The sequence below is a fragment of the Lampetra fluviatilis genome, chromosome 74 (genome assembly GCF_964198595.1).
Source record: "Lampetra fluviatilis chromosome 74, kcLamFluv1.1, whole genome shotgun sequence".
Lineage (NCBI taxonomy): Eukaryota > Metazoa > Chordata > Hyperoartia > Petromyzontiformes > Petromyzontidae > Lampetra > Lampetra fluviatilis.
In genome coordinates this window covers 155580-299758 of record NC_136348.1, presented here as the reverse complement: position 1 = coordinate 299758, position 144179 = coordinate 155580, and the positions used below count along the sequence as shown (strand labels likewise).

General features: G+C 46.5%; 1 protein-coding gene and 1 long non-coding RNA gene across 4 annotated transcripts; one reads left to right on the top strand and one right to left on the bottom strand.

Moving 5' to 3' along the window:
- Positions 1-82838: 82838 nt before the first annotated feature.
- On the bottom strand, positions 82839-129285 carry LOC144953316 (uncharacterized). 3 transcript variants are annotated; one of them, XM_078883881.1, is made up of 19 exons: positions 129172-129285; positions 126623-126804; positions 124702-124732; positions 115121-116770; positions 114408-114611; positions 113231-113449; positions 111716-111853; positions 110750-110931; positions 108922-109125; positions 107879-108053; positions 96940-97144; positions 94862-95075; positions 93362-94282; positions 92792-92833; positions 92387-92428; positions 91054-91072; positions 89696-89776; positions 88729-88866; positions 82839-87221 (listed from the first exon to the last, which is right to left on the bottom strand). In XM_078883881.1, the coding sequence occupies exons 2-19, from the start codon at positions 126689-126691 to the stop codon at positions 87061-87063; spliced, it is 4695 nt and encodes a 1564-aa protein (XP_078740007.1). In that variant the 5' UTR covers positions 126692-126804; positions 129172-129285; the 3' UTR covers positions 82839-87060. The 3 variants fall into 3 exon arrangements, with proteins under 3 accessions (XP_078740007.1, XP_078740008.1, XP_078740009.1); XM_078883882.1 differs by lacking the exon at positions 129172-129285 and having other exon boundaries at positions 107888-108053; positions 126623-126892; XM_078883883.1 differs by lacking the exon at positions 129172-129285 and having other exon boundaries at positions 109051-109125; positions 126623-126892.
- LOC144953354 (uncharacterized) lies at positions 101584-102847 on the top strand. The gene is made up of 2 exons (XR_013640799.1): positions 101584-101856; positions 102049-102847. It is a non-coding gene; the product is annotated as an uncharacterized LOC144953354 (long non-coding RNA).
- Positions 129286-144179: the final 14894 nt, after the last annotated feature.

Genomic DNA, 144179 nt, shown 5'->3' with positions numbered 1-144179 from the left:
CTTCAGGGGTTATTCTTTGGTTCTTTCGGTTAAGTCACGTCTAAAGATAAAATAATAAATTAAATAATAGCATATTACGACGTTTCTATTGCAACACAAGCAATCATCATCAGGCATAAAAGAAATAGCAACAAAAATCTAACTAGAAAACTATAGACAGACATACAAGCAGACAGACATCACAAGGACACACAGAGAGAGGACACATATCGGCACAAAGAGAGAGGTCGTTTCTGTGACTGTGCCTTAAATATAGAGAGGGGGGCGGGGGCGGAGAGAGGGAGGGGGCAGATAAAAAATTAGCATATCAATGAGTGGACGGCAACGTGATGCTGCTGCAAGTAAGATGACGACGCGGCACGGCACGCAAGCTTGAAAATCAGGAGAAAGACACACTAAAATTAAATAACCTAGTAAAATATCGAAATGTAATGTAATGCAACACAGAGAGTCGGTCAACACACAATTAACGCATAGCCCGGTTGATTACGTATTTCAAAGATTGCTAAGTTAGAATTTAAGTGTGAAAATTCCAAAGAGAGGACCCAGGCAGAGAGAACAGACAGCGGTAAGCAAGATGACGACGTGATACGGTACGCAAGCTTGAAAATTAGGAGAAAGGCACACTAAAATTAAATAACCTACTAGGTTATTTAATTTTAGTGTGCCTTTTAAATAACCTACTAGGTTATTTAATTATAGTGTGCCTTTCTCCTAATTTTCAAGCTTGCGTACCGTATCACGTCGTCATCTTGCTTATCGCTGTCTGTTCTCTCTGCCTGGGTCCTCTCTTTGGAATTTTCACACTTAAATTCTAACTTAGCAATCTTTGAAATACGTAATCAACCGGGCTATGCGTTAATTGTGTGTTGACCGACTCTCTGTGTTGCATTACATTACATTTCGATATTTTACTAGGTTATTTAATTTTAGTGTGTCTTTCTCCTGATTTTCAAGCTTGCGTGCCGTGCCGCGTCGTCATCTTACTTGCAGCAGCATCACGTTGCCGTCCACTCATTGATATGCTATTTTTTCCTCTTCCCCCTCCCTCTCTCCGCCCCCGCCCCCCTCTCTATATTTAATGCACCGTCACAGAAACGACCTCTCTCTTTGTGCCGATATGTGTCCTCTCTCTGTGTGTCCTTGTGATGTCTGTCTGCTTGTATGTCTGTCTATAGTTTTCTAGTTAGATTTTTGTTGCTATTTCTTTTATGCCTGATGATGATTGCTTGTGTTGCAATCGAAACGTCGTAATATGCTATTATTTAATTTATTATTTCATCTTTAGACGTGACTTAACCGAAAGAACCAAAGAATAATTCCTGCAGTCACGAAAGCTCAAAAATTAAGATTGGCTTCAGGGGCTTTCATCGTTTCGCCTTGTGCCTCTGTGGTGGTCAGGATCATCCTGATCGTTTCTTCTTGTCTTTCTACTCTCCCACAAATCTCGTCCAGCCTCTCCTCCAACGCACGCAGAATACCTGTTATCTCTTCTACTCTATCCAGCAGGGTCTGTAGCATCTCTTTCACGTTACCTACGATGGTGTCTGGCCTGCTCTTGACGGGAGACTCAGGAGGAGACGACGCCTTGGCTTTTATCTCAGGAGCCCTCGCCGCCATTAAGTGCTGCATCAGTGCTCCTCCTGACCTAACACGAGGTGGGGTATTGTGGCTTAGAGTCTAGGCCCGAGTTTGTAGGGGTGGTCTAAGCCATCCCTCTTCTTATGTCTGGATACTCGGTCTTCAGAGAGTTATTTTAATGTTCTCGAGAAAAAAAATAACTACCCAATTCCAACAACTCTGACTTTGGATTGATTATAGGGTGTAGGGTGTCAGTCGGGTTCAGAGTGATCCGTCTTGTGCTGCTCACTCATCCATGACGCCAACGGAGGTCTCATTCTACCACTTTTTGACTTTCTGTGACATGGCTTAGAGATTGACTACTGATGAAACACGAAACAGACTAAACCCACTTCATAAATCTGTTCTTTGATTTGCGATTGATGTAGCATGCAGGACCCACCATTGTGACCTCTACTTAAAACTTTATCACATCACTTAATGCAAGAAGAAATATGCATTGGGTCCTGTTCATCCGTATAATACTTATTGACAAATGTGCTCTAATCATCTTATTCATTAACCCTATTGACAAACCTAAGAAACCCAAGAAGTCCTTCTAATTACCTTTTTAAATGTCCCTAGACAAGTAGAATAGACAACACAGTCTTCGCAGCACCAACATTTTGGAACAACCTTATTTCTTGCCCTAACATCGTAAATCTTCCTTCAAAAATAGCCCGAAGCAAAAGATCAGTGCTGGCTTGAACTACATCTGCAGATGTGATTTGTAACTTTAATCCTTACCCATGAATCAAAGTTACATTTTAATGTGCAATTTCATTGAGGGGCCGGGTATTGTCTTGGTGTGGACTGGGACTGTTACAGGTATGAACAACAGTTCAACACTGCCCACCAGGGATTATTTGTCTGTCTGTCGTTTTGTATTTCATAAAGCGCTTCAGGCGGGCTCAGCACCACGTGACGCGCCGCCCCACGCAGCTTGCGCCGCGTAACACGGATCACAGGAATGGGCTGTCCAACCAAGTTCCTACCTGCCCACTCCGAAGGAACGTGTTTTTCTGCCTTGCCCAAGCTGGCAAGGGCCACGGGTGAAGACGCGTTGCGGACAGGTGCCCGAGATGCCCGAGATGCCCCAGCGTTAAGACGACTACGTGGCTGTGGCTCCGGTGTCGTGGAGGGGCAGGAGTACACGGGGGTTGACGACTCACACCCGCGGAGACTCCTGTGGAGCCAATTAACAGGGCCAACCCCTCAAGTTTCTTAACTCTGCACATTTTTATATAATAATGCATATTCTCAAAATGGAGATTATAGGACATACATGCGTGCAGGGTGAGTGGATCATTGGTGTTACGCTGCTTGCAAATACCTACCCGGCCATAATTGGCTTGATGGAATTCATTCCACCGTGATATGGGTTTTATTTGGGAGAGGGGGGTATTCTCTCAGATGCCTACCCGACATCCTGCACCCTATGCCACGTGTGCACCCCGCACCTCCCTGCTCAACATCCTTTTCTTGGTTCTGAGGAAGGCTGGGCTATTTGGGGATGAGGTGCAGTGGTTGGCAAGGAGGGGGGCGACCCTTTGGTCTGTGGCTCTGCAGCATAACGGCCACAATTGCCAAGTGAATGCAGTCACGGGTTGGCACCCATAACCGCCGAGAATATAAAAAAAAATTACGGCGTTTAGCAATGGAGAGTGGCCCTGTTATGTCTCCACATTACAACCCATCAGCCATGTGTCTACAATGCCTTTTCAGCCATTCCTGTGCGTCCTTTCTTGTCAATGTTCTGAGCTCATTGCATAGCTTTTTGTACTTAGTAACCATTTCACCCGATCCCTTAATCTTTTCGCCTAATTTCTCTTTTCCTATGCTGGGATCCAAGGTTCAGTTATTAATTTTATTTTGGGTTTTACTACTAAGGTTATTGTCGCTTCTACTGCTTGCTCCACTATCCTCTTCAGTGCTAATGCCTTGCTGTCTATGCTAAAGTGTTCTATTTTCCCCATACCCCATTCCCCCGGATTCAACTCGACATTTCCTCTTGAATTAGTTCAAAGTAATTCAAGATCAATGCTGTCAAAACAGAATTCCTTTTGCAAAAAGTCAACCGTCATTAAAAACTCCAGTTTGAGTATTTCCTAAACTCAGACAATCCACTCTAACAGCTCCAATTATTCACACAATATTTGAAACATTCCAACATTCCTATCACTCCTCATCTTCCTTTACTCCCCTATAACTCCTCATCTTCCTTTACTCCCCTCCACACACTCCTACCTCTCCCTGATCATCTCACTCTACCTCACTCTCAAAGTTCCCAATCAAACTTAGCTGGAAATGCCTTTCCCCAACCACCCGTGCTTTCGACTGCTTCTTCCTCTTGAAGTCCAGGCTTCCTCTATTAATTCTCTAACTGTCTATTTCTCTCTAGAGAATAAATAATTATGCATCTTCTCTTCAGGATACACATGTTTCACTGCTTCTGACTTGTATTTGGAAACTATATTAATCCAATTACTTTCTATGCAGATCATAATTTAAGCGTTTAACATGAGACGTAAGAGAGGCATTATATGACCCTTAAATATCCAACCAATCAACCTCTGGGTTCTCATTTAGATGTCCAAATTAGAACATAAATTTTTGGGGGATTTTTCTAGTTGTAAGCATACCACCAGTTTCATAGAAATTATAGAAATGTATTAAAGTTATATTGATAATTTGATTATGTATTTGGTAAACCTGGCTCACGAGACAGCTGTGGAAAAACTACAGTAGGTGGAGCATGTTCACCTACATGTGCTGGATTGAACCAGTGTACGTCGTGTTGATGCAAACGAGTGCCCATGAGAACAACCAAATCCCCATGAGAAACAACAGATGCTGTCATCATCTTTCAAAAGCATATGAGGTTCCACACTCCGTGTATACACGCAGTCTATGCCTTTGTATCAAAAACCTTTCAATGCTGCTCACAACATTTTCGAAGTGTGAAAAAAGTTCACACGTACATAAATGGGACTGTTAGTAATTATAATCTCTCAAATGTAAAATAGTATTGAGAAAGGCCTTAGTGAATGCTTGAAAGCCTCAGTACGATTTATATTATTAGTACCAAAGTGAATTGATTATTCTTGTTATTGAAGTGATTTTTATTTTATCATATGCACCTCGTTATATGCAGCCTTGTGTGTGAATGATACCCTGCTAATAACCAGCGTGGCTGTAGGGGCACATTTTATTATGTTTGAATTATGCTTCCAAACAGTGATTACATTATCACAACCCAACATATTCCGATTGGACGTGCTGACAAATATTCATAAGCGAATATTGAACAAAACGGTACCTCTGTGTAACGTTTTAATTTTGCATTTAATAAAGAACTCCACAAATTACACATTCATGGTAATGACTATTGATGCTCCCATTTGTTTTTTCAACGTCCAGTTCTAATTGTCACTAAACCTATGCCAGTGAATACGTTGATAGTGCACCTTCCAGGTCCATAATTGGTTAGTTATAACGAGATGATACGAAAGTTTTATTAAGTTATGCTTTCTTGTTATTTGAATCTTGGCATCAATATAATGTATTGTCTAATTCTATATTTTTTATTATTGAATTCACAAATCTTTGGGAATTGTATTTACTACATAATGATAACATGCAAAATATTTACACGAGGGAAAAAAAGTGGTGTGGTGTAATTGCAATCATGTTACAAGGCAGTTGTGCACTGTAAGTAAGTGAACTGGGTAGTGACCTAGCCGAGCGGTGGTACGTTTGGTTGCTTGTTGCAGAGGTTCGCCGTTAAATCCCAGGAACTGCCCTGGTTAAATCTGTGGAAGTGTGAGTGAAAAATATTGGCACCGTCCGTCTAACATTGGAGTTTATTCGACCAGTATGCCACGTGTCCCCGCGGTATGGTCAGAACAGGGAAGTTATATAGGTTAACTGCAAGTAACTTTAAATTGGGAAAAGCCACCGAGGGTCAACTCCAAGAGCACAGGGCTGATTGAAAACAGCCAGGAGCCTAGAACCAAGATTTCTTCTGAGTAACTGGAGAGTGCATAGAACCCAGCCCGGCAGCAAATCACATACTGCTAGCCCAGGCAATATGAGTTTTCATTTGAACAAACTTTTTATTTATTACAAACAATCTTCCTATAGCTTAATACTTTTCACAAAATGTACATGTACGTCTGATCTGCGTATATATAATAAGTATTTTTGCTAAGCAACAAGATGGTTCGAGGCCTTCTGTTAGCAATTAGCTCCGCTGATCATATCTGGGTTCAAATTAATGACGTTCATGTCGCCTAGATGATGGTATTAGTTGTGGAAACTAACATGAAAACAGATCACAAATGGGCCATGAAAGTTGAACATGTATGCGTTCGCAACCAATATTTTCCATCGAAGGGTTAGATTGCGTAAAAATGTCATTCAACCGGCCACCACCTAGCATAGTCAGTAAGGGGTGTCACAAACAAAACATCTCAATTTGTTACTAGTTCAGCAAACTGGTGTGTTGCATAATAAACCCACAACATTTATCATAATTAATGGCGAAACGTCGTACTCAGATTGAATATGCTGTGGTTTGGCTCTCCAATACACCGGTGTGCTGTAAAAGTGACGAATTGGCATGTTCTATTTATGTGACAACCCTTACTAGTTGGCTGTGTCGGGTGGTGGCGGGTTTTAACTACACATTTATATGGCGGGTTTTAACGACACATTTATATGGTGGGTATTAACGACACATTTATACATTTATATGCGATCTAACCCAAAACACCTCCTATGGAGGATATTGGTCGCGAAAGCCTACGTGTTCAACTTACAGAGACCCATATACAGTAGTAATTACTATATTATAATCATCAGAGTAGAACACAATGAGTGTGGCGCCACCTGGCTGAAAAATGTTGCTACACTACAATATTGTGTTAAGGCTGTCAGTGCAGCAGCAGCCTTAATTTGTAACTCAAGACGTTCATGGGTGTCGTTATTCGGCGTTTTATATTATCGCGTTTTACATATAACTAGGTTTCCTATCTTAAAAAGAGGGCCCTTGCCTATAAACATATGGCAGTTGATTAGCATTGGTTCAATCGAGCCTGACTGCTCACGAGACACGGAATGTTGAAACCGGTTGTTGCTTATCACATCTGGCAGTTCAACAGCACCTTCAATCTATTATAAAAGCCCGGCGTTCCGTGTGTCTGTTTGTTCATCAGCCCCCATGTACTCCTGCCCCTCCACGACGCTGGAGCCACAGTCACGTAGTCGTCCTTACGCTGGGGGCATCTCGGGCACTCGTCTGCTACATGTATTCACCCGTGGCCCCGCCAGCTTGGGCAAGGTAGCTAAACAACAAAAACAATCCCAGTCCACACCAAAGCAACACAGGGCCCCTCAATTAAATTACACATTAATATTTAACTATTGAAGGCTTTGTTGCTGCTTTCGTCAGTGCCCCCATAAGGCGCGAGTATGCTTCATCTATTGAGTTGATTGCTCGGGATGCTGAAAATGATTCGCTGAAATGCTGCAGTGTAGTCTGTCCATTGTGCCTTGTGGAAGTTCCAGCGTGGTTTTAAGGCGCTCGTGATAATGATGGGCAGTGCCGACTCCTGGGGAATATGTTCAGAACGGTGCATGACACTGGCATTTGATGGCCGAAACTGCACTGACCCAGCAGAGGTCCGATTAATATTCCAGTTTCCACCAGGCTGAGCGAAATGTGCCTTGCTGTTTGGGGTCGTGTACCAGGTGCATATCGCACTGTGATGCCCACTTCACAAGCGCCTCGCCGTTTTCATTAGACACTAAATATGGTGGCGTATATTGCTGGAAGTTGAAACTTGGGTATACTAACTGATACACCCCATGAGTCATGTGGTGGTTTATATACATTGTAGAGAGTATGAGCGCCAATGTGTACTGCATCGCAGACAAGAAAGTGGCATCGGCTCGACGTTAACCATTTCACAGTTCACACAGTGCATGTCCATATTTTTGGGTAAAGTGAGCAGCAGAAAAGGTTAGGTCCAGCTATCTGGAAACACCCTGCCTGGTAATCTGAAAAAAATGAGTTCTCCTGTAAAACGGACGACGTCGATATTGTGTGAAGTGGCTAAATCGTGATAGAAATCACGTTTAGCCACATATAGTCCTTCCACATTGAGCTGGAAGAACACGGAGTGCGGGCTCCACAGCCTTGGGAGCCTAAGGCTTAGACAGGAGGTGTAGCTGGTCTCACTGTAGTCACGTATTGGCCGGGATCATGACGATGCGGTCAATGAGCTGGTGCACGTGGCACCCGAGTTGCTCGACATGTGCTGAAGGAGGAGGCTGTGACACGACTCTGTGGCTACGTGGACCAACGTCCACTCACATTACATTGACATTAATTGATATTCATTTGTTTATTACATTTATTTTTACGTGTATCTGGTGCTCTGTGTAAAAGTCACTTGTCAAAGCATTCGCTGAAGATTATAAATATATTTTCACCGGCTGCGTATTGCTGTGTAGAAGCTATTTGGCCTGTTACTCTTTGTCAACCGTCAGATTTTCTGGGCCACAGTTATGCCTTCCCTTATCTCTGCTTATGAAATGTACACCCCTTTAAAGGAACTGCACCAGTATCAAACATTCAGGTTGTCGTGCTTATTCTTCCTCTGTGCAACTCGGCTGGATTGTTGGATGAGGTTTTATCAGGAACAAATTTTGCCCGTAAGTCGATGACTTCCCGTACATTATTGTGTTCTGCCTTACGAGTCGATCGGGGTTTGGGAACAGATACTGTTCCAAAGTCGGTTCAACAAAAAAGGAAAGCATTGTTGAACTGATGAATAACAAGAATGTACATTTACATATAATAGTGTAAAAATATTGCATAGTAATTAAAACATAAAATAAAGTAACATATAATCCCGATGCTGGCTTGCTTGTCAGAAGGGATTGTAATGAGTCCCCACATTTGCACGGACATACACACCTATGTAACCTTCACAGGCTGTTGTTGGCAAGTGCTGTTAGCAAGCAGTGCCTATGAAGGCCAGCACAGCTTTCATTGGCGCCAGGCCGCCCTGAACTCCCTAGTGGGGATGTTTACACACCATACCAGCTACTCATTTGAGGCTGAGTCGACCTAGGGGAGGCCCAGAACCCATTCGGATAATCGTCACTGGTGTTGGTCGTGAGCGGGAATTGAACTAGGGAAACTAGGTGAGTAGTACAGCCCACTAGGAGGCGGTAGTGTAGTGGTTATCGTGGTACTGTGCTACGAACCCGGCAGAGAACCGAGTTCAATTCCCGCTCACGGCCAACACCAATGGCGATGATCTGAAACCGCTCCTGGCGCTCCCCTAGGTAGACTCAGACTCAAATGAGGAATCTCGTACAGTTTGTTGTAAACATCACCACGAGGGAGGGAAACGCAGTCGGGCATGGTGCTGTTTGGCCTTCATTGGTGCTCACGAACAGTACTTGCTCCTACAGTATGTTACGGCTATATGGGTGATCTTTGCAGTTAGCACACTGCATTACAAACCCAGTGAACCGAGTTCGATTACGAGTTCTAATTACTGAACAAAACTAAGGCTTACTGGGCTGTATAGGGTTTTTTTTCAGAAGTGACATAACCACAAATGATTGCTCCAAGAAGTTGCTTATCGTGTGGAAATTAATTGCAGCCAAATACTCTAAATGCATGTTTCTAAATGTCAAGGTAAAAACCGGAGGACCCGGAGAAAAATCAGTACGACCATGGGGATACATGCAGACTCCAAATATATAGCAGGCGTCAGGGTTGGGATCGAACCCATGACCTCCTGTATACCAGGTGAGGGGTTAACTAGTGGCGGCTCCTGCAAAATCTCTCAGGGGGGCAAATGTCTGGATGATTGATAAGGATAAGGTCCACCCATGCAATGGATAAATTAACAGCTTAAGCATGTAAAGGCAATTTCACTTCTTTAATATTAATGCAAAATAAAGTGACTCTTACAATACATCTTGTTTGTTTCTATACTCACTATTATTACAATCCACTCAGTTTCTTTTATTAAAGATTCCACTAGGTGGCGACAAATAATATTGTTGGATGAAACGTGCTTACGTATGATGACGTAAGCACGTTAGTGCGAGCCCTCCCGGAAGCCATAGAGAATGCATTGCAGCGCCCGCCGTTCGAAAAAAACATCTTTGAATGTAAGTCTATGGGAACACTCTGGGCGATTCTCAGCCGGAGTGAAATCGCCCAAAAAGAGGCGGTACTCCACAGAACGTAGCATGACGCTGATTGGACTATATCCAGAGGCACAGCAACGGCTCGCGAAACTCTGTGGTTGAATGACATTGGCGGTGTGTCACCCAATCGCCCTAATGAAGAAACCGCCCCTGGGGTTAACATCCTGGCATTCATGGCGATGAGCACTTGACGATGCTCGTTGTTGTCATCGCCAGCAAAGACGTCATTAACTCAAATTGCAAATGTTGTTGTGGGGTTGCTCTTCTACTAAAGTAGTAGCACATTGGTACATTCCGTTAACGTGACAAACCTTAAGATCTTGCTGTGTCAACTGGAAGAGGGTGTAGAACAAATTGACATCAGATCGAGTCCAAAATATTTAATTTAAAAACCATGACAAATTTACACATTAAAGTTTTGAATGACAAAAAAACTTTCCCTTCCTGGCGTAATACAAGTTTTAAGATTATCAAACAACAATTAGACACCAATTACAAAGAATCAATATCGCGATACTGGTGAAAGGGTCTCAGAGCTGAATTATCATTTCATTATAATATTATCATGGCCAATGTTCAATGCACAATATATGCATTGTTTATGATAAAGTCTACTCAAGGACATACAAGCCTGCTGCAGGATTGCATTATTTTGTTGACTTGAGCTAGAAAATCAGTGCTATGTTATAATCCTTGATTTTTTGAAAATATCACCTACTTCAAAAAGTTATAGATGAAAAAAATCAATCACGAATAGTAAAGGATACTGATTCATATATTTTTTTTTATAAAAATTATTGTGGTTAAATAATGATAAGAAATATCACTGTCAATTCTAAATGGTTTATGAAATGCCATGGACGCTCATCTGGTGAAATCGAGCTCCATTTTTGGTAGGCCAATCAAAAAGATGCCGAATATAACATCCCCTACGTAACATGGCTGACATGATGTCCCCCATGCAACATGGCCGATATGACGTCCCCCACGCAACTTGGCCGACATGACGTCACCCATGCGAGACATCACTCCTTCAGGTTGTCTTCTTGATATAGATGTTTATATTATAAATGTTGGTGTTAATTCTTAAAGTTTTCAATCATTCATTCTATCAATAATCAGTAAAAGTTGTTCATCGTTATTGGTTACAATAGACATACGGACGCATAACATTGTAACTCCCTTGTCAATTTGAAGTTTCGGCAGAGGTTATCTTGAACTGAATTTACAATGTTGCTACGATTTCGTAAGTTAATTGTTCAATATGAGACCCCCAGGTGGTAACATCACCCAAAGGTCCAATAGGGGTGCTTCGAAGCGAGCGTTCGTGGAAGAGGCGCTCTGGGTGCCGATGGCTCTTGTCGTCGCATTCTGAGCAGAATGACCCCTCGCAGTCTTCGCACCTCACCTCCGTCGGCCTCCCACAGACGCCACAGACGTTGGCTGCAAGCGGCAGGGTAGCGATGGGGAACAAACACACAGAGACCAATGTTTACAGAATACAAACACACACAGTGAGCTGGAATACATACACACAGCGAGAAATGTGTACAGAATACACAGTGAGTAATGCGTACGGGATACACACACAGTGAGCTAGGCATACAGAATACACAGACTGAGCAATGCGTACACAATGCACACAATGAGCAATGCATACAATACACGCCATGAACAATGCATACAGAATACACAGACTGAGCAATGCATACAGAATACACGCAATGAGCAATGCATATGTAGTGACATGTCACTGTCTAATGCCGGCCCTAGAGAGGCACGGCGTGCGATGTATGGACATCGCGGGCACCACGTATATGTGGGTGCAGTACCGGCCCTAGAGGGGCTCGGTGAGCACTGACTGGGAGTGCTGGATGGCACCACGCTCTTGCGTGCAGTGCCGGACCCCTACAGGATAGGGTGTGAGAGTGCAGGCCACGGGAAAGGGGTTACTAAGGGCCGTGGCACTCTGGTTGACCCCGAAGAACACGTGACCGGCAAAGTATACACAGGGCCCCCAGGTAGGGGCTAGGGGTGGTCACGTGTCAGGACGGAGATCCTGCTAGAGAGTTCTCGAAGGTGGTCGTGGCTAAGGGCGGAGCCAGCCACACCACGGAGGATATAAGCCGGGTCCCCGAGAGGGACCGGCTGCTGTGGCTATCCTGAATAATCTACGTTCTACGTCCGAGAAGAGTCACCAACACGTGGACCTGGACCCAGTGTGTAGTTAGCCTGGTGGTCCACCACCATAGTGTGTAGTTAGCCTGGTGGTCCACCACTATAGTGTGTCGCTATCCTGGTGGTCCACCACCATAGTGTGTAGTTAGCCTGGTGGTCCACCACCATAGTGTGTAGTTAGCCTGGTGGTCCACCACTACAGTGTATAGCTATCCTGGTGGTCCACCACTATAGTGTGTAGTTAGCCTGGTGGTCCACCACCATGGGTTGTTATCTGGTAAAGGGGCAGTTACCCCTTTGTGTTGGTATCAATAAATGTGTTGCCTCCAAAGAGTACGTCTGTGACTCAGTTGAACTCACTACACATACAGAATACACACTGGGCAATGCATACAGAATGCACACACTGAGCAATGCGTATAGAATACACACACAGTGATACAGAATACACAGCAATACATACAGAATAAGACAGTGAGCAATGCATACAGGATACACACAGTGAGTAATGAATACCGTATACACACACAGTGAGCAATGTGTATAGAATCCTGAGATCCCCAGTCTCTCTGTATCTCTAGATCCTTTGAGACAATGTCTCCCCGTATCTCTAGATCCTGAGAGTTCCTGTCTGCCTACATCTCTAAATCCCGAGATCCCCAGTCTCTTTGTATCCCAAGACAGTGAGAACCCTAGTCTCCCTGTATCTCTAGTTCCTGAGAGTGCCTGTCTGCCTACATCTCTAAATCCCGAGATCCCCAGTCTCTTTGTATCCCGAGACCCTGAGAACCCTAGTCTTCCTGTATCTCTAGATCCTTATCGACCATGTCTCCCTGTATCTCTAGAACCTGAGAACCCTAGTCTCCATGTATCTAATCTGTCAACCCTTAGTGCCCCAGTCTCCATGTATCTGATCTCTCAACCCTTAGTGCCCCAGTCTCCCCGTGTCTGGAGCAGGCCCCCATGTCTCTGAATCCCAGGTGGTTCCCCAGTGTCCCCCCACGTGTGCCGGGGGGCTGGCCTCACTCTGGCCGCCGTTCATGCTCCGCTCGTGGTGCTTGCGGTCGAGGCGCTCGTGCTGCTTCTCGTCGCAGCTGCGGCAGAACGGCTGCTTGCATTCGGTGCACGACACCTCGGGGTGACCTCCGCAGATCGCGCAGGCGACTTCGCACACGAACAAAAGGCGACAGTACCCCAGGTACACTTTTTAACGGGACTGTCGAGGGCAAGTGCTGTTAGTAGGAGCAGCGAGGAGCTGAGGCTATGAAGGCCGGCATAGAGTGCGCGAGGTTAGGTGCAAGCAGCTGGGTGGATAACACCACTCTCACACACATACATTCCCCCCTCACAAACGACAAAGACCTCCCCCCATATAGCCTGAAGAGACTGTTTGTGCAAGTGCTGTTAGTGAGTCGCATCTAAGAAAGCTGGCACAACACAAAGCTGGCACAACACACGAGGGAGTGCGTGGCCAGCACCATGCCCAGCCAGCCTCCTTTGCCTCCCTAGCGGCGATGTTTACTTAACACCACACCAGGTACCTCATTTTAGGCCGAGTCGACTGATGGGGGGGATGCCCTTGGACCGGGTTCAGATAATTGTCACCGGTGTTTAGCCCTAAGCGTGAATCGAACTCTTGTCTCTTCCGAGTTTGAAGCAACAAAGCGGTGCAGCGCTAACTGCTGTGCCACCGATCCCCACAGGAGACTGCACAGCACATGGCTCGAGTCCCACTCATCACATACGTGGGGGGGGGGGTGACGTCGTACAGCAGTCCCTCGTTTAACGCGGCAGTAGTACATGCATACCCCGGTTAGCGCTAAGGGCCGTCCATAAACGACCTCACGCGATTTTGGCCGATTTTTGACCCCCCCTCCCGCCCTCGTCACACGTCGTCACAAAAGTCAGACCCCCCCTCAAATATGACGTCACAAAGCTCTGCCCCCTCCCCCAAACCATATTTCCATTTTGAAAATAAAACATGCTTCAAATCACTTTAAACTATTGCCATTGTAGTGCGTATTTAATGTAGCACTGCACTCTGATGTTGTAGGAGAAAACATTTATAAAAAAGTATTTCATTAAGTAGAACGTGTTGTCTATATTTATTTAAAGTTGCGCATTTTGATTTGACGCCACATTTCTCAACCCCCCCCTCCCTTCCCCCCTCGTCACACATCGTCACAAATGTCTGACCACCCCCTCCCTAGGAGCGTCACGTCATTTATGGACGGCGCCTAACCCCATGCAGTGCTGATTCGTTACAGACATGTTTATTCTCTAGGAAAATGAATACAGTACATAGTAACATATCGTAGATAAACATGAGGATGAAAAGCCGTAATTGAGTTTGCACGGTGTACGCTCTCATCCAAATATTTTACAGTATTAGCGCCCTTTTACACTCTGCCCTCAGCCAATGAGCGAGCGTTATCATACTCGAGTGGGCGTGGCGTTCGCTGTCCTCCATTGAGTGATTTCCTCTGCTGTCCAGTTTGAGTGGTGCTCGCAAGGTGTTTGGTGTACCCCTCCGTGGTCTGTCTCTCTTACCGCTGCTCTCCTGTTTTGGTGAACAATGCTGAACACATAATGGCGAGGCACTCAACCCTTGATGCCTTCTTCAAGAAGGCTACCAGAGTTCGCTGGATGATGAGCCACAATCTCGCCCATCTTCCCGCTTGTAATTTCCATCTTGTCTCCCAGTGATGCCAATTTCGACACATCGGGGTCGCACCATGCACTCGTGAGGACACTGTTTTTCTTAATAAAAAATGTACCATTACAATAACTCAATGAACCCCTAATGTGTTGGTCGTAGGTCGCACGATGTCGGAAACACATTTCCATAGGGCCAATGCTATAATGACCCCATATAGCGCTGATTCACCTCGCGCTGACGTTTCCAGGTACCCATCCCCCACGCTATACGGGGTATGCATGTGGTAGGAGGAGGAGGTGCGTTCCTGACAAGTGTCGCGTTAAGCAAAAACCACGTTGAGCGAGGAACGAATTACTGTACAGTACTGAACATACCGTACACTCAGCCTGAAGGCATCCACATGGCACGACAGAAACCGAGATGAGGGTACACCGCCACATACTATATCGTTCCATCTACTACTGCATTATTCCAATCAACAGTGCGGCTCAAGACGTCGACCGTTCAGAAACTGCGTTAAGACAGCTCATGTTCCACGTTATAGCGGTGTGTGTGTTCCACGTAATAGCGGTGCGTGTGTTCCACGTTATAGCGGTGCGTGTGTACCACGTTATAGCGATGTGTGTGTTCCGGTTATAGTGGTGTGTGTGTTCCACTTTATAGCGGTGCGTGTGTACCACGTTAGAGCAGTGTGTCTGTTCCACGTTATAACGGTGTGTGTGTACCACGTTATAGTGGTGTGTGTGTTCCACGTTAGAGCGGTGTGTGTGTTCCACGTTATAGTGGTACGTGTGTTCCACGTTATAGCGGTGTGTGTGTTCCACGTTATAGTGGTACGTGTGTTCCACGTTATAGCGGTGCGTGTGTTCCACGTTATAGTGGTACGTGTGTTCCACGTTATAGTGGTGTGTGTGTTCCACGTTATAGAGGTACGTGTGTTCCACGTTATAGCGGTGCGTGTGTTCCACGTTATAGTGGTGTGTGTGTTCCACGTTATAGTGGTGAGTGTGTTCCACGTTATAGCGGTGCGTGTGTTACACGTTATAGCGGTGCGTGTGTTCCACGTTATAGTGGTGTGTGTGTTCCACGTTATAGTGGTGTGTGTGTTACACGTTATAGCGGTGCGTGTGTTCCACGTTATAGTGGTGTGTGTGTTCCACGTTATAGTGGTGTGTGTGTTCCACATTATAGTGGTGTGTGTGTTACACGTTATAGCGGTGTGTGTGTTCCACGTTATAGTGGTGTGTGTGTTCCACGTTATAGTGGTGTGTGTATTCCACGTTATAACGGTGTGTGTGTTACACGTTATAGCGGTGCGTGTGTTCCACGTTATAGCGGTGTGTGTGTTCCACGTTATAGTGGTGTGTGTGTTCCACGTTATAGTGGTGCGTGTGTTCCACGTTATAACGGTGTGTGTCTTCCACGTTATAGTGGTGTGTGTGTTCCACGTTATAGCGGTGCGTGTGTTCCACGTTATAGCGGTGCGTGTGTACCACGTCATAGCGGTGTGTGTGTTACACGTTATAGTGGTGTGTGTGTTCCACGTTATAGCGGTGTGTGTGTTCCACGTTATAGCGGTGCGTGTGTTCCACGTTATAGCGGTGCGTGTGTACCACGTCATAGCGGTGTGTGTGCTCCACGTTATAGTGGTGCGTGTGTTCCACGTTATAGCGGTGTGTGTGTTCCACATTATAGTGGTGTGTGTGTTCCACGTTATAGTGGTGTGTGTGTTCCACGTTATAGTGGTGCGTGTGTTCCACGTTATAGCGGTGTGTGTGTTCCACGTTATAATGGTGTGTGTTCCACGTTATAGTGGTGCGTGTGTTCCACGTTATAGCGGTGTGTGTGTTCCACGTTATAGTGATGTGTGTGTTCCACGTTATAGTGGTGTGTGTGTTACACGTTATAGTGGTATGTGTATTCCACGTTATAGTGGTGCGTGTGTTACACGTTATAGTGGTGTGTGTGTTACACGTTATAGTGGTGTGTGTGTTCCACGTTATAGTGGTGTGTGTGTTCCATATTATAGTGGTGTGTGTGTTCCATGTTATAGTGGTGTGTGTGTTCCACGTTATAGTGGTGTGTGTGTTCCATGTTATAGTGGTGTGTGTGTTCCACGTTATAGCGGTGTATGTGTTCCACGTTATAGCGGTGTGTGTGTTACACGTTATAGCAGTGTGTGTGTTCCACGTTATAGTGGTGTGTGTGTTCCACGTTATAGTGGTGCGTGTGTTCCACGTTATAGTGGTGTGTGTGTTACACGTTATAGCGGTGTGTGTGTTCCACGTTATAGTGGTGTGTGTGTTCCACGTTATAGCGGTGCGTGTGTTCCACGTTATAGTGGTGTGTGTTACACGTTACAGCGGTGTGTGTGTTCCACGTTATAGCGGTGTGTGTGTTCCACGTTATAGTGGTGCGTGTGTTCCACGTTATAGTGGTGTGTGTGTTCCACGTTATAGTGGTGTGTGTGTTCCACGTTATAGTGGTGTGTGTGTTCCACGTTATAGCGGTGCGTGTGTTCCACGTTATAGTGGTGTGTGTTACACGTTACAGCGGTGTGTGTGTTCCACGTTATAGCGGTGTGTGTGTTCCACGTTATAGTGGTGTGTGTGTTCCACGTTATAGCGGTGTGTGTGTTCCACGTTATAGTGGTGTGTGTGTTACACGTTATAGCGGTGCGTGTGTTCCACGTTATAGTGGTGTGTGTGTTCCACGTTATAGTGGTGTGTGTGTTCCACATTATAGTGGTGTGTGTGTTACACGTTATAGCGGTGTGTGTGTTCCACGTTATAGTGGTGTGTGTGTTCCACGTTATAACAGTGTGTGTGTTACACGTTATAGCAGTGCGTGTGTTCCACGTTATAGTGGTGTGTGTGTTCCAAGTTATAGTGGTGCGTGTGTTCCACGTTATAGCGGTGTATGTGTTCCACGTTATAGTGGTGCGTGTGTTCCACGTTATAGCGGTGTGTGTGTTCCACGTTATAGTGGTGTGTGTGTTCCACGTTATAGTGGTGTGTGTGTTCCACGTAATAGTGGTGTGTGTGTTCCACGTTATAGTGGTGCGTGTGTTACACGTTATAGCGGTGCGTGTGTTCCACGTTATAGCGGTGTGTGTGTTCCACGTTATAGTGGTGTGTGTGTTCCACGTTATAGTGGTGTGTGTGTTCCACGTTATAGTGGTGCGTGTGTTCCACGTTATAGTGGTGCATGTGTACCACGTTATAGCGGTGTGTGTGTTCCACGTTATAGTGGTGTGTGTGTTCCACGTTATAGTGGTGTGTGTGTTCCACGTTATAGTGGTGTGTGTGTTCCATGTTATAATGGTGCGTGTGTTCCACGTTATAGCGGTATGTGTGTTCCACATTATAGTGGTGTGTGTGTTACACGTTATAGCGGTGCGTGTGTTCAACGTTATAGTGGTGCGTGTGTTCCACGTTATAGTGGTGTGTGTGTGTTCCACGTTATAGTGGTGTGTGTGTTCCACGTTACAGTGGTGTGTGTGTTCCACGTTCTAACGGTGTGTGTGTTCCACGTTATAGTGGTGTATGTGTTCCACGTTATAGTGGTATGTGTGTTCCACGTTATAGTGGTGTGCGTTCCACGTTATAGTGGTGCGTGTGTTCCACGTTATAGCGGTGTGTGTGTTCCACGTTATAGTGGTGTGTGTGTTCCACGTTATAGTGGTGCGTGTGTTACACGTTATAGCGGTGCGTGTGTTCCACGTTATAGCGGTGTGTGTGTTCCACGTTATAGTGGTGTGTGTGTTCCACGTTATAGTGGTGCGTGTGTTCCACGTTATAGTGGTGCGTGTGTTCCACGTTATAGTGGTGTGTGTGTTCCACGTTACAGTGGTGTGTGTGTTCCACGTTCTAACGGTGTGTGTGTTCCACGTTATAGTGGTGTTTGTGTTCCACGTTATAGTGGTATGTGTGTTCCACGTTATAGTGGTGTGTGTTCCACGTTATAGTGGTGCGTGTGTTCCATGTTATAGCGGTGTGTGTGTTCCACGTTATAGTGGTGTGTGTGTTCCACGTTATAGTGTTGTGTGTGTTCCACGTTATAGTGGTGTGTGTGTTCCACGTTATAGTGGTGCGTGTGTTACACGTTATAGCGGTGTGTGTGTTCCACGTTATAGTGGTGTGTGTGTTACACGTTATAGTGGTGCGTGTGTTACACGTTATAGCGGTGCGTGTGTTCCACGTTATAGCGGTGTGTGTGTTCCACGTTATAGTGATGCGTGTGTTCCACGTTATAGTGGTGCGTGTGTACCACGTTATAGCGGTGTGTGTGTTCCACGTTATAGTGGTGTGTGTGTTCCACGTTATAGTGGTGTGTGTGTTCCACGTTATAGTGGTGTGTGTTCCATGTTATAGTGGTGAGTGTGTTCCACGTTATAGCGGTATGTGTGTTCCACATTATAGTGGTGTGTGTGTTACACGTTATAGCGGTGCGTGTGTTCCACGTTATAGTGGTGTGTGTGTTCCACGTTATAGTGGTGTGTGTGTTCCACGTTATAGTGGTGTGTGTGTTCCACGTTATAGTGGTGTGTGTGTTCCACGTTATAGCGGTGTGTGTGTTCCACGTTATAGCGGTGTGTGTGTTACACGTTATAGCGGTGTGTGTGTTCCACGTTATAGCGGTGTGTGTGTTCCACGTTATAGTGGTGCGTGTGTTCCACGTTATAGTGGTGTGTATGTTCCACGTTATAGTGGTGTGTATGTTCCACGTTATAGCGGTGTGTGTGTTCCACGTTATAGTGGTGTGTGTGTTCCACGTTATAACGGTGCGTGTGTTACACGTTATAGTGGTGTATGTGTTCCACGTTATAGCGGTGTGTGTGTTCCACGTTATAACGGTGCGTGTGTTACACGTTATAGTGGTGTGTGTGTTACACGTTATAGTGGTGTGTGTGTTCCATGTTATAGTGGTGTGTGTGTTCCATGTTATAGTGGTGTGTGTGTTCCACGTTATAGTGGTGTGTGTGTTCCATGTTATAGCAGTGTGTGTGTTACACGTTATAGCGGTGTGTGTGTTCCACGTTATAGTGGTGCGTGTGTTCCACGTTATAGTGGTGTGTATGTTCCACGTTATAGCGGTGTGTGTGTTCCACGTTATAGTGGTGTGTGTGTTCCACGTTATAACGGTGCGTGTGTTACACGTTATAGTGGTGTGTGTGTTCCACGTTATAGCGGTGTGTGTGTTCCACGTTATAACGGTGCGTGTGTTACACGTTATAGTGATGTGTGTGTTACACGTTATAGTGGTGTGTGTGTTCCACGTTATAGTGGTGTGTGTGTTCCATGTTATAGTGGTGTGTGTGTTCCATGTTATAGTGGTGTGTGTGTTCCACGTTATAGTGGTGTGTGTGTTCCACGTTATAGTGGTGTGTGTGTTCCACGTTATAGCGGTGCGTGTGTTCCGTATTGTGCCCAAAAGTTTTCCTGAACGGAAGAACCGCGTTTTTGCTTGAACGCTTCATAGCGTGAACACCACGCGGTTAAAACGTTCGCTGTTTTCTCACCTTGATCGGGTCGCTGTAAGCGATAGACTCCATCGACCGTATTGCGCTCTATGTCGTACTCGGAGACCACGAAGGGCGAATCTGTACACACGACGCACATGGAAAGTCAAGCGAAAACAAAACAAATATTTCTATTCTGCAAGGGAAGGCCCACTGAGCTATGTAGCTCTTGTTCAGAAGCGACCTGGCCACAATTGATAGCAGCTCAACGGTAAACTATTTTATATATTGGCAGTCCTCGGGTTACAAACTTAATTAGTGCCCGAGACCCGTTCATAAATAGATTGGTTCATAAGTCGGAAAACATTAATGCACTGTATTTAAATTCCCATAATGTCAGTGTTATGAAATGTGTTACGTTTGCTTCAACAAAAAAGGAAGTATCATTCAACTCATGAATAAGAAGAAATATTGAACATTTGCATATAACTAAAGCATAAAAGAAAGTAACCTAAATAGAAGAAACAACTGTTTTATTTTAACTTATCTTGACTCCTGATGATGGCTTGTGATCGGAAGGGAGCAATGAGTCACCACAGTTGCGCACACACGGGGCACACACGCGGCACGCACGCACACACAAAGACGCACACACGACAACGATCCCCCGTATAGCCTTAACAGGCTGTTGGGGCAAGTGCTTCAACAGCCAGGTGGGTGGCCAGTACCACGCCTGACCGCCTTTGTCTCCCCAGTGGCGATGTTTATACACCCCACTACTCAATTGAGGCTGAGTCGACCTAGGGAAGGAGGCCCAGGACCGGTTTAGATAATCGTCACTGGTGTTGGCCAGGTTCGTAGCTGAGCACATTACCCACTACATTATCACTTTCACACACACGTCCCCGCGCTCAGACACAAACACTCACTGCCAGTGCGAGGCCGATGCATTACATCTCGCGGAGGATCGCTCCGCTGAACAAAATAGCTCCGCGGTTCAGTTTTCAATTGCGAGTTTGCGTTTTAAGTCAATGTTCATTTTTATATTTCATGGAAGCGGCTTCGTAAGTCGGGTGTTCATAAGTCTAGGACTATCTATTCCAGGTAAAGCCCACTGAGCTATTAGCTCTTTTTCAGAAACGACCTGGCTATAACTAATTATAGTTCAACGAAGACGCAATCACGTAGACATGTATAGCAGCCAAGTATTCTAGACCACCATAAAGAGACAAAAGTCCCCCTTGTAGCCTCTAGCAGGCTGTAGCTACGACGGTCTGCACTGTGGCACACACAGAGGGGGTGGGTGGCCAGCACTGCACACGCCCGCTCTGCCGTCTTTGTTTCTCCAGTTCCCATTGAAGGCTGAGCCAACTTACGGGAGGCCCCAGTACCACGAAGTTCCCCTCGTATAGCTCGTAACAGGCCGTTGCGGCAAGTGCAGTTAGCAGTGCATTGTGAGCGCCTATCAAAGCCAGCACAGCACAAGAGGGGGTAGGTGGCCAGTACCGCACCCTGCCGCCTTTGTTTCATCCCCGCTTCCACCACCCCCCACCCCAATGATACATTAAAAACTACACCAAGTAATCATTGAAGTAATAGAATACGACGTTTCGATTGCAACACAAGCAATCATCATCAGGTATAATGAAATAGCGACATAAAATCTAACCAGAAAACTATAGACAGACATATTAGCAGACAGATATCACCAAGATACATAGCGAGAGCAACACAGGTAACAGAGAGGGGTGATCGTCTCTGTGTGGTGGCCTTAAATAGACAGAGGGGGGGGCGGAGGCAGAGAGAGGGAGGAGGGTTAGAGAAAAAATTAGCATATCAATGAGTGGTCAACAGACGTGGTGCTGCGAATGCGATGGCACGGCAAGCAAGCCTGAAAATCAGGAGAAGGACACACTAAAATTAAATAACCTAGTAAAATATCGAAATGTAATGTAATACAACACAGAGGGTCGGTCAACACACAATTAACGCATAGCCTGGTTGATTACGTATTTCAAAGATTGCTAAGTTAGAATTTAAGTGTGAACATTGATATGCTAATTTTTTCTCTAACCCTCCTCCCTCTCTCTGCCTCCGCCCCCCCCCTCTGTCTATTTAAGGCCACCACACAGAGACGATCACCCCTCTCTGTTACCTGTGTTGCTCTCGCTATGTATCTTGGTGATATCTGTCTGCTAATATGTCTGTCTATAGTTTTCTGGTTAGATTTTATGTCGCTATTTCATTATACCTGATGATGATTGCTTGTGTTGCAATCGAAACGTCGTATTCTATTATTTAATTTAATTTATTATTTTATCTTTAGACGTGACTTAACCGAAAGAAACAAATAATAATTCCTGCAGTCACGAAAGTTCTAAAATTAAGATTAATCATTGAAGGCTAAGTTGACCTTGGGGAGACAAGAGAACCGGTACAGATATGCGCCACTGATATTAACCATGACTGGGAATGGAACCTAGGTCGCAGGCGCCACCAGACATGAAACAAAGATTTTTCATGTGTAGTGTCAACAATTCAGAGACAGTTTCTAGGAGACACTTTCTTTATTAACAACTTTCACGGTCGTGTCCACACACTCTCCAAAGTGGCTCAGCCTAGCCTGTACATAACACTAGCCGTCTAACCCTGACGGCACTGACTGAGATAGCCAACTACTATCCTTTGTAGCACAATATCTAGTGGAGATGTTTAGCGACGACGGCGATGAGACGACAGCAAAGACGAGACGAGTCCATTCCCAGAACAGGCAGCCTCGAGCCCCCGCTCTCGGCTCCTTTTATGCTCCCAGCGCAGCCTGGCTCCGTCCTGACCGCACCTCGCTTCTCGAACCTGCTAACAGGTTCCAGGGGCCTCCAGATGGGGTCCTCCGTAGATCTTGCCCTAGTTCCTCTGCTCTGCCAACACACCCGTGCTCACGCTCACCGGCGTGTGTCCTGTCTGTCCACCACAGTTGTCGCCGCTGTCCACCAGCCAGATCTATTACAATACACATGTAGACTTAACAGACTGCTGGGGCAAGTGGTGTTAGTGAGTAGCAGCGCCGATGATGGCCGGAAGGGCACACGAGGGTGTCTATGGTGGACACTGTCCATGGTAGAAACTGCCAGGACCTCAGTGGCTCTGTCTCATTGTCTTTGGTGTGGCCAATATGAGAGAGAGAGAGATCTACATCCTGAGCTAACTTGCGGAATCTCATCAATGTCGTTCCCTTGACATGTACTCCCGCCTGATTTCAAGGGCCAGGGTTGTGCCAAGAATGCAGGCGATGCTCGTGATGCGTTACATGTCAAATCTCACCTTTCTTTTTCATCTCCTCCTGAAATAAAAAGAGAAAGACATTCCATTCAACTGTGAGTGTGAGACACATTGGAGAAATATATTCTTGGGTTTTTTCGGTAAAGTAACGTAGGTAAAACATAAAAAAGTAAAATAAAATAAAATAAAAATCACGACGTTTCGGAGGCAACACAAGCTTCCGTCCTCAGGTGGAACCGTCACAGCCACGACAGCTGTATCAAGTAAATGAGAGATTGCAGGAGCTACCACTCCGTTTATATAATGGTTGGAGAAGGTGGTAGGGCAAGGACCGCATACTTTGTATTAATATGGTAAGGTGAGGCTTAAGAGGGTGAGCCTTTGCTATGGAGAGGTACGGTTTGTGAATCAACCTGTGACAGGGAGACCACCACTAAACATGGTAAAACTGTAATAGTTATCTGTCACATAAGATTGGCAAATAAGTGTAGTTAAATCTTTTTTGTATGGTTAATCACATCTTTCCAATGATTACTCAGTTTGTAACCGTCATCACGGTTGAAATTATGTCTGTGTTTGTATATTTGTATGGCTTCGTGTACAAACCTTTGATGGTAGCCAGGAGGTTTGCAGAGAACCTTGGTCTCGGAAAAGACAATTTCATGAGAGCCCACCGAGTTGTAGCAATGATCGGCAACGGCCGAAGAATCAGTTCTGCCGTGTTTCAGATCTGACTTGTGCTCGCGGACACGATCAGAAACATGACGTTTCGTTTCTCCAATGTAGCAATCACCACAAATGCAACTCAATTTGTAGACTCCAGGATACTGGAACGACATCCTTCACAGATGGAATCAAATCACGGATTTTATGCACTGTACTGAATCGGACTTGGATCTTATGTTTGTTTAGAATTTTGGAGATCTTTTTGGTCACGCCTGCTATGTATGGCAACGCGATAGTTTTGGTCGGAGTTTCATGTGGCTTTTTCTGTGTGGTGGGAGAAACAGCTTGGCGGATAGTGCGGTCAGAGTATCCGTTCATCCTGAGGGCCCGATGTACATGTCTTAATTCACTGGCCAGGTGGTGTTGGTCAGAAATGCCATGGGCTCTGTGGTATAGCGTTTTGATGAGAGAATTCTTTTGAGATGGGTGGTGGTGGGATTCCGGTTTCAAGTAGGAATCTGTGTGGGTGGCTTTCCTGTAGACAGAATGTCCCAAGGATCCGTCAGGTCTCTTCTCAAACAGAATATCCAAGAATGGTAGTTTACCGTCTTTCTCCACTTCCATGGTGAATCTGATGGATGGGTGTCTAGAATTGATGTGGTCCAAGAAGTGGTTCAATGCTGGGAGGCCATGTGGCCAGATGACGAAAGTGTCGTCCACATACCTCTTCCACAGGGAAGGACGCAGAGTGGATGTCTGGATGGCGTCTGATTCAAACTTTTCCATGAACATGTTGGCTATAACTGGTGACAAGGGGGAGCCCAAAGGGGTACCCTCATTCTGTTTGTAGAAGGTGCCATTCCAGGTTAAATAAGTGTTGGTGAGGCAATGCCTAACCAGCGCAGGTACATCAGAATTCAATCCATGTTGGACTAAGTCCTCAATTATTGTTAGGGTGTCCGGTACTGGGACTTTGGTGAACAAAGATACTACATCAAAGCTGACGAGGATGTCATCAGGAGATAGTACCATGTCCTTAACCATAGAGACTAATTGGGTTGAGTTGAGTACTGCCGAAGAGGTCTTGCCTGTGAAGGGGAGCAGAGTATCTGATAGAAAACGGGATAGTTTGTACGTAGGAGAGTTTATCGTCGACACGATGGGTCGTAGCGGGGTGCCTTCTTTATGGATTTTGGGAAGACCATAGAGTCTGGGAGGTCTAGCCGCCGATGGTTTTAGAGAGGGACGTTGGCTTGGTTCGATTAGGGAAGTCGAACTCGTGATGATACTGTTGGTTTTTGTCGTTAGGTTTTTAGTGGGATCGTTTTTAATTTTGGAGTAACTCCCATCATTAAGAAGGTCCAGGATTTTGTTGTTGTATGAATTTTTATCCATGATGACCGTGGCATTGTCCTTGTCTGCCGAGTTCAAAGCGTTCGTTTTTGCTGATGTTACTAGTGGGTTTCTTAGCATTCTTAAGAATAGTAGCTATTTCAGCTCTTGCTACATCCGCATAGATGTGTCCTATGCCTCTGAGGGCTACATCAATCTGAGAAATCATATCCTCTACTGAATTAAGACATGTACATCGGGCCCTCAGGATGAACGGATACTCTGAACGCACTATCCTCCAAGCTGTTTCTCCCACCACACAGAAACAGCCACATGAAACTCCGACCAAAACTATCACGTTGCCATACTTAGCAGGCGTGATCAAAAAAGATCGCCAAAATTCTAAACAAACATAAGATCCAAGTCCGATTCAGTACAGTGCATAAAATCCGTGATTTGATTCCATCTGTGAAGGATGTCGTTACTGACTTACAGTATCCTGGAGTCTACAAATTGAGTTGCATTTGTGGTGATTGCTACATTGGAGAAACGAAACGTCATGTTTCTGATCGTGTCCGCGAGCACAAGTCAGATCTGAAACACGGCAGAACTGATTCTTCGGCCGTTGCCGATCATTGCTACAACTCGGTGGGCTCTCATGAAATTGTCTTTTCCAAGACCAAGGTTCTCTGAAAACCTCCTGGCTACCATCAAAGGTTTGTACACGAAGCCATACAAATATACAAACATAGACATAATTTCAACCGTGATGACGGTTACAAACTGAGTAATCATTGGAAAGATGTGATTAACCATACAAAAAAGATTTAACTACACTTATTTGTCAATCTTATTTGACAAATAACTATTACAGTTCTACCATGTTTAGTGGTGGTCTCCCTGTCACAGATTGATTCACAAACCGTACCTCTCCATAACAAAGGCTCACCCTCTTAAGCCTCACCTTACCATATTAATAAAAAGTATGCGGTCTTTGCCCTACCACCTTCTCCAACCATTATATAAACGGAGTGGTAGCTCCTGCAATCTCTCATTTACTTGATACAGCTGTCGTGGCTGTGACGGTCCCACCTGAGGACGGAAGCTTGTGTTGCCTCCGAAACGTCGTGATTTTTATTTTATTTTACTTTTTTATGTTTTACCTACGTGACTTTACCGAAAAAACCTAAGAATATGAATCCTTGCAGTCACGAAAGCTTCAAATCTAGACATTGGAGAAAGGTTATAGCGAGGGGTACATGTGTAGCACATTTTTTTCAATCAATTTCTGGATAAATACGATGGGCTCTCAGGGTGTTGAGACTCATGGAAACCAATTTTTAGGGTCTAGAGATACAGGGAGACTGGGGCTCAGGGTCTTGAGACTCAGGGAGACTGAGGCTCGAGTTATTAAGACCTAGTAATTATGGAACGTTGGACCAATTTTGGGCCTACATCGGTCCAATGCTTGCATCCAGAATTCCAATGTTGGCTCAACATTCCCATGTTTATGGGTCATGGGGGGAGTAATTGACCATACCTCACCGCACTTATCAGTGCGAGTTTAAGATGTGGGAGCAATGATAGGCAGTCCAGAGTATAGACGTAGTACAATGGATGCTGCTGCACTTGCCTATGCAACTAGACATGTAACCCACACAGCGCTACCCAAGCTCTCAATCCTGCCCTTAGCTTCCGAGATGTGATGATACCGGGAAATTATTGTAGAACATACGTAGAGAAGTTACATTTGTTATAGAAGAAAATATATAGAAAACAAAAGTGTCTGGAACAGGGAGACAGACATCCGTGCACATTGGATATTTATGGAAACAAACCCACCAGGTTTTAGCAACACTGCCCTTAACACAATTCAATCAAATTCGTGTGACCTAATTTCCAATCGCAGAGCTGTCTCCTAGAGCAGTGGCTCTCAGAGTGCAGTCCCTGGACCACTACCGGCGGTGGTCCTTCAGGTGGACCACGGTGGCTGATGCAAATGTCGGTTGATTCGGAAATAATGACAATGTTTATACCTTTTGTTTCGGACATTAATTAATATTTTACTTGTGATATTTAATACAAAAAATGAATTTAGGTAAACGACCTGGATTAAACTACCCTAACCCTCAGATCTAAACGCCACCCCTAAAAAATAAAAGCATAGCTGGGTTTAACAAAAATGTATGCTATGGTAATATGATTCATTTTGTGTTAAGAGAGAGAAGTTGAATGCATTTTGTCACCAGGGGTGGGTGGCTGGGTTTTCCACGAAAATGTTTGCAGCGGCTGAGTGGTTTGCGGTTCTAAATAAGTTTTAGAAACACTGCCCTAGATCATCCGGTGACCCCATTAAAGCAAATCATCATCGCTTGAGGAGGCTGCAATGAAAGCACCACTTTACCTAGATTGCCCTGCTTACTTTGGCATAAGTGTCTGGGCAAGGGTGTCTAGATGAAAGAGGGGGTGGGGGCAGAAGACAGGCTCTCAAGCCTCGGCTGTGGATGTTTTAAATTAGTTGTAAATTACTTACACAGTTCACAATGTTCGTAGACCTATTCAGTAATCGCTTCACCTGTTACACAAAGAAGGACACAAGGCTTTACATTCATCTCATTATTATTACTCCAACAGAGACTGGTCTGTCAGTCTATCAGTGTTTAGACACCTTCAGAGACTTATCTGTCAGTCAGTGTGTTTTTTTTTATCTGGAGACACCATCAGAGACCGGTCTGTCAGTCTTTCATTGTCTAAAGACATAAGCACTCCATGTCATTAGATAATTGTCAAGCGAACCCATGTGAGACCGGTCAGTCATTCTAGTTATTGTCTAGCCTAGAGAGGATCCCATCAGAGACCAGTCTGCTAGTCGATCATTGTCTAGATACCCCATCAGTGAGGTCTAAACAATTATGTAATTCTTGATTATTTCGTTAAAATGCACTCACCTCTTCATCCAGCAAACAGTTGAAAACGACAACGATCACCCCCTATAGACATAGCAAGACACACACACACAAAGAGATTGCATTGAATATTTGTTTTATGTTCGAGGACACAATGTGAAAAGGGTCAATGGTCATGAGTCAAGAATATTCATGGAGTGGCAGCAACGAAATCAACAGCATCCATTCCTTATTGGCCACAATGACACTGGAAGATGTAGCTATAAAGTTTGTTGATGTGCTAGTGCGAGGTGGATCGTTACACTAATATGATCTAAATTTATATTGATGGAAGACCTTCACTGAAGGCCCTTGATTGATCATGGCTGATGATGACGATGACGACCCCAGGATAACACATCGGCCTCACCTGGAGCGCATTGAGGACGGCAAACAGGTATGTGACGGCAGGAATCTTATTTCCATCAGGCATGAAGAAGTAAGCTCCCACACCCCAGATCACGGCCAGCCCCATCATGAGAATGAGCAGCTTCCATGCCTTCCCAGTGGTGGAATCGCCCAGCAGACCCCCACCCTCCTGCCGCTTCTGGCCATCGTGATCCGAGAGCCGAGCTCTCAGCAAGATGTAGATGGCGATGGCCAGACCCATCGCAATGACGAGCAAGACGGGGACGACGAGGGAGAGGAGGGCCTTGCTGCCATCCCAGTTGAGCCAGCACGAGCTGGGCTGAGTGTAGAATCTGCTGAAGTGAGTGGCGGCGACTGTGATCACCGAAATGAGTATCGGGAGGCCGTAGCCACTGACAAAGGTGGCCGCCATCACCTTGCGCCTGGATGAGCGCCCGAAAACGACGTTGCCATTGCCGTTGAGCAGGAGGTGAATGGCCTGCACTAGTAGCCACGAGAATGCGCAGAGGTAGCTGAGGTGGAGGAAAAACTGTGAGAGCGAGCAGACTGTTGGGTTTGAGAGGACGGAGTCGGAGATGGCCACCATGAACCAAACGTGGGAGAGGAGCAGAGCGCAGAGGACATTGAGTTTGATGCCGCGGCTAAGGGAGCGATGACCTCCACGATCGTCGTCGTTCTCCTCTCCGTTGGACTTGTGGCCATATCGCTTATTCTGATGCAGCACCATGGACTCCAGGACCACAGCAAAGATGAGGAATGCAATGGAGATGCTCAGACACACGTAGGTAATGATGGTAAAGGTGGGATCCCCCTGACTTGTTTCAGGTAAGCGTAAGATGCTGAAGGGGGTTGTGTGAGTGCAGATACAGGAGACTGAGTTGTCTACGGTGTTGCCAGTTATGCAGCCTTCGGTCGACCACCCCCCAACACTGCCATTTAACTGTGAAAACAAATGTAATATTCCTCAGTTATTCACAAACTTGCTTCTCCGTGATTTTGGCTATCCATTAATCGCATATGGAACTCTACACGACTGCATTGAGAGAGAGAAAAGAAAGTGATGAGATAAAGTAATGAAAGTTAAAGTGATGAGAAATAAAGTATTATTTTAAATACTTTCATATATATTTTTATTTGCTTTATGTTTATTATAACAATTTTTTGTGGTATGATAGATTTCATGCATTTAAAAGTGTATTTATGTATTTAAGGTAATTCGTTAAAACTGTTTCGATAGACCAATTGAATTGTCCGCAAAATTCGCTATTCACAAGAATCGCCGGATGTTCTCTCCAGATCCGCCGGTTTTCCCCTCCACATTTAGAATCAACATGCGTTAAGAGTATTTGACTGATATATATTTCCACACTACATGCCACTTTGTTGTGGCAGGGCCACATAGCTCAGTTGGGCCTTACCTGGTAAAATAAAATAGTTTTAGTTCAGTGATAGCCGTATCAAAATACCCTCCTCCCACCCACTGTCGACTGGCGTCGCACCTTGAAGTCCCAGAAGGAGCAGTGGGGGGTTGCTGTGAGGGGGGCCCCTGCCCCGACCCCTCTCAGTCCCAGATTCATGGAGATGCCAGAGCTGCCCCCTCCCTGAGCTCTGTTAAGCACGGTGCTCAGAACCAGGCTCCCCAAATGCGGAGGGCCAGACGATGCCTGGCTCGCTAGGCCCGGAGCCAGCCGCAGGGGGAGGAGGTCCGACAGCGTGCTGTGGGATGCAGGTACAGCAGAGCACAGGGATAGCTATTAGCTGGAACAGTGGCACACATCAACATTTGTTACCTGGGGCAGTGACACACAGGGACAGTTGTTAGCTGGGACAATGACACACAGGAACATCTGTTACCTGGGGCAGTGACACACAGGGACACCTGTTACCTGGGGTAGTGACACACAGGGACAGCTGTTAGCTAGTTTGCCCCTGCTCCCTCAGTGCTGTCTCCATTCTACACCACCCCCTCCGTACTCTCTCCACCACTGTCCCGCGCCCTCATTGATTTGTGTTGTCACATTAGTTGGAGCTTTAGTTGTCGCTTATGTTGGTGTTAAGGTTATGGCTCATGTAAGGTTACGACGAATGCAATGTGTGGATTCATGACACGTGAATGCCATGCTGGTGATGGTCAGAGGTTGTGCCAGTTTTAGGGTTGGTGTTATTTTCAGTTTTGGTATTAGGATTACTGTTACGGTTCATTTTAATTTTAGCATTAGAGTTTGGGTTAGTGTTAGCCCTGGGGTTAGGATTTGTGCTAATGTTAGGGTTAGCATTATTGTTAGGGTTACAATTGAAGTTAGTGTTAGGGCTAGTGTTATGGTAGGGCTAAGGTTAGAGTTAGGCCTCATATTTGGGTTTGTTTAACCATGTGAGTGTTGGGGTCATCGTTAAGGCTAGTGCTCATGTTAGTGATATGATAGCATTCGTGTTTTCTGACAGTGTTAGTGCTGTTGTCTGTACGGGTCCGTGCAAGTGTTATGGTTACATTTAGGGTTACAGTTATGGTCAGTGCTAGTGTTATGATCAGAGTTAGTATTGTCGTGAGAGTTAGTTTTATGGCTCTTGTTCACGCCCGTGTTTGTATTGGGGTTCATCACTCACGTGAAGGCCATGCTGGTGATGGTCAGGTTGGAGTTTTCGTTGAGTTTTGAGATGGCCTTGCTGTCAATGGAAACGGACGATGTCCGCCCGTCCACCTTGAACTCCTGGTGATACGCCGTGGGTGTCTCACCCGCCCGGTACAGCGAGCCAGCCATCAAGATGTTACTGGAACTCAGGTTAAAGTCTTCCCTGCTCTTCTTTGAACCTGAGCAGTGGAACAAAACAATCCCCTGTAAATAAGCAATCACATTTTCTCCATTGCCAATAGACTCAACACTGCTCATAGACTCAACACCACCCATAGACTCAACACTGCCCATCGACCAACACTGCCCATAGACTCAACACTGCCCATAAACTCACACTGTCCACAGACTCAGCACTGCACCATAGACACAGCACTGCCCATAGACTAACACTGCCCATAAACTCAACTCTATCCATTGACTCAACACCACTTCTTCTTGGTTCTTTTGGTAAAGTCACGTAGAAGGGAAGTAATAAAAAAATAAAAATAAAACATAATAAAATAATTCTCACGACGTTTCGGCCACAACGCAAGTATCCGTCCTCAGGTGAAAACCAGGTCTGTCGAGGCGACAGCGCGTTTTTTTTATTATTTTATTACTTCCCTTCTACGTGACTTTACCGAAAGAACCAAGAAGATGAATCCCTGCAGTCACAAAAGCTTTAAATCGAAATTCAACACCACTTATGTACATTAAGCAGTCCCCCTCCTTAATGTCCTGTCCCTTACTCAAAGCGTCACCTCCTCTCCTTTGCCCATTCTCCTCTTCTTTCCCCCCCCCCGCTCCTTCCCGTTCCTCCCCGATAGCCCTTAAGTGACCCTTATATGTCTCTTTATACCGTCACTCATTCCTCGGCCCGTGCATTGTAAGTTATTAATACAATTTGTTATTGTGCACTGTTATGTGTCCAGTTCATCACGAATGCGCATTGATCATATATTGAAGTAGGCTCTCTGGAACAACACTGTTTTGAGTCTGTTGCAGAACTGGCTCAGCCTCAGGGATGGATCCCGAACATGAGTTGGTCGTGTGTTTCAGGTCTTTGGGCCGGGGACCCCGAAACTGCTCTGGCTGTATCGCACGAGGTTTACATGTGGGTACAGCAGGTCGCAGCGAGCAGTGGATCGTAGTCGGAGTCAATTTGAGTCTGTTGAAGCTGGTATGCACTGATCGGCGAGATAGGACAGAGCAGATTGATGGAGACTCTTGAAGACGAATAGGCATAATATATACACAATTCTATATTTAATAGGTAGCCATTGCAGCTCATAAATGATCAAACTCGTGATCGGATAATATTTCTGTGTCCTAACTATCAGACGAGCTGCAGCATTTAACACCGACAGGAGTGGCCACAGGTGAACAGCGCTGGCACAGCCGAAGATGCTGTAGCGGTAGTCTATGCAGCTGATGATATTTGCGTATTTGAACATCCTCGCAGTCTCCACTGTTAGAGCACAACGGACTGTGCGCAGTTGTTGAAGCTGGTAGAATCACTGTCCAGTCGAGCGCGTGATGTGAGTGGCAAATGTCAGTTCGCTGTCGACAAGGACACGGACGCATGTTGCCGCATCCAACACTGGGATGTCACAGCCGTCTATTTGGATAGACACACGGTTGACTCTAGAAATCTGAAATCCCAGTACGATGAATTTAGTCTTGAATGTTGACTTAAAGCTTTCGTGACTGCAAGATTGCATACTCTTTGGGTCTTTCGAAAGACCTAAAGAGTATGAATTTAGTCTTATTCGAGTGCAGCTTCAGATGGTTTGATGTCATCAATTTCTTTATGTCATTGATAGACAATATGAGGCGTGGAATGTCTGAGATGCACGAGTCAGCTTTCGGATGGAATTAAAGTTGTGTGTCATCAGCCTTTGAATGCACGCCAATACTGTGAAGATGGGCGATGGCAATGACATCAGCAGTGTAAAGTAGGGAGAGCACCAGGCCAAGTACACTTCCCTGTGGCACACCGCACATCACTGATAACCTGTGTGAGAGGTTATCGGCAAAGCTGACCCTTTGTGTCCGACCTGTAATGAAGGACTTAATCCAGGAAAGCACGGTACCCTATATACCATAAGCAGTTCGAAGTCGGCTTACTAAGATGTTGTGGTCAACAGTGTCAAGCGCAGCAGACAGGTCTAGTAATCAGAGGAGAATGACTTCACCACGGTGAGCTGCCATGAGTGCGTCGTGGATGACCTTCAGCACGGCCGTCTCGGTTGAGTGACCACGCCGATATGCTGTTTGAAGGCTTGGAATGAGGCCGCTTTGCTCTAGACAGGCCATAAGCTGACGACATACCAGTGTCTCGACTATTTTCGACAAATGTCAAATGGAAATTGGCCTGTAGTTATTATTGTAGTGGGTGTGGTGCTCCGGCGTGTAAACACATTCGCATTGTTGACGCTCTGTTATTTCTCTGTTATCTGTTTTTATCTGTTTTTACCTGTTTTGTTTCCCAGTCTGTAATTGCAAAATATCGTGTTCAGATGTGATTGTTGAAACAGGAATCGTGAATAATGCTGTTGTGCCAAGGTCTTTTAATGTACTTAATGTATTGTACCAACTGGCCTGACTGGAAGATCAGCACGGCTATTTCTCAGCGGCTGATCAAAGCAAACTGGGCATGGCATCAGCAGCAACTACAGCAACAACTACAGTTCTACAACAACTACAGCTCTATAGCAACAACAGCAACCACGACCACAGCAACACTAAATTACTTGCCATCTAGATCACTCTAGTATTGTTACCACTTTAAACTATGTTATAGAGCACCTTGAGCAAATATAGATATAAAATAAACAAGGTTACTATGGTGCAACGATTCGCCTGTCAATGATTAAATAGCGATGTCCCTAAGGAGGAATATCAACAGTTTATGTTGCATTTATGATCAGGTTTTGTCGGGTTAGAATGCGTAATATTATCTATGAATCATACTTTATTATTTAAGATATAACGTCCTTCAAAATGAAATTGTCAGAGCGTTTCACGAAGTAAACGTCATATATTTCATTCGGAAAGTTTGAAATATACAAAACAGTACAAAGTTCGCACCTAAGTTAAAAAATATGAAAATAAACTACTACGTATTTAGGGTGAATTTAAAAACCGCAATACCTTCCTTGTATGAGATGGGTGTTCATGGTGCACTCAACTTGAAAACAACGTCTACCAGCGCGCTACACCAAGAACACCCTACTTTTTGCAACAACTGGATTGAGTATCCTGATACTCAGACAACGAACGCACAAACCTGGACTATGAACCCACAAACCTAGGCTAATGAACCCATAAATCTGGCCTACAAACCCACAAACCTAGTCTAAGAATCCCTAAACCTGGACGACAAACCAAAAAACCTTTGCTATGAACCCATAAACCTATACTGATACCAAAAAATCTCGGCTACGAATCCATAAACCTAGACTACAAACCCACAAACTTTGGCTAAAAACCTATGAACCTGGACTGACAAACCACAAACCTAGGCTACGAACTCAAACATCGAAGACAAACCAACAAACTTAGGCTACGAACCCGCAACATAGGCTCCGAACCCACGAACCTAGGCTCCGAACCAATAAACCTGGACTATAAACCCACAAACCTAGGCTATGACCCCACAATCTAGGTTATGAACCCATACACTTAGGCTATGAACTCATAAACCTGGACTATGAACCCATAAACTTGGGCTACGAACCTCCAAACCTAGGCTTGAACGAACAAACCTCGGCTACAAAACCCAATAAACATAGGTTCCACCCACTACTCAGGTAGCCCCACCCACTACTCAGATATCCCCACCCACTACTCAAGTAGCTCCACTCACTACCCAGGTAGCCCTACCCACTAATAAGGTAGCCCCATTCACTTCTCAAGTAGCCCCACCCACTGCTCGGGTAGCCCCACCCACTACTCAGGCAGCTCCACCTACTCAGGTAGCTCCACCCACTACCCAGGTAGTCCCATCCTCTGCCCACATTGAGTCAAGGCACGACCCCAGAATATTTGAAACAGCGACAAAACAAATCAAGATTCTTTAGAGAAAAACATTTCTGGACTATGACCTTCAATGCCTGTGAACAAACCTTCCCCACCTAAGTTCCTAGCACTGGAGAAGAATGCCTCAGCATCAATGAGGTGCATGAAGTCCTCAGTGGTCTGGAGGAGGCTTGAGCTGTCCATACTGTCCATGATATCCAACTTCGACCAGGATTCTTTTACGGACCCATCAAGGAGATTACTTGCAGAGTCTAGGAAATCCTGTGTTGGTGATACAAGACAACAGCGCCATCGCGGTAAACACCACCAACACCATCACCATAAAGATCATCATCACCGCCAGCACCATCACCGCCAACACCATCACCACTACCATCAAAACAATCAACATCATCAGCACCAGCACCTTACATCATAACAATAATCATCATCACTCGCACTATTACGAATAGCATTACCACCAGGACAATCATCATCTCCACCAGCACCATCAACACTACCATCACAATCATCATCATCATCATCATCGCCACCACCACCTGCACCATCACTATACTACCATTCCCATCATAACATTCATCATCACCACCAGCACCATCACCACTAGCATTACTATCATAATCACCATCTCCATCAGCACCATCACCACTACCATCACAACAATCGCCATCATCATCACCACCAGCACCATCACTACCCCTACCATTACGATCATAGCTCTCAATCCGTCCAAAACATCAATCATTTTCTTTCCGGCCTCTTGCTCTCCTCCTGTCGACCCAACCTTCTCCTTCCATCGCCTCTCCCTCACTGCTGCTTCCTCTACCCTTAACCTTGGTGTCACCATTGACTATTCCATCACATGTTCCACCCACATCTCCACTACTACTTGTATCTGTTGCTTTCATCTATTCAGCATCGGGAAAATCTGTCCTCTCATTTAAATTTCTGCAGCCAAACTCTTGGTTCATTCTGTGATCTCTATCCGTCTGGACTCCTGCAATCCCCTTCTTATTTTTGGCCTCCGTGCCTCTGCCATCACTCCAAATTAAAAATACTTGTCATGCCCGAGTTCTTTTCAATTTTGCCTTTAATTCTCCTCTTTTAACTCCACTGGCTTCCCATTGACTCCACCGTCCTCTTCTCAAATATCTGATGCAAGTCTTTAAATCTCTCCATGGCCTTGCCCCACTGCATCTCGCCCCACTGCATCTCGCCTCTCATTCCCTTCCATGTCCCCTCCTCTCATCCTAATCGTTCCCACACTTCTGTCTGTCTCTTTCTTTCCGTCCTTCTCCCTTTGCCCAATCTCCACACCGCCCGTGGACTCAACACCGCCTATAGACTCAATACCGCCCATAGACTCAACACCGCCCATAGACTCCTCCCTCCTCATCCTCTATGATTTCCCTCCTCCTATTCCTCCAGAGCTCACCTTGGACATGACCTTGTTGAACCGGAGATATCTAACTGACGCCACGTGTATGATCTTGTCCAGGGAGGCATGGGCCGAACGCACATCCCCTATCAGCAGGGTCGGTTCCGCGCTGCTGGGCTCTGGTACCTGCATGACCGTCTTCAGCTCTGCCAGAAATTCTGGAACCACCTCTGTGGTGTTCCCGATGCCGTCCTCCATTAGCTGCCCATCTCAACAAAAGGGGAGAGGGATATAGGGTCCCAGTTATGGTTTGTTCCAGGGGTTAGTTACTTAATTGTTGTTGCCATTAATTAATTTTACTTCTATGGTGAGTCCTTGCTTGACGCGTTATCGTTATGATGCGGTTCTTCCATTTCGGAACACTTCAGACAACGCAGAACGTGCGCCGATATAACGCGGAATGTGCACCGTTATAACATGGAACGTGCCATTATGACGTGATCAATGACGAACTACTTTCTTGAGCTACAAGGCTGAACGGTACCATACAATACATGGAATGATACAGTAATGCAGAATGATATAGTAGCTCTGTGGTGTACCCTCAGTTATTTGTTCCGCTATCTCGTACGTAGTAGCACATCGTATCTCTCCAAACTTTATCGTTACAATATTTATGGGGAAATGTTTCCCTTAGCGGGGGCACTTTGCAAGAACTCGTCCACAGCTACTAGTGCGTTAAATGAGGCACTGCTGTATTTACCCACGCAAGAGAGCCACACTGAGTCATAAGTCACCATATCACCTTTATCTAACCTTTATCTAACCTGATTGTACCATTTATAACCCTTGTAAAGCGCCTTGGATAAAGGCGTTATATAAATATAAGATAAGACGAGTCAAAGGAACCCTGCGTTGTGTATTTTTTTTCACTTGAAAATATTTCCAGCTAATTGATAAGTCATGTGTGTACGTTGTACAAGTGGGAGGGAGAAGAAGCATGCATGCATGTCTGCGAGGAGGCAATGCTCTATATCCCCGTACAGATGGAAACCGACAGAAATTAATTAGCTTGCTGTGCCGCCGCCTTCTTCTGGCGAGCCAGGGTATGGCTTCTCCTCGACGCCTATGGAAAAAGAGTTTTACAACATTTATACGACGATCCACCAAACCTAGCTACAGAGATAGGTTTAGGGATTTATGTTAAGGTGAGTATTGAGGCTAGAACTTGGGTTATGGTCAGTGTTGGGGTTAGTTGTTACAGTTACTGTAGGACTAGTGCGGTGATTAGTGCAGATGCTAAGTTAGAGTTAGATTTTGGATTAAGGTTAGGTTTAGTGTTTGTGCTCGGGTTAGGGTTAGGACTAGTGTCTACTGTTTGGGTCCATGCTGGAGTTAGGAACAGAGTCAGTGCTATATTGTGGGCTGTGCCACAGTTATGGTTTGGGTCAGTGTCTGGGGTCAGTGTCTGTTCAGCATCTGGGTCAGTATCTGGGTCAGCGTCTTGGTCAGCATTTGGGTCAGTGGTTAAGGTTAGCATCTGGGGTGAGATGGGTCAGCATCTGGGGTCAGTGTCTGAGGTCAGCTCTGGAGTCAGCATCTGGATTCAGCATCTGGGGTGGGTGGGATCAGAATCGGGGGTCAGTGTCTGGGGTGAGCGTCTGGGATGAGTGTCTGGAGTCAGCATATGGGTCAACATCTGAGGTCAGCGTCTAGGGTCAGCATCTGGGGTCAGCGTCTGTGGCCAGTATTTAGGTCAGCATCTGCATCAGTGTCTGGATCATCATCTGGGGTAAGTGTCAGGGGTCAGTGTCTGGGGTCAGTGTCTGGGGTCAACATCTGGGGTCAGTGTCTGGGGTCAGTGTCTGGGCTTAACGACTAGGTCAGCATCTGTGTCAGCGTCTGGGGTCAGTATCTGGGGTCAGCGTCCCCCCATTGATGTTGGCGAGTGCCAGCGTTGGTGTCAGAGTTAGTTCCAGCATTGGTGCCAGCGTTGACGCCAGTGCTACGGTCAGTAGCGTGCTAACGTGTTGGCGAGCGAACGCACAACACGTGCAAACACAGACCTGCACTTTGCCTTTGAAGTCGGTGAACCGCTTTGAGGTGCAGTTCTTGAAGACCTCACCCCAGACGCCGTCGACCAAGCAGCGCCGCAGGGCAGTGCCCCTGGAGCCCGAAGGGCAGCTGACGTGCGCGATTCCATTCCTCTTCGTCTCCGGCCATGGGTCGTTCGAGGGGCACGTTTTATCTGAAAGGCAAAATGGTGAGACAGCGGAGCCAGATGCACTCACTTTGGGGTTGTGGTTGGTTTTGTTTGTGGCGGTGGTGGCTCACTCTCTGGATTATGAGGCTGATTGGGTGTCTAGGCATCATGCCACGAGACGGGAGGAAGCCTTTTGGAGAAAAGCCCACAAAAGCGGATATTGCAGAGCTTATTTAGAGGTCCGTTCTTCTTCAAGTGGCATTCTGGTCCACACAAGTGGATATCACAGAGCTACCTCTGATATTCATTCTTCTTCAAATTATGCTCTGGTCGAAACAGGATGGCTCACAGAAGCGGATATCGCAAGAGCTCCCTCTGAGGCTCCTTATTTATTTTACACTCTGATCAGCACATAGTAGAGGGAAGCACATTACCACACGCCATGCTAAATGAGAGCAATGTTCGATGCTTACATGTCACACCAATATTTGAATGATCAAAGATGGAATTTATCCAAAGTGAAGACCAAATTAAATATGATGGGAGTTTTGTGCAGTCATTGGTGACCGGGCTCAGACCGTAAACTCACAACCATTGAGTCTATGGTTTTCTATGTGAGTTTATGGGTCTCTGTGTGAGTCATTGATGACTGCGCTGAGTGAGTGAGTGGGTGAGTGGGTGATTGGGTGAGTGATTGGGTGAGTGGGTGAGTAAGTGGGTGGGTGGGTGAGTGCGTGGGTGGGTGGGTTGGTGAGTGCGTTGGTGGGTGAGTGCGTGGATGGTTGGGTGAGTGAGTTAGTGAGTAAGTGAATGTGTTGTGACCGGCAGTGTGGTGCAGGTGTGGATGAGGTAGACAGTCTGATAGACCGAATTCTCAACATTGGTGGAGAATAAAAGTGACGTTCGGGTGAACAGTAACCACGGTAGCAGCGATAGAAGAGTGATAGGGAGGCGACTGAACATTTAAATCTATCAGACGCAGCAGACAGATACTGGGTGCTCCAACCCAAATATGACAATAACAGTTTTGAAAACTTTGGACAAATGTGTGTGGTGTGTAATGCAGACGAATAACTCACCATTGGCCCGAATGTAATTAACTTGAATTGCATACAAAGTCGCACCAGCTTCATTGGAGAATGTACACGTGTATACGGTATCCTGGCACGGGTTTCTGATGGGATGTGTGTAATTCGAACAAAGGCTTTTGGCAGTCACTGAAAGCACGCAACAAAGATAGAGAGATGGAGGCAACATTTGTATCATCGAACAAAGACGGTCACTGCATCACGCGGCACGTTTAGATATGCATTTGTGGTCATTTGGAACACTCTTCCATCTGATATTAGGAAGCCACTGGAGCTATGCACGTTTAAATAATCTAGATTAGAAACTCATTTCTTTAGAACACATTTTTTGTTTGTTGGTCTTCCACCGCACCTCCGATTAGCATGGTTGGCTATGTACGGTGAAAAATAAGTTCAATATTTATACAACATGCATAATACAATATCCATACAACATACATACAACATATGGTACAGGCGCAGCACTGCAATCACGCCACAGTGGCTAGGAGATGTTACATCCCTCGCCTGGTATGCAGGAGGTCGTGGGTTCGATCCCGATCCTGAAGTATTTATATTTGGAGTTTGCATGTCTCTCCCCATGGTCATGCGATTAGAGTATTTGGTTGCTATATATGTACACGTGATAAGCCATTTCGTGACGCAATCATTTGTGATATCTATGTCACATCTAAATAAACTATATACAGTGAGGGAAAAAAGTATTTGATCCCCTGCTGATTTTGTACGTTTGCCCACTGACAAAGAAATGATCAGTCTATAACTTTAATGGTAGGTTTATTTGAACAGTGAGAGACAGAATAACAACAACAAAATCCAGAAAAACGCATGTCAAAAATGTTATGAATTGATTTGCATTTTAATGGGAAATAAGTATTTGACCCCTCTGCAAAACATGACGTAGTACTTGGTGGCAAAACCTTTGTTGGCAATCACAGAGTTCAGACGTTTCTTGTAGTTGGCCACCAGGTTTGCACACATCTCAGGAGGGATTTTGTCCCACTCCTTTTTGCAAATCTTCTCCAAGTCATTAAGGTTTCGAGGCTGACGTTTGGCAACTCGAACCTTCAGCTCCCTCCACAGATTTTCTATGGGATTAAGGTCTGGAGACTGGCTAGGCCACTCCAGGACCTTAATGTGCTTCTTCTTGAGCCACTCCTTTGTTGCCTTGGCCGTGTGTTTTGGGTCATTGTCATGCTGGAATACCCATCCACGACCCATTTTTAATGCCCTGGCTGAGGGAAGGAGGTTCTCACCCAAGATTTGACGGTACATCATCCCTTTGATGCGGTGAAGTTGTCCTGTCCCTTTAGCAGAAAAACACCCCCAAAGCATAATGTTTCCACCTCCATGTTTGACGGTTGGGGATGGTGTTGTTGGGGTCATAGGCAGCATTCCTCCTCCTCCAAACACGGCGAGTTGAGTTGATGCCAAAGAGCTCCATTTTGGTCTCATCTGACCACAACACTTTCACCCAGTTGTCCTCTGAATCATTCAGATTTTCATCGGCAAACTTCAGACGGGCATGTGTATGTGCTTTCTTGAGCAGGGGGACCTTGCGGGCACTGCAGGATTTCAGTCCTTCACGGCGTAGTGTGTTGCCAACTGTTTTCTTGGTGACTATGGTCCCAGCTGCCTCCCGTGTAGTTCTGGGCTGATTCCTCACCGTTCTCATGATCATTGCAACACCACGAGGTGATATCTTGCATGGAGCCCCAGGCCGAGGGAGATTGACAGTTCTTTTGTGTTTCTTCCATTTGCGAATAATCGCACCAACTGTTGTCACCTTCTCACCAAGCTGCTTGGCGATGGTCTTGTAGCCCATTCCAGCCTTGTGTAGGTATACAATCTTGTCCCTCACATCCTTGGAGAGCTCTTTGGTCTTGGCCATGGTGGAGAGTTTGGAATCTGATTGATTGCTTCTGTGAACAGGTGTCTTTTGTACAGGTAACAAGCTGAGATTAGGAGCACTCCCTTTAAGCGTGTGCTCCTAATCTCAGCTCGTTATCTGTATAAAAGACACCTGGGAGCCAGAAATCGTTCTGATTGAAAGGGGGTCAAATACTTATTTCCCTCATTAAAATGCAAATCAATTTATAACATTTTTGACATGCGTTTTTCTGGATTTTGTTGTTGTTATTATTCTGTCTCTCACTGTTCAAATAAACCTACCATTAAAATTATAGACTGATAATTTTTTTGTCAGTGGGCAAACGTACAAAATCTGCAGGGGATCAAATACTTTTTTCCCTCACTGTAGCTCAGTGGGCTTTACCTGGTAAATAAAATAGTTTTAATACGGGTGTCTGTGGGTCTATAGGTTTCTATGAGTCTGTAGAAACATGCTTTTAGATTATTTGGCTGCCGATATAAATTCCCAGGTGATGATGATAAGCCACTTCGTTGAGCTATAATTTGTGATAGCCAGGTTGCTTCTGAAAAAGAGTTATATAGCTCAGTGGGCATTGCCTGGAAAAAAATAATAGTTTGGGTTTGTTTTTCATCGTCCGCTCACGACACCGCTGGAGGAAGTGCCTCCAATTAGGCGAAGCTCCAGGGAGGCATGATCGAAGGGGGGTATTTTTTAACTTTTCTTCCACGCTGGCCAGACGGCCTTGGAAGAGAGGAAAGTATCCACACTTTATATCCACCACAATCGATCTGCCAATTGACCCAAACGCGCTATATAAATTTATAGCATCACTGGGTGGACAGAAGAGGCGAGACTACTACGACACTATTTAAACTTTAATTTATTTTACCAGGTAACGCACCCTGAGCTATATGGCTCTTTTACAGAAGTGACCCAAACATAAATGGTAGCTCAATAAAGTGGATAATCACGTGGGAATTTATAGCAGCCAAATAATCAAAATGCATGTTGCTTATAAATGTGGAAGCAAAAGCCAAAGAACCCGGAGAAAAATCCGCACAACCACGGGGAGAAGATGCAAAATCCAAATATACAGGTGTCAGGGTGTGGATCGAACAAACGACCTCCTGTACACTAGGTAAGGTAATTAACATATTGTCACCACGGTGCCCACAAGGCCAAAAAGACACAAGGCCACCATCGTCTGTTGTGTACATTTAAATACACCATTGCGAACAATAGAGAAATGGATGCAAACCTGATGATGTTGGGACTGGTCCTTTCTTCCACGTTACCGTCACATTTCCCTCCAGTGATGTCAAGCAGCAGGTCAGGGTCGTGGGCTCACTGCACGCGATGCTGATTTGTGGTGGAGAGCTTCGTTCGATGTGCACAACTGGCACCGCAAGGATGGTTGGCAATGTCACGTTCCCGATGACCAGGAGGTTTCCCACACAAGCCTCGCAAGAATAGACTCCTGCGCACAAAGACAAAGGTCCACCATGTCGCTTTCAACAAACTGTTGGGGCAAGTGCCATTAGCGAGTAGCACCAATAAAGACTGGCACTATGATAATAGGTATTTCCCCTTTCTGGCAATGAAACATGTGTTAAGATGTTGAAACACCAAACTGAAACCTTAGCAAGGAATCATGTCTTCATTAACCACATAAACTTGTGGTGAATATGCAAACAACAGAAAACATGTTCCGACAGTATGTGCATTGTCTTTGAAACTGATTGGTCCACACCAGAGACAGCCTTCTTTGGAGCCTAGTCTCAAATGGTGTTAGACAAATGGTATTAGACAAAGATCCCCCGGAGAGCATAAACAGGTTTTCGCGACCAATATCATCCATAATAGAGGTATTTTGGGTTAGATCGTGTAAATATATAAATGTGTCGTTAAAACCCGCCACCACCCGACACAGCCAACTAGTAAGGGTTGCCACTTAAACAGAACATGCCAATTCGTCACTAATACAGCACACCGGTGTGTTGGAGAGTCAAGCCACAACATTTACAAGAGAGCCAAGCCACAACATTTACAATCTTGTAAATGTTGAGTGGACTTACGGGAGGCCAGGACCGGTTCAGATAATCGTCACTGAAGTTGGACATGAGGGAGAATTGTAATCAGGTCGCCGGGTTTGTAGCAAAGTGCGGTAAACGCTCCACTACCGCAGACACATATACACACAATATACACACACTCGCACACTCAATATAGCACACAGTACTCCTCCTCTCACCCTGGTGGTTTTTGTTGATGCCTTTCATTATGAGCATGGGTCCTATTCCAGGCACGAAGCCCGGAGTGAACACGATTCCATTGACCACCACCGTGCCGTCCTTCCACCACATCACTGATTCCGGTGCCACATCTGACCCGGCCATAGTCAGGTTCACGTTGTATCCCTCATTGAGGCTGGCAAGACTCGGAGTTACGTCTCTCCCTTTTTGGAAGACGCGCGCCAAAACACAAAGAAACAGCAGCTGTCATTTTCGTCCGATGCGTGGTAATAACTGCATGCTCAGATACAGTGTCCCTAACCAATGATCCTAGCCCTCAAACATTAACCATGTTCAAATCCATATATCCCATCCCAGGCCAGAAAAGCCAAAGGCCATGAACCAAACTATCAATCATAATCCACAGAGCTACCCCTTTTCTGTTATTGGATATGCATCTGCATTGCTGTAGTCATGCCATGCAGACATTCCTTTCCATCCCCACGTTTGTATAGAACGTGGAAATATAAATTATAGGCCACAATTCAGAGCACAGCTCTTGGGTAATTTATACCACGTTTTCCTTGGGTATCTATTACGAATTGTTTAGCGATACTCACAATTGAAGAATACAGTTTAATTCGAGAATGTATTTTGTCTCTCATCAACACTGCGCCACAGCCTCAACACAAACCCACAGTCTCAACAGGAACCCACAGCCTCAATGCTAACCCACAGCCTCTACACTGGCCCACAGCCTCTACACTGATCCACATCATCTATATTGACACATCATAAACATTCATCCACATCTTCTTGGTTCTTTCGGTAAAATTACGTAGAAGGGAAATAATAAAATAATAAAAATACTACATAATAAAAGACAATTATCACGACGTTTCGGCCACAACACAAGCAGCCGTCCTCAGGTGAAGAACAGAGCTGTCGGAAAAACAGCTCTGTTCTGAGGACGGCTGCTTGTGTTGTGGCCGAAACGTCGTGAGAATTTTATTTTATTATGTTTTCTTTTTATTATCTTCTTGGTTCTTTTGGTAAAGTCACGTAAAATGGAAATAATAAAATAATAAAAATAAAACATAATCAAATACAATTCTCACGACGTTTCGGCTACAACGCAAGCAGCCATCCAAAGATGAATCCCTGCAGTCACGAAAGCTTTAAATAGAAATTATTTTCATTCTTTTATTATTTCCCTTATACGCGACTTTACTGAAAGAACAAAGAATATGAATCCCTGCAGTCACGAAAGCTTTAAATCGAAACTCACCCACATCCTCTCCACTCACACACAGCCTCAAAACTGACCCACATCCTCGACTCACATTGTATGGGGGAGCTGCCTTCTTTGCAGGCATTGGGAGACACCGTGGCTGAGGTAATTCCTGATGACATCACAGGTGGTACCGTGACCGCTGTATGTGTCATGGGAGGGACCCCTGGCGTTGTAATGGGAGGATCACGTGACGTGGTAATGGGAGAGACATCTGATGTTGTAATGAGAGAGACATCTGGTGTTGTAATGAGAGAGACATCTGGTGTTGTAATGAGAGAGACATCTGGTGTTGTAATGAGAGAGACATCTGGTGATGTAATGAGAGAGACATCTGGTGTTGTAATGAGAGAGACATCTGGTGATGTAATGAGAGAGACATCTGGTGTTGTAATGAGGGAGACATCTGGTGTTGTAATGAGGGAGACATCTGTTGTTGTCATGAGAGAGACATCTGGTGTTGTAATGAGAGAGACATCTGGTGTTGTAATGAGAGAGACATCTGGTGTTGTAATGAGGGAGACATCTAGTGATGCCATGAGAGAGACATCTGGTGTTGTAATGAGAGAGACATCTGGTGTTGTAATGAGAGAGACATCTGGTGTTGTAATGAGGGAGACGTCTGGTGTTGTAATGAGGGAGACATCTGGTGTTGTAATGAAAGAGACATCTGGTGTTGTAATGAGAGAGACATCTGGTGTTGTAATGAGAGAGACATCTGGTGTTGTAATGAGAGAGACATCTGGTGATGTCACGAGAGAAACATCTGGTGTTGTAATGAGGGAAACATCTGGTGATGTCATGAGAGAGACATCTGGTGCTGTAATGAGAGAGACATCTGGTGTTGTCATGAGAGAGACATCTGGTGTTGTAATGAGAGAGACATCTGGTGTTGTAATGAGGGAGACATCTGGTGATGTGATGAGAGAGACATCTGGTGATGTCATGAGAGAGACATCTGGTGTTGTAATGAGAGAGACATCTGGTGTTGTCATGAGAGAGACATCTGGTGTTGAAATGAGAGAGACATCTGGTGTTGTAATGAGGGAGACATCTGGTGATGTGATGAGAGAGACATCTGGTGATGTAATGAGAGAGACATCTGGTGTTGTAATGAGGGAGACATCTGGTGTTGTAATGAGAGAGACATCTGGAGTTGTAATGAGGGAGACATCTAGTGATGTCATGAGAGAGACATCTGGTGTTGTAATGAGAAAGACATCTGGTGTTGTAATGAGAGAGACATCTGGTGTTGTAATGAGGGAGACGTCTGGTGTTGTAATGAGGGAGACATCTGGTGTTGTAATGAGAGAGACATCTGGTGTTGTAATGAGGGAGACATCTGGTGATGTGATGAGAGAGACATCTGGTGATGTCATGAGAGAGACATCTGGTGTTGTAATGAGAGAGACATCTGGTGTTGTCATGAGAGAGACATCTGGTGTTGTAAGGAGAGAGACATCTGGTGTTGTAATGAGGGAGACATCTGGTGATGTGATGAGAGAGACATCTGGTGATGTAATGAGAGAGACATCTGGTGTTGTAATGAGGGAGACATCTGGTGTTGTAATGAAAGAGACATCTGGTGTTGTAATGAGAGAGACATCTGGTGTTGTAATGAGAGAGACATCTGGTGTTGTATTGAGAGAGACATCTGGTGATGTAATGAGGGAGACATCTGGTGTTGTAATGAGAGAGACATCTGGTGATGTCATGAGAGAGACATCTTGTGTTGTAATGAGAGAGACATCTGGTGATGTCATGAGAGAGACATCTGGTGATGTGATGAGAGAGACATCTGGTGATGTAATGAGAGAGACATCTGGTGTTGTAATGAGGGAGACATCTGGTGATGTGATGAGAGAGACATCTGGTGATGTAATGAGAGAGACATCTGGTGTTGTAATGAGGGAGACATCTGGTGTTGTAATGAGAGATACATCTGGTGTTGTCATGAGAGAGACATCTGGTGTTGTAATGAGAGAGACATCTGGTGTTGTAATGAGAGAGAGATCTGGTGTTGTAATGAGAGAGACATCTGGTGTTGTAATGAGAGAGACATCTGGTGTTGTCATGAGAGAGACATCTTGTGTTGTAATGAGGGAAAAATCTGGTGTTGTAATGAGAGAGACATCTAGTGTTGAAATAAGGGAAATATCTGGTGTTGTAATGAGAGAGACATCTGGTGTTGTAATGAGAGAGACATCTGGTGTTGTAATAAGAGAGACATCTGGTGTTGTAATGAGAGAGACATCTGGTGATGTAATGAGAGAGACATCTGGTGTTGTAATGAGGAAGACATCTGGTGTTGTAATGAGGGAGACATCTGGTGTTGTAATGAGGGAGACATCTGGTGTTGTCATGAGAGAGACATCTGGTGTTGTAATGAGGGAGACATCTGGTGTTGTAATGAGGGAGACATCTGGTGTTGTCATGAGAGAGACATCTGGTGTTGTAATGAGGGAGACATCTGGTTTTGTAATGAGAGAGACATGTGGTGTTGTAATGAGAGAAACATCTGGTGTTGTAATGAGAGAGACACCTGGTGTTGTAATGAGGGAGACATCTGGTGATGTCATGAGAGAGACATCTGGTGTTGTAATGAGAGAGACATCTGGTGTTGTAATGAGAGAGACATCTGGTGTTGTAATGAGAGAGACATCTGGTGTTGTAATGAGGGAGACATCTGGTGTTGTAATGAGAGAGACATCTGGTGTTGTAACGAGTGAGACTTCTGGTGTTGTAATGAGGGAGACATCTGGTGTTGTAATGAAAGAGACATCTGGTGTTGTAATGAGAGAGACATCTGTTGTTGTAATGAGAGAGACATCTGGTGTTTTAATGAGAGAGACATCTGGTGTTGTAATGAGAGAGACATCTGGTGATGTCATGAGAGAAACATCTGGTGTTGTAATGAGGGAGACATCTGGTGTTGTAATGAGAGAGACATCTGGTGTTGTAATGAGAGAGACATCTGGTGTTCTAATGAGAGAGACATCTGGTGTTGTAATGAGAGAGACATCTGGTGATGTAATGAGGGAGACATCTGGTGTTGTAATGAGAGAGACATCTGGTGATGTCATGAGAGAGACATCTGGTGTTGTCATGAAAGAGACATCTGGTGTTGTAATGAGAGAGACATCTGGTGTTTTAATGAGGGAGACATCTGGTGATGTGATGAGAGAGACATCTGGTGATGTAATGAGAGAGACATCTGGTGTTGTAATGAGGGAGACATCTGGTGTTGTAATGAGAGAGACATCTGGTGTTGTAATGAGAGAGACATCTGGTGATGTCATGAGGGAGACATCTGGTGTTGTAATGAGAGAGACATCTGGTGATGTCATGAGGGAGACATCTGGTGTTGTAATGAGAGAGACATCTGGTGATGTAATGAGAGAGACATCTGGTGTTGTAATGAGGGAGACAACTGGTGATGTGATGAGAGAGACATCTGGTGATGTAATGAGAGAGACATCTGGTGTTGTAATGAGGGAGACATCTGGTGTTGTAATGAGAGATACATCTGGTGTTGTCATGAGAGAGACATCTGGTGTTGTAATGAGAGAGACATCTGGTGTTGTAATGAGAGAGAGATCTGGTGTTGTAATGAGAGAGACATCTGGTGTTGTAATGAGAGAGACATCTGGTGTTGTCATGAGAGAGACATCTGGTGTTGTAATGAGGGAAAAATCTGGTGTTGTAATGAGAGAGACATCTAGTGTTGAAATAAGGGAAATATCTGGTGTTGTAATGAGAGAGACATCTGGTGTTGTAATGAGAGAGACATCTGGTGTTGTAATAAGAGAGACATCTGGTGTTGTAATGAGAGAGACATCTGGTGATGTAATGAGAGAGACATCTGGTGTTGTAATGAGGGAGACATCTGGTGTTGTAATGAGGGAGACATCTGGTGTTGTAATGAGGGAGACATCTGGTGTTGTAATGAGAGAGACATCTGGTGTTGTAATGAGAGAGAGATCTGGTGTTGTAATGAGAGAGACATCTGGTGTTGTAATGAGAGAGACATCTGGTGTTTTAATGAGAGAGACATCTGGTGTTGTAATGAGAGAGACATCTGGTGATGTCATGAGAGAAACATCTGGTGTTGTAATGAGGGAGACATCTGGTGTTGTAATGAGAGAGACATCTGGTGTTGTAATGAGAGAGACATCTGGTGTTCTAATGAGAGAGACATCTGGTGTTGTAATGAGAGAAACATCTGGTGATGTAATGAGGGAGACATCTGGTGTTGTAATGAGAGAGACATCTGGTGATGTCATGAGAGAGACATCTGGTGTTGTAATGAGAGAGACATCTGGTGTTGTCATGAAAGAGACATCTGGTGTTGTAATGAGAGAGACATCTGGTGTTTTAATGAGGGAGACATCTGGTGATGTGATGAGAGAGACATCTGGTGATGTAATGAGAGAGACATCTGGTGTTGTAATGAGGGAGACATCTGGTGTTGTAATGAGAGAGACATCTGGTGTTGTAATGAGAGAGACATCTGGTGATGTCATGAGGGAGACATCTGGTGTTGTAATGAGAGAGACATCTGGTGATGTCATGAGGGAGACATCTGGTGATGTGATGAGAGAGACATCTGGTGATGTAATGAGAGAGACATCTGGTGTTGTAATGAGGGAGACAACTGGTGATGTGATGAGAGAGACATCTGGTGATGTAATGAGAGAGACATCTGGTGTTGTAATGAGGGAGACATCTGGTGTTGTAATGAGAGATACATCTGGTGTTGTCATGAGAGAGACATCTGGTGTTGTAATGAGAGAGACATCTGGTGTTGTAATGAGAGAGAGATCTGGTGTTGTAATAAGAGAGACATCTGGTGTTGTAATGAGAGAGACATCTGGTGATGTAATGAGAGAGACATCTGGTGTTGTAATGAGGGAGACATCTAATGTTGTAATGAGGGAGACATCTGGTGTTGTAATGAGGGAGACATCTGGTGTTGTAATGAGAGAGACATCTGGTGTTGTCATGAGAGAGACATCTGGTGTTGCAATGAGGGAAAAATCTGGTGTTGTAATGAGAGAGACATCTAGTGTTGAAATAAGGGAAATATCTGGTGTTGTAATGAGAGAGACATCTGGTGTTGTAATGAGAGAGACATCTGGTGTTGTAATAAGAGAGACATCTGGTGTTGTAATGAGAGAGACATCTGGTGATGTAATGAGAGAGACATCTGGTGTTGTAATGAGGGAGACATCTAATGTTGTAATGAGGGAGACATCTGGTGTTGTAATGAGGGAGACATCTGGTGTTGTCATGAGAGAGACATCTGGTGTTGTAATGAGGGAGACATCTGGTGTTGTAATGAGAGAGACATGTGGTGTTGTAATGAGAGACACATCTGGTGTTGTAATGAGAAAGACACCTGGTGTTGTAATGAGAGAGACATCTGGTGCTGTAATGAGGGAGACATCTGGTGATGTCATGAGAGAGACATCTGGTGTTGTAATGAGAGAGACATCTGGTGTTGTAATGAGAGAGACATCTGGTGTTGTAATGAGAGAAACACCTGGTGTTGTAATGAGGGAGACATCTGGTGTTGTAATGAGGGAGACATCTGGTGTTGTAATGAGAGAGACATCTGGTGTTGTAACGAGTGAGACTTCTGGTGTTGTAATGAGGGAGACATCTGGTGTTGTAATGAAAGAGACATCTGGTGTTGTAATGAGAGAGACATCTGTTGTTGTAATGAGAGAGACATCTGGTGTTGTAATGAGAGAGACATCTGGTGTTGTAATGAGAGAGACATCTGGTGATGTCATGAGAGAGACATCTGGTGTTGTAATGAGAGAGACATCTGGTGTTGTCATGAGAGAGACATCTGGTGTTGTAATGAGAGAGACATCTGGTGTTGTAATGAGAGAGACATCTGGTGTTGTCATGAGAGAGACATCTGGTGTTGTAATGAGAGAGACATCTGGTGTTTTAATGAGGGAGACATCTGGTGTTGTAATGAGGGAGACATCTGGTGCTGTAATGAGAGAGACATGTGGTGTTGTAATGAGAGACACATCTGGTGTTGTAATGAGAGAGACACCTGGTGTTGTAATGAGAGAGACATCTGGTGCTGTAATGAGGGAGACATCTGGTGATGTCATAAGAGAGACATCTGGTGTTGTAATGAGAGAGACATCTGGTGTTGTAATGAGAGAGACATCTGGTGTTGTAATGAGAGAAACACGTGGTGTTGTAATGAGGGAGACATCTGGTGTTGTAATGAGGGAGACATCTGGTGTTGTAATGAGAGAGACATCTGGTGTTGTAACGAGTGAGACTTCTGGTGTTGTAATGAGGGAGACATCTGGTGTTGTAATGAAAGAGACATCTGGTGTTGTAATGAGAGAGACATCTGTTGTTGTAATGAGAGAGACATCTGGTGTTGTAATGAGAGAGACATCTGGTGTTGTAATGAGAGAGACATCTGGTGTTGTAATGAGAGAGACATCTGGTGATGTAATGAGGGAGACATCTGGTGTTGTAATGAGAGAGACATCTGGTGATGTCATGAGAGAGACATCTGGTGTTGTAATGAGAGAGACATCTGGTGATGTAATGAGGGAGACATCTGGTGTTGTAATGAGAGAGACATCTGGTGATGTCATGAGAGAGACATCTGGTGTTGTAATGAGAGAGACATCTGGTGTTGTGATGAGAGAGACATCTGGTGTTGTAATGAGAGAGACATCTGGTGTTTTAATGAGGGAGACATCTGGTGATGTGATGAGAGAGACATCTGGTGATGTAATGAGAGAGACATCTGGTGTTGTAATGAGGGAGACATCTGGTGTTGTAATGAGAGAGACATCTGGTGTTGTAATGAGAGAGACATCTGGTGATGTCATGAGGGAGACATCTGGTGTTGTAATGAGAGAGACATCTGGTGATGTCATGAGGGAGACATCTGGTGTTGTGATGAGAGAGACATCTGGTGTTGTGATGAGAGAGACATCTAGTGTTGTAATGAGGAAGACATCTGGTGTTGTGATGAGAGAGACATCTAGTGTTGTAATGAGAGAGACATCTGGTGTTGTCATGAGAGAGACATCTTTTGTTGTAATGAGAGAGACATCTGGTGTTGTAATGAGGGAGACATCTGTTGTTGTCATGAGAGAGACATCTGGTGTTGTAATGAGAGAGACATCTGGTGTTGTAATGAGGGAGACATCTGGTGTTGTGATGAGAGAGACATCTGGTGTTGTAATGAAAGAGACATCTGGTGATGTAATGAGGGAGACATCTGGTGTTGTAATGAGAGAGACATCTGGTGATGTCATGAGAGAGACATCTGGTGTTGTAATGAGAGAGACATCTGGTGTTGTAATGAGAGAGACATCTGGTGTTGTAATGAGAGAGACATCTGGTGTTGTAATGAGAGAGACATCTGGTGATGTAATGAGGGAGACATCTGGTGTTGTAATGAGAGAGACATCTGGTGATGTCATGAGAGAGACATCTGGTGTTGTAATGAGAGAGACATCTGGTGATGTAATGAGGGAGACATCTGGTGTTGTAATGAGAGAGACATCTGGTGATGTCATGAGAGAGACATCTGGTGTTGTAATGAGAGAGACATCTGGTGTTGTGATGAGAGAGACATCTGGTGTTGTAATGAGAGAGACATCTGGTGTTTTAATGAGGGAGACATCTGGTGATGTGATGAGAGAGACATCTGGTGATGTAATGAGAGAGACATCTGGTGTTGTAATGAGGGAGACATCTGGTGTTGTAATGAGAGAGACATCTGGTGTTGTAATGAGAGAGACATCTGGTGATGTAATGAGAGAGACACCTGGTGTTGTAATGAGAGAGACATCTGGTGATGTCATGAGGGAGACATCTGGTGTTGTGATGAGAGAGACATCTAGTGTTGTAATGAGAGAGACATCTGGTGTTGTCATGAGAGAGACATCTGGTGTTGTAATGAGAGAGACATCTGGTGTTGTAATGAGGGAGACATCTGGTGTTGTCATGAGAGAGACATCTGGTGTTGTAATGAAAGAGACATCTGGTGATGTAATGAGGGAGACATCTGGTGTTGTAATGAGAGAGACATCTGGTGATGTCATGAGAGAGATATCTGGTGTTGTAATGAGAGAAACATCTGGTGATGTAATGAGGGAGACATCTGGTGTTGTAATGAGAGAGACATCTGGTGTTGTCATGAGAGAGACATCTGGTGTTGTAATGAGAGAGACATCTGGTGTTGTAATGAGAGAGACATCTGGTGTTGTAATGAGAGAAATATCTGGTGATGTGATGAGAGAGACATCTGGTGTTGTAATGAGAGAGACATCTGGTGTTGTAATGAGAGAGACATCTGGTGTTGTAATGAGGGAGACACCTGGTGTTGTAATGAGGGAGACATATGGTGTTGTAATGAGAGAGACATCTGGTGATGTCATGAGAGAGACATCTTTTGTTGTAATGAGGGAGACGTCTGGTGTTGTAATGAGAGAGACATCTGGTGTTGTAATGAGAGAGACATCTGGTGATGTAATGAGGGAGACATCTGGTGTTGTAATGAGAGAGACATCTGGTGATGTCATGAGAGAGACATATGGTGTTGTAATGAGAGAGACATCTGGTGTTGTAATGAAAGAGAGATCTGGTGTTGTAATGAGAGAGACATCTGGTGTTGTAATGAGAGAGACATCTGGTGTTGTAATGAGAGAGACATCTGGTGTTGCAATGAGAGAGACATCTGGTGTTGTCATGAGAGAGACATCTGGTGTTGTAATGAGGGAGACATCTGGTGTTGTAATGAGAGAGACACTTGGTGTTGTAATGAGAGAGACATCTGGTGTTGTAATGAGGGAGACATCTGGTGTTGTAATGAGAGAGACATCTGGTGTTGTAATGAGGGAGACATCTGGTGTTGTAATGAGGGAGACATCTGGTGTTGTAATGAGGGAGACATCTGGTGTTGTCATGAGAGAGACATCTGGTGTTGTAATGAGGGAGACATCTGGTGTTGTAATGAGAGAGACACTTGGTGTTGTAACGAGAGAGACATCTGGTGATTTAATGAGGGAGACATCTGGTGTTGTGATGAGAGAGACATCTGGTGTTGTAATGAGAGAGACATTTGGTGTTGTAATGAGGGAGACATCTGGTGTTGTGATGAGAGAGACATCTGGTGTTGTCATGAGAGAGACATCTGGTGTTGTAATGAGAGAGACATCTGGTGTTGTAATGAGGGAGACATCTGGTGTTGTGATGAGAGAGACATCTGGTGTTGTCATGAGAGAGACATCTGGTGTTGCAATGAGAGAGACATCTGGTGTTGTGATGAGAGAGACATTTGGTGTTGTGATGAGAGAGACATCTGGTGTTGTAATGAGAGAGACATCTGGTGTTGTAATGAGGGAGACATCTGGTGTTGTCATCAGAGAGACATCTGGTGTTGTAATGAGGGAGACATCTGGTGTTGTCATGAGAGAGACATCTGGTTTTGTAATGAGGGAGACATCTGGTGTTGTAATGAGAGAGACATCTGGTGTTGTGATGAGAGAGACATCTGGTGTTGTAATGAGAGAGACATCTGGTGTTGTAATCAGAGAGATACCCGGACTTGCTGAAGCTATCTCTAAAGTGACATCAGAGCCTGTTATGGAATCTGTCGCAGGGTCAACATCGGCAGTCGTAGTCCATTGTGGAGTAGCAGTAGAAGCGGTCAATGGCGAGACTTCAGTTGGATGTGACTTGGTCAATGGTGAGAGGTCAGCCGGAGTAAAACCGGCCGTTGCCGAGTCCACGTCCGTGCTCGCTGCTGCCGTGCTGGTGTTTTCTTCATACTTGTCGGTGGCGTCTCCATCATCCACGACGGTGGCCGTGGTTGTCCCAGTGGAGTCCATGCTGGGGCCAGGTCCTACCTGGCCCGTGGAACGTTTAGTTTGTTGTCCCGCAGTGTTCAGTGGACCGGTCGTCGTCGTGGTTGTCGTTAATGATGGTGATGAAGACGGAGCGGATGATGTTGAAATAGACATGGGGCTTGTCTCATATTCTTCCGTGCTGACGTACTCATTCTTCTGCTCCCTGAAGTCCGGATTGCGGTCGTTGACCCACAGCAAAACTTCTTTGGGCTTTCGAATGACCTCACTTTCCTCTCCCTTGGTTTCAAGAATGCGGTCTCCCCCTGGTGGAACAATATGATCTTCCCTGGGGCACGTGACACCGCCGTGTTTTTTTCTGGGTGGAACGGTGTCAACGGAATCTCTTTTGTCTTGCACGATGGAGGCTTTGTTATCACCGTCTCCTTTCCCTCCTCCAATGAAGGCAGATCCCTCTGCATGGTGAACTTCGTGCTCTCTCCCACTACCGCCACCCTCTGCATGCCATCGAGCGCCGCGGAATTCTTCTGTGCTACCGCCGCCATCTTTTCTGCAGCCGTTGGCAATTTCTCCATTCTCTTTTCCCACGAGGGCTAAGTTGGGTGCCCCCTCGTGACAGCGGATGCCGGGATCTGCCTGCCCAGCTGAGGAGGATGCCTGGGCAGTGGGAAGGCAGCGCTCACTGTCGGGAGGTGACTGCCGGACGCACCCGCAGGGGCTCTTCCCTTGGGCTGAGGCTGAGTGAAGGAAGCAGGGCCCCAGCGAATCGCATATTGAGGCGCTCCACACGGAGCCTTTCTCACACCAGCAGAGCGTCATGCCGGCCTCCTGCACGCAGCCTGTGGGAGGGAGAGCGAAGGGTTGGGAGGGAAGAGGAAAATATGTTAACGCTGACCCATGGCTTCAACACCAATGCACAGCATCAATGTTCACCCACAGCCTCAACGCTGACTTTTCTCATCAAGGAGCATAAACCATAATCACGCAAACTCCAGTCATCCTTGCTAGCAGCAGCTTTTGACAAACCCTTGAACAAAGATGGTCACCACATCGTACACTTTCGGATGCACTTCTGTGGCCGTCTGGAACGCTGTTACGTCCAATATTAGGAAGCCACTGAACCTATGCATTTTGTATTTAAGTTTAGACGAATTTTTTTAGAACTGCTTTTGGGTTAAGTTTATTTATCCTGGGGTGTGTGTAAAATACACTTTCGTTTTGAACTTGAATACATAGATAAGTGAAAAAGATAGATTGTCTACTTATCCATTCCAAAGTCGTAGTCCTTATGTGGCTGCAGGTCATATGAAATAAAGTATCAGTTCATATGAAAGGAAATCATGAACCATGTTAAATTAAGTCGTGGGTTGTTTAAAATGAAGTCACGCACCATATGAACTCAAGTTGTGAGCAGTGTAAAATGAAGTAAAAAACAATAGGTTCCCCAAACCCTGTTTAATAGAAATAGAGGTATCATTACTCCAATCGCCTATTATTCGCCTGAAGGCCTCTTTAGGCGAATAATAAAGTCGAAATTTTGGTTAACATGTGGCGCCTTTTTGGCATGAATCTGCCTCCCAAAGCACCATTACATTTATCATGAAGAAAAAAACAATTATTTCCAGCTTAAAATATATATATACAATTAAAAAGCAAGTTGTGGCTTCATCATGCGACCTCCTTTGCCAGTACCAAAATATGAGAATAGGTTTTCCCCTTTTTTCTGGCAACAAAACAGGTGTTAAGATATTAAAACACCAAACTGAAACCTTTTACAAGGAATCATGTCTGCATTCACCACAATAATTGTGGTCAGAATGCAAACAAAATCATACTTTGATAATATATGCATTGTCTTTTATACTGATTGGTCCACACAAGAGACAGCTTTCTTTAGAGCCTAGTCTTAAACGGTGTTAGACCAGAGGACGCCATAAGGCGTACAGCACAAAGGCAAGCAGAGTAATAAGAGCTCCGGGTGAGCAACTACATCATTCTCACACGTTGTGGCTTTGAACAAACATGCTCTGTTAATATATGCGTAGTCTTTGAAAGAAAGTAAATGGTTTTACCCTTTTACCCTCTCTGGCAATAAACCAAGCACTTTCAAAGACAATATATATTATCAGAGGATGTTTGTTTGCATGTTTTGCCACAAGTACATGTGGTTATTGCAGACTTGATTCCTTGTAAAAGGTTTCTATTTGGTGTTGGAACATCTTAACATCTGCTGTATTGCAAGAATGGATAAAATCCATTCGTATTTTTCAAACTTTGATACTAGCAAAAAACAAAGGTCCCGTAGATATGTGGCTGTGGGTTAGTTGTGGTTGAATTAGTTGTATACCTTAATTACATACCTGTGTGCAGAGTAAAAACTTGTGATGGTATCTGAAAGAGGAAAATACACAGTTGTTATTGCATAAAAATGCATTTGATTGAGGTGTCCCATATGTCTGAGTGCTGAGGCAGTACTGCTGAGATCCTTGGTTCAAAACAGGCCAGCCAACTGTGGTGTGAGTTGGTTTATCTCAGCCCAGTCACCATTGATTCACATAGAGACCCACAAGCTGGCATAGACACACAAACAGACCCATAGCGATCCAATGACTCACACCCAATGACTTTTGGGCCTGCACAATAATACCTCTAGGTGTCTTGACTTTTGGCCCACCTTGTATATATATTTTTCCTTGGGTGAGTCGGTGGGTGAGTGGATGAGTGGGTGAGAGAATGTGTGAGTGAGTGAGTGGATGAGTGGGTTGGTGAGTTATTTTTTGAGTAGGTGAGTGCGTGAGTGAGTGTCCTAACTTTTGGGGGACACCATGTTTAATAATAAAGCTATGTATCCTGGCTTTTGAAACACCCTGTTCAATAACCCAATGTGTCGTAACTTTTGGGCCTCCCTGTATAATAACAACTATATGTGTCCTGACTCTTGGGCCACCCTGTATAATTATAACCCTATGTGTTCTAACTTTTGGCCCACCCTGTTTAATAATAACAACCCTATCAGTCGCCTGAGGACGGCTGCTTGCGTTGTGGCCGAAACGTCGTGAGAATTGTTTTATTATGTTTTATTTTTATTATTTTATTACTTCCCTTCTACGTGACTTTACCGAAAGAACCAAGAAGATGAATCCCTGCAGTCACGAAAGCTTTAAATCGAAATTTAACCCTATACGTCCTGACTTTTGGGCCTCTCTGTATACAAGCAGACCTCTTTTAGCGCTGCCTACTATAACACTGTTTCGTCATAACACTTTTTGTCTTGCGTGGATCAGCCAATATATGGAAGAAAGTAGGTGTGTCGTTACCCGTGTGGTCGTGTCTCTGCCCATATATTTTCGAACCTGAATCTAGGTGTCTATTGTATTGAAACTGCTCATAGTTGATCCGACAGCCACGTTGTATTATCGATTCATCGAGGGTAAATCACTGCATTGATTAATTGCCAATCCATAGATCAAGTAATCCCATTGGTTAATATAGCTTCCCGCAGAATGTGTGTTCACGGCAGATGGTGGTAAATCTCATGCAAGCTCCGACCAAATCCACCGGTTTATGAGTTTTGTTTTTTAAATGCTTCGATATATTTATTATGTGTACAGTATCATTATTAAGGCTATAATCAATACGCAAATAAATCCCTCCTATATCGCCCTGGTAAAAATATAGTGCTGTTGGGACGCATCTCCATATGAACATTCTTATAATGACCTCGTAAAGCGCTGTTTTGTATAGTGCTCCATTTACCAAGAACGCATCCTGAGCACTGTAGGTGGTATGCCTGTATATATTTCCCATTTAACACCACAGTTTGACCAACGTAAGAAGTACAATCCATGATGATCAAAAGAGAGACTTCACTGACCATGAGCGTAAGCCCCAGGGAGAGGATGCACGCCTTGAAGTGCCACGACTGGATACCTCGAACCCTCATCGTGGCTTCTTTGCTTCAGCTTCTCAATTGATCTGATCAGAATGTTCTTCAACGTGTTCACCGGTGATGGATATTGTAGTTGATGTGGTGGTGGTGACCGTGATATGTGACCGGCTCTGCGAAGAGAAAGATTCAGCACGTATCAAGACGTAATTCATCATAACCCTATATATCCGTGTATATCTAAACTGGCTAGAGCCTCCAGTAAGACACGTGTATTCTGTGTGTGTGGCTTCCCGCACGCTAAATCCATCCCATATCATCGAATATATACAATATAGATGTATATATAGCGCCTTATTCAAAGGTGCTTTACAGAAATTCTACAAATTGTACATGAGATGATAGTGGTTGAGATAAAAGATTGGGGTTGTTTATTAAAAGTGGTGGTGTAACGAAATATCCCTCTCTCTCTCTCTAAACCCAAAGAAAGTGCTCTGCACGCGCTGCGTCAAGGCGCTGCATTCTCAGGACCTGGCTAACCTAGGGCACAAAACAGAGCGATCACTTCTCTCCCCTCATTGTGACTGCCTCCAGGAGAAACAAATTTACAAGCCTCCGTAGCCAAAGCTGCGGTGACCTCCAGTGGAGGTTTGGCACACTGGATGGTGCCATCGGCCATATGGCTTAGCCAAATCTCCCCAGGAGTATCAGACCTGTATGCTTTCTGCGGTGCCAGTGAGGATCTGCCCCACTAGTACTTGCGCTACCCGCGGCTCAACGTAAATGTTCCAGGCTTTTGGGGTTCATTTTCAGAAAACTGGCGGTGCCCTTCTACAAGAGCAGTTCCATATAAGTGGTGCCTTACTTGGTTATAAAGGCCACGATCTTGCAAATTTCGTCTGTGACCAAGCGAAGATGGCAGTTCACAATATCAGGAAAAAGATGCTGCAAGATGACCGCTTTGCGGTACTAGTGTTTAGGAGGAGCCTGCTCAAGGCACAGCTCCGGCTGGAGCACGCATATCACTCAAATGCCGGTGATGTGCGCGTGTTCTGCATTTCACCTTTTAACATGCTTATCCGTCGAACATGACATGCACACTTGGAGCTGCATTTTTATGCGTTTTGTATCGAAATTAGCTCCAGTGCTATTGCTGCTGGTAGCAATGAAAGTGGGTTTTAAAGTCTCTAAACCAGCTAGAGCCTCAAGTAAATCACGTGATTCCTTGTGGCCACACCAACTCTGAGCCGCTCCCCTCTCCCCACCGCCACCCACTGTGAATAGAGACGCTGCTCCTCCTTCCCCGTGCAGCTTCCTTCTGTTGTTCGCTCCTTCCTCCCCTATCTCGTCTCTCTCTTCCCTTACCTCTAGTGACCATCATCACCTCTTATCATCTCCAACATTTTGGCCAAGCCATTCTTCCTCCTACACCTCCTCCTCCGTCAACTCCACCATCTCCCTCCTCCCTTCTTACTGGGTTGGTGGCTGGATAAGTGAGTAAGTGGATGGGTGGGTGAGTAAATGGGTGGGTGAGTGAGTGGGTGAGTAAATGGGTGGGCGAGTGAGTGGCTGAATAAATGTGCGAGTGAGTGAGTAAGTGAGTTAGTGGGTGGGGTGGGTGAGTGTGCGAGTAAGTATCTGGCTGAGAGTGTGGGTGGGTGGGTGAGTGGGTGAGTGATTGAGTGTGTGGGTGAGGGAGAGAGTAGGTGGGTGAGTGAATGTGTGAGTGATTGAGTGTGTGGTAGAGGGAGAGTGAGGATGGGTGTGTGGCTGGGTGGGTGATTGAGTGTGTGGGTGAGTGGGTGGGTGGTTGGCTGAGTGATTGAGTGGGTAATTGATTGTGTGGGTGAGTTAGTCACGAAGCTGTACATCTGAGAGTTCAGTGACAGGCCACGGCTAACGTCAGTGGTGAGTGCCACGCGAACCCAAACCTTCACCACCCCCTACTCACAAACCTCGCACTGACCAGCGTGGTGAAGTAGAGTCAGTCACCCTGTCGCCTCCCTGCCGCGCCCCCTCAATCCCACTATGACCAATAAGGTTCGCCGCGGTGTCTAGGAGATGTTGTCTCCCTCGCCTGGTATACAGGAGGTCGTGGTTTCTATCCCAACCCGACAATGCCAGCTGTACATTTGGAGTCTGCATGTTCCTCTCTCTGTCCCCGTGGTCGCTTTTATTTTTGTCTGGATGCTCATTTTTTTCCTCCACATTTAGAATCAAAGTCAATTGTTTAGAGTATTTGACGACTGCTATACATCACCAGATGGTGATGATGATATGCCACTTCGTTGAGGTATAATTTGTGGCAAGGTCACTTCTGAAAAAGAGCTAAATAGCTCAGTGGGAATTACCTAGTAAAATAAAACAGTTTAGTTAAGTTTTAGTATAACAGCCAGCAGTACATATTTTTAACACTGCCAAAGATCCCCCGTGTAGCCTTACCAGACGATTAGGACAAGTGCTGTTAGCGAGTAGCACCTATGAATGTTGGCACAGCATAGAGGTGGTGGGTGGTCAGCACCACGTCTGCCCGGCCGCCTTTGTCTCCCCAATAGCGATGGTTACTGCACACCACACCAGGTACTCATTGTAGGCTGAGTCGACCTAGGGGAGGCCCCAGGACTGGTTCAGATTATCGCTATCACTGGATTTGAGTAGGAATCGAACTCAGGTCGCTGGGTTTCGAAGCGCAGGGCACTAATCACTGCGCCACCCATTCACTCACCCATTCACTCACCCATTCACTCACCCATTCACTCACCCATTCACTCACCCATTCACTCACCCATTCACTCACCCAACAAAGACAAAGATCCCCCATATAGCCTTAACAGACTGTAGGGGCAAGTGCTGTTAGCGAGCACCTATGAAGGCCGGAACGGTACACGAGGGGGTGGGTGGCCAGCACCACGCCCGACCGCCTTTGTCTTCCTAGCGGCGATGTTTACACACCGCACCAGGTACTCATTTGAGGCTGAGTCGACCTAGGGGAGGCCCAGGACCGGTTCAGATAATCGTCACTGGTGTTTGCCGTGAGCGGGAATCGAACCCGGGTCGCCAGGTTCGTAGTGCAGCGCGCTGACCGCTACACCACCGCTCACTCACACACTCACTCACACGCTCACTCACCGACCCGCACACCCATCCACTCTCCCACCCACTCACCCACTCGCTATAGACTCAACACACTCACTCATTCACTCACCTTGTTGCCCGCAGACCAGCAGCGGCTGACCCCAAACAGCTGTACTGATAACACTGTGCATCCGTCACGTTACTTACCTCTGTCCCACAGACCCACAGTCTCTGCAGATCGCACTCTGTCATTGGTCAGGAGAGAGATAACTGCAGCGTGAGGTTGCGTTGTCAGGATTGTTAATTGGCATGTGTTGTATTAATAGTCGCGTCTTTCTCTCTCACTCTCTCTATGGGCAGTGAAACTTAAACGATTACAAAATAGGTTCAAAGAAAATAACCTATCTACGTGACTTTACCGAAAGACCCAAGAATATGAATTCCTGCAGTCATGAAAGCTTTAAGTTAAGATTCTTTACGAAGTGGTACATCACGTCGTCATTTATAGCAGCCAAATACTGTAAACGCATGTTGATTAAATTTTTGACTTAAAACTTTCGTGACTGCAGGAATTCATATTCTATGGTTATTTCGGTAAAGTTACGAAGATAGAAAAAATAATAACAATAAAATAATAAAAATGAAAATAAAGTGAATAAAAATACAAAATAATAAAGTGAATAAAAATAATGAACTTTATTTTCATTTTTATTTTATTGTTATTATTTTTTTCTATCTACGTGACTTTACCAAAATAATCATAGAATACGCATGTTGATTCTAAATGTGGAAGGAAAAACCGGAGGACCTAAAGAAAAATCCACGCGACAATGGGGAGAGAAAGAGAAAAAAATGCAAACTTCAAATATACATAATCATAATAAAGGTTTTTGGGTCAGATCGCGTTATTTATGAATGTGTCATAACCCTCCACCACCCGACACGGCCAAAAAATAAAAAATGTGTCACGTTTACAAAAGACAAATAGTTCACTACTTTAGCCCACCGGTGTGTTGAAGAGTGAATCAACATCATTTACAATTTTGAGTACACCGTTTCGCTGGTAATTACATCCAGCATCATCAGGCAATTTGCCAGAATGGTGAAGCCCTCCACGTGCTCCCGGTCTTAAATAGAGCAGTAGGGTGACGTCATCATTTAACCCAATCTGGTGCAGTGTTTTGAGGCGGAGAGGAGGAGAGTATTGTAATTACATAATAGATTGGTAATCATTCAATTGTTATAATTAGCATGTGTTTCCCCTAGAAGGAATTGTAATTGTAATATATATTTTATTTAATAATACGCTTCCAGGCCACACTAAGCCTGTAGCTGTCGGAGCGATTTAAGTTTTTTGTATTTCTGTCAATTTCAACGGATTCTCGAATTAGTCTTGTACAGTAATAATTAGTTTTACACAACACTTCAACGTTATAAAAATCAATTGAGTGGCCTTGTTGACAAGCATGCTCTGCCACTGCCGACAGTTGTGTTTGAAATAATTTAATATTTCTTTGGTGTTCTTTTAGTCTTACACTGATGTTATGTCCCGTATATCCAATATAGCATCTGCCACATGAACAATTAATCCGATATACACCTTCTGTTGATAATTTAGGCAATTCGTCTTGAGTGCAAGATACTATTTTTTTTTATTTTATACAGCACGTGTCAGGGTTGGGATCGAACCCACGAACTCCTGCATACCATGCGAGATATTTAACATCTCAGTACCGTGGCAGTGTTGAGTATGTAGGCATTCATGTATGTTGAACTTCTTTCGCACCGTACATAGCCAACCGTTCTAATCAGTGGTGCGGGCAGTGTTGAGTCTAGGGCAGTAATAACCCAATGTGCCCTGACGTTTCAGCCACCCTGTTTAATAATAATCCTACATGTTGTTAATGGTCTCTGTACTTATTTGGGTCTCTATGTAAATCTATGGGTCACGATGTAAGTCTATGGGTCTCAATGTAAGTATATGGGTATCTCGGTAAGTCTATGGATCTCTATTTAAGTCCACACGACAGACCATTTTCACATTTGCCATGGAGTGAAACAAGGATGCATGCTGGCCCCCACCCTGTTCACTTTCTTCCTTGCAGCAGTGGTCACATCAATGAGTGTAAATATATCGCTGGTGTCTATATACCAACCTGGAGCGTCAGAAGACTGTTTAATCTGGTCAGCCTACGTGCAATCACCAAAAGTTAGAGAACAGTGCATCCAAGAACGTCTTTTTGTCGATAACACAGCTTTAGTTGCTCACAGCTGGAGTGGCATTCAAGAAGTCACTCACCGTTTTGCTGCTGAAGCGAATCAATTTGAGGAAAACAACACAAGCAAGACTGAGATGTCGTTACAGCCATAAAACATACAAAATGTAATCGACAATATCCCAGACATCTTTTTCAATGATGAAGTTCTAAGATTTGTGAACTCGTTCACTTCTCTGGACAGAGCCGTGTCTAACGACAACTCTCTAGACACTGATATCTCGTTGTGCCTTCAAGCTGCATCTAAGGCATTCAGTTGCCTAAATGAGCATGGTATTAAAATGTCACTAAAGTAAAGGTCGAGAGAGCGGTGGTAATTCCTGCACTACTTTACGCTGTAGAAACATTGCCACTATACTGACAACAGCTGAAGAAACTTACAGGCCTACAGCTGAGACATTAGAGACAAATCATGAGGATCAAGTGGCAAGACCGAACTCAAAGGAATGAGGTGCTGGCGAGAGCTGGGATTCCTAGCGTAGAGGAAATACGTTATACCTCTAAATTGAGATGGTCAGGGCACGGAACTCGAATGCCAGAACATCGGCATCCTAAAATCCTTCTTTACGGTGAACTCAGAGGGCAAGCCTGTTCCTGGTGGCCAAAAAACTGTGCCACAAAAGACGTCCTTTAAAAGACACCTCAAGGCAGCCAATATCAATGTTGACACGTGGGAGAAAATGTCAAACAACTGTAAGCATGTGCTGTTGTAGCCGACTCAGTCAAGAGAGTTGAAGTCAAAAGGGGAAATAACCTATCAGCATGAACACCACGAGTAGCGGCACAACACGAATCGCATGCAGCAGACGAGCAGCAACTCTTGCCCAGTGCTGCCGATGCTTTCTGCTCGAGGGGCTAACTTCTCATCCTGCCAGCGTGCAGGAAATCGCTGCTGCTCGCTGTTCACTGCAGTCTATCAGTCTCTATGTAAATCGATGTGTATCTATCTAAGTCTAGCGGTCTCTAGGTAAGTATGTGGGTCTCTATGTAAATCTACGAGTCTCTATTTAAGTCTGTGGCTCTCTCTTTAAGTGTATCAATCCCTATGTAAGTATATCGGTCTCTATGTAAGACTATGAATCTCTATTTCGTTTATGAGTCTCTCTGTAAGTATATGGGTCACTAGGTAAGTGTATGGGTCTCTGTGTAAGTCTGTGGGTTTCACACAGATTTTCAAATACAAATGTTCCATGTACTGTAGAGCCTTAACTGTCCGGGCAAGTGTTGTTCGCGATTAGCAGTGCCTGTGAAGGCCCGCACAGCACACGGGGCGGTGGGCGGGTGAACAGCACTACGCCCGATCGCCTTTGTCTCCCTGGTAGCGATGTTTACACTTCGCACCAGGTACTAATTTGAGGCTGAGGCAACCTAGGAGAGGCCCAGGACCAGTTTAGATCATCATCACTGGTGTTGACCGTGAGCGAGTGCTACTCATTAACAGCATTTGTCCCAAATGTGGTTCAAGGTATGTGGAGGGGTATTTGTGTAAGTTGATGCCTCTCACACATAGGCACTCTGACTCACATGCAGAGGGGCAGCTGTGGGATGGTTATGGTTGCCATAGCGTGTGCCAATGTTGTTGTCATGCCGTGGCGCTCTTATAACCCACAAATTTGCATCGAAACTACGTGCGGAATATTGGCTTCAAAGAACTTGACACTCCCTATTTCAACTGCTCTGCCATAATTTAACTTCTAAACACAATCAGCTCTGCGGTTTCAAAACAAAGCATGTCACTCATTAAGCCAAAAGCTACAGCCTGTCGTATCGACGGATTGCTTTGACAGTGGAGCAACTAAAACTATAAACTTATTTTACTTTTACCAGGTGTAAGGTCCACTGTGTTATGAGCTCTTATGTCAGAAGAGACCTGGCCACAAATGATAGCAACTTAACGAAGCAACTTTTATCTTGGGAATTTTTTGCAAATATGATTTTAAAAAATGTTTCTACAGACTCATCGAGCAAAATAGAGACCCACAAAGACCCAAATAGACCCATAGAGATCCAGCGACACATATATAAGCATAGAAAACCGTACTAGAATTATTTTAGTTACCAGGTAAAGCCCACTGACTTATTAGGGTTTTTTTTAAGAAGTGATCTGGCGAGAAGTTATAACGGCTCAAGGAAGTGGCCTGTCAGCATCGTCAAGTGTGAATGTACATGCAGCAGCCACATACTCCACAAGCATGTTTATACAGACTACATAGATTATTCAAAGCCCCATAGAGACCCAGAAAAACCCATAGAGACCGATACTCATAGAGACCGACACTAAAACATCATTTTATTTACCAGATAAAGCCCTCTGAGCTATTAGCCCTGTATAATAATAACCCTGTATCCTGATATTTTGACCACCCTGTAAAATAATAACTCTCCGTGTCCTGGCTTTTAGACCACCCTTCATAATAATACCCAAATGTGATCATTATGATGTTTGTATAACAACAATAACCCTATGTGTCCTGAATGATGCGTATGACCTGCAATCCACGTGTTCCCCGATCTACGCACCCCATACACAACACGCTGAGTCTGTCTCATGTATTGCTAATTAATGACGACCTGTTTCTAATATCAGCGACGACGCAGTGATGCGGCCACACGGGTGTGGCACTTTTCCCACTATCAGTCACCGTGCTCACAGATTTACAATCAGCGGGCATGTTTGTGTGTGAGCAGATGCATGGAATACTGGAAGGTCAATCAGTCTGAGCTCATTCATATGCTATAAATAATCATTGGAAGGACGTTATTAACCAGGTAAAGTCTTAACTGACTGTGATGTTTCCATTCTACTTGCCTACACTGCAAAAAATATCCGTAATTTTACATGAGAAAATACTGTATTTGCTCACGGAAAAATTACTGTAATAAAAATGTTAACGGAATATCCGTGAAATTACGGAGTAGTGCATTGTGGGATATCTCGAGGAGAAGGCGGGAAAGATATTGAGAGCAACTCCATTTTTAACACGCAGCCATCTTTCTATTCCTCGGTTTTTGCTGGTAAGACTCTCTCTCTCTGGTCAAATGTAAAGGCATATTAAACACATATACTTAAATTATCATCGACAGGATTGAATATTTAGATGTTTTTATTTATAAAAAAAAACAATTGAACAAAGGCCAGGACTTTTCGATTTAAAGCTTTCGTGACTGCAGGGATTCATCTTCTTGGTTATTTCGGTAAAGTCACATAGAAGGGAAATAATAAAATAATTAAAATAAAACATAATTAAATACAATTCTCACGACGTTTCGGCCACAACGCAAGCAGCCGTCCTGAGGTGAAACCAGGTCTGTCGAGGCGACAGCGTCTGAATGAAACAGCACACGTGCTTGGAGCATATATATAAGCTGGGTTGGAAGGGGGGGGGGCGCCTTGACAAAATAATTTGCATATCAAGAGGAATTTAGCATATTTATGGGAAATGCAGGTATGTGATTAGTACTACTTATGTCCGTGCATTATGCAGGATTAGCAGCATCCAAAGGGAGGGGATAACTCAGCTTATTGTAGAGTATATTTAGTATAATGATGATACTATGTAGTTTATACTTTAGTTGTTTACGTGGTGGTTTTAGTTACTGCACCTACATACCAGAGGTGGGACAAAGTCATTGTTATGCAAGTCCAAGTCGAGTCGCAAGTCATCAAATTCATGACTCGAGTCTGACTCGAGTCCAAGTCACATGACTCGAGTCCACATCTCATAGGTGGGACAAAGTCATTGTTATGCAAGTCCAAGTCGAGTCGCAAGTCATCAAATTCATGACTCGAGTCTGACTCGAGTCCAAGTCACATGACTCGAGTCCACACCTCTGCTACATACTATTAACACTTCTTCCCTTTATTAATGCTACCCCTATCCCCTCCCTATGATGCTGCTAATCCTGCATAATGCACGGGCAAAGTAGCACTAATCACATACCTGCATTTCTCATATCCCCTCCCTTGGATGCTGCTAATCCTGCATAATGCACGGACATAAGTAGTACTAATCACATACTTGCATTTCCCATATCCCCTCCCTTGGATGCTGCTAATCCTGCATAATGCACGGACATAAGCAGTACTAATCACATACCTGCATTTCCCATAAATATGCTAAATTCCTCTTGATATGCACATTTTTTTGTCAAAGCGCCCTTTCCCCCCCCCCCCCTTCCAACCCAGCGTATATATATGCTCCAAGCACGTGTGCTGTTTCATTCAGACGCTGTCGCCTCGACAGACCTGGTTTCACCTGAGGACGGCTGCTTGCGTTGTGGCCGAAACGTCGTGAAAATTATTTTATAATGTTTTATTTTTATTATTTTATTACTTCCCTTCTACGTGACTTTACCGAAAGAACCAAGAAGATGAATCCCTGCAGTCACGAAAGCTTTAAATCGAAAAGAGATGTGTGTTGTATAGGTATGCAGTGATTCCCGCAGAAATTTGCATAGGCAAGGCGGTCTGAAACGGAAAAGCCTTCTAGAATATATATTTGGTGTATGTGGGTGTTTTATCAATATGAGGCAGAACCCCTTATGATTTCTAAAATGAATGTTTATTTTGATTTCGATTTGGGTTTGATTTGTTGTTTATAATGGACATTTAAATGTGGAGTGTCTTTAAAAATTATAGAAATTTACAGTAAGATAACACAATGAAAACATTTTACTGGCAACTTTCTGCCAGAAAAGTTACTGTTAATTTACAGATCCCATTTTTTTACAGTCATGGGATATATTGTTTTTTTACTGAATACAACTGTATTTTTACGGAAAAATTACTGTAAAAAAAACACGGATGGTATTATGTAAAAATACAGTAATTACTGTAAATTTATGTACATATTTCCATAAAAAATGGGATTTAATCTTCCGTATAATTACGGTAAATTTCACTGGCAACTTTCTGCCAGAAAAGTTACTGTAAATTTACGGAATTATTTTTTACAGTGTATGTCAGTTGTTATTTCGAATCTCTGTGTCTCTCTAAGCATCTCTCATGCTCACATGTCCGTTGTATTGCACTCTCATGTCTTTGGATTGCACTCTCATGCTCACATGTCTTTTGGATTGCACTCTCATACTCACAGGCCCTTTGGATTACACGCGTTGGGTTGCACTCCTTCGTCGAGGAGGCTGCTCTCCTTTTTTTCTACAGTTGCATGCTAATTTCTCACATTAACATCATGTTAATCTCTTCTTGGTTCTTTCAGTAAAGTCACGTAGAAGGGAAGTATTAAAATAATAAAAATAAAACATAATAAAATAATTCTCACGACGTTTCGGCCACAACGCAAACAGCCGTCCTCAGGTGAAGACCAGATCTGTCGGGGAGACAGTCAGAATTATTTTATTATGTTTTATTTGTATTATTTTATTACTTCCCTTCTACGTGAATTTACCGAAAGAACCAAGAAGATGAATCCCTGCAGTCACGAAAGCTTTAAATCGAAATTAATCATGCTAATCTATCACATAAATATAGCCACTTCCGTGCCCTCTAATTTCTCACATGAACATCATGCTAATCTCTCACATTAACATAGCCACTTCCGTGCCCTCGTCTAGGAGGCCACTTTTCTTCTTTTCTACAGTTGCATGCTAATTTCTCACATTAACATTACTAGCCCCGGCCACTTCTTTATGACCCTTAGGCTACACCCATTTAAAACCTTTTAAAACAGTCTGGCTCAGCAGCAGACCATGCTTTCCCACCTGATGACGGACGCTTGTGTTGCGCCCGAAACGTCGTGATTTCTTTTATTTTATACCTACGCGACTTTACCGAAAGAACCAAAGAGTATAAATAATCGGTTAGACTCACTACACATAGACTCACACTGCACCATAGACTCAACACTGCCCATAGACTCAATAATAATTGACACTTATGAAGCGCGTTTCACCCAGACGTCGCAAAGCACTGCACACAGCTAAAAGCAAGAAAGTAAATAACTAACGCAATTCTAAAACCTAATATCATCACACAGGCTCCTCATTTAACCACGGATGCAAATCCCGCACCCTCCCACCACACTCCAAAAACACGTAAGAAAATTAACCAGGAGAAAAGGCGTTCATGAAAAAAATGTCAAGGCGGGATTTAAATAAACCGAGGGACTCAACAAAATGGATGGAAGTGAATTCCACAGCTTGGGGACCATGCGGGAAAAGGCTCCCCCGGGTCACCCATTGAAGGGAGGTGCGACCTCGGCACACACAATAGCCCACACTCAGACGACCGAAGAACTCGCGTTGGGACATATGGGTAGAGGAGATCACGGATGTAAGAGGGGGAGACATTGTTAAGGGCCTTGTAAGTGAGAAGTAGGATTTTGAACTCGGAACCTGACCGGTAACCAATGGAGAGACTCAAGTACAGAGGTGATGTGCTCAGGAACTGGTGTTCAAGTAAGAACTCTGTCTGCTGCATTCTGCATGTGCTGAAGGCGGTTTATCAGCTTGGGAGGGATGCCAGCTGATAATGCATTACAAACATCGATGCATGAAAAGACAAACACGTGAACCGACTTTTTCAGGTCCGATAATGAGAGAATGGGGCGCAATATTGATAAATTTCAGAAGTGAAAGAAGGCAGCTGTAATGACATTGTTAGTGTGCACTTCGAAGGTTAATAAGGAATCAAGGACAACACGAAGGTTGCAAACTGTCTGAGCAGCACCGACATTGTAGCCATTAATTAACACACTGACCGAGCCAGCCTTAGACAATTGATGATGCAACCCAACAAAGCAGCACCTCTGTCTTATCAGCTTTCAACTGAAGAAAGTTAGAATGCATCCAAGTCTTAATTGTCACAAGAGAAGATGATACACTACATGTAGCTGCTGCATTGAGGGAGGATGCAATGTTAATGTAAATTTAGGTGTCATCAGCGTAACATTGAAAACAAAGCCCAAGTTAGCGCACTATATGGCGAAGTGGGGCCAAATATATGCTAAACAAAAGTGGGCCAAGGGCTGAACCCTGGGGGATACCAAAAGGAACAGAACATCTGTCTGAATTTATCCCACACAGGCTGACAAACTGTTTTTGCTCAGATAGGTATGAAGCAACCCAGTGCAAAACAGTGCCAGAAACCCGCGTGTAGCCTTACAAATGTAGGGGTGTTACGGAGGGGCTGTATACATGGGATCACACGGGAAACAAACACAGTTGGCGGGGCTACGTGAGTGCACGGGGAGGTGCTCTCAACGACGTCCACACCGGGCAGCCTGGGGGGCTGACCCGGAGCTGTGATCCCCCGGGGCCCCACCCCTCAGCGGGGGGTTTTGGTATAAAAGGGGATGAGCCGGAGAGCTCGGGGCATAATGTTAAAGCTAAACCAGTGAAGACCGAAGATCGTCTAGATAGAGCCCTGGACTCCCCTGGGTCGCCGCCCTTATCAGGGCTGCACAGGACCGAGCCAGCGGCGTGGTCCCGAAAGCCAGAGCCGGTGCTCTTATCAGAGCTGGTCTGGGACTCCGGGTACCGTGAGCCCGACTTACCAGTGTCGGGCCAGATAGCCTCCCCTAGCCCGTTAGTGGAGGACTAGGAGGTAGGTTAGACATAGCTAGCAAGTGTATTCCCAGCTAGCCGGGTGAGGGGGCCGATACCCCCTCCAGTGTTGTATGTCCGTGATTGTGCCAAATATCTCGGAATAAATACGTGTGTCTCCAACCCCGGCGTCCAAGAGTATTCAACTATATTACATCTGGTGACTGAAGTGAACGACCACGAACATGGACACGCGCCGGACAGCTCGAGCCGGGGTACCGGAGGCGGAGGATGCCGCTGCAGTTGTGGAGCCCGAGACGGCTGAAGAAGGCATCGACCAGCCGGGGCCGGATGCATCCTTACCGCAGCATCGGGATGGAGGGGAGCCGTCAACAGAAGGACTGAGGCTGGCTCACGCCAGACTGGCGGAGCTGCTGTACGCTGCTGCCGCCACGCTGGAACAGATCACACGACTGGGGGCTGGTGGACCGCCAAGGGGCGACGACAGCCGACGACCGGTGCGCTTTCCCGCCATTTCGACGGGGCCCGACTTCGAATCTCCCACCATCGCCACAGCAGCTGCTGAGGGCGTGGCCGGCCTGAACCTCGGGTCCGACATCGGCCGTACAGTGGCTGCCGCGTCATCACCAGCGGACGGAGCATCACCACTGGTGCGACCGGCGATGCCATCCGTCGTTCGCGCCGAAGCCCAGCCGAGTGACGGGGACAACGGAGTGCAGCCTTCCACGGCGGCCGCTGCGCTGCACCAACGGCTACCTCCACTCAAGGAGTTTGTGGGCGAGGATGGCGACTGGGGCGGCTTCCAGCGGCACTTCCTCGCGCACCAGGAAATGGACAGATGCCGAGGCTCTCCGCACGCTGTCGGCGCTCCTCGACAGCGACGCCCTCGCCACTCTTACATCGGCGCAGAAGGACAAACGCTCCACGCTACAGATGGCGCTGCAGTTGCTGGCTGCGGTCTACGGACCATCGTCGGACTGCAGGCAGCTCTTTTATGATCGCCAGCGGGGTGCAAGGGAGTCGCCCCTGGCGTACCGTACGAGTCTCCTGGCACTGGCAAAGACGGCCTTCCCACGAATGGACAACGAAGGCGTGGACGCGATGGTAATGGAAAAAATCCTCCTGCTGGCGGACGACCTGGACATCGCCGTCGTTGCGCAGGACGACGCAGAAATGTGTTCCCTACTCTCGCAGCGACGGAAGGCCAGCGAGGCAGCGGCCGGGCGTACTGTGGCTGCAGCCACCCTCCCGGCGGAGGAAGTTTGCGCCATCGACCATCAACTGCAGCAGAAAGCGGGAGTACGGGCGGGCCGGGACGGATCGAGCCGCCTCGACCATCCATCATCGTCGCCAGCGCTCACGCGCTGTTACAACTGCGGCATCCGGGGCCATGTTGCCTCGGGGTGCCGCTCTCCTCGGCAGCGCGGGACGACGCCTCGACAGGACACCGGCCCTCCTCCCAAGCTTCGTCAACATAACCCGGCGAGTCGCGGCACCCCTCATGTTTGGCCCACGCACACACCCGTCACACACCGCAACGAACGGGGAGCCGACATTGCGCACCATCGCGCCAACACGCACCACTATGGGGACTCATATCAAGCCCAGGCAGTGGTCCGTGTTGGCCCATCGCGTTGTGGCTGCATCGTCGGGGTCGTCAGCCGTTGTGGGGCACATTGATGGGGTTGAGGTGCGCATCCTGGTCGATACGGGAGCATCGGCGACCATCATTTCGGAACAAATTTACAATATCCTCCCTGTCCAGAGCCGTCCTTTACTGCCCGTTAACGTCCCATTCTATGCTGCTAACGGGGACTCACTTGGCATCATTGGACAAATTCGAGCGCAAATTTGCATCGGTGATTTCAAACTGTCCGGCCCGATTTTTGTTTCTTCCTCGCTGGCGGTTCCGTGCCTGCTGGGGACGGACTTCTTGGGCAAAATGCCGATTCGTATTTTAATCGACCAGGGCTGCATTGAGCTCCCGTCGGGCCGACGCATGGCGTTTCTGCCGTCCCCCACTGCGGGTCGGACGGCGTTCGCGACGGTACCGGCGTTCGTCGTTAAAACGGTACGCGTACCACCGGGGGCACAAATGTTGGTGCCTCTCAAACTTCGTCAGCCCTTCGCTAAAGGCATTGGGGACCAGGGAATTCTGCTGGGGCCGTCCAGGGCCGGGGTTAGCGGACCTCATTTAATTCCGGCCCAGACCATCGTCAAAGGGGACGGGGATCCTTTCATCGCGGTCCTCAATGTGGGGTCGCAGACGGTGGTGGTTCCACAAGGGACCGTGCTTGCTCACGCAACGCCGGTGCCCTGTGAGGAACCCGTCGCGAATCATGTAAGCACTGTCCCTCTGCCGCAACCACATTCGGACACCGATGAAGGGTGGCTCGAGGCGCTTTGTGCGGGATCGACGGACCTGTCGGATTTAGAGCGTCAAAAGCTTAAAACACTGCTGCGTGAATTTTCCGAAGTTTTCAGTCGAAACAAATTCGATTTGAGCTGTACTCATCTGCTGCGTCACCATATTGATACAGGTGACAGCGCGCCAATACGCCAGAATCCTTTTCGGTTAAGTCCCGCCGAAAAGGACCATGTCAAATCGGCCGTTGATGACATGTTAGCCGCCGACATCATTTCTCCCTCTACCAGCCCTTGGGGAGCGCCGATCGTCCTGGTTAAGAAACAGGATGGCTCGTTGCGTTATTGCGTCGATTTTCGTCGCCTCAACAAAATTTCTGTGGCCGACGCATACCCGCTCCCACGGATTGATGAATCGCTGGACGCCTTGGCGGGAGCGCGATTCTTCTCCACATTGGATTTGCTTTCGGGATTCTGGCAGCTTCCTCTGAACGATGATTCAAAGCCTAAAACTGCATTCCGTACACCGCACGGCCTGTTCCAATTCAACCGGTTGCCGATGGGACTCCACTCGGCGCTGGCGACTTTCCAGCGATTGATGGAATTGGTTTTGGCTGGATTGCAATGGGACTCGTGTTTAATTTATTTGGATGACGTTATCGTCTTTAGCAAAACATTTGACGAACATCTCCAGAGGTTGCGGGCGATTTTCCTCAAGATGCGGGCTGCTAATTTAAAATTTAAACCCCAAAAATGTCATCTGTTACGCGAATCTGTGCGTTATTTGGGACACATCGTCGGACGCTCAGGTATTGCTACTGATCCCGCCAAAACGCAGTGCGTCAGCTCCTGGCCGACTCCCACCTCTGTGGGAGAGGTCAGGAGTTTCGTTGGATTCGCGTCGTATTACCGACGGTTTGTCGCGGATTTTGCGACGATTGTGAAGCCCCTACACGCTTTGACGTCAAAGGGGGTCCGCTTTCATTGGGGACAGGAGGAGGAGGCTGCTTTCCGCTCCCTTCAGGACCCTCTGGTTAAAGCTCCTCCCTTGGTTTACCCCGATTTTTCTAAACCCTTTGTGCTCAACACCGATGCGAGCAACACGGGTGTTGGGGGCGTGCTTTCCCAGGTGGTTGACGGCGTAGAACGGATAGTCGCGTACGGTAGTCGGGTGTTGTCTCCAGCGGAGCAAAGATATTGTGTCACCCGTCGGGAACTGTTGGCAATTGTCAATTTCATCCAACAGTACCGCCCATATCTGTACGGCCAGCGTTTCACCGTCCGTACAGATCATGCGGCACTACAGTACGCCCTGCGAGTTCAACAACCATCGGGACAATTGTCTCGATGGTTGGAGATTCTCCAGGACTTTGATTTTGAAACTACGTACCGTAAGGGCGTTCGCCACACCAATGCGGACGCTCTGTCGCGCATGCCAACCACCCCCGAATGCGCATGCCTCCTGGGGTCGGGTCGTTGCAGGCATCCGGGTGAAATATCCGTTCCGGTCTTGGCGGCCGCCGACGACGCAACGTCAATGACGAATTCGATCGCACTACAGGGAACAGATTCCCTGTTGGGGTTGCCTGTCACTGAATGGGGGCGCCTCCAGATGGAGGATACCTCCCTCCTCGCGTTGCGTCGTCGCGTCGGGGATGCTGGGCGGGGGAGGGGTGATGCAGACGCATGGGAAATGGTCCAGGGTCTGCTAATGCATTGGGACGGGAAATCCCATCGACACCGGCTGGTGGTCCCTTCTGGGTTACGGGGTAAGGTGGTGTGGGCCGCTCATGAGCGCCTCCTCCACCTGGGGACCCAAAAGACCCTCGCCTTGCTACAGCTTGATTTTTTTTGGCAGGGCATGACAAGGGATGTCGGGGATTTGTTGGGGTCATGCCCTCGGTGTGCGCAACGAAAACCGCCGTTGCAATCTATCAAAGTCTCCAGAGTCAACGAGCTTGTCGCGCTGGATATTCTGGGTCCATTCCCCGCCACCCCCAGGGGGAATAGATATTTGTTAACCGGTGTGGAATACTTTACGCGCTGGCCTATGGCCTATGTCCGTGATTGTGCCAAATATCTCGGAATAAATACGTGTGTCTCCAACCCCGGCGTCCAAGAGTATTCAACTATGTTACACAAACACCCGAGCAAAATAGAATGATCATTGGTGTCAAAGGCAGCACTCAGGTTCAAAGGGACAAGAATGCTTAGGCTGGTCTACATCAGCAGAAACCAGAACGTCATTGACAACCCTAACCAGAGCCGTTTCCGTGCTGTGGCCAGATCTAAATCCGGACAGAAAATGGTCAAAAAGATGATTTATCAGTAGATGATGTTTAAGCTGTACGGCTACTGAAAGCTTAAGGATATTGGAGAGAGATGGAAGGTTGGAAATTTGACCATAATTACTGAGTTCTGAATCGAGGCCAGCCTTCTTAAGTATAGGGATGACAATGGCACATTTAAGATAACACTGCCCATAGAATCAACACTATCCATAGACTCAACAATGCCTATAAATTCAACACTGATCGCCGACTCAATACTGCCCATAGACTTGACACTCATATAGAACCATAGAGACCCAAAGAAACGCAGAGAGACCCACAGAGACCCATGGAGACCCACATAGACCCATAGAGACCCATACTTATAGAGACACATACAAAAACATATATTCTTTTATTTACGAGGTAAAGCCCACTGAGCTATTAGCCCAGTATAATAATAAACTTCTATCTTGACATTTGGGCCGCCATATATAATAATAACCCGAAGTGTTTGACTTTTGGGCCACCCTGTATAACAAAAATAACCATATGTGTCCTGAATGATGTGTATGACCTGCAATCCACGTGTTCCCTATTTACACATCCGACACACAGCACGCCGAGTTTGTCTCATGTACTTCCAATGAATGACGACCTATCTTTAGTCCCTGTGTCATAGCAGCTAAGAGGCAATGAGGAGGCCACACGGGTGTGACACTTTTTGCACTTTCAAGCGCCGAGTTCACGGATTTACAATCAGTGGGATGTTTGGGTGAGAGCAGAGGCATGGAATGCTGGAAGGTCGCTCAGTCTGAGCTAATTCCTATGCTATAAATAATCGAAAAGACAAAGCACTGTCCATTTACTCAACACTGCGCATAGTCGCAACCTGCCCATAGACTAAACAATACTCGTGGAGAGAAATTAAGAAGATGATCAATTAACCCCACACATGCAGGAAGCCATAATTTAACTATTGCCATTAAACCCTTCCACACAGAGTGCCCCCTCACAGATAGGCTAGCAGCTGAAGTTCGTTAACAATAGACACCAATATCCATGTGGACATAACCTTTGGTCCCAATGGTCATAACTTGGTCGTATTATTGGTAGTAGTGCCGGAATGGGCGAAGGTAGTGGGGCGTGGTGACCTGGAGATGGCTGTGATAAGGTTCGTGATTGACTCGAGACGCGGTGGCTTTGAGATATTATCTCTCTCGCCTGCAATGGAGGAGGTCGTGGGTGTATAATTTGCATGTTCTCCCCGTGGTGGTTGCGTGCATTTTTCTCCGGGTCCTCTGGTATTTCTCTCCACATTTAGAATCAACGTGTGTTCAGAGTTTTTAGCAATTACTATATGCGGGCATGATACTCTTATGCGGCGACGGAAGCTCATTCATGCTAATCTCCCTCCCTAATCCCTCTCTCCTTAATCTCCCCCAGTAACACAACTGACGTGCTTGCGTCCATGGATGGAATTCCTTTCCAGCTCAGACCCCGCTTGTGTGCCCATCGCCATATATATAACCCTGTTGTAACAGCTTTCTTGCTGGTTCAGCAGTTCCACTGCTGTTCGTCGAGGAGGCTGCTCTCCTTTTTTTCTACAGTTGCATGCTAATTTCTCACATTAACATCATGTTAATCTCTTCTTGGTTCTTTCAGTAAAGTCACGTAGAAGGGAAGTATTAAAATAATAAAAATAAAACATAATAAAATAATTCTCACGACGTTTCAGCCGTCCTCAGGTGAAGACCAGGTCTGTCGGGGAGACCAGACCTGGTCTTCACCTGAGGACGGCTGCTTGCGTTGTGGCCGAAACGTCGTGAGAATTATTTTATTATGTTTTATTTTTATTATTTTATTACTTCCCTTCTACGTGACTTTACCGAAAGAACCAACAAGATAAATATGTCTGTCCAAATATATGCACCATCAGATCGGATGTTGATGAAAACCTTTTCTCATGACAAAACTTGGTACTATGCAACCTACTGTCACGTGACGTGAAGTCGACGCAAGCAAGGTCGGGGAATTGGTGGGACGACTCCACCCGAGACTTTGCCGGCACGGCGAGTACCGGCCCGGCGATTACCGGCCCGGCGCATCTCCTGCCTCTGCCAGGCCCTGATGCGCCATCATCGCTAGCAACTCATTCGGGGGTGCATTGTACGATCCTCTACTATGCCTCCGGGATTTGCTTCAAACTCGATGGGCCCACCTCTGGCAGGTCTCCATCTCTTCCTCAAAGTCCTTGTCCCATGTATATATAGGAGAATAATCCTTCCACCGAGGAACGTCCTTCAGGAGGGTACTTCCCCCCCCCCTCTGAGTGCACCGGCATGCGCCACCAGTTCGTCATCCCGCAACTCGGCTGAGCAACCACTCTGCACCTCTCCCAGGGGTTAATACTCCACCCCCCACTTTGAGTTGGAGGCGCACGTGTGATCATCAGTTTTATACTGTGTCTTTATGTAGGTCGATATCTCGACATGTACATGGGTGTGTCTGTGCATGTATGTATGTATCTATATTTAACCAGCAACTGGCTTAGTTTCCTGCCAGTGAACGTTCGATTCTTCACGTGGCAAGGTGGATGCAGCCTGCCACAAACATCCAGGTCCCATCACCATCGCCTTGTAAATGGCCGCTGGGGTTGATGTGTACATATATATACCACTATCTGGGTTTGGGTATGTATATATGCGTATCTCCCTACAGGGGTGGTGTAAACACAACCTAAGGTCGGCCCCTCAGGCGACACTCAACATTTTCTCTGCTTTTTTGCGACCTCTGGCGGCGCGTGGGTATATCGGGCCACATCTGATCTCGCCTGATTAGAGGGTGGGGTGCATCCTCTGCGTGTGACCTGAGTTGGAGGCACACGTGTGAGATGTTAACTGTTAAGAACAGCAAGACTATTATCCTCAACCCCTATGGACTTGGAATGTGGCCGAGTTGTTTGGACCTCGAAAGCCAAGCAACTGCGAGCCTGGACAGTGGCTGGAGGGGTGCCCACCATGTACAAATAGGTTGGCATAGGGCTGCGGGGCAAAGTTGTGATTACATGCAGTTGTTTTATACATCTATGCTGCCCGCATTTAGCAATCCGCACTGACCAGCAGGTGGTGATATATGGCCAAAGGGCCTCTACAACCTGCGTGGCGTGTGGAGGCCCTCATACAGCAATGGAATTACAAATGGTATCTATGCTCCTGCGGGCAGTGTGGGGCCCTCATCTCCACCAGTAGAAATATCGCATTTCCATGGCAGGGGTCATCTTTTAGAACCACTGACGACTGCACTCAAAGTGGAAACTATACAGATGGAAATTATGGCTTGCCTATGTCAACTGCTGACCGTACAATAAATGAAAGCATGCGCACTTCTTACTCTATGACAGTCGAATGAAATGACATTTAGAATAGGTTGATATGTATAGGCCGTTTGTCATATTGGAGATCAATAGGTACTGTAGTGATTTGAAGCTTTCGTGACTGCAGGAATCCATACTCTTTGGTTCTTTCATTAAAGTCACGTAGGTATAAAATTTAATAAATCACGAGGTTTCGGGCGCAACACAAGCGTCCATCATTAGAAACGTCGTGATTTATTTTATTTTATACCTACGTGACTTTACCGAAAGAACCAAATAGTGTAGGTCCTGTAATGTATGAAAGACGGCAAGGCACATATACACTGCCATGCGATAACAATGCACACGTGTAGTGGTGTTATTTCACGCAGACAACTTTTCTTTCTCCTGCGTCACTTTTATTCGAATAGAACTCTTCGCGTTCAACACCACGTAACTCCGTCGCAACTCTCCCGCTTGCTCGGCTCGCCCGCTTCGCTCCGCTCGCTTCGCTCCCTCCACTCTGCACTGCTCGCCCGCTTCGCTCCACTCGCATTGCTCACTCCGCTCTCTCCCTCTGTCAGCCTCTCCACTGCTAGCCTGCTCTCTCACTCCGCTAGCCTCTCCGCTGCTAGCCTGCTCTCTCTCACTCCGCTAGCCTCTACGCTGCTAGCCTATCACTACGCACTCTGGTAGCGTCCCACCGTACCCTCTGCTAGCCTCTCCACTGCTAGCCTATTACTATACACTCTGGTAGCTTTTTCCCTAATAGCCTCTCACTATATACTCTGCTCGCTTCTCCACTGCTAGCCTCTCACAATATATTTTGCTAGCTTCCCCACTGCTAGCCTCTCACTATATATTCTGCTAGCTTCCCCACTGCTAGCATCTCACTATATATTCTGCAAGCTTCCCCACTGCTAGCATCTCACTATATATTCTGCTAGCTTCCCCACTGCTAGCCTCTCACTATATATTCTGCTTGCTTCCCCACTGCTAGCATCTCACCATATACTCTGCTAGCTTCTCCACTGCTAGCATTCCGCTATATACTCTGCTAGCTTCTCTACTGCTAGTCTTCGCGCACTCACACTTAGGATTCCGCTAGCTTCTATACTGCTAGCCTTTCTACCCTCGCCTCTCCAACCTCGCCCTTGCCTCCAGTGGGGGTTCAGCCATCACCGTTGGAGAGGAAGGGGTGTGGAGAGCTGGGCCTTGGCTTTCTCTTGTGTTTGCTCTTCTCTTCGCTCCAACCAACTCCCCCCCAACCTCACACGTTGCCGTATTTATCCTCATTTAACGCCCTGATTAAGCTAGCGTCCTCCCGTCTCCTCCCGCGCGTGGCGTCCGCTGCTATTGCCTCATTCTGCAGACTCCAAGGCGCCTACTCCGCGCGTGCATTTGCAGCCAGCCAATGATGGCTATGCATCTTAATCGGTCGTCTCTCGCGTTGCTTTCTCTCGCAGCACCTATTCGCCCTGATGTGACCTCACTGTCCGCGGCTCACACGTGCATGCACACTGTTTGCAAAACCCCACGCGCGTTACTCCACTACACATGTATCGTCGTGGATATCGCAGCAGCATATCCAACGTGCATAGATGTATCGCTTTAACTGAAAGCAATTATAGCAACAATAATTATTACATTTTGCCAATTAAAATAGCAATAGGGCATTTAATTGAAAATCATGATCACAGTTCTCACTCGCTCGCTCAGCTACAGCATTGCCATGTTGCCCTCAGCGCGTCAGAACGGGCGTGGCAAAGCGAATGGTAATGCTATTATTGCTATATAATGATTAAATCAATAGAAATGGTACCAATTATTATTGTAATTGTTTTCCCCACGCTAAGGAAGACGGAACCATAGCAGCCGCTCCGGCGCCACGACAAATGGCGATATAAGCACGCCTTTCAATGGTCAAAGGCTCCCCAACATCAGTTGCTGTAATTAGACAAGACGTTTCCCTGTGTGGCTGGTCGCGACCATTCGTGATTTGAAATGGAGAAGGCGGGGGGGGGAAATGTACGAATATGAATTATTACAATTAAGTAAAAAAACACGAATAGGCCCAGGATCAGCGGGAACCTGCACCATTTTTTTATGATTATCTTGAATTATCACGCGAGATGAGTCGAACATTTTAGCTCGTTAGGATTCGTAGATCTGAATATATTAAGCGTCAAAGATTTGAAAGAATATAAAGACAAGGCAAGTTCAATACAAGTGTAACCCGAGTTCGTTTCCGAGTTCTAATAACTAAACTATTTACTTATTTTATCGGGTAAGGCTTACTGAGCAATATTGGTCTTTGTGAGAAGCGACCTGGCTACAAATGATGGCTCCATGAAGTGCCTTATCATATGGAAGGTAATTGCAGTCAAACACTCTAAATGGATGTTTCTAAATATGGAGGGACACCCCGGAGAACCCAAAAAAATCCACACGACCACGGGGAGAGAGACATTAAAAACTCAAAATGTACAGCAGGCGTCAGAGTTGGAATCGAACCCATGACCTGTATACCAGGCGAGAGTGTTAACATCTCATAGCCACCATGGCGCCCACAGTGATGAGCACCTGATGATGCTGGTTGTCATTTCCAGCGAAACATTAATTAAAATTGTAAATATTGTTTTGGGTTTTCTCTTCAAAACAACCGGTGTGCTAAAATAGTAACACATTGGTACATTCTGTTTACGTGACAAACCTTACAATCTTGCTGTGTTAGGGTGTACAACACATTGACATTTACGCGATCTAACCCAAAAAAACTTTAATTTGACAAACCATTAAAAATTTAGGTATTAAAGTTTTTCATGATTACAAAAGCACAAAAGGTGTTAAGATTATCAAACACCAAATATACGCCAATTACAAGGAATCAATATCACGATATTGGCGAAAAGGTCCCATAGCTGATATATAATTTGATTGTAATATCTCGGGCAATGATTGACAGTAAATATATGCATTGTTCATAATACAGTCGACGTTTGTATATACAAACCTGCAGCAGGACTGCATTGTGTTGACTGAAGCTAGATCATAAGTGCTTAAAATATTATAATCGTTGATAATTAAAAAAAATAACTACTTGAAAAAATGTTTTTATATATTTTACATCAATCATGAACCGTAAAGGATCCTAATTATTTAAAAAAATTGTGGTTAAATAATTATTATACATATCACAGCCAAATCTAAACGGTTTATGAAATGCCATGGACGTACTCCAATCAACCCATCGCAGTCGCTAGGAAGACCACGCCGGCAACACAGTACAACCAAAAAGAAGTCCACCTTGAATATCAGGTGGCACAAATATACTAGAAGTCCCTGCTATCAGGAAATGCTAGTTGCCTGTTGGGCTTAGTGGAGAGAGTCCAACACGTGATTGATATGGGAAAATATCCCGAGTGTAAGAAAAGTAAGTTCCAAGAACTTACTTCCTTAAAATAGATCCAACAGTGCCTCCTGTTGTCCGTGCGCCATGCTGACAGCCAAAGGCTTGATGTATAAGATAGTAGCCAAGTTGAGGGAGATGGAGGCGGAAGGTCATATTGATGGAAGCTCATATTGCAAAAGTGACAGAGCCCACTGATTGGGTCAGCTCTCTGGTAACAGTGTTGAAGAATAACAAAGTAAGGATCTACATTGACCCAAAAGACCTCAACAAGGCCATCAGAAGGGAACATTATCCTATCCCAACAGTAGAGAAATTGGTTGCATCAATGCCACCAAATGCCAAAGTATTTTCAGTGATCGATGCCAAGTCTGGATTATTACAGATTAAGCACGACTACAAGTTCAGTCTGATAACTACTTTCAACACACTGGCAGGACGTTACAGATGGTTCCGGCTTCCATTTGGCATAAAGTAAACCAGAGAGCTGTATCAAAAAAATATGGACATGTTAGAAGACTTGCAAGGAGCCAGAGCTATTATGGATGACATCCTAATAGCTGAACGTAACAATAAAGGGCACACCCAGGTGATGAAATGGGTGGTGGAGAGTGCGACTAAGCACAACTTGAAGCTGACCTTTGACAAGTGCCAGGCCAAGTCTGCTGTAGTCAAGTATTTGGGCCATATCACAAATGGAGGAATGCTGCCAAACAATGATGAGGTCAAAGCCGTGCAAGAAATGGCAACTCCAAAGACTAAACACAATCTGTCTATGTTCCTGCCCAATGCCAGTGAGGTAGATGCCCCACTGCGTGAGATGCTGTGCAAGACAGTTGTGACAAGCCTCAGCAAAGGAGCTTTGACCGGCTCAGGGATTTGTGCTAAAGAACCCGGTGTTGGCTTATTACAACCCTGTGATGTCAAAAATCATTAAGTGCGATGCAAGTAGTTTTGCCTTAGGGGGAGTACTTCTCCAGGGTGGTCGCCCTGTTGCGTACACGTCACATGCTCTGACAGACACGGAACAGAGATATGCGCAAATAGAAAAGGAGGTTCTTGCCATTCTCCACAGCTGAAATAACTTTCATTACTACATCTTCGGTATTCAAGTCACAGTGGTGAGTGATCACAAGCCATTTAAATATATGTTTGAAAAGCCTTTACTATCTGCCACAATGAGGCAGCAGTCAATGCTGCTCAGACTGCAACCATATGACTTGTTGGTGACATACAAGCCAGGGTCAGAGATCCCAATTGGGGATGCACTAATTTGGGCAAATCTGCTAGTACCAGACATTGAGCCAGCACTGATTAACATATTTGACTATATTGAAGTCACCCCTACCCGTTATGCACATTTCCAGCAGGCCACAGCCCATGAGATGAATGAGTTGTACACAATTATACTCAGAGTGTGGTCTGCTACGAAGTTGGAGATGACCCACAGCATCCGAGAATTATGGACCTTCTGTGACGAGTTGTCCATCTGTGATGGAATAATCTATAACGGAATGAGAATTGTAGTGCCACCCTCAGTGAGACCTGCCATGAAAAAGCAGTTTCATGCCTCACATCTGGGGACAGTAAAGTGCAAACAACGGGCTAGAGAAGCTGGTTTGAAATGATGATCCAGATAGAAGCTGCCGTCAGCGACTGTCTAGACTGCAATGACTTTCAGAGTAAGCAGCAGCATGAAAACGCTTCGCCCGACAAAGAAATCAGACCTACGATTGGTGAAAGTAGCAGCAGACCTCTTCGAGTAGGAAGGTCAGCATTACTTTGTACCTGTCGACTACTTCTCTAAGTATATAGAGGTGGAGCATTTAGACAATCTCACATCAACTGCTACCATCAAGGCTTTGGAAGCACAATTGCACTGTCACAGAATAGCCAAGAAGCTGCGCACGGACAATGGACCCAATATTCAGCTCCCGGAAATTTGTAGACAACTGCCAAGAGTTTCCGATTGATCATCAGGCATCGTCTCCATATTACACTCGCTCCAATGGAGAAGCTGAAAAGGCTGTTCAGATAGTCAAGCGCATGTGGGCCAAGTAATCTCTTTCATATTACAGAACTACAACCCGTTGCCCGCCCAGCTGTGTATGTCCTGTCGACCACGGAATCTACTCCCAGCTGCCAGAGAGCTGCTGCAGCCAGCATTTTATGATTTAGCAGACGTGCGCTGCAGGCTGGATCGAGCAAAACAAAAACAGTGGCTATATCATGACCGGAAGAGCGGAAAGGACATACAGGTTATCCTATGGGATCCGGTTCACATGGTACCATTGCTTGGAGACAAGCGTTGGATGCAAATGACCGTGTTAGGGACCCATGATGCTCCAAGGTCCTATGTTGTGGAACATGATTGAGAGAAGTTCCGCCAAAATAGACGGGACTTGTGACTGTCCACTTACAGGGCTTCATGTCATTGGCCCCTCAGGTCCTCCATCGTGCCACCAGCCCCTCAGATGGCCTCAACTCCAAGCAACACACTGGTCGTGGCAACACCTGACAAGACCAGCACCAACTTTGGCAATTTAACACAATATACCAGTCAAGAACACCAGGCATATTGGAAGCCCAGAGGAATGTTCCCCAAAGCGGCTGTCCTGCGAGGCCAATTCCTGTGATCAATAACTGCCCAACTTGTCAGCAGAGGTGGGGCCAGCAACAATGCCTCAGCTCCACAATGGCGAGGCTGCCGTGATCAGGACGAGGGTCGGGCGATTGGTGAATCAACCGTGCCATCTGAGGGATTATGTACCTTGATATTATGGGGGCAGAATAATCCCCCTTCAATGTACTATTGGCATTACAAAGCAGTCGACTCCTGTAAAACAACAGAGCCATTTGCGTGGTGCTTTTATCATACGCTCATCCTTTGTGAAGAATTTGAATATTAAGTTATTGTTGAAGTGCTGAGGTTTGTTGTAATTAAGTTTGTTTATTGTGAAAAAGAGAGATGTAAAACATGCCTAAAGATGTAATGCATGCATAATGTATGTGCTGAAGTAAGGACTAGGAGGTGGGTCCAGAGGGATTTTTAAAAGGGATGCTTGTGTGGGGGAAGGGGGAACTGGGCGCAGCAGAGAGAGGAAGCACAGGATACAATTTAGATGCATGAATAAAGCTGGAAGTAACCAACTCGCGTGGTGTGCCTTCAATCTACCATCACCTACACCACCATGCGTTACGATCTGGTGAAATAAAGTACATCGATCAAGCTACATTTTTGTTAAGCCAATTATAAAAACGGGCACTATATTGTCCCCGATGCAACATGGCCGATATGACAACACTCATGCAAGGAGTCATCACTCCTGCAGGTGGTCTGTGTCTGAAATAGGGATGTTTATATTATAAATGTCGGTGTTAACTCTTAAAATGTTTCATCATTCTGTCAATAATTGGTAAAAGATAATCATTGTTATTGGTTAAAAATAGACTTAGAAACTCACAACGTTGAAACCCCCTTATCAATTCAGTGTTTCGGCAGAGCTTATCTTGAACTGAATTGACAATGTGACTGCGATACTTAAGTTCATCATTCTGTACTGCAACCCCCAGGTGGTTACATCTCCATAAGGTTATTGGAGGAGCTTCGAAGTGAGCGTTTGTGAAAGAGGCGCTCTGGGTGCCGATGGCTCTTGTCGTCGCATTCCGAACAGAATGATCCCTCGCAGTCGTCGCACGTCACCTCCGTCGGCTTACCACAGATGCCACAGACATTGCCTGCAGTCGCAGGGAAGCGATGGGGAATGAACGCAGAATACACACACAGTGAGCCATGTACACAGAATACACACAGAGTGAGCCATGTACACAGAATACACACACAGTGAACAGTGTACATGTAGTGCGCAGACACTGAGCAATGTATATAGAATATACACAGGCACCGAGACCCGGTCTCCTTGTGTCTCTACACACTGAGACCCGGTCTCCTTGTGTCTCTACACACTGAGACCCGGTCTCCTTGTGTCTCTACACACTGAGACCCGGTCTCCTTGTGTCTCTACACACTGAGACCCGGTCTCCTTGTGTCTCTACACACTGAGACCCGGTGTCCTTGTGTCTCTACACACTGAGACCCGGTCTCCTTGTGTCTCTACACACTGAGACCCGGTCTCCTTGTGTCTCTACACACTGAGACCCGGTCTCACTGTGTCTCTACACACTGAGACCCGGTCTCCTTGTGTCTCTACACACTCAGACCCGGTCTCCTTGTGTCTCTACACACTGAGACCCGGTCTCCTTGTGTCTCTACACACTGAGACCCGGTCTCCTTGTGTCTCTACACACTGAGACCCGGTCTCCTTGTGTCTCTACACACTGAGACCCGGTCTCCCTGTGTCTCTAGACACTGAGACCTGGTCTCACTGTGTCTCTACACACTGAGACCCGGTCTCCTTGTGTCTCTACACACTCAGACCCGGTCTCCTTGTGTCTCTACACACTGAGACCCGGTCTCCTTGTGTCTCTACACACTGAGACCCGGTCTACTTGTGTCTCTACACACTGAGACCCGGTCTCCTTGTGTCTCTACACACTGAGACCCGGTCTCCTTGTGTCTCTAGACACCGAGACCCGGTCTCCCTGTGTCTCTAGACACTGAGACCCGGTCTCACTGTGTCTCTACACACTGAGACCCGGTCTCACTGTGTCTCTAGACACCGAGACTCGGTCTCCCTGTGTCTCTAGACACTGAGACCCGGTCTCACTGTGTCTCTACACACTGAGACCCGGTCTCCTTGTGTCTCTACACACTGAGACCCGGTCTCCTTGTGTCTCTACACACTGAGACCCGTTCTCCTTGTGTCTCTACACACTGAGATCCGGTCTCCCTGTGTCTATAGACACCGAGATCCGGTCTCCTTGTGTCTCTACACACTGAGACCCGGTCTCCTTGTGTCTCTACACACTGAAACCCGGTCTCACTGTGTCTCTAGACACCGAGACCCAGTCTCCCTGTGTCTCTACACACTAAGACCCGGTCTCACTGTGTTTCTACACACTGAGACCCGGTCTCCCTGTGTCTCTAGACACCGAGACCCGGTCACCCTGTGTCTGACCTCTCGACCCTTAGTGCCCCAGTCTCGCCGTGTCCGGAGGCAGCCCCCCCCGTATCCTCCCCCCCGTATCCCCCCCCCCCCGCGTCCTCCCCCCCGGTGCGCCCCCCCCCCCCCCCCCCCGGTGTCCCCCCAACGTGTAGCCGGGGGGGGGGGGGTGCTGGCCTCACTCTGTCCGCCGTTCATGCTCCGCTCGTGGTTCCTGCGGTCGAGGCGCTCGTGTTGCTTCTCGTCGCAGCTACGACAGAACGGCTGCTTGCATTCGGTGCACGACACCTCTGGGAGCCCTCCGCAGATCGCGCAGGTGACTGCACACATGAACAAAAGGCGACAGTACCCCCCCCCCCCCCCAGGTACACTTTTTTAACGGGACTGTCGGGGGGCAAGTGCTGTTAGTAGGAGGCTGTGCCTATGAAGGCCGGCAAAGTGTGCGAGTAGGCCTCGGCAAGGTCAGGTAATTTACCCTTTTTACCGGGTGATGCCTTCTTCAAGAAGGCTACCAGAGTTCGCTGGAGGATGAGCCACAACCTCGCCCATCTTCCCCCTTGTAATTCCCATCTTGTCTCCCAGCGCTGGCAAGTTCGCCACATCTGGTAAGTCCAATGTTTTATTTTATTTGACCATTAAGAGTAGTTATAAATCATGTTCATCATCTGTTCCAATAACCCAATGAACCCCTAATGTGTTGGCCGTAGGTGACAAATTACGATGTCGGGAACGCATTTCCATAAGGCCAATGCTATAATGACCCCTTAAAGCACTTATTCACCTCGCGCTCTCGTTTCAAGGCACGCATTCCCCGCTCTAAACGGGGTATGCATGTGGTAGGAGATGCGTTCCTGACAAGTGCCGCGTTACGCACAAAACCGCGTTGAACGAGTAAACAATCACTGTACAGTAGTGTACATACTGTACACTACAGCCGTCCCCATCGCGCGACAGAGAACCGAGTTAAGGGTGCCGTCTCATTCCTTATACTGTATCATACTGCTCAGCAATGCAGCTCAAGAAAGTACTTAGTCGTTGACCGTTTCAGAAACCGCGTTATGTTGGGGTGTGTTCTGCGTTGTGCCCAAAATATTTCCTGAACGAAAGAACCGCGTTGTTTTTGCGTAAACGCATCGTCAGTGTGAACACCTTGCTTGGGTCGTTGTAATCGGTAGACTCCGTCCACCATGTTGTTCTCTATGTCGTATTCGGAGACCACAAGGGGCGAATCTGTACACACGAAGCACATGGAAAGTCAAGCGAAAAAAAACTTTGTATTCTACCCAGGGAAGGCCCACGGAGCTATATAGCTCTTGTTCAGAAGCGACCTGTCCACAATTGATAGCAATTCAACTTAGTGGCTTATCATCATGAACATCATCACCACATTGGAATTTATAGCAGCAGCCAAATTATCTAAACGTACGTTTCTACAGACTCATTTAGACCCATAGATGCGCAAAGACCCATACAGACCCACACAAACCCATACTGAAACTAAACTACAGTCGACCCTTCTGCATCGCGACTTTCCCCATCGCGGTTTCGATATATCGCGGGGTCGGCATAAAACATTTAAAGGGGAATTTTGCTGGGAGTTTTTCGAGAGCCGCAAACGATACGCAAAAAGTTTAGTAACTCATAAATGCATAAAATATATGTACAGTACTGTATAATATTAAGGTATTTTATCTTTAAATACCATAAATATACTCGATTTTTTAAAGTTACATTTTGTAAAAAGTTCGTTTGCGAAAACAACTGCGGTTCTACGCACTGGTTTTGGAGGACACCAAGCATGTTTATGGCAGCCTCTCACGTGATAGCTCGCAGTCCTCTCGCAGTGATCTTTGTATCACTACGGCTGGGGTGCTGCTCCCCTAAGCCCCGTGATGTGGAAGGGGCGACTATTTTATTTACCAGGTAAAGCCTACTGAGCTATCAGCTCTTTTCAAAAGCGACCTGGCTATCACAATTGATAGCTGAACAAAGTTGCTAATCACATAGAAATGTATAGCAGCCAAATGCTCTAGACCACGATACAAAGACAAAGTTCCTCCGTGTAGCATCTAGCAGCATGGACGGGAAAGTTACGTGGTTAGGAGTGACCAGCTGTGAAGGCCTGCACTGTGGCACGCCTGCTCGGCCGTCTTTGTTTCCCCAGTTCTCATTTAAGGCCGAGTCAACTTACAGGAGGCCCCATTACCACAGAGAGATACGAATTTCCCCCGTATAGCCAGAGCCAGATTAAGGCATGGGCTTTAGGGGCTGCAGCCCAGGGGCCTCCGCCAGCTGGAGGGCCTCCAGAGATGAAGTGAAAAGTTATTTAATTTGTGAATGCTGAATTTTATTTGTTGTTAGCCTTGTAAAAAATAATTTTATTTTTCTTTAACTTTGTTTTTCATTTGAAACGATTACTGGGGGCCTCACAGTACCTGTAGCCCAGGGGCCTACACAATCTTAATCCCGCTCTGGGTGCAGGTGATGCGTTAAATGTCAAATCTCACCTTTCTTTTTCATCCCCTCCTAAAATAAAAAGAGAAAGATATTCCATTCAAGAATGAGTTTGAGACACATTGGAGAAAGATTATGGCGAGGTGTACATGTGTAGCACATTTTTGTCAATATATTTCAGGATTAGTACGATGGGCTCTCAGGGATTTGAGACTCATGGAGACCGAGTCTCAGAGTCTAGAGATACTGGGAGACCGGAGCTCAGGATCTTAAAACTCAGGGAGACCAGGGCTCAAGGTATTGATACTTAGGGATACTGAGGATCTGGTTATTAAGATTTAGTCATTATGGAACGTTGCACCAATGTTGGGCCTACATCGGTCGAATGCTTGCATCCAGCATGCCAAATGGTGGCCCAACGTTGCCATGTTTATGGGTCATGGTTGGGAGTAATTCACCGTACCTCATCGCACTCATTACTGAACTATCGATGTGGGAGCATAGACACGCAGTCCAGAGTATAGACGTGGGATCAGAGAAGTACAATAGATGTTGCTAGACTTGACTCTGCTACCAGACAGTAGCGTACACAGTGCTACCCAAGCTCTCAACCATGCTCTTAGATTCCGAGTTATGATGATAACGGGGCATTATTGTATTAATACGTAGATAAGTTACATTTGTTATTGAAGAAAATGTATAGAAAACATACATATCTGGAACAGGGAGACAGACATCCATGCACATTGGATATTTATGGAAACAACCCCTTCAGGATTTAGCAACATTGCAGTCCCTGGACCACTACCGGCAGTGGTCCTCCAGGTGGTCCGTGGTGGCTGATGCAAATACAGGTTGATTCGGAAGTAATAATGTTTATACCTCTTGTTTTAGATAATAATTTATATTTTACTCGAGATTTTTTTTTATTGTTAAGTAAACTACCCGCATGAAACTACCCGAACCCTAATATCGAAATGCCACCCCTCAAAAAAAACAACGTATAGCTGCGTTTAACAAAAAAAGTATTCTCCAGTAATATGATTCATTTAGTGTTCCTGGTATTCAGAGGGATAAGTTTAATGCATTTGTCACCAGAGGTCGGTGGTTGGGTGGTCTGCAGAAATATTTGCAGTGTTCTGTGGTTCCAAATAAATTTGAGAATCACTGCCCTAGACCATCCGATGACCCCATTAAATGTAATTATCATCGCTTGAAGAAGCTGCAATGAAAGCACCACTTTGCCTAGATTTCCCACTTTGGATAAATGTCTGGGCTGGGGTGTCCATATGAAAGAAAGGGGGCAGGGGGAGCGGGGGGTATGCGTAGAAGACAGGCTCTCAGGCCTAGGCTGTGGATGTTTTAAATGAGTTGTAAATTACTTACGTAGCTCACAATGTTCATAGACCTATTTAGTAACCGCTTCACCTGTTACACAACAACAAGAAGGACACAAGACTTTACATTTATCTCATTATTACTCCAATGGAGACCGGTCTGTTAGTCTATCTGTGTTTAGATACCTTTAGATACCAGTCTGTCAAGTGTTTTTTTGTCTATAAACCCCATCAGAGACCGGTATATCAGACCACCATTTTCTAAAGATATAAGCACTGCCTGCCATTAGATAACTGTCTAGCGAACCCAACTAAGACCGGTCATTCTAGTTATTGTCTAGACTGGTGGGGATCCCATCAGAGACCAGTCTGCTAGTCGATCATTGTCGAGATACCCCATCAGTGATGTTTAAAAATTATGTAATTCGTGATGATTTCATTAAAATACACTCACCTCTTCATCCAGTAAACAGTTGAAAACTACGACGATCATCCCCTATAGACACAGCAAGACACACACACAAAGCGATTGCATTTAATTATGTTTGATGTTCATAGGACATACTGTGGAAAAGTCAATGGCCACGAGTCAAGAATATTCTTGGAGTGGAAGAAAAGACATCGACAGCATCCATTCCTTGGTGGCCACAATAAGACTTGAAGATGGAGCGATAAAGCTGGTTGATGTGCCAGTGCGAGGTGGGTCGTAGAATATTAATATATAATTTTACATTTATGGAGAGCCTTCACTTGACATAGTAAAGAAAAATGGTGACCGAATAGAATGATTCGGATGGCAAGAGGAGTGCAAGGATTGAAGATTGAGTGATAGCAATAGAGGGTATTTCGGGGTTAGGAAAGGGCAGCGGAGATATGGGAAGTAGTGGGAGGCACGATAGGAGTGATGAGGTAAGCAGAACAGTGAGAGATGGCGATGACTTGAGGATGCCTGCATCGAGCAGTGGATTGATGATGGCTGATGATTACGACCCCAGGATAACAAACCCACGCACATCGGCCTCACCTGGAGCGCATTGAGGACGGCAAACAGGTACATGATGGCAGGAATCTTATTTCCATCAGGCATGAAGAAGTAAGCTCCCACACCCCAGATCACAGCCAGACCCGTCATGAGAATGAGCAGCTTCCATGCCTTCCCAGTGGTGGAATCACCCAGCAGACCCCCACCCTCCTGCCGCTTCTGGCCATCGTGATCCCAGAGCCGAGCTCTCAGCAAGATGTAGATGGCGACCGCCAGACCCACCGCAATGACAAGCAAGACGGGGACGACAAGGGCGAGGGCCTTGCTGCCATCCCAGTTGAGCCAGCACGAGTCGGGCTGCATGTACGCTCTGCTCGAGTGAGTGGCGGCGACTGTGATCACGGAAATCAGCACCGGCAGGCCGTAGCCCCCGGCAAAGGTGGCCGCCATCACCTTGCGCCCAGACAAGCCCCCATAAACGGCGTTGCCGTTGAGCAGGAGGTGAATGGCCTGCAATAGTAGCCACGAGAATGCGCAGAGGTAGCTGAGGTGGAGGAAGAACTGTGAGAGCGAGCAGACTGTTGTGTTTGAGTCGGAGATGGCCACCATGAACCAAACGTGGGAGAGGAGCAGAGCGCAGAGGACATTGAGTTTGATGCCGCGGCTAAGGGAGCGATGACCTCCATGATCGTCGTCGTTCTCCTCGCCGTTGGACTTGTGGCCATATCGCTTATTCTGATGCAGCACCATGGACTCCAGGACCACAGCAAAGATGAGGAATGCAATGGAGATGCTCAGACACACGTAGGTAATGATGGTAAAGGTGGGATCCCCCTGACTTGTTTCACGTAAGCGTAAGATGCTGAAGGGGGTTGTGTGAGTGCAGATACAGGAGACTGCGTTGTCTTTGGTGTTGCCGGTTGTGCAGCCTTCGGTCGACCACCCCCCAACACTGCCATTTAACTGTGAAAACAAATGTAATATTCCTCAGTCATTCACAAACTTGTTTCTCCGTGATTTTGGCTATCGCATCTGGAACTCTACTAGACTGCATTGAGAGAAAGAAAAAGAAAGCAATGAGATCAAATGATGACAAATAACGTATCATACTTTCATATTTATTTGTATTTGCTTTATGTTTATTATAACCAATTATTTTAGTGCTGTGATAATTTTCACGTATTTAAAATTACATGCGATTATGGTAATTTGTAAAAAAAAAAGTTTCCATAGGCCAATATCATTTTAGGCGAAATTTGGTATTCACAAGCATCTCCGAAAGTTAATCCTGTGGTTGTGTGGATTATACTCCGGATTCGCCTGTTTTTCCATCCACATTTAGAATCAACATGGATTACGAGTAATTGGCTGCTATACATATCCACATTACATACCACTTCGTTGAGCTATCATTTGTGGCAAGTTCGCTGGTGAAATAGAATCATATAGCTCAGTTGGGCCTGGTGAAAAAAACATGTTTTAGTTTAGTTTATACTCATGTCAACATCCTCTCCTCCCACTCATTGTCGACTGGCATCTTACTTTGAAGTCCCAGAAGGAGCAATGGGGGGTTTCCTTGAGGGGTACCCCTGCCTTCACCCCTCTCAGTGCCAGATTCATGGAGATGCCGGAACTGCCCCCTCCCTGGGCCCCGCTCAGCACGGTGCTCAGAACCAGGCTCCCCACACTTGGGCCAGACGAGGCCTCGCTCGCTAGGGCCGGAGCCAGCCGCAGGGGGAGGAGGTCCGTCAGCGTGCTGTGGGACAAGGGACAGCAGAGCACGGGGACAGCTGTTAGCTGGGGAAGTGACACACAGATGCAGCTGTTATCTGGGACAGTGGCAAACAGGGACAGCAGTTAGCTTCTTATTTTGTATGGGTTAATAGCAGCAGATTAGCTAGGGCAGTGCCACACAGGTACAGCTGTTAGCTGGGGCAGTGGCACACAGGGACAGCTGGTAGCTGGGGCAGTGACACACAGGAACAGCTGTTAGCTGGGGAAGTGGCACACAGATACAGCTGTTAGCTGGAACAGTGGCATACAGGGACAGCTCTTTGTTGGGACTGTGACAGACGGACATCTGTTAACGGGGGAAGTGACACAGAGGAGCAGCTGTTAGGTGGGACAGTGGCACAAAGGGACAGCTGTTAGCTAGGGCAGTGGCACACAGGGGCAGCTGTTAGCTGAGGAAGTGACACACAGGGACAGCTGTTAGCGGGGGAAGTGTCACAGAGACAGTTGTTAGCTGGGACAGTGGCACACAGGGACAGCTATTAGCTGTGTTGCCTTTGCTCCCTCAGTGCTGTCCCCATTCCACACGACCCCCTCCGTACTCTCTCCACCGCTTATGTTGGTAAGGTTACGGCGAATGCATTGTGTGATTACTATCCTGGTGATGGTCAGAGGTTATTCTAGTGTTAGTGTTAGGGTTTCGATTTAAAGCTTTCGTGACTGCAGGGATTCATCTTCTTGGTTCTTTCGGTAAAGTCACGTAGAAGGGAAGTAATAAAAGAATAAAAATAAAACATAATATTTTAAAACATAATATTTTATTATGTTTTATTTTTATTATTTTATTACTTCCCTTCTACGTGACTTTACCGAAAGAACCAAGAAGAGTGTTAGGGTTATTTTCAGTGTTGGCATTGAGGATAGCGTTAGGGTAAAAAAACATTTTACCATTGGAGTATGGGTTAGGGATAGGGCTAGAGATAGTTTGTGCTCATGTTAGGGTAGCAGTATCGTTAGGGTTACAGTCGAATTTAGTGTTAGGGCTAGTGTTATGGTCGAGTTAGGGCTTCGGTTAGAGTTAGGCCTCGTATTAGAAATCGTTTAACTATGCATGTGTAATGACAGGGTGACACCTGCCGGCTTGTAGGGATAATTACGGTTATCGCTGCATTACATAATGCCTTATTATGAAAGGGCGTATCTGGGGTAAAGGTCAAGGGTGGAGTCAGTCGAGAATCTCCGGGAACCAACCCAAAGGTTCTGGAAAGGTGGCGTGGCCAGAGGTGGAGCTTGGCCGCACCAAGCACATATAAGGAGCACCGAACCAGAGGTTCAAGGCTGTTAGCGTGGGGTCTGGGTCCTGGTTGCGTCGCTGCCGTCGTCACTTCTTCGTCTTCGACCACGTGGCTGTCCTTCTGCAAGACCAGCTCCGTCGCCGCCGCTACGCTCGTCAACCAGCCAGCGTAGCGCAGAACGGAGATGGGCTGCGTGTTTGGACAGCCTAGGTGTAGCCGCGTTATGAAGTGTACCGCCCTGTGTGCTCTTAATAAATAAGAAGCCTTCTACTAGACGTGTGTCGGAAGTTGGTCACTATACATGTGTTAGGGGTCATTGTTCGGGTTAGTGTTAAGAGTCAGTGTTATGGCGAGTGTTAGGGTTATCGTTAGGGTTATCGTTAGGGTTGGTACTCATGTTAGTGGTAGGTTAGCATTCGTGTTTTGTGCCAGTGTTAGTGCTGTTGTCTGCACTGGTCAGTGCAAGTGTTATGGTTACCATTAGGGTTACAGTTATTGTTAGTGCTAATGTTATGATCAAAGTTAGTATTGTAGTGAGAGTTAATCTTATAGCTCTTTTTCATGCCCGTGTGTGTATTGGGGTCTGTGACTCACGTGAAGGCCATGCTGGTGATGGTCAGGTTGGAGTTTTCATTGAGTTTTGAGATGGCCTTGCTGTCAATGTCAACAGACGATGTCCGCCCGTCCACCTTGAACTCCTGGTGGTACGCCGTGGGTGTCTCACGCGCCCGGTACAGCGAGCCAGCCATCAAGATGTTACTCGAACTCAGGTTAAAGTCTTCCCTGCTCTTCTTTGAACCTGAGCAGTGGAACAAAACCATCCCCTGTACGATAAACAATCACTTTTTCTCCATTGCCCATAGACTCAACACTGCCCATATACTCAACACCACCCATAGACTCACACTGCCCATAGACTCACAATGTCCACATACTCAGCACTGCACCATAGACTCAACACTGCCTATCGACCAACACTGCCCCCAGACTCAAGACTGCCTATAGACTCAGCACTGCCCATAGACTAAACACTGCCCATAGACTAACACTGCCCATAAACTCAACTCTATCCATAGATTCATCTTCTTTGTTCTTTCGGTAAAGTCACGTAGAAGGAAAATAATAAAATAATAAATATACAACATAATTAAATAATTCTCATGACGTTTCGGCCACAACGCAAGCAGCCGTCTTCAGGTGGAGAACAGGTCTGTCGAGAAGGCAGAGTCTGAATGGCACGCCCCAGACAGACCTGTTCTCCACCTGAAGACGGCTGCTTGCGTTGTGGCCGAAACGTCGTGAGAATTATTTTATCATGTTTTATTTTTATTATTTTCCTTCAACGTGACTTTACCGAAAGAACCAAGAAGATGAATCCCTGCAGTCACGAAAGCTTTAAATCGAAATTTTCTATCCATAGACTCAAAATCTGTTCATTAAGTAGTCCCCCATCTTTAACGTCCTTCTTTATTTCTTACTTAAAAGCGTCACCTCCTCTCCTCTGCCCATTATCCTCCTTTTCTCTCCCCTCGCCCCTACACTTCCTCCTGTTCCTCTCTGATAACCCTTTAGTGACCCCTACATGCCTATTTATAACTTCACTCATTCCTCAGCCCTTGCATTGTGCCCTTGCCATCTAAATCACTTTATTATTGTTACTGCTTTTTAAACTATGTAATAGAGCACCTTGAGATACTATAGATGTAGCGGGATGTCACTGTGAAGCAGGGCCATGAGAGGCACGGCGTGTGATGTAATGACATCGCTGACACCACTGGAATGTGGATGCAGTACCGGCCCTAAGCGGGGCTCGGTGAGCGCTGATTGACAGCGATGGATGGCACACGCGCTGCATGCAGCGCCAGCCCCTAGAGGATAGGGTGCGAGCGTGCCGGCCATGGAACAGGGTGTCAAAGGGGCCATGGCACTCTGGTTGACCCCGGAGGACCCCCAAAGGGGGGCTGGGGTGATCACGTGTCCAGTTAAAGATCCTTCTCGAGGATTTGAGAAGGTGGTCATGGCTAGGGGCGGAGCGAGCCCCGCCACACAATATACGCCGGGCCCCCAGTGGGACCGGCTGCTGTTGTTCATCCCGAAGACTTCACGTCCACATTCCACGTTCTACAGTGTCTCCAACACGAGAACCCGGACCCAAGCGGGGTCCGGTCCGTTGTAGTTAGTTACGTGTGATTAGTGTAGATAGCCTGGTGGTCCACCATCATAGTGTACTCCAGAGGTGTGGACTCGAGTCATGTGACTTGGACTCGAGTCAGACTCGAGTCATGAATTTGATGACTTCAGACTCGACTCGACAAAATGTACAAAGACTTGCAACTCGACTTGGACTTTAACATCAATGACTCGTGACTTCACTTGGACTTGCGCCTTTTGACTCAAGAAGACTTGCTACTTCCCATGAAAACTGGGGGAAAAAATTTTCACACGGCCGCGCCGCTCTCAGTTTATCTGCATCTGTGAAAAAAATGTGCACCACCTGTATGCATGCAGAGAGCACGCGCGCTGCCTGCACGACATCCAATCACTGTAGTCCCACGTTGTTTTGATTGGACAGCATCTAAGCAGGCACATTGCAAGACAACCAATGAAGCGCAACAAGCAACAACGCGCCAGTTGGCAAAATGATACCGAAGATAGTTTCGTTTGGCTATAAAAATTACGATGTAGTCGACAAAAAACGAGTTGCAATTTGCAAAACATGCGGGTCGAAGATTACAGACGGTGCTGCCACAACGTCTAACTTTGTTCGACACCTGAAGTTGCACAAAGAAAGGTACGTTTTGAACGAATGCTAAGCACCTTATCGGATGTACCGTAACTTACTAGCTGCTGCATATTTACTGTATCAACGAGACAGTAAACGCACGTCTCCCTTGCTGGTTAATGCTTACAAAAATAGGGATTTTTGAACCCCGATTATATGAGGTACATGAGTGTAGCACACTCAGATGGAAAACCTCTTCAACATCATGTCAACGTCCGTTTTAAAGTATCATTTCTACCTTGCTGCTAGACGGATAAACACAAATGTATATCTCAGTCTCTCCAACACACATGAGACAAAAACAGGCCTTCCAGTTTTACTCTTTCAATCGTTCAGTTTCAGAGTGGCTGGTGTGCTGCCTCATTGAGGTCGTTTATGTAATTTTGGTTAATCACAACTAAGCTGAACTGTCGCTGAAGACATAAACTATCACAATTAAACAATGAATGAGGCAGCAGTAGACCTGCAATTGCTGTGTGATGCAGCAAGGCACCATGGAATCTGGTGTGCAGGAGAGAGTGAACTATAAAGCAGGGGTTCCCAAACTTTACCATGACAAGGCCCCCCATATACCAGTAGATTCCAGCCAAGGCCCCCCTGACATGGGCCGTGCCACACTCTTTTTTCTGTGCACCTCCTTTCACAACTCGATGGAGTTGGTGCATCCCTAAACCCATCCAAGTACAACAGGAAACATAGTAAGACATAAACACTGTAAAGAGGAAAATGATGACAGTCACAGAAGATCCACCATTAGCCTTCCCTTTTCATATCATGCCCAAACAGCAGGCAGCGCATGGACATAGCGTGCTACCGTAGTCTAGGTCTGTGAGGCAGCGCACCACTGGGATATATACAGTATATAATAAAATAATAACGATTATAGTAGTAATGTTCAGAGATGCAATAGATTATTATAGTGCAGTTCTTAACTAATGGGAATATTGTTTAGCTTATTTTTGGTTTAATTTGGTTTATTTTACTTATTTAATTTATTCAATTATTTAGTTTTGCTATACTTTTCATGTCAACTTGCCATGGCCCCCCTAGCACCCCCTCGCGGCACACAGGGGTCCCCGTCCCCACTTTGAAAACCACTGCTATAAAGCATATGACTTCAGTTTCTTGAGGGAAAGGGCTTTCTTATGACTTTTGAAGCAGTGAAAATATTCTTAATATTGCATACACTGAAACTGAAATGTATTATCGTATACCGTAGTGTACAATAGACAATGAATATTAACACAACAACATTGATATGAGTAAAGAGTAGTTTCAAATACAACATGTGTGGCTATAAGGGATTTTCTGACATCTGTTTCATATTCTTTTCTGTTACAGGTATGAAGAATACCAGATGAACAAAAGCATCGTAGATGAACCACAACAGCCTTCAATCTCACAATTCCTGGACACTCGTGTAGGGCGTTACAGCATGAGCCACCCACAGCAGAAGGCCATCTCCAATGCGATACTGTCTGACTTGATTATTGATTGCAATTTTCCTCTATCTATTGTGGAAAATAAGAGCTTTCGTCACTTTCTGGCTGTGCTGGACAGCAAGTATACCCCAGTCTGTCGCCGAACGCTGACCACAAAAACAGAGAGCCTTGCTGAGGAGAGACGTTCAAAGTTAAAAACTCAATTGAGCAACACTGACCATGTTTCAGTCACTGTGGACATTTGGTCTGATCGAAAGATGAGGGGATTCCTTGGTGTCACTGTGCACTGGATGGAGAGAGATGCAGAGAGGGTACAGCTAAAGACAAATCTCTTGGCCTGCAACCACTTCAAACGCTCTCACACAGCGGAGCGCATCTGTGACCAATTTGAGGCAATATGTGATGAATACAACATCAAAGCTATATTGGACTATATCATTAGTGACAATGCTGCTAACATGCGCAAGGCATTTACGGTCTGCTTCCCCAGCGAACAGGAGGAAGATGATGATGCTGGAGATAATCTTGATGATCCTGAGCTATGGCATGACTTAACCCTAGAAGACCAGCAAACCGTCGATGCTGATATGGCAAAGAAACAGCGCCTGCAGTGTTTTGCACACACATTGCAGCTGGTGGTGGGAGACGGTTTGAAAGAAACAAAAGCGGCATGTCCTTCTCTCTCCAAGTTATCAAAACTTAGCTCCCTGCTCCATACAAGCACAACGTTTAAAGACATTTTCGATGGTGAATTTGGGGAGCACAGAGGCATCCCTGCTGCAGTGAGCACGAGGTGGAATTCTACACTGCGGCAGGTGAAAGCAGTCCTTCATTGTGATCAGCAAAAGCTCTGCGCAGTTCTTGAGAAGGCCGGGCATAAAGAACTGTCATTCACACTACGAGAGTGGAATCTGCTGAAGGAGTTGGTGGACATCTTGAAACCGTTCGGAGAAGCAACTGATTTGACACAGGGGGAGAAAGTCATTACAATCAGGGCAGTTGTTCCATCCGTCTTGTCCCTCAATCACCATCTTGAGAAGCTGAAGCCTCAAGTTCGTTTCCTGAGCAGCCTGGTCAGAGGTCTGCAGGCATCCCTGGAAAAAAGATTTCTTGGGATCTTCATTAATGTGAAAATGGCCCAGTCTCAAGAAGGGATCACTGTCCCCTTTTCAGACACAGTCTACCTGAAAGCAGCTGCCTTGGATCCAGCCTTTTGTCTGCTGTGGATTGAGCCCCATGTGCTGGTCAACCGTGACATCAAGGCAGAGGTGGCACAACGAGTTAAAGGTAAATCTTATTGACTTGCAATGCAACTTAAATGCAACGTAAAATAATTTGATCTTAATCTGATCTAGGATCTAATGTGATATTAATCTGACTTTAACAATAATAACAATTTTCAGTCTTGCACAGTATCATCAACATCAGTAATGGTAATAAGAGCTCTTTTGTTTCTGCTGTTGTGACACGTTTTTTTAGAATTGATCCTGAAAGATGCTGCAGAGACGGAGCAACCTGTGCCTGTGCCGGTGCCTGCTGAAGAAGAACTAGAGGACATGGAAGGAGAAGGGCTGTTTGCTGCATACCATAAGAGGCAGAAAAGGGATGTTGGGACCCCACCAGCAGTACAGCTAAGTCACTACATTGACATGGCAGAAGGACAGAATGCCCTTTTGTTCTGGGCACTGAACAGTAAGACTCTTCCTTCACTCTTTCAAGTAGCCATCCGAGTCTTGGCAGTGCCTGCTTCTAGTGCTCCAGTGGAGCGAGTTTTCAGCCATGGTGGCATCATTCTGCGTCCCCATCGTGCACAAATGACTGACAGACTTTTGGCCAATTTGATCTTTTGCAAATGCAATGCAGTGTAGGGGCCTCCCTCCACCTGTCCACAGCACGCATGCGCACACACACTCACTCTCTGCTCATCACCTGTCCACACAGCTCTCTCTCTCTCATACACACCAGTCTCTATGGAGGCATTCCAATTATATTATCAGGTTGGTCCAGTTTTTCAGAAGTGATCATTTTGAGGAGTGAGGATTTTATTGATGACATGTTTAAAAAAGTTTAGGCTAAAAGAACCCATGTCTATTTGAAAGTTAAACTGTTTTGCAATATGAGGTCAATGCAATACAGGACTGAAGCTGCTGTGCATTGTTCTAGTGCAATATGCTGTTGAAATAAGAGCATTTTTTGTGAAAATTAAATTTTCTGTTTTTTACTGTGTTTGATTAATGTCATTGTATAAAAAGAGGTTTAAATAAATACAAATCTTACAGACATACATGATTTGTATAAATTTTATTTCTGTGGTAAGAGGACTTGAAATGACTCGAAACTAAAATGATAGGACTTTGGACTCGACTTGAGACTTGCAGGCTTTGACTTCTGACTCGACTTGGGACTTGCCTCATCTTTGACTCGACTTGACTCGGGACTCGAGAGCAAAGACTTGAGACTTACTTGTGACTTGCATAACAATGACTTTGTCCCACCTCTGGTGTACTCTCTGGTGAAGGGGCAGTTACTCCTTCGTGTTAACGTGTTAATGTTAATAAACGTGTTGCCTCCAAGAGTATGTCTGAGTCTCCGTTTGAGCCCACTACATAGATGTAAAATAAGATAAGGTTACCATGGTGCAACGATTCGCCTGTGAATTATTAAATGGCGATGTCCTTCAAGAGGAATAAGAAACAGTTTACGTTGTGTTCATGATCAGGTTTTGTCGGGTTAGGATGCGTAACATTTTTTTTTATTATTGAAGATATAGCGCCCTTCACAATGCAATTATCAGAGAGCGCTTCACGAAGTGAACATAATACAGTGAGGGAAAAAAGTGTTTGATCCCCTGCTGATTTTGTACGTTTGCCCACTGACAAAGAAACAGTGAGAGACAGAATAACAACAAAAAATCTAGAAAAACGCATGTCAAAAATGTTATAAATTGATTTGCATTTTAATGAGGGAAATAAGTATTTGACCCCTCTGCAAAACATGACTTAGTACTTGGTGGCAAAACCCTTGTTGGCAATCACAGAGGTCAGGTGTTTCTTCTAGTTGGCCACCAGGTTTGCACACATCTCAGAAGGGATTTTGTCCCACTCCTCTTTGCAGATCTTCTCCAAGTCATTAAGGTTTCGAGGCTGACGTTTGGCAACTCGAACCTTCAGCTCCCTCCATAGATTTTCTATGGGATTAAGGTCTGGAGACTGGCTAGGCCACTCCAGGACCTTAATGTGCTTCTTCTTGAGCCACTCCTTTGTTGCCTTGGCCGTGTGTTTTGGGTCATTGTCATGCTGGAATACCCATCCACGACCAAGGGAAGGAGGTTCTCACCCAAGATTTGACGGTACATGGCCCCTTCCATCGTCCCTTTGATGCGGTGAAGTTTTCCTGTCCCCTTAGCAGAAAAACACCCCCAAAGCATGATGTTTCCACCTCCATGTTTGACGGTGGGGATGGTCTTCTTGGGGTCATAGGCAGCATTCCTCCTCCAAACACGGCGAGTTGAGTTGATGCCAAAGAGCACCATTTTGGTCTCATCTGACCACAACACTTTCACCCAGTTGTCCTCTGAATCATTCAGATGTTCATTGGCAAACTTCAGACAGGCATGTATATGTGCTTTCTTGAGCAGGAGGGCCTTGTAGGCGCTGCAGGATTTCAGTCCTTCACGGCGTAGTGTGTTACCAACTGTTTTCTTGGTGACTATGGTCCCAGCTGCCTTGAGATCATTGACAAGATCCTCCCGTGTAGTTCTAGGCTAATTCCTCACCGTTCTCATAATCATTGCAACTCCACGAGGTGAGATCTTGCATGGAGCCCCAGGCCGAGGGAGATTGACAGTTCTTTTGTGTTTCTTCCATTTGCGAATAATCGCACCAACTGTTGTCACCTTCTCACCAAGCTGCTTGGCGATGGTCTTGTAGCCCATTCCAGCCTTGTGCAGGTCTACAATCTTGTCCCTGACATCCTTGAAGAGCTCTTTGGTCTTGGCCATGGTGGAGAGTTTGGAATCTGATTTATTGATTGCTTCTGTGAACAGGTGCCTTTTATACAGGTAAAAGCTGAGATTAGGAGCACTCCCTTTAAAAGTGTGCTCCTAATATCAGCTCGTTACTTGTATAAAAGACACCTGGGAGCCAGAAATCTTTCTGATTGAGAGGGGGTCAAATACTTATTTCCATCATTAAAATGCAAATCAATTTATAACATTTTTGACATGCGTTTTTCTGGATTTTGTTGTTATTCTGTCTCTCACTGTTCAAATAAACCTACCATTAAAATTATAGACTGATCATTTCTTTGTCAGTGGGCAAACATACAAAATCAGCAGGGGATCAAATACTTTTTTCCCTCACTGTATACTTGAATATTTGAGATGCACAAAGGAGTACAAAGTTCACACATTAGTTTAAACATATGAAAGAGAAACTAAAATACATATGGTGAATTAAAAAAACCTGAACACCTTCCTTTTGTAAGGACAGTACGGAGTGATTTGAAGACAATACGGCTCCCCGTGGCCATGGTTACTAATTAACATAATGGGAACAGACAGGGTCAAGTTAGGGTAATGTGGGACCTAAGTGGTCACTGATGATTCATGCGACAGGCTTTGACAGGGTCGCGTGAGGTGGAAGCACGGGACCTAATGGTCGTAAATTGTAATAAGGGCAGAGACAGACAGGGCCAGGTGTGGTGAGAGAAGGTTCCGGAATAGGGGTATGGCCGGGTCATGAGGGGGATAAGAGCCTGCATGAACCGGTGCTCTTGGCTGCTGTTGTGGGGGAACTGCCATCGCCGTCGTCACCTTGGAGCGTGTCGTCTTCATCATCCTGGAGTGGGCACCTTGTAGTCTTGGAAGGCTAGAGTTATGTTGTCTCAGAATAGAGTTATCTAAGTTACCCAAGTGTATATAGTCACTCGCGGTTAATCTAGTTATAAGTGAGTCGGCGTAATTTAGTCATAATAAATATACATATAACTGAACAAGACGGTGTCTTTGAGAGCTACATTACAGTGGTGTCAGAAGTGGCTTGTAATATGCCGAAGAAAGGAAAGAGTAAGAAACCACCTGTAGCATCTTCAGAAGAGGAGATGACCAAGGGGTCCCCCCAGCAGCCCAGGGAGCCGGGGTCTCGGTGACAAATACTGCAGGTGTAGAGAAAACGGCGCCGGTAACAGAAGAATGGCAAGAACTGGTGGTGGAGCCGGATCTGCTCCGCTCGACCTTCGCTGATTTGGTGGCAACGATGCGAGTGGCAACTTCAAGGGCTGACATGGCCGGGGACGAGCCGCAAAGTCGTGCAGGGATATGGACCACGCAGTCGGGGGCCGCCATTTCGCGGGAGGCGACGCGACCGACGGCCGCCATTTGGTGTCCTGCGCTTGAAGCAGCAGAGGCAGTGTCAACTCCCGCGGTGAGGCGAGGTACCGCCGATCGACCATGAAGATTGCCTTTGATTAAATAATTTACAGTGGCGGTGGGAGATTTGAGGGCCTTCACCCGTCGGTTTGGAGCAGCGTACCAATCCGTCGGCTGGACGGAGGAGAAGGTGTTGAGAGCTTTACCTATGGCGCTTGATGATGGCCTCGCAGCATTCTGGGCCATCCCTGAGCAGAAGAGGGCTACGCTTCAGGATGCCTACAGGAAGATGTCTGCAGTATATGGTCCACCGTCGGCCCTGCGTGGTGCCTGCAAGCATACAAAACCTTGGGAAAACGGACTTTGGTGGCTGCATGGACCGGAAAGTCTTGGACTGGGGACGAGTGTACCGGGCGACCATCAAAGATTGTCTTGGAGCCGTTGAAGAAAGAAACGGAGTCTATGGGGAAGGTGACACCAGCGGGTTGCGGAGGGGACCAGCGGCGAGGAGGGACACCGGGATGGCACTGGGAGTGGTGATCCCGGCCCAAATCGGCACTTTCGCCACGGGTGCCTAGGCTCGCCTGCTTCCGCTGCGGCCAGCTTCAACACTTCGCGCGGGGATGCCAAGATTCGCGGGGACATCGTGGAGCTCCTCGCATCCACCGCCTCATTGACAGCCACAGCCCAGCCCAGGCAAGTCACGATGCACCAGACACCCGACTACTAAAACCACCTCACGCATTAGAGTCATTGGGTGTCATAGAGGCCAAACTCGGGCACGCGGTGGCGAAAGCTGGCGTGCCAAGTAGTAGCAGCAGCAGCTGGTTCATTGGGAATAGTCAGGGTTTGTGCAAGGTGTGGAATTTTGTGTGTTAGGGGACACGGGTGCCTTGGCTACTTTTGATTCTGAAGTTTTTGACATTGCCTTTAAAATATGGGATCATTGTGGTTCGCCTATGGGGACTGCGTGCGTAGCGGCGAACACGGTGAGTTGGGAATTGTAGCCCGTTTCAGAGTGAGGGGAGATTGAGATATGTAGCCAGTGTTGGGTTTAAGACGCTGGCTGTGGCCTATCTCTTGGGGCATGGATTTCTGAGCAGGATGCCCCTGCAAATTGTTGCCGACCAGGGTTGTGGTCAGATGCCGTCGGGGCCACGAATGTTATGTGGACTCCCTGCATCGGCGAGTAGAGTACTTTGGTTCAGGTTATGTTCAAGGAATCTTTGTAAATCTCGCCTGACGTGCAGGTAGTGGTCCCGTCATGTTGCAGCAGACGGTTTGACCTGGCGGTTCTGGGGACAAAGGTCCTCCTTAGCCCATCTAGAGAGGTGGCCCGTGGGTCCATACGGCTCGGGGGGCGGTGGTCCCGTTGCATTTCCGCATATGGTTTGACCTGACAGCACCCATAAACCTAGGCTACTCACCAATAAACCTGGGCTACAAACCCATAAACCTTGACTACGAACCCACAAATATGGACTATGAACCCATAATCCTGGGCTACGCACCCATAAACCTGGGCTATGAACCCATGAATCTTGACTACGAACCTACAAACCTAGGCTACGCACCCATAAACCTGGGTTACAAACCCATAAAAGTAAGCTCCACCCACTAGAAGGAGTAGCTTCAAATCTAGACTCTCCACCCACTACTCAGGTAGCCCGACCCACTAATCAGGTACCCCCACCCACTCCTCAGGTAGCTCCACCCACTACTCAGGTATCCCCAGTCACTGCTCAGGTAGCTCCACCCTCTACTCAGATAGCTCCAACCACTACACAGGTAGCCCCACCCATTATTTAGGTAGCCCCACCCTCTGCCCACATCATGATTCAAGACACAACCCCAGAACATTACATGCTGGAGACAAAAAATCCAGATTCTTTACAGACAGAATTCTCTGAACTGCGACATCCAATGCCTTTGTGAACAAACCTTCCTCACTTAAGGTCCGAGCACTGGAGAAGAAATCCTCAGCATCAATAAGATGCGTAAAGTCCTCAGTGGTCTGGAGGAGGCTTGAGCTGTCCATACTGTCCATGAACTCCAGCTGTGACCAGGATTCTTTAACGGATCCATTAAGGAGATTACTCGCAGAGTCCAGGAAATCCTGTGTTTAGTGATACAAGACAACAGCGCTATCGCGGTCAACACCACCAACACCATCACCATGATGATCATCATCAGCACCTCACTACCATTATCACCATAATTCTAAATCCGTCCAAAACATCAATAAAACATTTCCGGCCTCTCGTTCTCCTCCTGTCGCTCCAACCTACTCCTTCTACCCCCTCTCCCCCACTCCTGCTTCCTCTGCCCTCAACTTCGGTGTCACCTTTTATTCTTCAATCACATGTTCCACCCACATCTCCACTACTACTGGCATCTGTCGCTTTCATCTGTTTAACATCAGGAAAATCTGCCTTCTTTCAATTTCTGTCACCAAACTCCGGGTTCATTTTCTGATCTCTAACCTTTCTTCTTCTTGGCCTCCCCATCTCTGCTGTCACTCCAAATTAAAAATACTCATTCTGCACGAGTTCTTTTCAATCTCACCTTTAATTCTCACTCTCAGCCTCTCCTCCTCCTTCAACTCCGCTGGCTATCCATTGACTCCACCATTCTCTTTTCAAATACCTGACACAAGTATTTAAATCTCTCCATGGCCTTGCTCCACCTCATCTCGCCTTTTTCATTGCCTTCCACGTCCCCTCTTCTCGTCCTCTTCACTCCCAATCTTATCTCTGTCTCTCCCTTTGCTTCCTTCTCCCATTGCCCAATCTCAACACTGCTCATGGATTCAGAACCGCCCATAGACTCAACACCTCACCATAGACTCAGCACTGCTCGTAGACTGAACACAGCCCATAGATTCAACACCACCCATAGACTCAACACCGCCCATATACTCAACACCGCCCTTAGACCCCCCCCTCCCCACCCACTCTTTCTCATGATCTCCCTCCAGAGCTCACCTTGGATACGCTCTTGTTGAACCGGACATCTCTGGCCGACGCCACGTTTATGATCTTGTCTAGGGAGGCATGGGCCGAACGCACATCCCCCATCAGCAGGGTTGGTTCCTGGCCGCTGGGCTCTGGTACCTGCGTGATCGTCTTCATCTCTGCCAGGAGCCGTGGGACCAACTCCGTGGGGTTCCCGATGCCGTCCTCCATTCGCTGCCCATGCCAACATAAGGGGAGAGCGATAGGGATATAGGGTCTGAGTTAGGTTCTGTTCCGGGGGTTAGTTAATTGTTGTTATTACTTCGATGGTAAGTCCTTGCTTGATGCGTGGTGTTCACGCATGACGCGTTATTGTTATGACGCGGTTCTTACATTTTGTGACACTTTCCACACAACACGGAATGTGCACCGTTATGATGTGGAATGTGCACCATTACGACGCGATGCCGCGTGTACCGTTATAACACAGAACGTGCGCCGTTACAACATGTAATGTGCCATTATGACGCAGAACACGTACCATTATAACGCGGAACATGCACCGTTATGACGCAGTTTCTGAGTGATTGACGATTAAATACTTTCTTGAGCTGCATGGCTAAGTGGTAGGATACAATACGTGGAATGATACAGTACGTGGAATGATAGAGTAATGCGGAATAATAGAGTATGCGGAATGATACAGTAACACGAAACAATATGATACATGGAATAATACAGTATGCGGAATGATACAGTAACGCGGAATCCGACATCAGTGCGGCGGCATACCCTCAGTTATATGTCCCGCCATCTCGCTGCTTAATGTGTGTAGTAGTAAATGGTATTTCACTAAACATTATTATTATTACATTATGGGAAATTGTCTTCACTTCACGCGCTTTTTACTTACTGTGGCACTTTGTAGGAACGCTTTTACCGCTACTACCCCGTTAAATGAGAGACTGCTGTATTTACCCATGCAGGAGAGCCACACTGTGTCATAAGAACCATGATTTTTTTTTGTACAATTAGGAGGAAAAGACCCACGCGTGCGTGCCTGCAAGGGGGCGATTAATCTACATCCCCGTACAGATGGAAAACTAAAGAGATTAGTTTTCTATACCGCCGCCTTCCACTGGTGAGCCAGGGTACGGCTCATCCTCGACGCCCATTGAAAAGGAGTTGTACAACATTTATGCGACGATCCACCAAACCTAGCTGCAGGGATAGGGTTAGGGGTTTATGTTAGGGTTAAGGTTGGTGTTGAAGTTAGTTCTAGCATTACTGTTTGGACTAAGACTAGGGTTATGGTGAGTGTTGGTGTTTTAATGGTCTAGTGCAGTGGTTAGTGTTGATGCTAAGTTAGGTTTAGATTTGGATTAAGGTTAGATTTACTGCTACATTGAAGGCTATGCTACAGTTATCGCTCAGGTCAGTGTTTGGGGTCAGCATCTCGGGTCAGCGTCTGGGTCAGCGTCAGTTTCTGGGGTCAGCATCTGGCATGAGTGCCTGGGGTGAGTGTCTGAGGTCAGTATCTGGGGTCAGTGTCTGAAGTCAGGATCTAGGGTTATCATCTGGGGTCAGCGTTTGGAGTCAAGATCTGGGGTCAGCGTCTGATGTCAGCATATGGGGTAAGTGGGGTCAGCATTTGGGATTAACATCTGGGGTCAGAACCTCGGGTCAGCATTTGGATCACCGTCTGGGGTCAGCGTCCCGCCAGTGGTTTTGGCGAGTGCTAGCGTTGGTGTCCGTGTCAGTGTCAATATCGGCGCCAGCGCTACGGTCATTAGAGCGCTAACATGTCAGGGAGTGAACGCACAGCACGCACGAATGCACAGCACGCACGAAAACAGACCTGCACTTTGCCTTCGACATTGGTGAAGCGCTTTGAGGTGCAGTTCTTGAAGATCGCACCCCAGACGCCGTCGGCTGAGCAGCGCCTCAGGGCAGTGCCCCCGTAGCCCGGAGGGCACCTGACGTGGGCGACACCGTTCCTCTTTGTCTCTGGCCACGCGTCGTTCGAGGGGCACGTTTTATCTGAAAGGCAAAAATGGCGAGACAGCGGGGCCAGATGCACTCACGTTGGGGTTGTGGTTGGTTTTGTTTGTGGCGGTGGTAGCTCCAACTTCGGATTGGGTGTGTAGGCATCATGCCACGGGAGGAAGCCTTTCGGATTGCTCCGTGTGGTTGCCCTTCCTCCCACTCCCACCTTCATCATGTCAGAGAATTGCCCATAGAAGTGGATATCACAGAGCTTCCCCTGAGATCCCTTCATGTGACACTCTGGCCAGCACACAGTAGAGGGCAGCATATTCTCGCCCATCCTGCTATATGAGAGTAATGTTCGTTCCTTAAAAGTCGCAACATTTGCATTTTTAGAGATAGAATGTATCCAAAGTGCAGAACCAAATTAAATACGATGACGTTTTATGCAGTGATTGGTGACTGTAAACTCACTACGCTTGAGTTTATATAAGTGGGTCAGTGGGTGCGTAAGTGAGTGAGTGGGTGGTTGTGTGGTTGAGTGGGTGAGTATGTTGTTGTGACCTGTAGTGTGGTGCTGGTTATACATGGTGCGGATGAGGAAAAATAGACAGTCTGATAGACCGAGTTCTCAACATGGGTGGAGAATAAATGAGTGACGTTCGGGTGAACAGTAACCACGGTAGTAGCGAAAGAAGAGTGATAGGGAGACAACTGAACATTGACATCTATTAGATGCAGTAAATAGTTGCTGGATGCTCCAACCCAGATATGACAATAACAGTTTTGAAAACTTTGGAAAAATGTGTGTGGTGTGTAATGCAGACGAATAACTCACCAGTGGCCAAAATGTAATTAACTTGAATTGCATACGAAGTCGCACCAGCTTCATTGGAGAATGTACACGTGTATACGGTATCCTGGCACGGGTTACTTATGGGATGTGTGTAATTCGAACAAAGGCTTTGGGCAGTCACTGAAAGCACGCAACAAAGATAGAGAGATGGAGGCAAAATTTGTATCATCGAACAAAGACGGTCACTGCATCACGCGGCACGTTCAGATGCGCGTCTGTGGCCGTTTGGAACGCTCTTCCATCCGATATTAGGAAGCCATTGTGGAGCTACATAATTTTAAATCATATCGAAATTCATTTCTTTGGAACTGATTTTTTGTGTTGGCCTGCCGCACTTCCGATTAGCACGGTTGGCTTCGTACAAAGCCAAAAAAGTTCAACATACATACATTCAACATATAGCATACATACAACATACATACAAAATATGGTACAGGCACAGCCCTGCAATCACGCCACAGTGGCTAAGAGATGTTAACTACCTCGCCTGGTATGCAGGAGGTCGTGGGTTCTATCTTGACCCTGCCGTCTGCATATGTGGTCATGTGAATTTTTCTCCCCTGGTTTTACTCCTCAATATTTAGAATTAACATCACGCGTTTTAAGAGCATTTGACTACTATAGATGTTCACGTGATAAGCCATTTCGTGAAGCAATCATGATAGCTAGGTCGCTTCTGAATAAACTAGCTCAGTGGGCTTTACCTGGTAAATAAAATAGTTTTAGTATGGGTCTCTGTGGGTCTATGGGTTTCTATGAGTCGGTAGAAACAGATCAATTCCCAAGTGATGATAAGCCAATGCTTGAGCTATCATTTGTGATAGCCAGGTTGCTTCTGAAAGAGTTACATAGCTCAGTGGGCATTGCCCGGAAAAAAATATAATAGTTGGGGTTTGTTTTTCATCGCCTGTTCACGACACCGCTGCAGGAAGTGCCTCCAATTAGCCGGAACTCCAGGGAGGCACGATCGAAGGGGGTATTGTTTGACCTCTTCCCCACTGGCGAGACGGCCTTGGAAGAGGTGAGAGTACTCACACTTTATATCCATCAAAAGCGACCTGCTAATTAGCCCAAAAGTTGTGTACCAATCGATACCACTGCCGGGTGGACAGAGGTGGAGAGACTACCACAAACTATCTACACTGTTTTTTTATCTTACCACGGAAGCTATTTTCAAAAGCAACCTAGCTAAAATGATGGCTTATCACGTGGGAATTTATATCAGCAAATAATTAAAATGCACGTTGATTCTAAATGTTGGGATAAAAACCGGAAGATCCGGAGAAAAATTCCCACGACCATGGGGAGAAGACGCAAAATCCAAATATACAGCAGATTTCAGGGTCGGGATCGAACCCACGACCTCCTGTATACCAGGAAAGGTAATTAACGTCTTGCCACCGTGGCACCCACAAAGACAAAAAGACACAAGGCCACCATCGTCTATTGTGTACATTTAAATTCACAATTGCGAACAAGAGAGAAATGCATGCAAACCTGATGATATTTGCACTGTTTCTTTCTTCCACGTGACCGTGATATTTTCATCCAGTGATGTCAAGCAGCAGGTCAGGGTCGTGGACTCATTGCACGCGACGCTGATTTGTGGCAAAGAGCTTCGTTCAATGTCCATGACCGGGACCGGAAGGATAGTTGGCAATGTCACGTTCCCCTTGACCAGGACGGTTCCCACACAAGCCTCGCAAGAATAGACTCCTACACACAAAGACAAAGGCTGAGTCCACCTAAAGGAAAGCCGAGAACCGGTTCACGTATTCGTCATTGATGATGATGGTAGTGGTAGCCGTGAGCAGTATTCGAACTCAGGTCGCCCGGTTTTTAACGCAGTAACTTAACCATTATACTACCACTTCCCACTAATTCAGACACATATACATAGACAGTTATCACCCGTATCACGTTTAAAAAAACATTTGGAGAAAGTTCTGTGAGCGAGTAGCACCTGTAAAGGCTGGCACGGCACAAGAAGGGGTGGGTGGCCAGCACCACGCCCGGACACATTTGTTTAGAAGCAACGCCACTCCCTATTGTTTGGTAGCTTCCTGCCTCAAGTGGATCACTGTCCACCCCTCATGGTGACTGGAGCCTGAACCAGTCCACCGGACCTGCTGTATTGCACAGAGGTCCAGGCAGTACCGGTCTATCTCCCAACACAGGAGTGGCAGATTCTTATCTGCAATGAGAGTTTGAACATACCACGTGGCCAACCACATTGGTCTCCTGTTTCTGGAGGAATCCCGAGAGGGGGGGTTCGGTCTAACTCTGTAAAATAGGGTTTGACCAGAAGACGTCTTAAACGCCTGTCCCCCTGGGGCCTCCAGCACGGGTTTAGTTGGGGCAGTGCTGTTAGCGAGCACGTATGAAGGCTGACATGGTACACGAGGGCGTGGGTGGCCAGCACCATGGCTGATCGCCGGTGTCTTCCCAGTGCTGATGTTTACACGTCGCACCAGGTACGTATTTGAGGCTGAGTCGACTTAGCGGAGGCTCTGGACCTGTTCAGATAATCGTTAATGGTGTTGGCTGTGAGGGGGAATCGAATTCGGGTAGCTGGATTCTTAGTGAAGTGAGCTACCCGCAATACTACCACGGACACATACACACACACACTCGTACACGCAGATATGAGGACACGCAGTATGCTTCCTCTCACCCTTGTGGTTTTTGTTGATGCCTTTTATCGTAAGTGTGGGTCCTCTTCCAGGTGCGAAGCCCGGAGTAAACACGATTCCATTCACCATCACCGTGCCGTTATTCCACCACATCACCGACTCCGGTGCCACTTCTGGCTCGGCCATAGTCAGGGTCACGTTGTCCCCCTCATTGATGCTGGCATCACTCAGTTTTACGTTTCTCCCTTGTTGAAAGACACGCGCCAAAACACGAAGAAACGGCAGCTGTTATTTTCGTCTGATGCATAGTAAGAAATGCATGCTCATGTACAGTGTTCGTAACCCATGATCCTAGTCCTGAAACACGAACCCTATTACAATCCATATTTCCGGAGCCAAAACAGAAAAACTAAAGGCCATAAGCCGACCCATCAACCATAATCCACAGAGCTACCCCTTATCCGTAATTGTATAGGCATCTGCATTGCAGTAGTAATGCCATGCAAAGATTCCTTTCGATCCCCGTATTTGTGGGCAACGTGGAGATTTGCAGTTATAGGGTAAAAATTAACAGCTCACCACAAGGGCCATTTATGCCTCGTTTTCCTTACGCATTCATAACGAATTGTGAAGCGATTTTCACAATTCAAGAATAGAGTTTCATTCAAGAATGTATTTTTATCTCTTCTCAATACTGCCCCAAAGCCTCAACACAAACCCACATCCTCAACATTGACCCACAGCCACGACTCACATTGTATGGAGGAGCTGCCTTCTTTGCAGGCATTGGGAGACACCGTGGATGATGTGATGCCTGGATTTGTCACGGAAGAGACACCAAGAGTTGTAATAGGAGAAACACGGGACGTTGTAACGGAAGAGACACCTGGGATTGTAATGGGAGATGCAGGTGACGTAACGGGAGAGACATCTGGCTTTGTAATGAGAGAAACATTTGGATTTGTAACGGGAGAGACATCTGGTGTTGTAATGAGAGAAACATTTGGATTTGTAACGGGAGAGACATCTGGTGTTGTAATGAGAGAAACATTTGGATTTGTAACGGGAGAGACATTTGGCCTTGTAATGAGAGAAACATTTGGATTTGTAACGGGAGAGACATCTGGTGTTGTAATGAGAGAAACATTTGGATTTGTAACGGGAGAGACATCTGGTGTTGTAATGAGTGAAACATTTGGATTTGTAACGGGAGAGACATCAGGTGTTGTAATGAGAGAAAAAATTGGATTTGTAACAGGAGAGACATCTGGCTTTGTAATGAGAGAGACATCCGGCCTTCCAGAAACTATCTCTGAAGTGACATTGGAGCCTGTGGTGGAGTCTGTCACAGGGTCAACATCAGCAGTGGTATAAACTGTGTGGGAAGTCCATTGTGGATTAACAGTAGAAGCAGTCAATGGCGAAAGTTCAGTTGGAGGAGATTTGGTCAATTGCGAAAGGTCAGCCGGAGTAGAACCAGCCGTTGCCGTGTCCCCGTCCGTGCTCGCTGCTGCTGTGCTGTCCTCATACTCGCCGGTGCTGTCTCCGTCGTCCGCGATGGTGGCCGTGGTCATCCCAGTGGAGCCCATGCTGGGGCCAGGACCCGCCTGGCCTGTGGAACTCCGAGTTTGTTGTCGTGTAGTGTTCGTTGAACCGATCGGCGTCATCAATGATAATGGTGAAGACAGAGCGGACGATGTTGAAGTAGACATGGGACTTGTCTCATATTCGTCCGTGCTGTCGTAGTCGTCCGTTTGATCTCTGAGGTCTAGATTGCGGTCCTCGACCGGAAGAAAAACCTGCCTACGCTTGCGAATGACCTCACCTTCCTCTCCTTTGGCTTCAAGAACGTGGTCTCCCTCCAGTGGAACAATGCGATCTTCCCTGGAGAGCTTGACATCGTCGTGTCCTTTCCTGGGTGGAACTAAGTCAACGGAATCTCTTTCAGCTCGGACAATAGAAGCTTTATTATCACCGTCTCCTTTCCCTCCTCCAACGAAGGCAGCTCCGTCCGCGTGGTGAACGTCGTGCTCTCTCCCACCGCCAACCATAACGATACCCTCCCCATGCCGTCGAACGCCTTGAAATTCTTCTGCGCCACTGCCGCTGTCTTCCCCGCACCCATCGGCAATTTTTCCTTTCTCTTTCCTCGCGAGAGCTCCATTGGGTACGCCCCCGTGACAGCGGACACCGGGATCTGCATGCCCTGCTGAGGAAGAAGCCTGGGTGGCGGGAAGGCAGCGCTCGCTGTCGGGAGGCGACTGCCGGACGCACGCACAGGGGCTCTTCTCTTGGGCCGAGGCTGAGTGGAGGAAGCAGGGTCCCAGAGAATTGCACATCGAGGCGCTCCACACGGAACCTTGCTCACACCAGCAGAGCATCATGCCGGCCTCCTGCACGCAGCCTGCGGAAGGGAGAGCGAAGGGGTGGGAGGCAAGTGGCAAAAAAATGCTGTCCCACTGCCTCAGCGTTAATGCACAGCGTCATGTTCACCCACAGCCTCAACGCTGACTTTTCTCGTCAAGGAGCAAAAACCATCATCATGCAAACTCCAGTCATCCTCGCCAGAAGTTGCTTTTGGCACACCATCGAACAAAGATGGTAACCACATCGCACACTTTCGGATGCACTTCTATGGCCGTTTGGATCGCTCTTACTTCCAATATTAGGAAGCTACTAAAGCTATGCACTTTTATTATCTAAGTTGAAAACTAATTTCTTTAGAACTGGGTTAAGTGTGTTTCTCCTGGGATGTGTGTAAAATATACTTCTGTTTTAAACTTGGATACATGGATATGTGAAAGAGAAAAATGTTTACTTATCATTTTCAAAGTGGTAGGCCTCATGTGGCTGCAGGTCATATGAAATACAGTGTCGGTTCATATGACAGGAAGTCACGAACCATGTGAAATTAAGTCGTGGGTTGTTTAAAATGATGTCATGGACCATATGAACTGAAGTTGTGGGCTGTGTGAAATGCAGTGAAAAGACGATAGGTTCCCCAACCCCTGTCCAATAGAAACAGAGGCGTCAGTACTCCAATTGCCTGTAATTAGCCTGAAGGCCTTTTCAGGCGAATAATCAAGTCGAAATGTTGGTTAAAATGTGGCGCCTTTCTGCCATGAATCTGCCTCCCAAAATGCCATTACATTTGTAGGGGTTATTATGGGGAGAAGGGCGGACAGAAAACACAAGGGTGTCTGCACCCACACGCGGGTGTCTACATCCACGTCCGCATCCGTTAACCTGGGGGGCCATGGGGGCGCTGTGATCCCCCATAACTCCACCCCTCGGAGGGGATTCCTATAAAAGGCGGGGAGCCAGAGAGCTCGGGGCCAGTGTGGAAGAAGCTTACCAGTGAAGTCTGAAGACCGGCAGAATAGGCCCTGGGACTCCCCTGTCTCGCTGCCCTTGTCAGGGCCGAGCAGGGCAAGCCAGTGGCGCGGCCCCAAGAGCTTCTGGACCTCTGCTCTTGTAAGAGCAAGGCCGGGTTAGCTGGGTGCCGGGATCCGTGCTTTACCAGGGCCGGATCAGATAACCTCCCATAGCACTATTAGAGGAGGACTGGGAATAGGACAGGGGAAATAGTGCTAGGGGTGTTATCCCATCTAGTAAGGATGAAGAGGCCATTAACCCTTCAAGTATTGTTACTGCCCTTGAGTTGAATAAAAGAGTGTGCCTCGACTCCGTCGTCAGTCTCCCTGGAACTCACTACATCTGGCATCAGAAGTGGTCGAAATAATGGATACGAGACGGATAACTCATACCCAAGACCCCAGAGAGGACGACAGCTTGGGAGAGGCGGTGCAAGATATCGCCGCCGACGTACCTGGCAAAACCGCTGCCGGCTCCACCACCAGCAGGGCACTCGGAGAGAGCCGGGACCTCGGCTGATGAGTTGGCATTGGCCCACTCCCGATTGGCGGAGCTCCTATATGCAGCGGCCGCCACGCTGGAGCAGATAACCCACCTGGGGCCGGGGGGGAGCGGCGCGGCGTGAAGACGGACAGCGCCCGCCCAAAACTCCCGCCTTTGCGATGGGCCGGAGGCTTGAACTTCCCGCCACGGGTACAGTAGGAGCCGAGGGAGGGGCCCCAGCACGTCACGCAGGCGACGGGGCCCAACCAGCAAGCACCACGTCATCGGCGGGGCCGGGTCGCAGTGGCTACCTATCAGCGGTCGCCAGGTCCTCAACAGCGGACAACAGCACCGACCAAGACGAAACCAGCACGTCACCGATGGCGCGACCTCCATTGGGGTCCGCCATTGCTCTCCATACTGTCCATGGAGACGGTACGGGTGCTGGGCGATCGTCGGCGACGGAGCCGACATTTCAGCAACGCCTGCCGGCCTTGCAGGAGTTCGTATCAAGTGGCGGCGATTGGGGTGGGTTGCAGCGCTGTTTCCTCGCCCACCAAGAGATGGCTGGTTGGACGGACAACGAGGCGCTGCGTGCTCTTCCGGCGATGCTGGATAGCGACGCCCTTGGCACCCTCACTGCTGCACCCAGGTTGGCACGCTCCACACTGCGGTCAGCGCTTCAAGTGCTGGCCACGGTTTATGGGCCACCTTCCGACTGTCGCCAGCTTTTCTACGAGCGGCAGAGGGGCGACAAGGAGTCACCACTCGCGTACCGCACGGCCCTGTTGGCGTTGGCGAAGGCAGCCTTCCTGCGCATGGACGAGGAAGGGGTGGACGCGATGGTGGCCAAAAAAATTCTGCTTTTGGCCGACGACTTCAACTTCGTCATCCTGGCGCAGGATGATGCGGACATGTCTTCATTGCGGGCTGCAAGGCACATCCATGCCAACCTGATTTCCCAACGGAGGAAGGTCAACAAGGCAGCTGCGGGACACACCGTTGCGGCAACCACCTCCGAATCTGAGGGGGTCTTCGCTGCGGGCTGTTCTGCGGGATGGCGGTCTGGCGGGCGACCGGCTCGGGATGCACCGAGCCACCGAGAGCAGCCCAAGTCTTCTGGAGCACTCGTCGTGTGCTACAACTGTGGCCTCCGGGGCCACGTGGCTTCAGGATGCTGGGCTCCTCGACAGCGCGGGGCAAGAACTGGGGCTGAGGACGGCCCTCTTCAAAAGCCTCCACAACATCCTCCGGCAAGTCGTGGCACCCCACATGTTCGGCCTGCACGCACACCCACTTCTTTCTCACATGCCCCGATACACGATTCTCGGGGTTCGGGTGCTGGTGCATCGGGTCAGGGCTTGATGGGGAGGGCGCTCCAACCGGGCCAATGGTCCGAGTTGGCTCACCGTGTTGTGGCTGCATCGGCGGGGTCGTCCGTTGTCACGGGGCACATTGATGGGGTGGAAGTACGGGTATTGATCGACACGGGAGCATCGGCGACTATCGTTTCCGATTTAATTTATAATATCCTGCCCGTTCAGAGTCGCCCGTTGCTCCCCGTCGACATACCGTGTTACGCTGCAAACGGGGGCTCGTTAGGTATCATCGGCCAAATTCGAGTGCAAATTTCTATCGGAGATATTAAATTATCTGGGCCGGTGTTGGTCTCCTCCTCTCTGGCAATTCCGTGCCTGTTGGGGACGCACTTTTTGGCCGAAATGCCTGTCAAAATTTTAATTGACCAGGGATGCATCAAACTTCCATCGGGCCGACGTATGACGTTCTTGCCTTCCACCCCTGCCTTGCGTACAGCCTGTGCAACGGTACAGGCGCTCGTTGCTCGAACGGTGCACGTACCCCCGGGGGCACAGATGCTCATGCCCCTGCGGTTGCGTCGACCGTTCGCTAAAGGGGTCTTGGACCAGGGCATTTTGCTGGGACCGTCTAGGGCCGGGGTGAATGGGCCAGATTTGGTGACGGCCCAGACAATTGTTAAAGGGGATGAGGACCCGTTCATCACGGTCCTCAATGTCGGGACATGGACGACTGTGGTTTCCCAAGGAACCGTATTCGCACACGCGATTCCGGTACCTGCGGAAACGCCGATCATTGGCCAGGTGGCCACCGCTTCTCAGCCGCAACTGCAGTTAGACTATGACGAGGGTTGGCTGGAGGCGCTTTGTGCTGAGACACCTGACCTATCTGACTCACAACGTGCTAAATTGCGTACCCTTTTGCGAGAATTTTCCAACGTCTTTAGTAAGCACAAATATGATATCGGATGTACAAAATTGCTGCGCCACCATATTGACACCGGTGACAACACTCCTATCCGCCAAAATCCTTTTCTGTTAAGTCCCGCCGAAAAGGATCATGTCAAATCGGCTGTAGATGACATGCTGGCTTCTGACATTATTTCCCCCTCAACCAGCCCTTGGGGTGCACCCATAGTGTTGGTTAAAAAGCAGGATGGGTCCCTAAGGTTCTGCGTTGATTTTCGGCGTTTGAATAACATCTAGGTGGCCGATGCTTACCCGCTTCCTCGAATGGACGAATCTCTGGATGCCCTGGCTGGATCACGATTCTTCTCCACCTTGGATTTGCTGTCAGGCTTTTGGCAACTTCCTTTGGATGACAAATCGAAGCCCAAAACGGCTTTTCGAACACAGAACGGACTCTTCCAATTTAATCGTTTGCCTATGGGGCTCCACTCAGCTCTCGCAATGTTCCAGCGCCTAATGGAATTGGTTCTTGCTGGCTTGCAATGGGAGGTCTGTTTGATTTACCTAGACGACATTCGAGGAACATCTTGATAGGCTTTGGGCCGTCTTTGTCAAAATGCGCGCAGCTAATTTGAAGTTTAAACCACAAAAGTGCCATTTGCTCCACGAATCTGTGAGATATTTGGGTCACATCATCGGAAGGTCAGGTATCTCAACCGATCCCGCCAAAACGCGTTGTGTCAGCTCCTGGCCGACTCCCACCTCGGTGGGGGAGGTTAGGAGGTTCATCGGTTTTGCTTCATATTACCGGCGGTTTGTCGCGGAGTTCGCTTCCATCGCTAAGCCGTTACTTTCCTTAACGGCAAAGGGGGTGAAGTTTCATTGGGGGCCGGAAGAGGAGGCCGCCTTTAACTCTCTTCGTGATGCCTTGGTGGGGGCCCCGCCGTTGAGTTACCCCGATTTAACTGTACCTTTCGTGCTCGACACGGACGCGAGCAATACGGGAATTGGGGGCGTGCTTTCCCAAGTTGTTGGTGGTGTGGAGCGTGTAGTGGCTTATGGTAGTAGAGTATTGTCTCCTGCCGAGCAAAGATACTGCATCACCCGCCGTGAACTGTTGGCTATTGTTTTCTTTATTCAACAGTACCGGCCATATCTGTACGGCCGGCATTTCACCGTCCATACAGATCATGCGGCATTGCAGTATGCCCTGCGTATTCACCAGCCATCGGGGCAATTATCCCGATGGCTGGAGATCATTCAGGATTTCGATTTTGAAACAACAATATCGCAAGGGGATTCGCCACACTAATGCAGATGCCCTGTCGCGCCTTCCGGCCACTTCAGATTGCACTTGTTTCTTGGGCTCGGGGCGTTGCAAATCTGCGAGCGACGACCAGGATCGGGTCCTTGCGGCCGCCGTTGAAGCTTCTTCGAGCGTTGGCCCTATTGAAATGGGAAGGAAGGATTCCCTACTGGGGTTGTCAGGTGCGGAGTGGGGGCGCCTCCAAATGGAGGATACTTCCCTCCTGGCGCTATGGCGTCGCGCGGGAGGATCCGGTCAGGGGAGGTCGGGCGTTGACTCATGGGGGTTGTGCCAGGGCCTCCTCATGCATTGGGACGGGACGATCCGCCACCACAGGCTGGTGGTGCCTTCCACGTTGAGGGGTAGGGCTGTATGGGCTGCTCATGAGCGGCTCCTGCACCTGGGCACCCACAAAACCCTTGCCATGCTCCAGCTAATTTCTTTTGGCCGGGCATGGCAAGGGACGTGGACGATCTCTTGCAGTCTTGTACCCAGTGTGCTCAACGGAAGCTGCCAGCAAGGGGAGCCAGCCCACCGCTCCAATCTATTTCGGTCACCCGGGTTAATGAGCTTGTCGCTCTTGATATTTGGGGCCGTTTTCTTCCACGCCTAGGGGTAATAAGTACCTACTGGTTGGCGTGGAATATTTCACGCGATGGCCTATGGCTTGGCCCCTCACCAACCAGTTGGCAGCAGCCGTTGCGGAGGCTTTTGTCCAGGGCCTCGACAAGGGCGCTCCGGAACGATTGTTGACCGATCAGGGAAAGAACTTCACTAGTTCCCTTTTACACGAGGTGTGTGAGCTTCTCGGTACGAAGAAAATTCGTACTTCCCCTTACCACCCACAAACGGATGGGATGGTAGAACGCCTGCATAGGACTATTACGTCCATGCTGTCCCACCAGGTATCTGAGTCCCAAACCGATTGGGACCTTCAGATCCCGGGAGTTCTGTCAGCTTACAGGATGGCTCCTCATGCGGCGACCGGATTCTCGCCATTTTTTTTAATGTATGGCCGCGAAGTTGACCCGCCTGTCACGACCCAGTTGAGAATTTCCACACCACACGCTAAGTCCAAATTGGCTGACCATGTTAAATTTAATATCCTCAAGTTGGCTGAGGCACGGGAGGCAGCTATTCAAAACTCTGAAGGCGAATGAAAGGTTGCGATTGCGCCGGTCACACACGCACGAATGGCACCCGGGCGACAGAGCATGGCTACACTGTCCCCAGGTGCCATTGGCTACCTCGTCTAAGCTGTTGCGACCACGGAGGGGCCCCGTGGAAATTGTGCAGGTTGTGCAACCCCAATGTGTTCGCATTAAATGGGGGAAGCGTCGGTGGTTAGTCCACCCTTCACGGTTGAAGCCGTTCTTTGCGCCACATGCTTCCTTTCACAACTATGGTCGAACATGTGGGGGGTCCACTGACTCCTGGAGGGCGGGTTTACCACCAGCCTCTGATCCGCTGCTAACTGTTCCGCCATCAGGGGTCCAAGGATTAACGCCCTCTTGGCCACCAGACTCCCCCGAGGGGGTCAGCGCAGGCTCGTCCGAGAAGCCGGAGGGCCGTGCGCCTGAACTGTCAACACCCGCCGCTGGCCCGACCGGGTCGGGCCCTTGTGACGGGCCCGCTGCACGGACACGCGCCAAGATGCGCCGGTTGTTATGAGTTGCTTCCCGCGCGTGTTCCGCTGCCGTGGGGCTCGCTCACCTTTTTTTTTTTTCTTTTGGGAGGGGGTGGGGAATCACACTGTTCATATGTTTGCATGTTGGGGCTTGGGTATTTATAGGGGACCGTCAGTTGTTTGTTACCCTTGTTATTGTTACGGGGCACACAGATGTTGACTGTGTTAAGTCTTTATTGTTGTTGGCTTTTGAGGGGTTTTGTTGCAGCCGGGACGGCTGCGGGCTGTACAGGGGGGGGGGTTATTACGGGGAGAAGGGCAGACAGAAAACACAAGGGTGTCTGCACCCACACACGGGTGTCTACATCCACGTCCGCATCTGTTAACCCTGGGGGGCCATGGAGGCGCTGTGATCCCCCATAACTCCACCCCTCGGAGGGGATTCCTATAAAAGGCTGGGAGCCAGAGAGCTCGGGGCCAGTGTGGAAGAAGCTTACCAGTGAAGTCTGAAGACCGGCAGAATAGGCCCTGGGACTCCCCTGTCTCGCTGCCCTTGTCAGGGCCGAGCAGGGCAAGCCAGTGGTGTGGCCCCAAGAGCTTCTGGACCTCTGCTCTTGTAAGAGCAAGGCCGGGTTAGCTGGGTGCCGGGATCCGTGCTTTACCAGGGCCGGATCAGATAGCCTCCCATAGCACTATTAGAGGAGGACTGGGAATAGGACAGGGGAAATAGTGCTAGGGGTGTTTTCCCATCTAGTACGGGTGAAGGGGCCGTTACCCCTTCAAGTATTGTTATGGCCCTTGAGTTGAATATAAGAGTGTGCCTCGACTCCGTCGTCAGTCTCCCTGGAACTCACTACACATTTAACATGAAGAATTAAATAATTATCTTCAGTAAAAAAAAAAATACAATGAAAAATTAGTTGTGGCTGTGATTAAACATGCTCTGATAATTATCAGAGCATGTTTGCTCACAGCCACATGCATATATTATAATATATGCATAGTCTTTAAAAGAGAGTTTTACCCTTTTACCCTCTCTAGCAATAAAACCAAGCACTTTCAAAGACAATATATATTATCAGAGGATGTTTGGTGTTTGCACATCTTAACATCTTTCGGTGACTTTACCGAAAGAACCAAAGAGTATGGATTCCTGCAGTCACGAAAACTTCAAATCAAGATCTTAACATCTGCTGTATTGCAAGAAAGGGAAAAACACAATTTTATTTTTAATACTATGATACTTGCAAAAAAACATGTCCTGTAGATATGTTGCTGTAAGATTTTTGTTGAGTTACTTATATACCTTAATTACATACCTGTGTGCAGAGTAAAGACTTGTAATGGTATCTGAAAGAGAAAAGGACAGTTGTTAACGCATCAAAAATACATTTGATTGAGGTGTCCCATATGTCAGAGTGCTGAGGCCAGCCACCTTTGGTTAAACCGGATTCTCACATGGAATTACTTGATTTATCTCAGCCCAGTCACATAGAGACCCACATGCTTGCATAGAGACCCATAGACACAAATACAGAGACCCATAGAAATGCATTGGGCCACCCTGCACAATAATTCCCTCCACGACTCACCCATTGACACGACGGTCAATTGTACAGTGTATAATAACAAATAGTATAACATTTATATGCTTAATACAATGTACAAAGTAATATATAGTATCGTAATTGTATAGTAAACATATAGCAGTGTGATACACATTAGGGTGGGTAGAATCATACATAGTGTTATATTCAAATGTATAAGGTGGTCTATAGCAATACAGTATATAATGTAATGTTGGGCTTATCTATGGCAGTATATAGTACGGTGTATGCTCGTGTGATGTAAGAGAATAAAGTTTAGATGGAAGCATATTATATATTTTTTACGACGTAGAATTGTAATGTATTACTTGCTGTGAGTAACTCAGCTTATTGTAGAGTATAGTAAGTACACTGATGGTGCTATGCAGTTTATACTTTAGTTTTTTACGTAGTTTATACTTTAGTTTTCTACGTGGATGTTTAGTAACTGCAGCTACATACTATTAACATTCCTTTCCTTTGTTAATGCTACTCCGTACACCCTCCCTTGGTGCTGCTGATCCTGCATAATGCATGGGCATAATATGACTTTGAAACCCCCCCGCCCACCTACTACGCATTTCCCATGAATATGCTAAATTCCTCTTCATATGCACATTCTTTTTGTTAAGGCGCTCTTCTTGCACCTCCAACCCAGCGTATATATAAGCTCCTAGCTTGGTAGTGTCTCATTCTTCACCTGAAGACGGCTGCTTGCGTTGTAGCCGAAACGTCGTGAGAATTATTTTATTATGTTTTATTTTTATTATTTTATTACTTCCCTTCTACGTGACTTTACCGAAAGAACCAAGAAGATAAATCCCTGCAGTCACGAAAGCTTTAAATCGAAAAATATCTCTAGATTTTCCTGACTTTTTGGCCACCTTGTATATATTTTTTCCAGTAGGTGAGTGGGTGGGCGAGTGAATGTGGGCGTGAGTGGATGAGTGGGTTAGTGGGTTAGTGAGTGAGTTTGTAAGTGGGTGGGTGAGTGAGTGAGTGGCCTAACTTTTGGGGGCCACCCTGCATAATAATAATAACCCTATGTGTCCTGAATTTTGAGCCACCATGTACATTAATGCCCCTCTGTGTCCTGACTTTTGGGCCACCTATTGTAGCGAAACTGCTCATAGTCGATCCGACAGCCACATTGGGGTATTGATTCATCGAGGGTTAATCACTGCATTGATTCATTGCCAATCCATGGATCAAGTCATCCAATTGGTTAATATAGCTTCCCACAGAACGTGTTGATGCAGACGGTGGTTAATGTTATGCAAACTCCACCAAATGCACTAGTGAAGACGTAACTTATTGAATTTTTATTTCATTACCATTCAAACGTATTCGTTTTATTTGTAAAATACTTCGAAATATTTATCATATGTGCATTATCATTATTAAGGCTATTACCGATACCCCAATGAAGCCCTCGAATATTGCTGTAGTAAAAAAGAGTGCTGTTGGTACGCAGCTCCATAGGAACGCTGTTATAATGACCCCATATTGCGCCGTTTCGTATAGCGCTTTGTTTACCAAGAACGAATTCTGAGCGCTATAGGCGGTACGCCTGTATATATTTTCCATTTAACGCCACAGTTTGACGAATGTATGAAGTACGATCCATGATAACCAAGAGAGAGACTTCACTGACCATGAGCGTGAGCCCCAAGGAGATGATGTACGTCTTGAAGTGCCACGACTGGATTCCTCGAACCGTCATCGTGGATTCTATCGCTTCAGCTTCTCAATGGATCCGACCAGATTGTTAACTTCTTCACCGGTGATGGATATTGTGGTTGAGGTGGAAGTGGTGACCGTGATATGTGAACGGCTCTGCGAAGAGAAATATTCAGCACCGTTCAAGACGTGATTCATCATTCGGCTAGAGCCTCCAGTAAGGCATGCGGCTTCTGTGTGTGGGGCAAACCACTCCCTGACTCCTTCCCATCTCATCGAATGTATCCTGTCTAGATGTATATATAGCGCCTTATTCCAAAGTGCTTTACAGCAATTATACAACTTTTACATAAACCAGCTATAGCCTCCAATAAATCACGTGACTCCTGTGTAGCCACCCCGACTCTGAACTCCTCCCCACCATCCACCCACTTTGAAAAGAGACGATGTTCCTCCTCCTCCCCCGTGCAGCTTCCTTCTGCTACTCGTTCCTTCCTCCCCTCTCTCCTCCCTCTCTTCCCTCACCTTATCATCACCTCTCATCATCCCCGATAAATATTGGGCAAGCCATTCCTCCTCCTCCATCAACCCCGCCATCTCCCTCCTCCCTCCTGACTGGGTAGGTGGGTGAGTGGGTGGCAGGGTGGGTGGGTGAGTGAATGGGTGGGCGAGTGAGTGAGTGGCTGAGTGATTTAGTGTGTGAGTGGGTGGTGTGGGTGAGTGGGTCGGTGGCTGGATGGGTGAGTAAGTGGATGGTTGGGTGAGTGAGTGGCTGAGTGGGTGGGTGGGTAAGTGTGCGACTAAGTATCTGACTGAGAGTGTGGGTGAGGGAAAGAGCGGGTGATTGATTGTGTGGGTGAGTGAGTCACGAAGCTGGGCATCTGAGTTCAATGACAGGCCACGGCTAACGTCAGTGGTGAGCGACACACGAACCCAAACCTTCACCACCCCCTACTCTCAAACCTCGCACTGACCAGCGTGGTGAAGTATAGTCAGTCACCCTGTCGCCTCCCTGCTCCCGCCCCCTCGACCCCACTTCCCCCACTATGACCAATAAGGGTCGCCGCGGTGGCTAGGATATGTTGTCTCCCTCGCCTGGTATACAGGAAGTCGTGGGTTTATCCCAACCTTGACAATGCCAGCTGTATATTTGGAGTCTGCGTCTCTCTCTCTCTCCAGGTCCTCCGGTTTTTCCCTCCACATTGAGGAGTAACGTCACTGCGTTGATAAATCCCCGATGATGATGATGAGCCACTTTTTTGAGATATCATTTGTGCCAAGGTCACTTCTAAAACATTTAAATAGTTCAGTTCAGTTGTAGTCTAACAGCCAGCAGTACATATTTGCAATACAGACAAAAACGAAATCCCCGTTTAGCCTTAACATACTGTTTGGAGCAAATGCTGTTCACGAGCAGCACTTATGAATTCTGGCATTGCACACAAGGGGGTGGGTGGCCAGAACTACACCGCACCAGGTACCCATTTTAGGTTGAGTCGACCTAGGGGAGGCTCCAGGACACCTTCAGCCACTCACCCACCCACTCACCCATCCACTCACCCACAAAGACCAAAATAAAGATCCCCCCGTAAAGCCTCAACAGATTGTAGGGGCAAGTGCTGTTAGCGAGCACTCTATGAAGGCCGGCATGGCACACGAGGGGGTGGGTGGCCAGTACCACGTCCGACCGCCTTTGTCTCCTCAGTGGCGATGTTTACACATCGCACCAGGTACTCATTTGAGGCTGAGTCAACCTGGGGGAGGCCCAGGAACGGTTCAGATAATCGTCACTGGTCATTTGAGGCTGAGTCAACCTAGGGGAGGCCCAGGATCGGTTCAGATAATCGTCACTGGTGTTGGGCGTGAGCGGGAATCGAACTCGGGTTGCCGGGTTTGTAGTGCAGCGCGCTAACCGCTCCACTACCGCACCCACTCACTCACTCACCTACTCACTTACCCACGCACTGACCCACTCACTCACCCACCAACTCACATACTCACTCACCCACTCACTCACCCACCAACTCACACACTCACTCACCCACTCACCCACTCATTCACTCACCAACCCACCAACTCGCCCACCAACTCACTCATCAACCCACCCACCCACTCACTCACTCACCTACCCATCAAACCACACACTCACTCAATCCACTCACTCACCCACTCAAACACTCACTCACCCACCCACCAACTCACACACTCACTCACGCACTCACTCACCAACTCATTCACTCACCAACCCACCAACTCACCCACCAACTCACTCATCAACTCACTCATCAACCCACTCACCCACTCACTCACTCACCTACCCACCAAACCACGCACTCACTCAATCCACTCGCTCACCCACCCATTCTCTCACCCACTCACTCACTCACCCACCCACCAACTCACCCACTCACCCACCAACTCGCTCATCAACCCACTCACCCACCAACCCACTCACTCACCTACCCACCAAGCCACACACTCACCCACTCACTCACCCACCCACCAACTCACACACTTACTCACCTGCTCACTCACTCGCCCACTCACTCGTTCGCCTTGTTGTCCGCAGACAAGCTGCGGCTGACCCCAAGCACGTTGCACTGATCCGTGACGTTACTTACCTCTGTTCCACAGACCCACAGTCTCTTCGGGTCGTGCTCTGTGATTGGTCAGGAAAGAGATAAAGGCAGTTTGTGGTTGCTTTGTCGGGTATGTTAATTGGAATGTGGTGTGGTAATAGTTGCGTCTTTTTCTCTCTATGAGCAGTAAAACTAAAGCGACAAAATAGTTATCTTTTACCAGGTGAGGCCCACTGTAAGCTATGTAACTATTTCTCAGAAACGGCATGGCTATCACAAATTCAAGCTGTGAACGCATTTTGATTTTAAATGTGGAAGCAAAAATCAGAGGACCCAAAAAATAATCCACATGACCATGGGGAGATAGAGAGAGATGCAAACTCCAAATATACAGCAGGTGTCAGGGCTGGGATCGAATCGACGACCTCCTGCATACCTGGCGAGGTAGTTAACATCTCCGAGCCAACGTGGCCGTGTTGAGTCTATGGGCGTACATGCATATACGGGCCGTCATCGACTTACGAACATCCGACTTACGAAAATGAATACGTACGAACCAGCTTCCATGAAATATAAACATTGACTTACGCGACCTCGAAATTGAAAACTTGAACCGTGGAAGTATTTTGTTCAGAGGAGCGATCATTCGCAAGATGTAATGAGTTGGACTCGCGGTGGGAATGAGTGTTTGTGTGTGGGGGCGTGTGTGTTAAATTCAGTTTACGGTGAGCGGTAGTGTAGCAGTTTAGTGCGCTGCGCTACGCAAGCGGCGACCCGAGTTTGAGTCTTGCTCATGGCCATCACCATTGAAGATTATCTGAACCGGTCCTGAGCCTACCTAGGTCGACTCAACCTCAAATGAGTGCCTGGCACGCTCGGGAGACAAAGTCGTCGGGCGTGGTGTTGGCTACCCACCCCCTCGTGTATCGTTCTGGCCTTCATAAGTGCCACTCGCTCACAGCACTTGCTCCTACATTCTGTAAAGGCTACACGGGGGGTCTTTGTGTGGAGGGGTGAACAGTAGTGCAATGGTGTGCTACCAACCTGGCCACCACAGTTAAATTTCCCGCTGACGATCTACACCAGTGACGATTATATGAATAGGACCTAGGTCAGCTCAGCCTCAAATGGGTACCTGGTGCGGTGGGGAGACAAAGGCGGCCGGGCGTGGCGGTGGCAAATCACCCCCTCATGTGCCGTGCCGGTCTTCATAGGTGCTGGTCGCTAACAGCATTTTCCCCTACAGTCTTTAGTCCATACAGGGGATCTTTGTCATTGGGGTGTTGTGCGTCTGTGTGTCTTTGTGTGTGTGTGTCTTTGTGTGTGTGTCTTTGTGTGTGTGTGTGTCTCTGTGTCTTTGTGTGCGTGTGTCTTTGTGTGCTTGCTCCGTGTGTGTACAATTGTGATGACTCATGTCCCCCTTCCGACAAAGAAAGTTAACATCAGAACTCAAAGTAAGTGAAAATGCAAGTTTTTTTCTATTTATGTTACTTTATTTTATGTTTTGTTTACTATACAGTATTTGTTGTTCCAGTGGTACATGCTAATGCACAATATTTGTTCTTAATTATGAGTTTAACAATGCTTCCTTTTTTTGTTGAACCATAATAACATAACACTGACCGAATAGCCATTTAAATATAGTGGAATATTGTGTTCTGATTTACGAACTGTTCGACTTACCAACGGGTCTCAGGAACAAATTAGGTTTGTAAGCCAAGGACTGCCCGTATGTTGAACTTTTTTACCATATGCAGGCAACCGTGCTAATCGGAGGTGCGGGCAGTGTTGAATCTATAGGCAAAAATAACCCTATGAGTCCTGACTTTTGACCAACCATGAATAATAATAATCACCCTATATGGTATTACATGTCTCTGTACGTCTATGGGTCTTTAAGTAATTGTATACGTCTCTACGTAAGTCTAAAGGTCTCTGTAATTTTACGTCCTTTCTACGTCCTTTAAAAGACACGTCAAGGCAGCCAATATCAATGTGGACACGTGGGAGGAAATGTCATCCAACTGTAAGCGATTCCTGTTGTAGCCGACACAACACGAATCCCATCCAGCAGACGAGCAGCAAATCTTGCCCACAGTGCGGCCGATTCTTTCCGTTCAAGGGGCTGGCCTCTAATCCCACCAGCGTGAAGTCAAACGCTGCTGCTCGTTGTTCTCCGCAGTCACAATCGTTAAGCAATGGGCAGCCGAAGGCGGAAAAAATATACCGGTCTCTATGTAAGTCTATGTGTGGCTATGAAAGTCTCTATGTAAGTATATGGGTCTCTATGAAAGTATACCAATCTCTATGTGAGTTTATGGGTCTCACAGATAGAAACTCAATGACACAGACAAACGTTCCCCGTGTAGCCTTAACATACTGTTGGGGCAAGTGCTGTTAGCGGGTAGCAGTGCCTATTTAAGGCCGGCACGAAACACAAGGAGCTGGGTGACCAGCACCACGCCTACTCGGCCGCCTTTGACTCCCTGGTCGCGATGCTTACACATCGCACCAGGCACTCATTTGAGGCTCAGTCAACCTAGGGGAGGTCCAGGACCAGTTCAGATAATCATCATGGGTGTAGACCGTGAGCAGCGGCCTCTTGATAACACCACTTTCCCCCACAGTATGTTATGGTTATATGGGGGGGTCTTTGTGTCTCTGGCTCTCATATATAGGCACTCTCATTTACACTCTCACTCACTTCTGATTCTACTTTTAGCACGACACACTGGGGCAGCTGTGGACTGTTGTAGGGTTGCCATAACGGGTGCCGGTGCCTTCAAGGAACTTGACACTCCCTATTCCAACTGCTGTGCCATAATCTCACTTCTCAACACAAGGGCAATCAACCTTGAGGTTTCAAAACAAAGTCTGTTACTCATTAAACTAAATGCTGCAGGCTGCAGTGTCGTTGGATTGCGTTGCTATTGGAGCAACTAAAACCATACACGTTTATTTTACTCGGTGTAATGCCCCCTGAGCTATGCTGTATTTTTTTCAGAAGAAACCTAGCGACAAATTATTGCATCTCAACGAAGTGGCTGATGCTGTAAGTCCCCGGGTTTAAGAAAACCAGACTTACGGAAATTCGACCTTACGGAAATGCTCCCATGAATCGTGTTAAATAATGTTTCAATATGCAGAAATGGTTGCGTTAGTTACGTAAGCGCAAGTAGTGGTTTGAGGTTGCGAGGCGTAAGGCGAGCAGCATCTTCCCCACCGCCCCAACCCATCCCCGCTTTTGGTCTCAGCCCACAGCGAGCCTAATGCACGGGGGGGAAAAACATTCAGAATTGACTGCCTTCTGTTAACAATTAATATATTACACTGTTTTGTGGTATTCATAAACAATTAGATATAGGCTATGTTCTGTGAGTAAAGATGTACGTTTATTACTCGAGTTATTTACTTTATGTAACACAATTACACTTCGATAGCTTACAGTCTCAGCCGAAAGTGAATGGAGAACCAAGGCTAGCATAAGTTGGCTACATACATAAACAAACATTCGGAATTTACATCATGAGGCCTCCTTTGCCATTAGCAAAATATAATAGGTTTTTTACCCTTTTTTTTGGCAACAAAACTGAAACCCTTTTTACAAGGAATCATGTTTGCATTAACCACAATACCTGCAGTCAGAATGCAAACTAAAAACACCCTCTGATAATGTATGCATTGTCCTTGACATTGATTGGTCCACACCAGAGACAGCTTTCCTTCGAGCCTAGTCTCATATGGTGTTCGACCAGAAGACGCCAAAAAGGTGCACAACTCAAAGACAACGCACTATCAGAGTAATTAAGGCTCGGGGTGAGCATTTACATCATGAGCAAGCATTTGAGTTGTGCGCCTTTTGGCGTCTTCTGGTCGAACACCATATGAGACTAGGCTCTAAGTAAAGGTGTCTCTGGTGTGGACCAATCAATTTCAAGGACAATGCATACATTATCAGTGTGTTTTTGGTTTGCATGCTGACTGCAGGTATTGTGGTTAATGCAAACATGATTCCTCGTAAAAAAAAGGTTTCAGTTTTGTTGCCAGAAAAAAGGGTAAAAAAACTATTATTATTATATTTTGCTGCTGGCAAAGGAGGCCTCATGATGTAAATGCTTACCCCGAGCCCTCATTACTCTGATAGTTCGTTGTCTTTGAGTTGTGCGCCTTTTGGCGTCTTCTGGTCGAACACCATATGCAGAGCATATGTACAGCGATACAATACAAGCAGCAATAGAAAACGAACTAGTAATCGGGTGGGGGAGGCACAAATATTTCCTGGCGCGGATCATTTTTGTTGTCGTGTCGTCCACGCGCAGCAGCGAGGACGCATGCGCACAAGAACTGAACAAGCGAATGCACTTCATGCTCGCATATGGGCAGGATCATGTCTTATCCAAAGCTGCTCAAACTTCCTACACGACTTAAGTCCTTTATTTGTCATAACGGTTTGCCTAATTCAGTGAAACTGCTCTCTTATCTTCATTATTTGTGACCTACCAATGTCTGCAGCCAGGATTAATCGATGACAATCCTATTACCTGCAGATATTTAACAGATGAGATGTGTTGCACCGTTAATGCCTCCTGTTTGATAATACTTATCTTGTCCGTATGCATCTGTGCAGATAGGTTGTTTGTGCGGTTAAGCCATAGTCCCCACATACCGCTCGTATCAATGTGAATAAGAGGAGCGGCGACCCACTACTCTGTACAGTAACATTGGTATAAACGCGTGTTACAATTTGAATAGTGCATTGAAAACGCGTACTATTTTATGTACTGTTTACAAAGTGTGTTCACAAATCCATACTGAGAAACACGATGATTGACAGAGGGGTGTAAATTCTTTTTTCGATAATGTATTTGAAAAGAGGTAATGCAGATAAGTTGTTTTCAGTTTAAAAGGCATAGTTTAACAAACCAATACTTGCCACCATCCTTCAAACCCATTGGGGAAAAAGAGCAAAATTTTTGTTTACATTATAATATGTTTATGTGAGAGCCGGGGGCTTATGGGACCCCGGGGTCCCGCCATAAGGTGCATATGGTAAATGTGGGTTACGGATCGTTCTCGGGAAACTAACCCTTCTGTATCCCGGGGACTGTCTGTATTGTGGGAATTTATAGCAACATTCTAGATTGGAAGTTTTTGTGACTGCAAGGATCCATACCCTTTGGTTCTTTCGGTAAAATCACGTAGGTGAAAAATAAAAAATACAAATAAATAAAAGTAAATTAAATCACGACGTTTCGATTGCAACACAAGCAATCATCATCAGGTGTGAAAACCACAGCAATATATTTTTTTTACTGAAGTGGGAGAGATGCCGGGGTTTATAGCAACAGCCAAATATTATGAACGCATGTTTCTTACAAGCTCAGCGAGAACAATAAGAACTCACAGAGACCCATAAAGAGTAACAGAGATCCAGAGACTCGTACAGAACCACATAAACCCTCGCTAAAACTATTTTATTTTACCAGGTAATACCCCTCTGAGCTATTAGCTATGTTCATAAGCGACCTGGCCACACACTATAGCCGCTCAAGGAAGTGGCTTATCAGCATCATTACGTGGGAATGTACAGCAGCAGCCATATACTCTGCGTGCATGTTTCTACAGACTCATAGAGACTCAAAGCCTCGTAGAGACACACAAAACCCCACAAAGACCCATGGAGACCCATGCTCAAGGAGACCCATTCTAAAACATAAACTATTTTATTTATCAGGTAAAGCCCATTGAGTTATTAGCCCAGTGTAATAATAACCCGATGTGTCCTGACTTTTGGGCCACGCTGTACAATGATAATAACAACCCGGTGTGTCCTGACCTTTGGGCGACCTTGTATAATAATAATAATATATCTATATGTAAATTATGTTTGTCTCCACCACCTATCTCTAATATCTGCACCATAGCAGCTACTACGTAGTGAGGAGGTCACACGGGTGACACTTTTACCACTGTGTGAGAGAAAAGGCATGGAATGCTGGAGGGTCTATCAGTATGAGCTAAGTCCTATGCTATAAATAATTGGTTTGATTAATTTCACATAGACTCACACTGCCCATAGACTCACACTGCCCGTATAATCAACACTGCCCAAAGATTGAACACTGCGCATAGACTCAACACTGTCCATCAACTCCACTCTGCACCATAGGATCAACACTGCACCATAGACTCAACACTGCCCCTTGACTCAATACTGTCCATAGGATCAACACTGTCTATAGACTCAACACTGCCCATAGACTCAACACTGCCCCTGGACTCAACCACTGCCTATAGACTAAACACTGTCCGTCGACTCAACTCTGCACCATAAACTCAACACTGCACCATAGACTCAACACTGCCCATAGACTTAACACTGCCAAAGACTCAACACTGCCCATGGAGAGAAAGGATGAAGATGACCAATGACCCCCACCCATTCTGGGTGCCATATTTTAACGATTGCCAGTAAACCCGTCCACACAGAGTGTCTTCTCACAAATAGGCTAGCAACTGAAGTTCGTTAACTATATACACCAATAATCTGTCTGGACGTAACCTTTGGTCCCAATGGTCATAACTCGGTCGTATTATTGATAGAAGTGCCCGAACGAGCGAAGGCAGCGGGGCGTGGTGGCCATCGTGAAACGTGGATGGTATCTGGGCATTGCGTGTTAGACTGGCCTTGACAGAGACACTAAACCAGCAAAGCGCCAATAGATGGGTTTGCGACCTGGAGGTGGCTGTGAGGAGGTTCATAAAGTCTTCGGGGTGCCACGGTGACAAGGAGATGTTACCTCCCGAACCTCGGATGCAGGAGTTCATGGGTTCGATCGCGACCCTGACGTGTGTATATTTGGAACTTGCATCTTCTCACCTTGGTGGTCGCGTGGAATTTTCTCCGGCTCCTCCGGTTTTTCCCTCCACATTTACAATCAACGTCACGCATGTAGAGCATTTGTAGGCGATACATTTCCACTTGATAAGCCACTTCGTTTCGCTATCATTTGTGGCTAAGTTGCATCGGAAAGAGCGCTATATACCTCAGTGTACTTTAACTGTAAAATATAAAAAAAACGTTTAGCTTTCAACCAGTTAATATCTGGCTGGAAGAAGGTGCGTAAGTCCTTTGTTAGCAATATAGAGCAAATCCACCAGTACTTCTGTGGATCACGCTCCCTCCTCCACGCTCTCTAGTACCTTTCACCTCACTCCACTCACATCTTCCACACACACTCTGCTACCTGTCTCCCAAGTGGTGATGTGTACTACACATCAGTAGTACACATCACCACTACACATCACCACTACACATCACCACTACACATCACCACTTGGTGAGTCGACATAGAGCAGAACCGGTTCAGGTAATTGTCACTGTGAGCGGGAATCGAACTCGGGTCGCTGGGTGCGTAGCACAGAATGCTAACCACTGCACCACCTCTCCCCACACATACTTACACAGACGTGCACACAGATATACACAACAACTGCCATTCACCACTAAGTGGTGGTGACGTCACCACGGCGCTTGTGCCCGGCTATGTGCACGTTAAGGCCACGTGCATTGTCGACCGCCCACTGGCAGGAGGTCTCGGGCAGACCCAGGTGCCATTGGTCGACGGACTGAGATGACTGGTTGACGCATCATCTTTGCCCCCTATTGTGCGAACTTGCTGTGTTTTAGCCACCCGGCGCTCCGCTCGTTGTTCTGATGTTGTATGTGTCGGATTATGAAATTTTGATGAAAATAATAAAAATTAATAATTTTCTGAAAAATGCGCAAATCGCATTAATTATGTTAATGTGTGTATTAACATGCAAAAATTATGATAATGTGTGTAATTATATACATAAATTATGATAATCGCGGAGATAAGCGTAGTAATTTATGCGGATGCTTGCGATTATGTTACTGTGAGCAGTTATGATAATTAGGCTTAGCTTCGTTTATCCATTGTTATATCAATCAGGATAATACGATTATCATCGATTAAACGTTTACCGATTATCTTAGTGTGTGTTATGATATTTTAGGTCTCCATTTTCATATCTCATCGCAGGATACAGTTATCAAGAATAAGATAGTTTTGCATGGACTTGGAAAGAAGCACTCGAACAGTTGGTGTTAAGCAATTTTATTCTAAACAAGCACATGACACTCTCTTATCCGAACGCAAGTATACGTCAATAAATTCATGGACAAGATTATGCAGTAACGAAAATGAATGACTAAAAATACTTCTTCATTGGCGTGATTATGCAGTTAACGAAAATGAATGACTAAAACATTTCTTATTCATGTAACTCGACGACAGCAACTGCTTTGCACGATCCGTTGATATTGAACGCACCACCTCGAAATGGCAACCCTTTTTGAAACGCAATGACAATTTTTTCTTATTCGTGTGCGTGCTGTGTGTGCGTTGTCCCCTTGTAATATTAATTAATTCTTAGAGCCGGGAGTTGTGTCGTTAGCTTGTGTGGTGTGGGAGGATACGAACAGCGGCCAGAAGTTTTCTCTGGGTTGGGCGTGGCCGCCGCTCTGCTCCTGCTGCTCCCTCGCTCGGCGTGTCTCGGCTTGTGCGCTCTCTCTCTCTCCACTGCTGGACGACGAGTTGGCACGACGCTCGGTGACGCCCGGTGACGTCCGAGTCGTGCTGCTCCTGCGCTCTCTCTCCCTCTACTGCTAGATGACGAGTTGGCACGATGCTGTCCTTGAAGATGCTCGGTCGCTCGGTGGCGCCCGGTGGCGCTCGGTGGCGCTCGGTGGCGCTCGGTGGCGCTCGGTGGCGCTCGGTGGCGCTCGGTGGCGCCCGGTGGCGCCCGGTGGCGCCCAGTGGCGCCCGGTGGCGCTCGGTGGCGCTCGGTGGCGCCCGGTGGCGCCCGGTGGCGCTCGGTGGCGCTCGGTGGCGCTCGGTGGCACCCGGTGGCGCTTGGTGGCGCCCGGTGGCGCCCGGTGGCGCCCGGTGGCGCTCGGTGGCGCTCGGTGGCACTCGGTGGCGCCCGGTGGCGCCCGGTGGCGCCCGGTGGCGCCCGGTGGCGCTCGGTGGCGCTCGGTGGCGCCCGGTGGCGCCCGGTGGCGCTCGTTCGGAAGACTTTGACTCTCTTTCTCCACTGCGGGATGACGAGTCGGTTTTGGTTGATGCTGGTTGATCTGGGTGTGTATTAGACACACGGCGCATTCGATGGCGCTGTCCTCTTCCTCACAGCCGTTTGACCAGGCTTTCTCCACTGCTTCGCGCTCTCTGCTTTGCTCGCTTGGTCGACGCTTGGTCGACGCTTGGCGATCTCCGCCCTTTTACAGGTTGATTGCTTGTCGTCGCTCGTCACTCTCTCTGCTCCGTGCTTCCCTTGTTCGTGCAGCTGCCAGCTTCACTCGCACTTAACTTCGTTCTGCGAGAAGCAACACCTGCTATCGGCATCGGTGTTTCGTTTCCTCACGACGCTCCGCCAGCCGGAGCACGGCTGAAACCCAGCCCCGACCCAGGTTGAACTCAGACTTCTGCGACTCGAACGACCCCTCCTCGTTCCATCACTTCTCGAGGCACGATCTGCCCCCGCTCTCTTGCGAGCCCCGTCGCAACACCGCGTCGCAAGCCGAGTTGCGAGACTGAGCACGACTCAACCCAGACTGCTCTCAGACTGTCACTTTAACGACGTCTCGTCGTCCCATCTCTCCTTGAGGCACGACTGCCACACCTCTCTTGCGAGCCCCGTCGCAACACCGCGTCGCAAGCCGAGTTGCGAGACTGAGCACGACTCAACCCAGACTGACTGTTCGCTGTCTGCGCCCGTGCCTAACTCAAAACGTGACTCCCCTCTACGCATTCCTTGCGAGCGGGCAACAAAAACACCAACAGAGCGAGAAGAAGCAGACACCCCCGCGACCCTCCTCGCGACCTTTCCTAACCCTCCAAGCATTCATGGGCCATCTGTTTGTGCTGCGGGGAGACAAAGACGGCCGTGTTTAACTCAAAACGTGAGCACCCTCTCCTCTCTCCGCGTCTCTTGCGAGAGAAAACAAACAATGTCAGCACAAACCCCCCCCCCCCTTGTGACCTTTTTGCTCCCTCCTTGCTTGCCAGACACCGCTGGAAGACGAAGGTGGCTGAGGAGATGTTTGTAATACATTTATGTGGTCCTGTGTGTTACATTTATTCTTGAATTATATTTTATGAGTTCCTTCGGTCTTAGTATCGTGGTTATCATTCGTCTATGTTTAATGAATATTCGTAATGATCCTCGTCACATTATTATTTTGGGGCTTCGCCAAGTTTAGTTCTCCAGAGATTGGTGTTTTATTCTGAGTTATATTTTAATGTCCTGAGGTTAAATTTAACTATGTTTCCACTTAAGCTTTCTGGAATTCGTACTCTTTAGTTTTTCGGAACGTCATGTAGATAGGAAACATATAATTCTAAATAATATGTATGCGGTGAATACGAGTAATATAAGATAATTACTAAAAAAAACTTATGGTTTGTTGGTTAATTCTCTTTGTTAAATTACTACTTTTCGGTTAGGAAAACGTTAAGAAAACGCGAGTTTCAACCGTTATTTACTCTGCACCTTATCTGTACATCTCCAGATGTCTTTGGGAGGTTAGTCCATACATCTTTTTGTCCATCTGGATGTCTATGACCTCTCTGTGACTGACTTCTTACCAGTTTAATGGCCGTTTCACAGATTCCTGGTGTGCTTGTAGTGGGTTGTTTTCATTATTTAATTTAAAAAAGTATATATAGATATTAAAAAATATATATATTTTTTTTAATTATTCTTAATATTAATAACGGAAAACAGGGCATAGATACAACAATCCGCCCTTTTAAAAATTATCAGTGGTTGATTCGGCCACTGGCGAATTTTTAAACAAAGTAAATGCCCAGTTTTTTTCGTTATAAATCCATCAGCCGCCCTCACTCTCGGCGGTTATTTCTCACAACGCGCGCATATATATCACAATCTTAACATGGTTACATTTGAAATAAGCAAAGAAATAAAACAAAACGTTAAACATCAACACCACAAGTTACATTGATTCTCAACCATCATAACTACGGCGGATATTAATTTTGTTTTTTGTTTTTGTTAACATGGTTACATTTGAATTAAGCAAAGAAAATAACAACACGTTAAACATCGATATCACCAGTTACATGCTTCTCATACATCATAACTCCGACGAATATTCATTTTTGTTTTTGCTTAACATGGTTACATTTGAATTAAGCAAAGAAAATAACAACACGTTAAACATCGATATCCCCAATTACATAGGTTCTCATATATCATAACTCCGATGAATATTCATTTTTGTTTTTGTTAAATCCTGGGAAACGCTAGGTAGCAGTTTCGAACGCATTTATGCGTTACCTTCCTCATGTTGCCTGGTTTACCACTTATCACTTTGATAATTCGATCACGGTTTTCGGGTTCGTTTTTGTAGTTTCCTCTCTCACTCTCTCGCGTCGTGGGAGTGTGTGGTGAAAAATTGTGCTGCACATAATCAGAATTCGCGCACACAACCCACTTTGACACTTGGTTCGTGGCATTCGCTCTCTCTGCGATTACATGCACATTTGCCGAGTCAGTGTGTCGATTTAATTCTGTGCCTCATAATGTTGTCTTCTTTGTTTTTACGAGTGGGTTGGATTTCAACACCATTCCCGATACGTCATGGACATTCCTCTCCATTTCAGCACTCCGATCCACATTTATTTTTGTTTCATTTGGATATTTTCCATTCAGAGGCTCACGCCTGTACTTCCCAGGGTGGGTCTCTGTGTTCCCTCTCCCTGCACTATTATCGCTCTCTTTTGCGACGTGTGGCACTGTTTTCCCTGTGCGCTCTGGTTTTCCTCTCTGTCTCTGCTGTCTGTTATCTACTGTCCGATCACACTTCAATTTAGCCCTGTCCTTGCATTCGATTTGCGCGTCATTTACGGGAGCACTGTCCGCGTTTCTTACCGCATCGTATGCATTTGATGTTTCCCGGTTGTGGTGGTATTTGCCCGCCCTGTCACTTGCAGCCTGCTTGTATTTCCCATTGAGCTCAGGGTTTAACAAAACTTCAGCGTGCATGGCGCGTATGGGCTGCTCGCTCTCAATCACTGTGGGTGGTTCATCACGTATTTGGACCGCATTCTGTGTTATTCCTCTATTCCCTCCTGGTATAGCCGGTGGAGGAATTGGTCGGAATTGGACCGATTGTGTTTGACCTCCCATCCTGCGATTCTCGTACATTTTTGGCCCAGTGTTACTCCCATTTGGGTGCCAAATTTTTCCTGGATCGTTACTTTGCCATTTTTGTGGGTAATTTTGACCTTGCGTATGTCGGGGCATGGGGTGTTGATATGATTCTGCCCTTGGTCTCCACATTCTGCGATTCTCCTGAATGTTCGCCTCCGTACCTCCGTAGTCTGTGTACCACCTTCTCGCTAGATGGTTATCTCGCCATCTTTGTGTGTAATTTCGACCTTGCGTGTGTCGTGACATGGGGTGTTGATATGGTTCTGCTCTGAACCTGTCCCTCCTGCGATTCTCGTACATTTTTGGCCCAGTGTTTCTCCCATTTGGGTGCCAAATTTTTCCTGGATTGTTACTTCGCCATCTTTGTGGGTAATTTTGACCTTGCGTATGTCGGGGCATGGGGTGTTGATATGATTCTGCCCTTAGCCTCCACATTCTGCGATTCTCCTGAATGTTCGCATCCATACCTCCGCAGTCTGTGTACCTTCCCGCTGGATGGTTATCTCGCCATCTTAGTGTGCAACTTTGGCCTCGTGTGTGTCGTGGCATGGGGTGTTGGTATGGTTCTGTTCTGAACCTCCCCCTCCTGCGATTCCTCTGAATGTTCGGCTTTGTACCGCTCTCATTCTCGTGCCAACCTCTCTCTGGTTTATTTTGCCACAGGTGCGTGCGTGTTTGCTCCTCCCTGCATTGTGGGACTGCTCGGTGATTTTTATTCCTCTCTGAGAGGCTGGGTTCCTTATCCCTCTCCCTGTGTTCTGGATCCGAATTATGATTCTTAGCTCTGTATAACCATGCCATGTACGCCTTGCTCTCTATGCGGCGTAAGGATGCGGTTTCTGGATTCAAAACCATTCTCACCCTTTCTGTAATCTCTGGGCTCAAGGATTCAAAAAACATCATTTTGAACATTTTATCTCCTTCGTGGTATTGATTCACATCGCCTGCGTAATACGCTCTTTTAAATTGTACGAGGTAGTCACGTGGATCTTGGTCCATGCCCTGGGTCATCGATTTTACAGCATAAAACCCTTCAGTGAGTGTCGAATATTCTCCAAACTTCCGAATCACTGCCAGGCTCAGTTGTTTAAAATCATTTCTAACCTTGTGTGGTAGTGAATTTACCCATAGTATAGATTCTTTATGTAAGCTTCGTTTCAACAAACTCGCTTTTTCATCCCGTCTCATCAGCCCTCTAATCATTGCCTCCTCTCCTACTGTTGCGATATGTGTGTGTATATCCATAGTCTGATTGTGTGGGTCAAAATCGGGAATTCTGACTAGAGCCTTGTCCATCAATTTAAGGGTTTTACTGTTGAATAAGTATTCCGAAAGTTGATCGCCGTCAGCGTCATCATAAAACAAGTTATCATCAGGCAATCTGTCACTTTGGTCTGTGCTGTGTCGCTCGTGTATCAGCGGCGTGCATTTTTTGTGTGCGCGCCCAGTGCTGTGTCGCTCGTGTTGCCATTTCCCTTCAGTTTTTGCCTCTGCCCTTAGTGGAGCATGTCCAGTCGACTTTACTTTAACATTTTGCCTCCCTCTATCTGTGAAGTTGTCAGTCCCACATGTTTTTGTTTGCATATGTATCTCTCCCTCCCTTCTCTCGAATTGTGAGGGTTTCCCTTTGTCAAGGATTTTTTGTTCGATATCCATAATTTTTTTACGATCAGTCCCTGGACTCTGTCCACGTACCCAAGAGTGTGATTTACTGTTACTTCCATATTTATTCTGTGGATCAACGTCTGTGAGTTTCGCTGGTGTCGCGAGCACTGATTTCTCCTCCCTTACGATGGTGTGAGGACATTTTTCCTCGTTTATTAGAGACGATTTCTCTCCTGTTTCCTTTCCGAATTTTTCTTCATTCCACAATCCCTGTCTGTATGCCTGTGTGGGAAGGCATGAGTCCTGTCCTGCCTTCTCTGCAGTTTTTGCATCGTGTTCGCCTTCGTTACATGTTATCCAGTCAATTAGTTTCCCCCGAGGTGTGTTCGTGTTATCGATACAGCTCCCTTCCCATATGTCTCTCTGACTGTACTGCTTTGTAACAGATTGGTCGGTACGTTTTAATACGAGTTCCCAGTACCCCGTAACCCATTCAAAAATTATTCTTAATCCCAGCATCTCAAAAGTGTTGCGGGAGTTACTTTGACATTTCCTTTCAGAGTGCATATAAAAAACAATTATCTCACAGAGTGTGGTCAGTTTGACTCGAGCTATTCTGTAATGTTCCGATTCAGTGTGCGTACCTCTAACACCATTTATCACAGGATGCAATTGGTTCGATACGATATTATCTTAATTCCACTCTTTGTTTCAACCTGCTATTCTGGGTTTTAACCTCAGAGGGCGTTTTTTTTTGTTTTACGCCCGTTTACAATCACAATGCAATGTTTGGTAACGATATTCTGGTTAACACGAAGTGATTCATTCCTTCATCCATGCAAAACACTGTCTGCGAGAGATCCCGGACGAGCCACCCATTATGTTGTATGTGTCGGATTATGAAATTTTGATGAAAATAATATAAATTAATAATTTTCCGAAAAATGCGCAAATCGCATTAATTATGTTAATGTGTGTATTAACATGCATACATTATGATAATGTGTGTAATTATATGCATAAATTATGATAATCGCGGAGATAAGCGTAGTAATTTATGCGGATGCTTGCGATTATGTTACTGTGAGC

Bases quoted from the DNA above. Each gene is read 5' to 3' on its own strand.
- LOC144953316 (XM_078883881.1), bottom strand. From the start codon at position 126,691: ATGACGGTTCGAGGAATCCAGTCGTGGCACTTCAAGACGTACATCATC. The intron at 94,283-94,861 runs GTAAGATGCCAG...TTGTTTTCACAG, and splicing joins GCTCCTTCTGGGACTTCAAA to TTAAATGGCAGTGTTGGGGG. The intron at 88,867-89,695 runs GTGTTCACACTG...TCATGTGTGCAG, and splicing joins ATTACAACGACCCAAGCAAG to TCACCTGCGCGATCTGCGGA.